Source organism: Furipterus horrens, unplaced genomic scaffold (assembly GCF_987537825.1).
Source record: "Furipterus horrens unplaced genomic scaffold, mFurHor1.1.pri manual_scaffold_12, whole genome shotgun sequence".
NCBI classification, from domain to species: domain Eukaryota; kingdom Metazoa; phylum Chordata; class Mammalia; order Chiroptera; family Furipteridae; genus Furipterus; species Furipterus horrens.
Genome location: NW_028327182.1, coordinates 5,165,722 through 5,309,510, shown reverse-complemented (window position 1 = coordinate 5,309,510; position 143,789 = coordinate 5,165,722). Strand labels below are relative to the sequence as shown.

The window sequence follows — 143,789 nt, the reverse complement described above, 5'->3', positions numbered from 1 at the left end:
GTTGTGGAACCAGCATTGATATTATATTAACTATTATATGTTTTAATTGTTAAATTGAGTAATAAGGAGTAAGAAATTCTATGTGGCAAACTGATCAGGACTATAATATAGGTTTTTTATTCTTAAAAGTGATATTTTTTTTTAAAGAATTTATTTATTTATTTTTAGAGAGAGGAGAAGGGAGGGAGAAAGAGGGGGAGAGAAACATCGATTGGTTGCCCCTTGCATGTGCCCTGACTGGGGACCTGGCCCACAGCCCAGGCACGTGCCTTCAGGAGGAATTGAGCCCGTGACCTTTTGCTTTGCGGGATGACACCCACCCAACTGAGCCACACTGCTCAGGGCAAAAGTGATATCTCTTGTACTTTAATGTTCCTTAATTTGATTTGTAAAGCTAAGATTTTGTGCCGTTTTATTAACTTCACGAGAGTTCAGTGTTAACTATTAAGAATAGACAATGAGCAGAACGAGTATAGATTCATTCAGGCAACAAATGTTTGACAGCCCAGTATGAACAAAAAACATGATTTGGTTTGAGATTCCAGATGACACAGCAGCAAGTAGTTGTTTCTCTTTGCTTAAAATAACACAAGAAGTACATTGATCTGGAATGTGGAGACTAACCACTCAAATTTATACTCTTGTTTGACCGAGATGAAACCGCTGTGAGAAGCCCCCGAAAGTCCTATGGAAATCATATTACTTCCGTTCACTTCTAGCTGCAACAATGGACTAAAACCTTCTGGGCAGCTGTATCCGCCTGTATCTTCCTTCCAACAGAGACGTCACTAAAATTCTTTGCATTGGCGTGAACTCAGCCCCACGCAAGACTCGGGAACCTGATACTACTGCAATAAGAAGAGCCATTTTCAAGGCCTGGCTGCTGTGGCTCAGTGGATTAAGTGTCGGCCTGTGAACCAAGTGTTGCTGGTTTGATTCCCAGTCAGGGCACATGACTAGGCTGCAAGTCAGGTCCCAAGTTGGGGGTACGAGTGAGAGGCAACCACACAGTGATGTTTTTCTCTCTCTCTTTCTCCTTTCCCCTCTCTCTAAAAATAAATAAATAAGTAAACAAACAAATAAAAAAAAAAGAAGAGCCATTTCCTATGCGTAAACAGATACAGCTACGGTATTTTTGAACCGCATTCCTTGCAATAGGTAGCAAAGCTAATTGCTGTTCGGTCGAGTTGGTCTAGCAATCCTACTCCTGAGAGCTTACACAAAGGCACTAACTCCACAGGAGCAAAAATCGATATGCACAGAGATCCTTATTTCAAGGCTCCCTGTCAGAGCCAAAATCTGGAAGTAACCGAAGTTTCTACGACAGGAAAATGATTGAGAAGAGGGTGGCGCATCAACAATATGTCATATTATGTGATCCGGGCCAGCCCGAACCATGAAGACTGCAGAGATGTCAGACATATTCCCGATAAACCTGAAATTAAAAGGCAGTATTTTTAAAATGGCATTTACACCGTGATTATAAATATGTAAAAAGGATGAGCATGCTGAGGACTGGAAGATAAAACGGAACAATGAGAACGATCGTGTTAGGATGGAGACATTAGGAGCATGTTTTACTTCTTATAAAAATATATCCATTTTTGTTTTCCATGACCTTTTCCATTGAAAATGATGCCGTGGAGAGTCAGGTCACACCATGAAGATGTGTCCACGTAGATGACAGATAAAGCAGGGCTTTTACAGAGTTGACCCATTTGTGTTCTCTGGGAACTCCCTGCTCTTGCCGTCTCTCTAGCCTCGTTATTTTTACCAGTTTCCAACCATGCAGAGCTGTGCCCACTGCACATGTGCTGGGTCCCACCTCAAACATGTGACTCTGATCTTCGGAGCTGCAGCTTGGTTCAGAACCACTGATGTCACCACACAAGAGAACCAGTGACCTTAAAGATAGCATTTCTATGTTCAGGTGACTGTTTTTCAATGTTGATTCCCTAAGACGCAGGAAAATGGGGTGGATGTGTTCACACTGTGAACCCCAAGGCACCACCAAACTACAGAAGGAAGACACGGGGAAGGCAGAAGGGCTGTCCCAGACCATATATATATTCAGAGCAGAGCCCCGGTGGCCATAAGACTTTGCAAGGAAGCAGCTGGAGGTTCTCGAGGAATTCCCAGAAAGCAAGTATTTCTTTCTTCATTACATGTATATATGATGTTCAGAGGCTCTAGGGGCCCTGCGTTTTTACTTAGATTTCCAGCAGTTTTCCCTGGCTGCTCCCTGCAGGCGCATGAAGCTCTGTTGCCTCCAGCATCCCCGATGGCAGCCTCAGTGGAGGCGGAGAGCTTCTGGGAGAGCCCACCAGCCACGGCCGTCTCAGGTTTGACCGGATCGGGAGACCTCTCAGCCGGCTTCTTTTTCCAAAATGAGCACCCTATAATCCAGTCGCTTGTGGGCTGGTGGTCCTTCCCTTTTCTCTTTGATTATTAGGTTTTCTAAATGAGCCACTGTCCCAGCATATTAGAGTGGCAAGGAGCTTGCCCCAATCCTTATATTTTTAAATAGAAAAACCAAGGCCCAAAGATGATAAATGCTTTGCCCACAGTCACACAATTTGGTGAAGCAAAGCGGCTCTCCTGCCTTCAAGCTGACTCTCCAGCCCGGGCCCGGTGACTCGGTTGGAGTGCTGTTCCATCCACCAAAAAGGCTGCAGGTTCAGTCCCCAGGCAGGGCTCATACCTAGGTTGTGGGTTTGACCCCCAGTCAGGGCACATACAAGAGGCACCTCACTGATGTTCCTCTCTCTCTCTCTCTCTCTCCCCCTTCCTCTCTCTCTCTCAAATTAATAAAGATATCCTCAGGTGAGAGTTAAAAAAATGTCCTCTCTATACGATTCACCCGCAATCTGCAGGGCACATGCTCTAAGTTCTAACAGTGGTGATGACAGGCAATGATTCGTCCACACCCTCTTGCCCATTCACTGGTGACAGGCACGATGTCCGAGACATCTGCTGCTGTGTATTGAAAGCATTCAGACTGGGTCATGTGGGGAGGGAAGCTCAGAAGAGGCTGGACCTTTGACCCTGGCCTTGTTAATAGCATACCTACTTACAGGCAGATGGTCTTAGAGGAGAAAAGAGGAAGCAAGACTCATTCGTAACCCTGACCTACCCTAGATTGTGTGTCTAGCCATTCAACACAAAATGCCAACTGGGAGGAAAATGACTCAGATACAGGGGTTCTGTCTGTATGTTACCAATCACCTCCATTTCTACATCCTGGCAGTTGCCAAAATACAGAATGTGAGATATAATCTGCATCGCTTGGAAGCATTGAGTATTTGGAATCCCGTGCCCACTTGTGTCGGAGAAAAGACGGTGGGATGCTCCTGAACAAAAGACAACTCGGCCCCATCTTGCTGGAAGTGGCCCTGCAGCTAGCAACTGAGTTATGCTTTCCTCCACGCCCCCACGCCCAGCTTTCCAGTGTCGAAGCCCCCATGCCCCTGTGACTGGCTGGAGATGAGGCTTTGAGGAGGTTATTAAGGGTAAATGAGGTCACCGGGGTGGAGCTCCATCCACAGAACAGGCCTAGAAGAAGAGGAGGCGACCGCAGAGCTGTCTCTCTGCCACGTGAGGTCACAGCCAGAAGGCAGCCGTCTGCAAGCCGGGGCGGAGGTCGCACCAGAACCTGACCATGCTGGCGCCCTGGTCCTGAACTTTTCAGCCTCCAGAACTGTGAGGAAGTACCTGTCCACTGAGTAAGGCACCGGGTCTGGGGTACACCTTGCTTTTTAATATATCTGTATTGATGTATCTTTTACATATCATATAATTCACCCATTCAAGTGTACAATTCAATGGTGTTTTAGTAAATTAGCAAGCTGCGCACCCATAAGCATAAGTCAGTTTCGGATTGTTTCCATTGCTCTGATAAGTCCCCTCACGGCTGTTTACAGTTTGCCTTCCCCACCCCACCCCCACCCCGACAGCAGCTGTTGCTTCCTGATTGGCAGCTGTGATACAGTCATTTCTGATATTGCCATGATTGTGTGCACTTGGCCAGCTTCCGTGCCATCGGAAGAAGCCGGCATCTTCACAGAGCCTGTCTCTCGGTAGCGTGATGGTGAAACAGAAGGCGGGGGAGGCATGGAGGAAGCGGTGGCGGGGACCCCAAACCACACCACACCTCTGCCGAGAACAACGTTTTCTAGAGCCTGAAGACAAAATTCACGGGAAAAATGACTATGTGCCTGGCTTAAATTTTCTTTAAATTAAAAAAATTTAAAAATCCCGAATTATTATGACCTAAAAAGTTTTTCCTCTCTTAAAAACAACAATTGAGATAAAACAAGGCATCATCATGCTTGGGGACACAGGGAAATGCTGTCACTGGGACCATTTGAAGGTTTTTTGTTTTGGTTTTGGTTCTTGGTTTTGTTTTCAAAAAAGAGTCAAAGCAAACACAGGAACCATGAACCACAGAATTCAAGTTAAGACTCCAACAAAGCTGTTTTGAAGAGTGGTGGTGGACCAGAAAATGAAAAGAAAGGCAATGAAATCAAGTCGTCATGCAGTCTTATTTAAAAACCACACAGCTGCCGCTGCCTCCGTTTGCCTCTGTGCCCCATGAGAGGAGGAACACAGTAGGTTCTCAATATTTGCCTAAGGAATGAATAAATGAACGAGGGCTTGTTATGTTCTGAGCCCTGAGCTGGAGATTGGGGATCAAACATAACAAAGGTCCTGATGTCAAGACATCCAAGTATGACAGAGAAGCAGGCACATAAAAAATGTTTCTGTGTAGTATGACAATCAATAGATGTATTTAAAGGTATAGAGACAGCTCAGAATGGGCAGTGATTAAATGGGTTGGGGGCGGGAAATGATTAGGGAAACTCTGCATATGCTCATGTTCTCCAGGAAAACAATGGCAAAGGTGTTCTCAGCAGGAGAAACAGCGTAAGCATAAAGAATAAGTAGTTCACTCTAACTAGAGAATAAAATGTATCGAGATAGGTTTCCCCACTGGAGCCATGGAGCATAGTCTTGGGTGAGGTCAGATATGGGAAGCAAGGAGCAGTTTGATGGTCAAGTTCAAGGGGCTGGCGGGAAGCAAGAACCAGGCACGAAGCAAAGGGTCTTCAACGGGAGACAAACCAGATGTCATGTGCAGAATAAAGGAGCAAATTTCTTGTGCTGGTTTCTGTGCAGGAGCTCAGGGCAGAGGGTGTTGACTTGGTTGTGGACTTTTTGGTGGAAAGGTCGACTTACCAGGTGGGAGTAAAGGGATGTAAATACTCTTCAAATACGTACATGGTTGGTAGCCTGTGGACTTGGATGACTTTACACAGTGTTCCCCAAACCAGTAGGGAAACATAGAAAATGCAATAGTAGGTATATGGGTGGGCTGGATGAGGGTCAGTTAGCACCCTGTCAGACATGTGCCCAGGCGTCTTTGTATTATAGTTACAATGCACGCCGTCCGTCTTGAAGAAGTCAGCTCTAAGGACTATAAGAGCAAAAGGGCGAGAAAGTTCTGCCTGTTGAGACCCACTGGAAAGCGTCTCTGAATTAGCCAGATGCATTGCAACGGGCAGGAGTTAAGCACTGCCCAGGCCAGAGCACCACGAGCTATGAGAACTGAACCGTCGCTTTCCACTGTCAAAAGTCATGCAGAATGCTCATCATTAACCCGTAGCCCAAGGGAATACCTTTCTTGCAAGTGGAGAATTGTGCATGACTTGGTTATTGTGCAGAGATTCAGAACCGGATGTGGGGATATGGCCCCGTGTTGTGGGTGCCAGGAAAAAGGAAACAAAATCTCTGACTCGGGCCACAGTGACCTTGGGGAGAAAGGGACAGACCGAGGTACCAGATTCCAAGGGGTGGGCAGACAGCAAGAACCAGATGACAGTAACAGCGCAGACCAGGAACATGTCCTGAGACTGTGGTGTGAGATGCAGAGGAAGAGGCCTGTCACACAGGCCTGTGGTCTGGGCCGGGCACAGCTGGGAACTACTTAAGATGCTGTTGATTGAAGCCCCGCCACCACCACCCCCCAAAAAAAGCCAGAAAGTTTTTACCACATGCGTGAGGTTTGGAAAGCAGAAATTTATTTCAGGAGAAAACTGGACAAAGCAAGGTGTATGTTTCTATACGATATACTTCTAACCCCAAGGAGTACCTTCATGGGCAACAAATCTCCCTGTGGTCTCTACAAAGTCCCAGGTTCACAAACGCCTCTGGTATTTTCTATATGACCTCACCAAGGCGGGCGCTATGCTGGGGTCAAGATCCAGGTTTCCAGCGGAGTCAAAGCTACGTAAACAGCCCCCTTGTAAAATTCTTTCATAAACTGTTTCTTATTTATTTGTAAAGGTTCCTTGTTGCTGTTGTTTCCTTTGGGGGTGGGGGGTGGCATTGGGTACGCCCCCATCCATCAACACCGCGGCAGCTGGTAGACTAGAGAGTCACTCGGCCCCTTTGGCTGTGAGATAACAAATCCTGACCAGTTCTGTTCCTGATTAAGGGAAGCCATTAAGTGGAGACAACTCAGTGCATGCAGGAACGTCTTGTTCAAGAAAAGGGACCCAGGAACATTTGAAGTGTGGCTTCACGCTCAGGGAAAAGTGTGGCAGTTGGGAAAACGGGTGAGGGTACTTGCCTTCTTTCAGCGTCGCCAGAGCACATACTGGCGGTGGTTTCCAGTTGTGGAATCCCACTGGTTCCCCCGGGGCCGCCGGGCGCTCCCGACTCCTCGGCGCTGTATGGGAATGCATGCGGGGCAGCAGGCACCTCCTTTTCCTTGCGTCGGAACTTGTTCAGCACGTGAGTCACCGAAGCAAAAAATGATAAAATTCTGTGATAACTATCTTGAGCTCTGACAGTGTATGCAAGTCAGTTTTTGTTGTTCTTAACAATGAAAACTCAGCCCAAGCTTCAAGTGGTTGCTTCTTTGGCATTTTCAGAAGCCAGGATCCCAAGAGCCCCTTGCTTCACCCCGCTAACCCTGAGACAGCCGAGGCCGCTCCCAGTGAGGGCTTCTGCGGCTGCTCTTTCAGGCCTGGAACCGAGACGAGAGGTCCTGTCCCCTGAACAGGGGGGAACCACCACATTGTGTCACATCTGCCCTTCTGAATGTTCCCCAAACGTCACAGCTGCAGCTGGGCCTGCCAAGGAGATACTTTAGAACACAAAAGGCCATTTATTACAATTCTCCATGCTATTTATTTGTGATAGTCACATTCCTCTATTTTTATTGTTATTCTTGAGGGTTGCTTCTTGTTTGGAGCACCAGTTGGAACTTGGGGATCTCTTTCCCTTCGGTCAGAGTTACTTTGTGCGCACGGACAGAGGTCTATCAGCACACTAGGCACACTTTGACACACACATGGCCGTCCGATGGGGCGAGAACACCTGAGCTATTCAATAGCACCCACGTCTTGAGTAAGCGGCACAGCGTGTCGCCTGCTGTAGTGTTACATCCCTCCGACTTCAGGTCTTCATCCTACTTCAGTGGGAAGGTTTTCTCTCATCCTATTCCTTAATGAAAAAAGAAACCATTAGGGAGATTAAAAGTTTAGCGTTTTTTAAGTGTATGCTGTGGGGATATTGATTTATTTGCTTTGTACCAAATCAAACAGGTGACACAGATGAAAAAGGATTTCAGGCTAACTTAGAAGTTAGCAGGGATTTTCCCCCCTAGGCGCGTGTGCAGTTAATGAGGACACCAGGAAAGTCTTTCATGCAAGCAGTAACTCCAGGCTTAACATGTCGTTTCTAATTTTTCCTCCAATTATTTCTGTCCAATCATTTTCAGCCAATCAAAAAACAATGAGACTTATAATATTAAAAGTATGATATTAAATTTCAAAGTACAGCTTTAATTCAGGGAAAATGTCATATAAGTTACCTTGCTCAAACCACAAATAATATTATAATTAATTTCTTTGATTTTTGTCTATGAATGAATAGTATGGAGTTCCTGATAGGGTCTTAGCTATATGGTACATGTTATACTTCTCTGTAGCCCAATAAAAACCAGGTAGCTCCCTGGCCGGTGTGGCTCACTTGGTGGAAGTGTCGTCCTGTAGACCGAAAAGTCACAGTTTCGAGGCAACCGATCAATGTTTCTCTGTCACATCGATGTTTCTCTCCCTCTCTCTCTTCCTCCCTTCCCATCTCTCTAAAATCAATAAGCATGTCCTTGGGTGAGGACGAAAGGAAAAGAACATCAGGGATCTAGCAGCAAAAATGTTGTTAACCAGTGGGAGAAACTATGGGGAGCTGTGGGCAAGCATCGTTACCAAGCCCGTGTTGGGCAGGGTCGTGGGGGCTGTGAGGCTCCTCTTCAGCCCTGTGGCACTCAGTCCCCAGCTGCTGGGCTGGTGATGACTCAGCCTTCAGTCCCGTTCCTCTCCCCAAAGTGCCCTTGGCCAAAGACCCCACCCCCCAGCGCTGTGCTCCTTCCCTGTTATCAGCCTGCATCCAGGGACAGCTTGACTGGGGAGGCGTTGGAGTCCTCAGGCCTAGCATGGAGGCAGGACAGCTCAGAAGAGCCATCCCAGCTCCCACACCCGCTGTGGGACCACATGACCTTTGTGGCAATTACTTCACTCCTCCCTCTGCCCAACTCTCCGCTCTTCGCTGCCCTGTAGGTATTGATCCCCAGGGCACTGCCAATATATTTCCAATATATTTCTCAATGTAGTTCTTGAATGCAAACCTGTCTCAGAGTCTGACCTCTGGGGGGATCCGGCCACAGCAGCACCAAATGCTGATGTCATGAAATCGGGAGGCCCACCTGTCCCCTGAGGAGTCCCCTCTCTGTCCCCACTGCAGGGACATACTAACTTCTGGAATAGCATAGCTCTCAAGTCTGAGACAACTGTAACAGCAAGCATTCAAACTCGACTGTGCTCCTAAAAATTAGAACTAATATCTGTCGATGTAAGAAGTGTCCAAACCTGCAGAGAATTTTGCTGAGGGTTTATTTGAGCCACACCGATGGCATGCTGGGAAGCAAGACTGCAAAAGCTCTGGAGAAGGGCAATTTTGCAGCTCTTTTTATACATTTGGATTAAGGAGAGAACGTCGGGAAGATTACATGACGGACGATAATAAGGAAGAAAAACTTCCATGACTGCATTAGAGGACAGTTAAAATTCTGTGCTCCCGTGGCATGGTTATGCCTTGAGGGGTCTGGAAAAGAGCATACTTCTGGCATTTCTAAGGTGAGGTAACCCAGATGCACAGGAGTGATGGGCAGGGCTTGCGTAAGGCAGGTAAACCTTTTGAACTATGACCTGGCCAGTTAGGAATTTATGACCAGCTCACCCTGGAAGGTTACTTTTAGTCACCAGGCTTATCAGCTTTTACAGAGACCCTTTTTCCTTCACAGAGCAAATGAAAAGAATTCAGAATCCGAAATCAATGACCAGGAACCAGTTTTCCAATTCAATGATTAATTTTTAGCAATACAGAATGGATTTTCTCCACCAAGGGTCCATCTGACAGCAGAAAACACTGTTGTAAATCATCACTACACCGAGTTTCATTCCACAGCTCTCAGTTCTCTCTCCTCTGTCTCTGCCCAGGTTTCCAGGAACACAGGTCAATCCACTCACATACCTCATCTCCATCTGGAACCAGATCAGTGACTGTACAGAGGGCTGGTAGAGTCCATCTGGAAGCAAAGATTTCAGAGAGAATTCATATTATATAAGCATTCTTAAATGGTGGACTTGTGAAGGAAAAACAAGGGACTCCTTTAAAACAGTTTAATAAAGATAATATGGAAAGAATTGTAATCAATTTATTAAATGAAGTATATCCAACTAATTCTGATCGATGACTCCACTACTTAAGTTCCAAGTCCTTTGCGTCTTGTGTTATCCTCTTAGATTGTTTTTGGGATGTGGATGTTGTTAAAGCCACTGCACGCTTGCGTGGACTTGATCCTCCCTGGCAGGTGCCTGAAGAGAACCTACGCTCCCTTGAGACAGGCACAGTGTCGTGTCTGCCCCCAGCACCGGGGCGTTCATGACTTTAGGACGAAGTTTTTCACAAATTCACCTCGTCTCCCTGGCTCCTCGCTTCCTCTCCTGTGCTACACGCCCTGATCTCTGGCTTTCCCCTCTGGTGCGCACTGGGTCCTGCATGTTTTCTGCCATGGCGTGCTCCTTGCCTGCACTGGGGTGCTGCTACTGTCCCTCCTTCGACCTTCTCCCCTGCTGAGACCACAGCTCCGGGAGCCCTGCGGAACACACTCTTCCCAGGGCCTGCCCAGCCTGAGAGCCGCCTTCTCCCGGCCGGGGGAGCTGTGGGGAGGTGAGGTGAGAGGTGGGGGGAGGTGTCCTGAGATGAGGCATAGACGGTGAGTGTGTTTTTTCCCTAAACTCAGTGCACAGTTGGAGGAACCATTACCTGCTCTGGAAAACCTGTCATTGGCCAAAAAGGCCTAACTTGGGCGCAAAACTTTCTGGTTCATCAGCTGACCCCAGAGAAGCAAACACAATCTCTATAATTTGTCTCCTGAACATAGGGAAGTGTCCTGGATGACCTATGATCTTAGTAGCACTTTGTTTTTATTTATTTATTTTAAAAAATTATTTTAGACAGAGGGGAGGGGAGGGAGAAAGAGAGAGACAGAAACATCGATGCATTGATTGGTTGCCTCTCGTACACACTTCAGCTGAGTTCTGAACCTGCAACCCAGGCACGTGCCCTGACCAGGAATCGAACCGGTGGCCTTTTGCTTTGCGCGATGAGCCCCCACCCCTGAGCCACACCAGTCGGGGGGTTAACCATTTGCTTGTGATCTGCTACTACCCAGGAGGTACGTGCAGGCTTTGGTCAAACGCGTTTGAGCAGGTCCTTGGAGAAGTCTTTCCACCCCCATTATCCCTTGACTAAAAGCGCTCCATAAAGAGAAAGTAAAGAGACAACTAAGACCGCACACCCATCGCGACTTATTTTCCCTCCCCGAGTCTCCTCGGTCTGCTTCCTGCCTGTTTCCCTCACTTTCCACACCGCTCCACCCCATCCCGTACAGCCCTAAGATTTGCCTGCGAAGGGGGCCAGCTCGGTCGTTGACATGATAGGCGATACATTTACTTTTTAAGACTTTATTTTTTAGAGCAGTTTTAAGTTCACAGCAAATTCGAGAGAAAGGTGGACGCCCTGCCCCTGCTCTGCTATCTGATGTGAGGGCAGCCGGGTTTGTGACTGGGATGTGACGTGTGTGTGTGTGTGTGTGTGTTTACAGTGAACAGCAGGTGTGTGTGTGTGTGTGTGCGTGTGTTTACGGTGAACAGCAGGTGTGTGTGTGTGTGTGTGTGTTTACGGTGAACAGCAGGTGTGTGTGTGTGTGTGTGTTTATGGTGAACAGCAGCTGTGTGTGTGCGTGTGTTTACGGTGAACAGCAGGTGTGTGTGTGTGTGTGTGTGTGTGTGTTTACGGTGAACAGCAGGTGTGTGTGTGTGTGTGTTTATGGTGAACAGCAGCTGTGTGTGTGTGTGTGTGTGTGTTTACGGTGAACAGCAGGTGTGTGTGTGTGTTTATGGTGAACAGCAGCTGTGTGTGTGTGTTTATGGTGAACAGCAGCTGTGTGTGTGTGTGTGTGTGTGTGTGCGTGTGTTTACGGTGAACAGCAGGTGTGTGTGTGTGTGTGTGTGTGTGTGTTTACGGTGAACAGCAGGTGTGTGTGTGTGTGTGTGTGTTTATGGTGAACAGCAGCTGTGTGTGTGTGTGTGTGTTTACGGTGAACAACAGGTGTGTGTGTGTGTGTGTGTGTGTGTGTGTGTTTACGGTGAACAGCAGGTGTGTGTGTGTGTGTGTGTGTGTGTTTACGGTGAACAGCAGGTGTGTGTGTGTGTGTGTGTTTATGGTGAACAGCAGCTGTGTGTGTGTGTGTGTGTTTACGGTGAACAACAGGTGTGTGTGTGTGTGTGTGTGTGTGTGTGTGTTTACGGTGAACAACAGGTGTGTGTGTGTGTGTGTGTGTGTGTGTGTGTGTGTGTGTTTCCGGTGCCCTGTGTCTAAGTGGGAGTTCTTTCTCACTGTTGCGCTCCATTCTTGAGTCTGGGAGGAGGAGGAAAGTAGCAGCAGAAGGACCAAAACCTGTCCTGACGCTCTCTCTCTCTCTATTTTTAATTCTTTGTTTTTTTTATTGAGATATCATCGACACACGGCATGCTTTCTTAGAACATAAGCACCACCATAAAACTTCTGTTTTGGCCACCACCCTATCGCCAGCATCTAGGACACAATAAATTATTTGCAGTTTAGTTTATTTTAGTTCGACAACTACGTATGAGCACAGCGACCTACCTGGCAGATACCGGACGTCCGGTGATGAGTAAGAACTGGGCCCCGTCCTAGAAGGGTGAGAACCAACGGGAAACTCTTCTCTCCACTCTCTTCGCACATGCTGTTCCCTCTGCCTGGAACACCAGCCACCGCTCCTTCATCTGGTTGGTTCTCACCATTGTTCACACCCTTAAAGCTCTCAGCTCAGACACTCCGCCCACAGAAGAGGTTTCCCAGTGCCCTTGGGTGGGGGTGGGACCTTCCACAGCCCCCGTGCAGATTCATGTCCTGTTCTTAGATGGTGGTAATGTGTCTGTCTCTGAGCACTGACCAGACTGAGCAACCTGAGGCCAGGATGGTGGGTCCCAGCTCGGTGGCCTTAGGGGCCCAGCCCTATGCCTGCTTCGTAATATGCGTACAATACATGGTAAAGAAGTTAATGATGGTGAGAAAACCCAGTGACCTGAACAACAGGCCTCTGGATAGCCATGCCACAGCCTGAAGGAGCAAAGACACCTGTCGTACTGCAAACCATCACTGAAGAAACGACAAAATAAACCAAACTTTATAAAGTCTCCTTTTTTACCCTTCTTAGGTACTAAATTGTTTTGGAAGTTTCAAAGAAGGAAATAACTAACTTAAATGGGGAGAACTGAAAATAAAATGTCCCTGTCATCTCCGCGGGGTAACCATAAGACCGATGACAGGCAACTGCAGGACTGGTGACATTTTAACACAGAAGCATACACTTTACACCTTCATCAAACTGTGCAGTAGAAGGGTTAATCGCCCCCCGCCCCCCATCAGAAGTATTTTATAGAACGCCTTCACAGGATAAAGACATTAGGATGGCGGCGGCTGTGGCAGAGAAATAACAGATATTAATCAAAGTAAGCAAGCGGTTTGGCTCATGTTGAGGGATTAATTGCTATGATAATCCTGACTGTGGTTTAGGGTTACCTGAGACCCGAGTGCACGAGCTTTCTTTGGACAATGTTACCATATCAACCTTATGTCCCTCCAGTACACGGGAATGGAATACATTAATGAGAAGGAGTAGAAGTGGTTCCTACAGCAGAAAAGGTTCTACATTCTCTTCCCTACACTTTCCACCCTCTGATGATCTTTCATGTGCCCCCTCACCCTCAAGGGTGCCTGCCACCCCTGCCCCCAGTCACTTGCTTTCTCTCCACCCATTTGGGAAAGCCTATTAAACCTGGGAATAGCCACTCCACACTTTAAGGAGCAAAGCCCATAACCACTTGGGTCAAAATGTCCCAGAGAATTTAACATGTGATCCTGAGTAAGGCCGTTAGTATTTCAGTAGATACAGTCTTAATCCAAGATCACGAATTCCTGGTTTCAAAGTTTCAGGCTTCACAAGCAAGAGGTGGGAGGGCTTGGAGGCCTTGCCCCTGGCAGCTGTCTACTCCACCTACTTAGAGGGCCGTCGTGTCTTCAATCTTAGTTTCTATTTATTTAGTTAGTTTCTATTTTCTTTTAAAGTCTTTTCCTTCTTCCATAAAAATTTGCCTAGGGTTCTGGCCCCTAAAAAAATTACAATCACATACAAAATTTTGTCCAGAGAAAGCCCAGCCACTGTTAATATAATGAGAATGGTTTGTGTGACATCGCTATAACCCGGCAGCCAAGGAGAGCGGACTGGAATGCACATGCGTGAACAGTGACGACTCCTCTGTACTAGTCAGTGGGGGCGGTAGATGCAGTTGAGAGTGTGTACTGTGTGGTCACTGCATTCAAACTGACTGAGTAGAGCAATGACTCTGTATCAAATTTTGCGTTAAGCTTGAATATCCCTCTGTGGGAATTATCTGGATGATTCAGAAGCCCACAGCTATGGGCAGCTGGTGATTGGCAGCTTCATCACGACAACACACCTGCTCATACATCACATCTCATGCAGCTTTTTGGTGAAACATAAAATCACCCAGGTGACTCAGCCCCCCTACAGCCCAGATTAGGCACGCTGTGACTTCTAGCTTTTCCCCAAACTAAAATCACCTTTGAAAGGGAAGGGATTTCAGACCATTGATGATATTCAGGAAAGTATGATGGGGCAGCTGATGGCGACTGGGAGAACTGTGTGAGGTCCCACGGTGCCTCCTTTGAAGGGGACTGAGGTGTCATTGTCTTGTGTATAATGTTTCTTATATCTTGTATCTTCTTCAATAAATGCCTCTTTTTTCATATTACATGGCTGGATGCCTGCTAGACAGGCCTCAAATAATGCTTTAAGAAAAACCACAGTTATGAAAACATTGGGATAATCTTTCATCCAAATACTTTATATTATCTGAAATTATAAAAAATGAATATGGTTACTAATCCCACTCCCCAGATCAGAGCAGAGGGAAGGGGGTTTTGAATCTAACAGTCTTTCTTTAGCCAAAATCATTCTGGAAAGCAGCCAACATTGAATCAAGTTTAGCAAGTCCCTCTCGGCTGTTTAAAGATTGCTGCAGTGGTTTCGCGTTAGGGTTTCTTGCCCCGTTCCAAACTGCTCATCTTCACCCCTCCCTCCCCAGGGGTTTTGGAATGAATCACCAACTTTTCTTTCTCAAGTACACCATTACATTAAGCGACAACCTGGAACCCAGCATTTGTCCCCACAGGCCTTCCTCCCCTGTCTTCAGCTGTAACGCAGACCAGAAGCTCGGTAGGCCGTCCCTGTCTGCACCCAAGCCGACTCTGCTGCTGCCCTGAGCCACGTGGACAAATTTAAAAATTAATTTGGAAAATTAATGTTAAAATTATAAAAGGCCCGCTTAACTCTTCCTATTGAGGAAGCAGTTAAAAACAACTCCCTCTGAACCTCAGCCTTAAGAAAGGAATCTTTAAGGAACCTTCACACATTATAATACACGGTGTTTTTAAAGTTCCAGTTTTAAGAGCCTAAAGGTGTTTCCAGTGTATTTTTAATTTCAGGAAACTGCAATTTTGTAAAAATTTTGTAAAAATACGTGATTATAACCACAGCTGCCACTTAGTGACGGAGTATGAAAATCAGACTTCTACCAAAAGACGTCAGGGAGTAACACGTGGAAACGCACCCGTCGCCCTTCAGGGACGCATACACCCACTCAGCGGACGGGGCCGCCGCTGGGGCAGGGAGTGAGGCCTCTCGCTCCACGCCGCCCCTGCACCTGGGCTGGAACATCGGGGTGTAGCTTTTACTGACCACCTGCCCCCCTCCGCCTCCCCAATTTCCTGTAGTTAAGACAAAAACTAGTCTCAACCAGATTCAGCAGCCACATTGACCTAAAGACGACCAACAGGGCCATTATAACATCTTTATAATAAATGTGTATTGCAGTTTCTGGGTCACTATCTCCCCCCCCACCCCAATCACCATGACAGTTCCTGGAGGACCAGAAAAGACGTCGCTATGTGGAGAGGGGTGACAAAGACAGCCACACGGCAGCCACCCCGCCAGCCTCGGAAGCCGATGACCACCACAGCCCCGCCTCTGCCCACGTTTAATGGAAACGGTCAGTCCTGATCATGTCCGTCCTGAGCCCTGCGGGTCCTCTCATTGTCCGAGGCCACCCGCTCTCACTTCGTGACTGCATACTTCCGCTTTAACAGAACTACTGCGTGCTTTGCTAAATCTGTGTCATTCTCAAGTTCTTTCTTGTGCAGTGGCATCAGTCAACGGAACACACAGAAGCCCGCCTTTGTGGAGCTTCCATTGCAGGGACGGTGGGGTCAGATGTGAGCAAAAATAAATCAATAAATGCAGAGAGAAATGCCATAGAGATAACAGAGCAGGAAGAGACACCATAACGTGTGGGATGGGGAAGAAGTTACATTTGAAATAGGTCGACTGGGTAAGGTGGCATTCGAGCAGTGTCACAAGGTCACAAAGGAGATGTGACTTTGAAGAAGAGGACTGCAGGCCCAGGAGACTGCACGTGCAAAGGCCCTGAGGCTGGAGTACCTGGCAGGTTAAGGGACAGTAGAGTTCAGGGAGCCCTGTGCAGAGTGGGCAGGGGACGGTAATACGGATTAAATCATAGATTTAATTGGCGGGGGTGGGGTTGGGGGTTAAGGAGGTGAGCAGATCAAACAAGGCCCTGTAGGGCATTGTGAAGACATTGGCTTTTCCTTTGAATGAGGTGGGAGCCATTGGAAGATTTTATGCTGAGAAGTGACATCGGCTGACTTAAGTCTTTACAAGATGATTTTGGCTGCTCTGCTGCAAAGAGATTTAAGAAAAGCAAGAACAGAAGTAGGAAGACCAGCTGGGTACACACATGGCATTCCAGAAACAACGTCTTTATGACAAACTGCATCTTTATATTACATTTCCTCTTTTTTATTTATTGCATCCTTTCAAATGTATTTATTTCCCATTCTCCATGTTACCTGGTTGTAAGATATTCATATGTGAAAGCAGGACAATTGCATTTCTTTGCAACGTTGAATGCATTTCAGACTTTTCACCACCAAGTCAAACTGGTTCCTCATTTGAGTTCTTTTCTCTTCCTTACTTTGGACAAAGAATGAAATCTAGCTTATTCTCTGTGAGGGGACGCCACCACAAAACAACAGAAGTGGCCTGAAGGGTAACAGCTAACATCTCTGTGCATTCTTACCTGTGCTCGGCACGGTACGAAGTGTTCGACAGGGGTGAGCTCCCTCGGTCTTCGCGCCTCGCTGAAGTAGCTATCGTTCTCATTCCCGTTTTCTCCTGAAGAAGGAAGGTAAATAGCCCCTGGAGATTACACAGCGGGCAGGCGACCAGGCCTGGAGTGGACTGAAGGCCGTGGGGCCAGGGCCTGTGCAGGTGGCCACTGCCGTCCATCGCTGTGGCCCACCTCCCAGCCACCCACTGAGACGCCAGCTCTGAAGGGCAGAGAGGGAAGGCCGTGGGGACACTTGGTGACGTGAAGTAACTCTGGTCCACTTGACGTTACTGTAGTCTGTGTGGTTAATGAACAAATGGCAACTCTGTTTATATATTTTTATGATGTTTTTGGCCTTTTGAGACTTCGGTTTGCCTGGATCAGCACCTCCCTGTCCCCCTCTCCTCACCTCCTACCCCCACTGTGCTTCCCTGCCTCCTTCCACGGCCCAGGGCCTCGTGGAGCCTGGGCCCGGACTACAGCAGCTCCGCTCACGGTGCCTGCCTGGGCCCGATGGCCCGCTCACCCTTCACACACCCCGGCACCCAGTGACTAGTCAGAGCTATTTACAACAGAATACAAATTTACCTGGGGAAAGGCTTTTGAGTTATTTTTGTGCCATGGTTTCGGTTCATTTAGACTTCTCCCATCTAAATAGTAAGAAGCTTAGTACCTTTTGGTACCGAAAGTTGATTTGTCATTTTCCCCCGATCCATTGCCTCTCAGGAATGCCTTGTTCCTCTTATTTGCCCCCCGAAGCAGGGAAGCTGAGGTGGTATTTATATTTAATGCAGATCATGTGGCATGGGTTCTAGACTTATCGCTTGCTGTATCTTAGCGAGAAAACGAATTTGGAGTTTAAACGAACTGGTACCTGACAACATTGGAAAAAAATACCAGTTTTCTCAGCTGCTTCTCTCTTTTTTTGTGAACAGACTCTTTATTAGGCCTTTGCCTTCCATCTGATGCCGTAAGACTGCTTAGCACACTGCTCTTCTCCTGTAAGCATTTGTTATATTTTGTATATACCGCATATTTTTATATAGCTGTGCGTGTGCTATACAGGTATATATTTATATTTTTTTAAATACTGCTTTCTAATAGAATACAGTAGTTGCTTGCAAGTTGCTTGCAGGGAGAAGAATGTGGCTGGAAAATGGGGGTGAAAAGAGATTTTATTCCACTGTATATACTATTTTCCACCTTTTGAAATCTATATAGTATTTGTGAGTCATCTATTCAAGCTCATTAATTAATTTACTTTTGAATTAAAACAATTTAAGATTAAAATAAATTATCTCTTTATGTTAGGTTAAAGGCACCATATTATTAATAGAGAAAAACTTATTTTTTAAAAATCAGAATAATAAACTGTTCTGGATATTGTTTCAGAAGAATGGTACTCAAAAATGATTGTTAGAAGAATATCATATGATCTCATTTATATGTAAAATCTAAAAAATGTTTTTGAACTCATAGATACAGAGATCGCCAGAGGTGGGGGTGGGGGTGTGAAACGGATGAAAGTGGTCAGAAGAGACAGACTTCCAGTTCTAAAATCACGAAGTCCTGGGGGTGCAGTGTACATCATGGGGGCTATAATTAATAATACTGTACTGCACATCAAAAGTTGCTAAGGGAGTAGATCTAGAAAGTTCTCATCACAAGGCAAAAACTGTAGCTCTGCCTGGTGATAGATGTTAGCTGGTCTCATTGTGCTGATCAGTTTGCAGTTATACATATGTTGAATCATTATGCTGTACATTAGAAACTAATATAATGTTATGCAGCAATTGTGTCTTGATTAAAAAAACAAAAAGCTTCCTGGTCAGACAGCAGGCAGCCAGGTAGGACTCGTAGTTCTGCTGCGTATCAGCGAGCGTGTTCTTGGGCACAATACCTCAGCTCCTTGGGCCTCGTTTCTTCCCGGCTGCAGTGGGAAGATGTGATACTCTCTACTTCACAGGGTGCCTATGGAGATTAAGTGAGAGTGTGTGTGCAAACCCATAGCACAGTGCTGGTACACAGCAGGTTCCTTAATAACTGTTAACTACAAAACAAAAACACACAAAATTGTTTTAAGTAAATGTTAGGTGGGTAGTTACAAAATGGTTCAAAGTCAGTAAGCCAGGTACTGGGACTAACAGGGTTCTCTTTGTGACAAAATGTCTGAAGGTAAGTTAGGTTACATCAGTGATAGATAAAGACGCTCTAGTCTTTGCCAAATGTTGGGCTCTACCTAACAGGTGGCCACAGGGGATGAGGAGAAGCTGGACATTCTCTGTGAAAGCCTGCCTGCACAGTGCTGCTTTTAAAGTCTTACTAATGGTTATAAAAGATCTCGAAACGTGAAGGCTAAATAAATTCCAATGATGGAAGTAAATTAGCAGGAAGAATCTATGAGCTGGGAGTTGTTATACGTATGATCCATCAACTCAGCAGCAAAGTCTTGTTCTTCAGATGCAGCCACAGAACCCTTGCTGGGAAACCCTACAGGAGCGCTGCTGCACCGGCTATTTTGTTTCATTATTGACTCTTCATTTCTTTCAAGAATATCCGGACTAAAATTGGACACCCTGTTGTTACACTTCTTTAAGGAACAAAAATAAATTCTAGCATAATGGGCTCAAAATGTTGTTCTTTCTCATTGTAATGCAATGGAGATTAATTATAATGAGCAAAGAAACGATTCCCCGTGATAGATAAAAACATGGTTCCCAAGGAGCCTAAGGGCAGCTCTTCTCGTCCACAATGTGTGTGTGTGTGTGCAAAGTGCATAACGCAAGCCTCCGAGGGCCCGCCCGTGGTCTAGGCTATCCTCGGGCCGTTATCCACTGTGTCTGCCCCTTCCACTGGGCCTCCACCTATGCAAAATGTAGAGAAATCTGCACGAGTTGGTTATTTGTTATTTGAATATGCTATAATGAGCTCTACTAGTGTCTTCGCCGGGTTCCCTAGGAAGGAGATGCTAAGGCTGACGTTTGTGTGCACGACTCCTGTCTACTGTGCGCAGAGTCTGTTGGGGACTGAGCGGAGCAGAGCAAAGAAGTCTGGGCTCCGCAGCCCTCACGGGAGCTCAGGTGGGATGATTTTCCCAAGTTGTCTCATATTGAGGCAGGGGAGCTGGATCTTTGTACTCACCCCCTGCCTCCTGCCCCCCCCCCCCATGGAAACTTGAAGGACACTGCTTCCTTCTGGCAGGTCCTTGGCAGGACTCAGTTGTACACTCGGCAGCCAACACTCCAGGCACCTGGCGGGGGACCTGGCCTGGTGCTGTAGACTGAGTGTTTGTGTGGCCCCCAAACCTACCCGTTGAAACCCTAATTCCCAACATGATAGCACTTGGATAGGACACATTTGAGGGGCATCCCGGCACTTCCTACCAGTCTTGCTGTGGCTTCTTCTGTAAATCCTTGGTTATAAGACTTCTCTTCTGCTAATCTTCACTTAGTTATTTAGGTCAATGGTTCTAATGGTTCTGTTTTTTTTTTTTTTTTTTTAATTTTTTATTTTACAGAGAGGAGAATAGGGAGAAAAAAAGAGGGGGAGAAACATCGATGTGAGAGAAAAACATTGATTGGTTGACTTCTGTAAGCGCCCCAGCCAAGGACCTAGGAGTGTGCCATGACTGGGAATCAAAGTTCTATTTTAGTTGTACTTCTAGTTTGGTCCTGGCAGGGTGTGAGTGTAGTTTCCACCTACTCCACTGCCATCTTGGATCCCCACGGTATTTTCTATAATTTTAATCCATTGCTTAAAATTTGTGAATACTTCCGGCCAAGATGGAGGCATAGACAGACATGTTGCGTCTCCCTCCACAACTAAAAGGAAGACAACTACCTAAAAACTAGAGACAACCAGAAGGTCCAGAAAACTGAGCTGCATGGAAGTCCAACAAAGATATAAAGAAGAAATACTCATCCAGACAGGTGGGAGGGACACAGCAGGGGTGGAGAGGACGCAGTGTGGTGGCAGCAGTGGCAGCAGCAGATCAGCTGAAAGTGCAGTCACACATTTTAAAAAGTGGGGAGGGACACCTGGGGAGCGTTTCCAGTTCCTGACCAGACCTCACAGCTCACGGTCCCAGTGCCAGGGAAAGTCAAGTCTCATTGCTTCTGACTGTGCAGACCAGGGGGGATTGGGGCAGAGGCAGAAACTGCTGGTCTCTCAGCAGAGTCCGCTTGTTTAAAGGGCCCCCACGGTCCTAGAACGTCCGCAGACCCACCCACTCTGGGAACGACAGCCAGGGCAACAGCTAGAGAGGTGCTGGTCCCATACAGAAGTGGGAGAAGCTCCTGAAAAAGGGGTAAGTGCTGGACAAGCGGCATTGTTCCCTCTCTGACCCCACCACAGTGCCACAATGTGGTGAAATGGGTCGCCCTGTACTGATGAGTCCCTAAGGTTCTGCCCCTTACAATGTAACAGGAATGACAGCTCTACCCAAGACACAGAGGCAAACAAACACAAGAGCCTGTCAAGATGAGGAGACAGAGAAGTATGGCCCAAAGGGGGGAATGGATCAAGGTTCCAGTGGGAGAACTAAGCGCCGAGGAGATAACCAACCTCATAGATGAGGAGATAGCCAACCTAACAGACATAGAGTTCCAAACACTGGTGATAAAGATGCTCACAGGCTTGACAGATATGCTTAAGTATGGCAAACGCATAAGGGAAGAAGTGAAGGCTATGCTAAGTGAAATGACGGAAAATCCACACAAAACCAATGGTCAAGGGAAGAAAACTCAGGTTCAAATCAATGATTTGGAACATAAGGAAGAAAAAAATAGTCAACCAGTACAGAATGAGGAAACAAGAATTGAAAAAAATGAGGAGAGGCTTAGGAACCTCTGGGACAACTTTAAATGTGCCAACATCTGAATCATGGGGGTACCAGAAGGAGAAGAGAAAGAGCAAGAAATTGAAAACTTATGTGAAAAAATAATGGAGGAAAAGTTCCTAAATTTTGCGAAGGAAATATACATACAAGCCCAGGAAGCACAGAGAGTCGGGTGAGCTGTACCCAGAGGGGACCACACCAAGACACATCATGATTAAAATGCCAAAGGTGAAAGATAAGAAGAGAATCCTAAAAGCAGCAAGGGAGAAGTGGGGAGTTGCCTACAAAGGGATGCCTATAAGACTATCAACAGATTTCTCAAAAGACACTTTGCAGGCAGGAAGGGACTGGCAAGCAGTATTCAAAGTGATGAAAAGCAAGGACCTACAGCCAAGATTACTCTATCCAGCAGAGCTATCATTTAGAGTGGAAGGGCAGATGAAGTGCTTCCCAGACAAGGTAAAGCTAAAGGAGTTCATCATCACCAAGCCATTATTATACAAAATGTCAAAGGGACTTAAGAAAAAGGAGATCAAAACTATGAACACTAAAATGACAACAAACTCACAACTATCAACAACTGAATCTAAAAAATAAAAACAAAATCCAGCTAAGCAAACCAGAATAGGAACAGAATCATAGGTATGGGGATCATCTGGAGGGTTATTAGCTGGGAGGGGGGAGAGGGAGAAATGGGGAAATGGTGCAGGGACTACGAAGCATAATCGGTTGGTACAAAATAGACAGGGAGATGTTAAGAATAATACAGGAAAGGGTGAAGCCATAGAACTTATATGCATGACCCATGGACATGAACTAAGGGGGGGTGGGATTGCTGGAGGGAAAGGGGGTACTGGGCAGAGGGGAGCAAAGGGTAAAAAAAAAAAAAGGAACTGCTGTAACAACATAATCAATAAAATATACTAAAAAAAAAAGAAAGAAAAAAATTGTGAAGATTTTTCTCTAAAAAAATTTATAACAACACAATTACATTACCTTTATATTTTATTTGTGCAGCATGAAAATAGAGTTTATTTGAGGGTTTTATTAATTTTACCAGGGTCTCTCAATCCTTTAATTTGAATTCATGGGGAACTGAACTCATCTTTGGAAAAATCGCTCTAGACATGTTCTCAATGTGTTCAAAACAGAACACTTGATTCCTGATTTTCCCTGCCTGCCCTCATTCTCCCCCATCACCTCTCCTCTCATTGCTCAAGACAAATCTTAGGAATTATCCTTGATTTCCCTTTTTCCTCCCTCTCTCACGTACTGCACCCAAACCATCACCAAGTCCAGTTGGCTCTACACCCCGAGCCAACGCCTTCTTCCCGGCTCCACTGCGACCTACCATACAGTGCCAGCCTGAACTACTCCAGCAGCTTCCCCCACTGTCTCACTGCTCCTGCTTTTGTGTCCCTACACTCTTCACAGAGCAGCCAGAGTGACGTTCAAATGTGTTTATTTTTATTAGGCACGACGTTCGCATGATCTAAAAGGTCACACACTGGAAAGATAATAAGCCCAGAGAAGTCTTGCACAGACTTTTGTGTTCTCCCTCCCCCACCCCATGATAAGCCTCCCTTCCTAGGACGTTTAAGGCAAATGCAAGCACACACAAATGTATTGTATCTCCCTCTTACTACACACAAGGTAGCCTGCCACATGCGCTGTTCCCTACGTCTCTGCATCGTCCTGTCTGCACTTACCAGCATGTCCTACATACGTTTTCCCCACGTCGGTATGTAGAGTCTTTCCTGTTCGTTTTCACACTTGCACATCATGCCATCGTGTATTGAATCAGGTCCCCTTTGCTGAACCTCACAATTGGGCCCATTTTTGCTCTTACAAGTAATGCAGCAACAAATGAACAGATGTGCAGATACATCTGTGAGATGGAGTCACAGGAATACAATGACAAGTTCATATATTTTAGTGCATTTGCCAGTTAAAAGTGAAGATTGTAGAGATAAATCCGATTGTCACTTTCCCTGCTTAAAGGCCTTCCAAAATTCCCTGTCCCAACCGGAAAGAAAGCCACTGCGGCCCACAAGGCCCTCCCTGATCTGGCCTTTGTCTGCCTCTTCAACAGCACCCACGCGTGTCCCTCTCTTTCACTGTGGACTGAGCACATTGGCCTTCTTTCATAAATCTCATAAGTTTATCTTATGCAGGACGTGTGATTTCACTTTGTACAATAGTTTATTTGCATTGTAATGTACTGTATTGTCAAATATGCATAAAAACCTGGCCATCAGCTAGAGACTTGACAAAGAAAGTCATTTTGGAAGGGGGGAATCTACGTTAATGTTTAATGGAGATAGCTATTTGAATGGGTTTTACCATCAGTCATTTGATAAATAAACATTTCTATGTTGTGGTCACTCTTATTCTCTTATACTACTTCGAATAGCAGGGATTCAGATAATGAATATTGCAGTAATGAGGACGTTCTATCCTTCTGTAGCCGTGTGACCGTGGACCCCACACATAAAGGTAAATGCCTAACTTTGTGTAGAAATGCTGCATGGTTGGGAAAGGGCACTAGGCTGGAAATTAAGGAGCTGTGCTTAGTAGACTCGGCCACTAAGTAAGCTGTGAGGGAATGAGCAGGCTACTTAATCTTTCCTTGCTGCATTTTATTTGTATGAAAAGGAAAAAAATGGAATTCATCATCATTCTCAACCTTTTCACTACCCAAAGATTTCTTTTATTAACACCCCCCATTTTCATAATATGTTGAGAGGTTTTGTCTGAGTGGCTTTACTCTGCTTAATTAAGAGGCTGTAGGTTGGGAATCTCTGGTCCCAGTCAGCAATGTTTCCTTGCAAGTCTGGGAGTCAAGGTTATGCATATGACCATCTGGTCCACTGGTTTTTAGATGGCACCTCACAGAGTCCTGGGACTCAGCAGAATGGCTCCAGCAGAAATGAGGGTGGGGAAGAGGAGGTGGAGCCAGGTGTCTTAGGACTCCCAAACCAATTTGCTAGAGTAGCCCCACCTTTTTCTTTTTGATATATTGGGTTCTGCCTAAGACTTTGTTTGAAAAAATGGTTTAAACTACTAAAAATAATTTGAAAAATATGACAAGCAAACTTGATTGCACAGATGAGGGTAATGAGGCCTAGAAAAGTTCAGTGAAATTTGCCCGAGGATACAGACTTAATTAACGGTAAAATATCCATAGAGCCAATCAACAGATATCTATTGAACACTGTGGAAATAAATGTTATAAATATAAAACTTTGATTCAGTCTTAGTCTAAAACAACCCATGGGTCACCATGATATTTGATCAGAATCATTGGGGTGAGAGAATCTTACTTTCCTACATTGATGGAGAATTGACATGTGTGTGCATGTCTGCTACTGTTCAGGAAAACAAGGAAGAGAGGGCAGGAGAATATTTGCATTCTGACTGTCCAGGCAGAGCAATGAACAAAGAGCCCTGTCATGAGACGGGCCAGGTGGGGGTAAAGGTCTTATTTCAGTTCAAATTCATGGGGGTTCTGTCTCTGATCATCACACTATTGCTCTGTTCAGTTTTCACAGAGGAGGGGCCAGGAGCCCTGCCTCCCCAAGACTATTTATAAGGTTTCGGTTTCATTTCTCAGATTGAGCATGTGATTACCACGACACTTGGAAAAACCTGCTTCTGTGGAAAATGTGTTAATCTATAAAATAAAATTGTAAAAGTCAATTGGTTGGATTTGTTCAATCCGAGCTGTTAATAAATTCACTGGTTTTATGATAATTTACCCATGACTGGGTACTGGGAATGTTCTCGTTAGTCCAAAAGCTACAGACGCTCTGGTTCTAGCTTTCTCCTTGCAGACTATTTGCAATAAAGGTTGTCATTAGCAGATTCAAATACGAACACAATGCAAAGCAAGCCTCATTCTTTCAGCGCCGGTCAAGTGCGGGACCTTCTAGGCACTGAGGGCTCAACAAAGAGCCTGGGGGAGAAGTCTCCTGCCTCTGCGGACCAACTGGTTCTGTCAATTTCTGAACCAGTGTTGTTTCCACTACACTTGGCAAAGCTGACGACTCATTCTAATGTTTGGGAAGTACATGTCATTACAGAGGACGAGTGTGCTTACCTGTCCTCCACATTATTTATTCAACAAGTATTTATTGAGTAGCTTCTATCACCAAGCGCTCCGCTAAGTTCCCGGCACCCTGAGGTGCTGGTCCCCAGGTGCTCGCAGACTAATGGCACACAGACCTGCAAACAGACTCCAAAGCAGCATAGTAAGGACAACGGTGGGGAAGGGATCAGGTGCAGACGTCCTACAGCACAGCATGTACTGTGGCTGACGCGCTCCCGCATGATATCCAGACTTAGATTTGAAAGGTTAACAGGGACTTTCCTGGAAAGGGTGGTGACAGCAGAAATGGCAGAGAGACAAGCAAGACCATGCGTGTCCTGGGAACTATGCACCGGAATTGAAGGAGCCCGCAGGGCAGGCGGATGGGAGGCAGAAAACTGATGCAATCTGTATCTCACGGTCTCTAGTTGCTCTGTGAGGTCAGACAGATGGAATTTTTTTTTTTTTTTTAGAATGAAGAAGGCAAGGCCGAGTAAAAAGTTTGTAGGGAGGTTTAAAAGAGCTGCTAAATTTTTTATAAGATAGGAAGGATTGGAAAAAACCTAAAGGTCTATTAATGGAGAACTGGTTTAGTACAGTCTATGCAATGGAATGCCACACAGCCAGGAAAAAAGACATGTACTCATATACACTGATATGATAAGATCTAGAAGATATATTATTTAGTGAAAAAAAAGCAAGCTGCAGAACTGGGTGTACTAATTTCAGTTTTGAGTAAAAGGCAGTAGGAGATAAAAAATACCTCCTTTTAAAAATATTTTTACAATTGATTTGAGAGCAAGAGCGAGAGCGAGAGAGAGAGAGAGAGAGAGAGAGAGAGAGAGAGGAAGAGAGGAAGAGGGGGACAGAGGAAGAGGGGGAGAGAGGTTTTAGTTTGTTGCCCCACTTACTTATGCATGCATTGGTTGATTCTTGTATGTGTCCTGACAGGGGAATCAAACCCACAACCTTGGCATGTCGGGATGATGCTCTAACCAAGCTGCCCAGCCAGGGCCAAAAATACTTTCTTATGTGCATAAAATATCCCTGGAAGAAAGCACAGGGAAGCAGCCATAGCTTTGGCTGCCGATGGGAAGAGAAGCTGACGGCGGGAGCACAGCAGGCTGGGGGACGGTGGGCTCTTCATACTGCGTACGTTTGACTTCTGGGTCACAGAAACGTCTTGTGTATTCAAAAGTAAATCCAAGATAAAATGGAAGTGGAATAACAAAATGGAAAATAATCGTTTCTGAGGGCAACGGAAGATTAACTAGCTGTTGCTTCATGGCTGTGTTCCTCTGGAGTCTTGTACTTGTGCCTAACTTCGGGAAACACGAAGGGAGAGATTTCTTTTCATTAGCAGTGCCCACTGGGAAAGGTGAGTGGTTGACTCATGGAGATCGGAGCGAAAGGATGTCTCTAGACGAACCTAAGCAAGGCTGCTGGCTTGGAGCCTTGAAGCCAGGGTCTCCAACCATGGCCTTTTCACAAACTAATAACATTTTTTGTTTGTTTGGTTATATCAGAACAGCATCTCAAAAAGGATTCTGGCCCTGGATGGTGTAGCTCAGTGGGTGGAGTGCCGGCCTGTGAACCAAAAAGTCACCGGTTCAATTCCTAGTCAGGGCGCGTGCCTGGGTTGTGGGCCAGATCCCCGGCTGTTTCTCCCTCTCTCTTTCTCCCTTACTTCCCATCTCTCTAAAAATAAATAAATAAAATGTTTAAAAATAAATGAAATCTTAAAAAAAGAATTCTGATTCTTTTATTGTACAAGTTGGTGCAAAACCCTGTTGGTACAAAGTTGAGTTGAAAGGACCCTAATTAGTGTTTAACAGACAAACAAATAATGATCGTGACTGACTTTTGTGTGGGGGTTGTCAAGTCACGTTTATTATCTCACAGTCAGAGCCTTTTACCTCTAACCAAATACACAAAGACGTGTTCTGGGTATTCCACAGTGAGCCTGTGAAGGACCGTCTTCCTGCCAGGTACCGTCAGGCAGTGGTGATACCGTGAAGACCAAACAATCGTCCCTGGTGCCTGCGGCCACACAGGACAGTGAAGGAGAGGCACAGAAAGAGAACATGAGCATAAACTGTGCTTCTAGCCGGGAAGCATGAACAGAACTCCGTGGGAGCCTAGAGCAAGGGGTGAGCAAGTCTGCCCTGGGGGACTGAGGAAGAGCTTCCTGGGAGAGGGAATATGTGGCCCAGGTCTTAAATGAGAGTTGACACTGACGGAAGCTAAGGAGGACTTTCCAGGCAAAAGAGAATACAATCTGCGACAGCAGCAAAGCTTAGAAGAACGTGATGTGTTCGTGGGACTCCAGGGTCAGGTGCTTTTCAGGGAGCGGCAAGCATCGGGCCAGAGAGGCAGGTCCAGACGGCGGTCTGAGAGGCCTCATGCGCTACGCTAACAAGGTTAGACTGTGTCACGTCAATAAAATACCACGGTCTCGGTCGCCATGCTGAGAGGTTGAGACTTTGCCACGACCGTCTAACCCGCCTTGAAGCAGGCCATCCTTCCGCTGGTTTCCGTAATCCTGTTAGAGGTACAACAGGGAGGTGGAAGGCAAATTTCTAAACTTAACGTTACCTCCCCTCCTCTTACTCTTCTTCCACATCTAACTAGCAGTTGAAGTCTGTGACTACACTGTCACAAACACTTTCTCTGTTTTCTCTTAGCGCGACAACTTAGTAAGTAGGATTTACCTGTAGGCAGATCCTGGGTTTAGGGCTTTATATATACCGTCTATATGCCATCTTATTCAGTCCTCAAAGTAGCCTTGTTTTAGTCAGGGTTCTTGGTAGCGAACAGCAGGTAAGTTAAGCAGAAAAGGAATTTACTAGAAAGGTATCGGGCAACTCATAGAATCCATAGGACGGTGGAGGACTGGGTTCAGGGGGGAGCCAAGAGAAGAACCAGAGCACAATTTCCTAGGACATGCCCCTCTCTGCCTCCCGATTCTAATCTCCCAAGAGCCCTTGAAGACTCTCGAACGGACCCCAGTGCCTTTGCATCACTATCCCCCTGTACAGAGATGCGGTGAGCATCAATGGCCCTGCTCAGACCAGATGCCCATGGCCTAGTGGCAAGCCAGAGGTATGCAGAGGGACCACTTTCCCTCCGAGGTTTTCACTTCCATTGGGATTCACTCAAATTAGGAAAGATGCTCCGGTACTGGACAACAAACACGACAGACACGCACAGTGCATTTTGTACACCAGGGAACAGCGTTAGAGCAGGTAGATTAGTTACCTGAGTCACATAGTTACTCAGTGGTGGAGCTGAGATGGGAGCCCACGTCAGTTTGTCTGCAAAGCCCACGCTGTTACGCAACCCTCTGCATTGCTTCCTCTAAACTATTTCAGCTCCGCTTCACGGCCCACTCACCAGTCCTGGCTCCCATCCCCTCTGGGGCATCATTGCCTCCTACCTGGTCACCCTGCTTTGTGCTCCTCCATCTCACTTCATTCTCTACACAGTTGCTAAGATAATATTTCTCGAGGACATCTACATTGAGCCAGCTTCTTGTTCAAAAGCCTGTGACTCACGCTTTCAAGAGCATCTCCTGACTAATCTCCTTCCACGCTGGTCACTCCCTCAGTATCAGTCAAATAATGTGGCTGCAGTGCCATAAGCATGTTTAATTTATATTATACCACCTTATACATATTAACAATCTCTAGCTATCACCTTTCTGTGACTTCACTAAGGTCTGAGAGCCTGTTTTCTTTTTTTAAAGAGGATTTTATTTATTTATTTTTAGAAGGAGGGGAAAGAAGGGAGAAAGAGGGAGAGAAACATCAATGTGTGGCTTGTGCGCCCCCAACTGGGGACCTGGCCCCCATCCCAAGCAAGTGTCTTGACTGAGAATTGAACTGGTGACCCTTTGGTTCGCAGGCTGGCACTCAGTCGACTGAGCCACACGAGCCAGGGCTGAAGGCGTGTTTTCTGATGCTTTTACAACTCTAGTGACAGGTATTAGCATCTTACAAAGTGAATGGCTTCTCATCTTTGAACCCCTGCATTACTATCACCAATGTTACTACCTGCAGAGCATTATTACTTGCTAATTCATTATTAGCTTCCCCGAAATTTCCCAGTTGCTTCCTGTTTCTCCGCCACATGTACCATGCCCTGCCAAGAATGTAAAAATTGAGGATAATGATAATAATCTTATTTCATTTACTGAAAATGTTTCTTTACTCCACCCTCAGCTACCGTAAATTGAGCAAAGGTAAAAGTGATACTTTTCTCAGCTGTGAGGTGAGAGGAAATAACATTTAGAGCATGCCCGTCTCCTCTCTAATAAAGAATAATAAAAGTAGTTCTGGTCAGTGTGGCTCAGTTGGTTGGAGCGCTGTCCTATAAATGAAAGTCTGCAGGTTCGATTCCCAGTCAGGGAACATAGCTAAATAGTGGGTTTGTGGGCGTGTACAATCCCCTATGCCGTGCGTACGGAAGGCAACTAATCAAAAATGTTTCTCTTTCACACCGATGTTTCTTTCTCTCCCTTTCTCTCTCTCTAGAAGGATAAGAAAAAAATAAAAGAAAAAGTAACATGAGCATGGAGCATAGCCTGCACTAGGGTAACTTGGCTGGCCAGGTTACCACATTGAGGCCCCAGCAGAGCGCCTCTTGACTGGCTCCTAAATTGCCTTCATTTGGCAAAGGGCATCATTAGCAACTAATAATGCCCTGTTACCAAAGTAACACAGGTGCTTCACCTCCAATCTACTTATGCTCACTTTTTTGAAGGATCTGTACCTTTTTTGAGTTTATGACATCAAAGGCCGTCACACATACACACAAGGAACACAGCTTGAGATCCATTCTTTCAGTAGAATTAACAAAACTCAGTATTTATTTTAAGGTTGCTCCTAAATGCTCTGGTCATTTCATAGGTGTCAAGAGTAAGAAGTAAAAAAAAAAAAATAGGGTTTCTGTCCTCAAGGAATTAACCTTTTCTCCGGGGAGACAAATCTATTAAATAAATAACTGATGAACACTCAGATAAACCAATAAATTAAGTATGTACTGGGTATATGAATGGCACATGGAAGGGAGTAATCTGTTTCAGATGAGGGATCGCCAAAAACAATCCTCTGTTGAGGGAAAAGTCAGTCTGCCAGGCAGATGACGTGGGGAAGGACATTCCAGGAAGAGATAAGAGAGGTATGCTAGGGAACGAAAGGACCTATTGCACACAAAGGCACTTACAATATGTCATCTGTAAGCCTGACAATAACCACTCAGGGTAGGTGTTATCATCCTTGGCTTGACAGATGGGGAACCTGAGGTTTGCAGAAGTGGAACGCTTCGTTCTACATACCAAAGCTGGAAAATAGCTCAGCCACCCATTCAAGGGCCTTAGAGAACTTCTGCAAAGACTGGAGGTGGTGGTCCAGCTGGCTTCTATCTCCCGATACGCCAATGTTGTGGGTTCGATCCCCGGGCAGGGCACATACAAGAATCAACCAATGAATGCATCAATAAGTGGAACAACAAATTGATGTTATTCTCTTTCTCCTTTCCTCTCTCTCGCAAATTAATAATAATAATAATGAGACTGGAAGCGGCAAAGAGTTGCACTGTGCTTTGAGAGAGGTCCTTTGTAGCACACTGCCTGGCTGCCAAAAACCTGTCTTCGAAATGCATTCCCACGAGGCACGTCCCATTCTTTGCCCAGCTCTAAAAGACTCATACTTTCCTGACCTCCAGAGGCCTTGTCAGCCCAATCACACCACACAGACCGTGACTGCTCCTCGGCCAGCTTGTTAAATCTTGGATGGCTCACTGGGGTTATCACATAATGGAGGTCACATGCCAGGCCTGCACCGGGAACGTAACGCTCATTCAGTAATCACAGTAACTCTCTCCATTGTCTCTAGAGGAAGCTAAAAAGGCTCGATTGCTGGGGAATGGAAAGGAGTCAGGACCAGAGCAGGGGGGCCTGGATTCAAGTGGGGGGGGGGCTACAGCCCTCACTTGGAGCTAAAGTAACCTTGGGCTTGTAACGTAACCATTTAAAAAAACGAGGTTTACGTATGTTCTCTAAACTCCCTCCGAGACCCTCGTATGAAAGATTCTCTCCTTGTTCCACCCCTGAGTTCCACCGTTCTCAGCACTGGCCCCAACCAAGGGCACAGGACAGGCTGTTGAGTCACGGCTGCCCCTAAGTCCCCTGCATTTAGAGGTCAGTCCTGGCTGCCACTTGGCCAATGGCGAGGGAGCCTACCGAGCTAAGGGCTCCCAGAAACTACAACGCCCAGGAACCCACGGGTGTCGTTCCGAGGCCGGGGCCTGGTGCGCGTAGTCAGAGCATAAACCACTTCCCGCCGCACTTCACTGTCACGGCCGCCTGGACAGGTAACCTGTGCGCATGCCCCGTCACGTCCCAAATAGTGCAGCGGCTTTCCTTCCTGCTGGTTTCTTCTCTTCCGGCCTCGCCCAGGCGCGCTTTTCCCCGCCCTCTTTTCAAGGATTTGGGAGGGGGACGAACCCCTGGCAAGCGCGTTCCCGGGAGATTAGAGAAGGAGGGGACTAAACCCTGGCTTTGGATGGTGGCGAGGCTTGGAGGAAACCGCAGAGAACGGAAGGCGCATGCGCCCTAAGGAAGGCGCGGCAAGGGTCTGGGAATTGCGGAGGGGCGGGGCGGGCGGAAGTGGGCGTCGGGCAGACGCACGCGCACTGAGCCGCCAGCGCCCCGCCCCCTGTGAAGTTTCCCTGCTCCTCCTCCACCGCCCTTCCGGAAGTGCAGTCTTCCACCCTGGCGCCGACCGGCGGCCACCCGCTGCGGCAGGCCCCGCCCCCTGCCTGCCCCGCCCCCTGGCTCTCCGCCCCCTCCGCTGGTTGTGGCGCTGGCTTGCAGCGCCGGTCGTGGCGGTTTCGGTACCCGAAGCCGGGAGCGCGGAGTCGTTCCCTGGGGCGGCGGCCAGGCTATGATCGCGGGTCCCCGTCGTCCATCTCGGGCCAGCCAGAGTCCTTGTCCCAGCGTGTGCCTGCGGCCGAGCGATCTCCTTCACCCGGTCCCACCGCGCGGTCGGCAGCGGCGCTCCCGGCGCGCCCCCTCCTCCGATGGCGGCGGAGATCCAGCCCAAGCCGCTGACCCGCAAGCCGATCCTGCTGCAGCGGGTCGAGGGGTCCCAGGAGGTGGTGAATATGGCCGTGATCGTTCCCAAGGAGGAGGGAGTCATCAGCGTCTCGGAGGACAGGTACGGACCGCTGCCCCTCGGCCGCACCCGCGTCCGGGGCTGTGCCTCAACGTGCGCACAGGTGTAGACGTGCTCCCGCAAGTTTTTGTTAGAATACTCATCTGGTGGGGCGGGTGTCCGGCTGCGCGCGCCTCCCGTGCGTGGCTCGGAGAAGCGGAGGTCGGACAGCGGTCTGCGAGCTCTGGGCTCCCCTGGGGCCCGGTGACGCCTGCCCGCGCCAGGGTGGCTCTTGGGCTAACGGTACGCCGGCCACTGGACCTTGGTCCAGCCCTGAGGACGGGAGGGGGAGAGGAAGGAGCCGCGGGACCCTGCAGGTGTGTGCCTGGGGAGGGTGCCCCCAGCCGCCTCTGCGGAAAGAACCGAGTACCCTGGTGCAGTTCTTAGGGCTCCGAGCAGAGAACGCAAACGCCACTCTCCTCTCCCAGACGTTCTCACCGAATCCAGACCTTCGAGACGTCTTACACGCATTCAGTGACCATTGCAAGTTGTGGAGAGGAACTTCGGGCTCCTGCCCAAAGCAGAGGTGCCATCTCTCCTTTGCCTTTTTTGTTCTTTTTCTTTTCGTATCTATCCGAGCTCAAAGGGAAGCGCCTAGAACAACTTGCAAGAGACCACGCGCTGAGTTCCTTCCCTTTCCTTGCTTCCTTCCTTTTTGCTTTAATTTTGCTTAATTTGCAGAAGTGAAGCCGGTTGCCCTGCCTTTAATGTTCTCCCTTATTTGTCAGACGAAAGCGTTTTTTATTTCATTTCGTGTCCGTTAATATGTAGCGATTAGGCTGACGAAGCTGATGGTCATAGGAATGCTGCTTGGATATAGCAGTGATGGCATTTTCTGGAATTGTTACTTAATATCAACTAGGCTTCTAAAAATTTTAACACTGCCGAGGTATGTGAAGGGGTTTTAACCCGAAAACAGTAGTTAGGTTCTCTCAATGTAAGTTCAAGTTATTTCGAGGTACAGAATATTTTTTCTGCGTGCCTCCAAAAATTGTAGTCAGAGGTAAAGCAACAAAGTGTTCATTACTGTCTTTATAGTCATTTCAGCACTTTCCATACAATGTAGCCTTAGGAAATTTGCCTGATAGGTCTATTCACACCAAGTATAACCAAGATGACTACAGACTTCATAGAAATGGACAAACGGATTTATTATCTGTTCAGGTCCAATTGAAAAGATTGTCAGCATACACCAATGGCAAGCGGTGTGCAATAAACAGAAATTCATGGCCGAAATGGAATGCATGGATGTAGAAGCCTTTTGAAATTCACAAAGAAAGTCTTAGGAGTGTTTAACTTTTCAGCAGAGGCAAACATTCTGTGAAAGAGGTTGCTTCTGGATCTAAAAAGTCTTTTGTCACAGAATTGTTTTTAAAGGAATATATTGGCAGACGTCCTCTTTTCCCAGTCGGTAACTGCCAGCGGTGACACTGCTCAATCTAACTGCTGTTAGGAAATTCATGAGTAAGTTAGTTGAATCAAGGGAAAGGAAAAGGGTAGTTAAACCTCAGTTCCTTTAAGAGTTGCTTTGAAACTTTTTGTGGTATCTTTTTTAAGTTCAGAAAGATCTTAGAAGTTATTTGCTCTAACAGCTTATTTTACAGATGAGAACATTTAGGCCAAATGCTCAAATTCGTGTAGCTGGTGGGGGAGCCAAGCCTAGCTCCCAAGTCATCTGATTCCCATATCAGTGTGTTACCTTGAAGGGAATGGCTTTCGTGGGGTGCATTTCAAAGTCTTTGGAGAAGCTAAAGTAGAAAAGAAAGAAACTGAAAGATAAATTTCAGTTGATTATAGAACAAAAGAAATGTGATTTTTAGCTATATATTACCTTAAATTTTCACTTTTTTAGTTTACGATGTTAATAATAGCATTTATTTGACAGAGTTACTGTTAATAAGGCTCACCTGTCTGTCCGGGATCATTCTTTACATATATTTTATTATTACATCCACAAGTCTGAGTTTCTGCACTCACACATGAAAATAACTTTGCTATTTAGAGCACAGTGTCGATTATGCTCTTCATTAAATGAGAATTGAGCTGTATTCTTGCTTTTCAAAATCCAATGTCTCTGTCACGGAAGATATGAAGATAGAATATTGATTTCCATCTAAATTTACCAAGCCATTTCCATTAATTGCTTCAGCTAGATACTAGTGGTCTTCATTCCTGAACTGCAAGGTCAAACCACAGATAATGCCCCATTTCTGAATGGCAGTGTCCCATAAATTCTTTTGAAGTCCTGGCTTCCCTTTGTGACCTCTGACTCTCAATAGCCTTTATCTATACCTTTGAAAACATTTAACGTTTCCTATTTTAAAACAGTAGTATAAGAACTTGTCCATTTTTCATTTATCTTTTCCATAAGTTCCCTAGGGTGCTATGGGTGTGTGTATATGTATATATATATATATATATATATATATATATATATTTTTTTTTTTTTTTTAAAGAAAAATTGATTCTTTAATAATCAATGCTGGGAAAACCAGTTAGTCATTTAGATTTAAAAAACATATATAGAGCTAGATATTGTCCTTAATTCTTAATCTGTGTTCCAGATGGTGCATTACTTAAAGGTAAAAATTGCAATCATAAAAGTGCTAGAAGAAAACAAGGGTGACTTATACAATGAGTCACGGAGGTCTTTCTAAGTTTGGGAAAAAAACCCAGAAACCATAAAAAAGTTAGATAAATTTGACCTCTTAAAATTTTTGCTTTAAACCTATTTTTAAAATTTAAAATTTTTGTGGGAAAAATAAAAAAACCCAGTTAAAGTCAAAAGGCAAATGACAAAATGAGGGAAAACACTGACAACACAGATGATAAAGACTAGTTTCCTCTGTTTCACACATTAATAAGTTGTAGGATAATTCATAGAAAAGAAATTAAAATGCCCGGTAAACTTAATTAAAGAAGAGCAAATTAAGTCAACAAGGAAATATCATGTTTCACCTATCAGATTGGCAAACATTTTTTTCTGATCGCATTTACTGGGCGTCCTATTCATTGTGTCACCTTTGGGGCCTCACACAGTGTTTGGCTCAATAGGCCCCCAGTAAACTTTTGTGCCAGTGAGCAGTCTGTTTCCATTGTTCCTGAAAGCACAGCATCTTAACTGTCGTAGGCATTTGATTGGCGTTTGTTGCGTGAATTTCATGACTACCCATAAAGCACTGTGTGGACAAACGTATACACCTGTGGGAATAGGATTGGACTGGGTGGCCTTAGAACTTTGGGACCTGTGCATTCTTCATTCATTCCGTGAGCAAACATTTGGGTTCCTACTGGGTTTCTAGCACGTGTGCACATGGCATTGGTGAAAATGACAACGTTTGGGAAATTTTAGAAGATAATAAAGCCACGGAGAATTTTCAGATGTGGAAGAAAGGCTGGAGTCCACAGTTCTTGCTGTTCCCTACATTTTACCTTTGTTGAGAGGGTTCTTTTCACTTGGACTACCATTCTTACCCAGTGGTTCCGTAGTAGACGGATAATATTCTAATCTGCAGGCTCAAGAGTGGATAAAACCACGCCCTGAGTTAATCTTCGGAGACTGAAGACAGCCTGGAACTTTCCTGGGTACCCGGGGAGAAAGTAGAAGAAACAGAAAACAATCTGGCTTCATTAAGGCACAGATTTTTGTTGCTGTCAGGAAACAGAGCTTGTTCCCAGAACTCACTGGCCTTATCCGAGCATCTCTGCTTTGGTGGTAGCTGGGCTCTATCTGCAAAGGACAGACAAATCCACCGGCGGTACTTTGGCTTCCTCCTTTCCCAATTTCTTTCTGGACTGTTCTGAATGAATGCCATTTTAACATTTCTTGCCTAGGAGCTTCCTCCCTGACATCTTGACTCAATTTTGGTTAAGACCAATGCCTTGTTGGCAGCTTACCAGGGGCTCCCCTGTTCAGTGGCAGCGTCTTCTCAAGTGTTGAAGGCCCAGCCCCACCCAGACCTGTATCTTTGTACATTCTTCACGGGCACATCTTAACACAATCTTAGCATTTGTACAGAGTTTCAGTAACTCTAGGTAGTTAGTATTAGACAATTGCAGGGAATTGTTCCTTTACTAGGAGTCTACAGCTGTGCTGTAGGTAAAAGCTTTTTTTTTTTTTTTTTTTAAATCTCAATATAAGGAGAAGTGCTGAACGAAAACAGGTACAGTGTCTGTCCTCGGGTTGCCAAGGAATCTCCTCTCTTCATGGTGGTTAGAGAAAAGGATCTCAGCTCTGTTGGGTTTTGCAAGATGAGTAGGAGTTCATGCGAAAAAAACTAGAGTAGAGGAAAGGGCATTCTAGGTAGAGGAGGAAGAGAAAACTCCCTTTCGTTGGAGGCGCTGGAATGGACTGGTTAAGGGTATACTCAGGAGCCAGTTGGCTTGAATTCAGAATCCAGCTGTGTATCGCACTTTGAAGGACCTAGAAAATTAGTGTCTCCCGCGGAATAACTATAATAGCAAAAATTCTCAGATCCTCTGGGTGCAATAATTTGAACTTCTTTTTAGGATAAAAGGCCCGAAGATGTGGTGGGTGTTAGGGGAGGAGGCTGTGTATTTGGGTGGGGGTGGGGTGCTCCAGGGAACTGCTGCTGTATATTCTGACTTTATTTGGGACCAGTTTATGCAAGGGAGCTGTACTCTGTGAGCCTTGAAGCCAGGCAGAGCCTGCAGGTCAAAGGGAATGAGGTTTTTTTCTTTCTTTAACCTCAGGGAAAGTGATGTGGTCCCTGGTCCTTAGCACAAAGGAGAAAGGCAATATGTCTCCATTGAGGGAAATTTAATGCTGCTGATCAATCATCTGTTTGGAATGGAATGGTCCAGAGGAGGTTGTGGGTTTTCAAGAGCAAAGATATTTAAGTTGAGCCCGAGGGGCGTTTAGCATTTTGCTTTAGACCAGGGCAACATTACAAAAGGGGATGGGGGCAGGAAAGGGCGGGGGCAAGAAAGGGCAGGGGCAAGAGAGGGGTTCAATTTTATAATCTTTAAGGCCCTTTTTTCCCAAATTTGAACCACCGGGATTCTAAGTGGCCATGACTACTTGGCAGTTTCTTGGAAAGGTATCTTAAAACTGTCATTTCACTGTGTAAATCCACATATGATTGGTTCATTTACCATTGATTCTTTTCATTGTTAAATTGCACTCTCTCAGGGCTCTGGTCGAAACCAGTAGCTTCACTCATACTTAAACCTTGGCTCAGTTTAGTTGAGCTCCTGGTAGAGTTTTCTGTATCATGCATTTTATAAAAAAACTTGCATCAAAAAAAAAATTAAATGCAGGTTTTCCTCACAGTGCAAGCATAGTTCTGAAATTGAGGCCTTAGAATCATGGTGTGAAGTCTGTATAGGTGACAGAATTAGAACCCATCTAAACTAATTTTTGAGTGTGTCGTCTCTACTTAAATGTCATGAAATTAATAAACTTGCAGCTACGCGCTTGAGCCTGCGTAGCTGCAGTCAGGGCCTGGGTTGTTTGAGCAAGGCTGTTGAAACTTTTCTAATCTAAAATCATAGTAAGAAATGTATTTAGCATTGCGACCCAAGAGTCCCATACTTTGACCCATGCACACATATATAACTGAAACAAAAGTTTTATAAAACAGTATCTTCTTAATGGGACCTGCATTGCTGGTATTTTCTGTTCTCTTAGCCTTTTTTAAAATCCTGGTTGTGATTCATTCAGTTGATTTCATGATCCATACAGGTTGAGAACAAGAGTCTTTGAAATATAGTACCTTAGAACAGTGCTTTTCAACCAGTGCGCCCCAAGAATTTATAAAATATGCCACACGTGACTGTTTAGTCCAGCCACTGACCTCTTTTCCCTTGGATTGTCAAATAACAGAATGACCGCAGCCAATGCAAAAATAACCATCTGGTGTAACGAATCAAAATTACACCTTTTTTTTTTTTTTTTTGCCACAGATTTTTGGAATTAATTTCTGTGTGCCATGAGACGAAAAAGGTTGCCAGTCGCTGCCCTGGAGAAATTGTTGAAGTTTTGTACCCTCTTCCCCTCTGTGAATAGTTTTCGTGTTCTACAAGGTGGAAATACAGTTCAACTTAGGGACCCTCACCCTGCCCCAGGCTGACCCACCTCTGGCCAACCCTGCCTTTCTGAATTCCCACTGGGATCATCATAAAACTGACCTGGTCTCACCAGAAGCCTCCAGGTCAGAGGATATCAGTTTTAAGGCCTTCAGCCCAGAGCCAGAGCTCAGAAAGAAACCAGGAGCAATTGGGCATGTGTTTTGGCTTCCTGTGTTCATTTATTACTGAGTTGGGACTCAGAAATGAGGTCTCTGCTAAGTTCTGGATGTCAGTTGTTAACCTCTTTGTATGACTATACTTTCCTTTTTAGCTGCGCAGATTTGCCTATCATATGAAACTGTTTAGGGATTTTACTCATTTTCCATTAGTTGCTAAATTTTTTACCTTCAATTTCTAAGGGTCAACTAATTTTAAGTAATCATAATAGTAATCATCTGGGGTATGTTTACATTTTAAATAGAGCTAATGTAACCATAATAAAGGATAATTGCTATGAGGATTATGTGCGCTAATTCTTGTAAAGTGCTCAGCTTAGTGCTTTGAAGTATAAGAGACACTCAATAAATATTATTGGTTTCCTCTGGAAAAATAAATAAATAAATGAGTAGTATTAAAAAAAGAACATTAACTTCTCATCACAGTGACTGTGAGTGTTTTATGTCTTACCTTAGAGCCGTTTTTCTAGTGCAGCTTTCAAAAATGCGACTCATCCTACTTTTATATTCTTGCCCCCACTTAAAAGTGAGCCACCAACGTCTAGCCTTTAACCATCATTTTAACCATCATTTCCTCAATATTTACTCATCTTTATTTAATGCTCGTGCTATATGAACTTGACCCTGGGTCTCCCATCATGAACAAGACAGCCTGCTCTCAGGGTGCCAATAATCTGGTGGGAGCATCATAATTTATTCATGGCTTATTGTTGGCTATTTACAGTATTTTCAGTTTCATAAATGTTATGAGCATTGTTGTGCATGTAGGTATTTTTTCCCCAAATTTTTGGATTATGTCTTTAGAAAAATTGTAAGAAGATTGCTGTATTGCTTTTCAAAAGGTTTGTGCCGCCTATAATATTTACAGTGATATATGAAATTAGTTTTGCCACATCTGACCGGCCATATTATTATTTAAAAATTCTTCTTCATGATTTTCTTGATAGCGGCACTTCATTGATGTTTTAATTTGTATGCTTTGGTTGACTAGTGGATATTTCTCTATTTGCTTGTTTACTTGTTCTTTTTCCATTTGTAAATCGTCTGTTTCTGTCTTTTGTTTCTCTCTTGAATTCTCTTGGTTCTTTTGAGCAATTTCTTGTACATGCATTGTATAGATATAGTAAGGTTATGAGTGCTACATCTGTTAAAATCCAGATGGAAGACTTACGTTCCATTGTTAGCCTTTTTTCCCACATAGAAAACATTTACTTTTTAATGTAAGCATCTACCATTTTTAAATTGCAATTTCTAGCATCATTCTTCATTTTTGAAAGTAATTCTTTACCCAGAGATTCATTGAATATTTATTTTTCTTTCATCCTACTTAAATAATTTGGTGAAAAAACAACTTGTTGATTTATTTGGAATGCATTTTTATTGGCTGATGTAAACTGAGGAGTCTTAACTACTTCATTTATTGACTGGTCCTTTTGCTGTCTTTTTTGTATTTGTGAAATTGGCTTTATCACATAATTAAATTCTCATAATCAACAGGGCCTATTATGGCTTCTGTTGTGTTTTGAGGATTTCTGCTTCTTTTAATACCATTTCTACACTTTTAATTATTGTAGCTAATGAGTCGTTCTTAACTGCCTGCCATTATGTGTCTACAGTAATAGCCTGAGTCTCTCTGGCCAGGTCAGCAAGTTAGTGGGACAGAAATCATTTGGCTCCAGATGACTGGCTCTTTCCCAAACTTTAGAATTCCAGAGCCTCAGTTTTTGCACCTGTAAATTGAGAATAGTGTTTCCTCCCAGGGTGGTTGGGAGGTTTACATGGGATGGTATTCCTGCAGCACCTGGCATTGTACCTGGGGTGTGCGTGTTCAGTATCAGTTTTATTTTTGTTTATGATACCACACCTCTTAATAGGTAGGTTTCTCCTGTGGCTTTGGTTCCTTCAAGGCTGGACGGTTCTGAGAATCTCCCTCGGATGCACAGAAGTGGGGCTGTGTGTGGCTTTCCTGGGCTTCTGAACCCCTTTGGTTCTTCTTCAGATCTAGAAAGATGGGTTATTCTGTCGTGTTCTTACTGCCACTTCAGAAACTCGTCCTGAGAGGGCCGTGGTGGGTGGGTGCTTGATTCTGCTCTGCAGGCGTTCACCTCTTCCTCCATGTGCCACCCATCCTGCAGTGGCGGCCGTGGTCCCCACTCGGCTGCTGGAGGGCAGGGCTGGGTCTCCCGTGGGGCGTACCGCCAGGTAGGGGTGAAATTCTCACTAAGCTGCGCTCTGCTGGAAGCCCGGGCATCATAAGCCAGAAACTAGTGTGTCCCTGCACAATTTTTAAAGAAGTTTGAATTAGTAGCCAAGGTTTAAAACTCTGGCTTTCACATGAAAGTCCTTTTATATACATGGAAAAGTGAGGTTAAAGCTGGTGACAAATACTGGGTAGATTTGTTGAGAAAATAGATCAAGAGGGTGAAACATTTATTTGAAGCACAATTTAGCCAGGAGAGTGCCACAATTTGAGCATTAAATAACCACAGTACGAAAGAAACAAGGTTTTATGGTTAAGAAAAAGAACAGTCATGTGGTCATTTCCCATGGGGACTAATTCATCCATACCACAGCTGAATAATTGAATGCAAATGGCAGGTAAAATAGATACTTAGAGTTACATTTAAAAAATAATTACGTTTGTTTTTACGGTGATAGTACCTGCCAGTGTAGAAATGCGAAGGCCGTCCTGCGGAGAGCGGGGCTCCCTCCGCGTGTGGTTGTCAGGTTTTATGGGAGGAAAATGGATAGGTTTGCACTTGCTCTGGCTGCGCCCAGGTAAGGGGCGCTGGGGGCACTTCTGCTTCAGTGGCTGTAACCCCGCTGCTTGTGCACCTGCCCTGGGGATTAGCAGAGCGCGCAGGTGGCCGCCGCCGCCCCCTGATCTCCTGGTAGCCGCGCTCCCTCCGCGCCTCTTCGTGGGGTCGTTGTAACGCGTCCCCACGTGCCCCGATAACTCGTTATTTATCTTACGCTGTGGCCTCCTCATCACTGTGTTTCTCGAGGCCTCCAGCTCAGGACAAGGAGACAGAGTCGGATCAGCGGAGTCCCGTGTTGTGTTAGTTCACAGGGCGGGAGCGGGTCCCTGTGGACCCGGGTCGTCCCCAGCCCCATAGGCTGCTGTGGGACTGCCTCCTGGCGGGGGGCTCAGTTATCCTGCAGAATCCAAGCACAGAGGTGCACCTGGGCCTTAGGCACAGAACCAAAGGCTGGAGCCTGTGGCACCAGGACGTCCCCGCTCCTCGTGGGCTCCTCTGTCCGCCTCACTCTTCCTCCTGCTCATTCTGGCGGCCTGTGTTTCCTAGTCCACGTGGCGGGACAGGGCTGCCAGCTGCTTCTGAGTTTCACCTGTTACTGTCTAGACGGGCAGGGAGAGGTGGGTGGCAGGCGCCCAGTCCCAGGTCCAGAGGTCCCTTGGAAGGGAACGGCTGACCTGGCCCGGCCGTGGTCAGCTGTCCGCTCTGGGGTTGTGGCCGCAAGTGTGGTCCGGCTGCGGGATGTGGCGGTTACTTCCACGCCTGGGGCTGGGGGAGGGAGGGTAAGTCTCCGGGCACCGATGAAGGGCAGCAGCCCAGCGCGTGGCTCTGCCAGGGTGGCCGGCCTGAGCTGCACCCGTGCGCACCCTCGCCGCCTGGTGGGTGTTGGTCGTTGCTCCGGTGGCAGTGGGGCGATGAGCGCTGGCTCTTGCTTGCTTTTCTCGTGACTTCCCTTGCCCTGTCCTCAAAATCTGCTCGTACAGCACTCGGCGTGCCTCGGAGAGCCGTCTTCTCCTCGGTGCTGATTGGACCTGTGGACGGCTATTGTCCCGAAGTAAATCTGAAGTGAGGACCGGGTGGGTATCTGACTCTGAGTGTTTGCTGAGTAAAAGCCATTGTTCCGTGACAAACTTTTGAACTGGTGAGTAGAGTCCATATGGTTACCATATTTTCTAAACTCCAAATCAAAACACATGGTGAAATAAGAGAGTTTTTTTTCCTGGTGGAAAAAAATGCATGTAATATTTCATTAGACATTTAACAAAGAAAATTTTAAAAATGACGTAAAACTAGACTCTTAAGCACACATGGACATAGTATGTATCCTGTTCCAGGGAGGAGGCCGAAAAACACGCAGGATACAAAAGGTAATTAATACGTAACCTGAGTGCACCCCGTGGGCCAGGCGCCGTGTTCGGCCCTCTGCGTCCTTGTCCTGTTGAGTGCTGCGGGTGACTCAGGAAGCTCGTGTATTACTCTCCTTGGGCACGGGAGGGGTCAGGGGTGTGGGAGGGCCCCTGGCGTGCTGGTCTCCACACCCCTTCCGTTCCGCGGCACGTGCTCCCCCGGCTCTGCCGAGGAAGGTGGAGAAGGACCACTTCACAGACTCCATGGAAATCACAACAGGCTAAACTTAGTTTCAAGCAAAAGCGAGCGGCTCAGCTAAGCAATCAACAAATGGGAATCCTAATTAAGTAGGAAGAGAGCAGACACCCCGTTTTACACCCTCATGACGTCCTTCTTAGACACCCCGTTTTACACCCTCATGACGTCCTTCTTAGACACCCCATTTTACACCCTCATGACGTCCTTCTTAGACACCCCATTTTACACCCTCATGACGTCCTTCTTTCCCTGCTCTGAGTATTGGTATTGTCAATGGTAGATAGGACTTAGATATCAGGAAGGCAGGGCCACTTACTGGTGGACCACAGGGTCTCTGAATGAGGGCGGCCTTGTGGGCTGAGCGGGGGCATTACTCAGTGAGGCCAGGCCAACCACGGGCTTCTTCCTGTCCCCTGACAGAACATCTGGAGATGGGTGGCCTCCTCTCATTCCCTTGTGCCACCTCCAGTGTGTGGCTCTCGTGCCTGTGGTGGAAAATGGCTCTTTGGCTTTCAGCGTCCATCGTAACTGTCACAGGACCACCTGGCTACGAGGGAGGACAGGGCATTTGTTCATTCATTCATTCTTTTTTACGCTTTTAAGATTTTATTTATTTATTTTTAGAGAGAGGGAAAGGGAGGGAGAAAGAGGGAGAGAAACGTTGATCAGTTGCCTCCTGCACACGCCCCCAGCTGGGGACCTGGCCCACAACCCAGGCATCTGCCCCGACTGGGAATCAACTGGTGACGTTTTGGTTTGTGGGACGGCGCCCAACCCACTGAGCCACCCCCGCCAGGGCTGTTTACGGGGAAAGCAGCTATTTCTACTGCTTATTTACCTTCAGTGATACACCCAAATCAGGTATCGTTATAACTAGTTATTTGGGAAATAAGCACTCTGTAAATGGTAGCTATTATGATAATCCAGAAACTAGATTTTAAAGTAATAGATTAGGGGCGCTGGCTGGGTAGCTCAGTTGGTTAAAGCATCATCCCCATACACCCAGGTTGTGGGTCCAAGCAATGGGTGCCCAAATACGTGGCACAGCAAATCGATGTTTCTCTTGCTCTCTTTCTCCCCCCCTCCCCTTCCAAAAATCAATAAATTGAATAAAATAAAGTAACAGGGTAGGAAATTCATCTTTCACAATGGGGCTGTCATTTGACCTTTTGTTAACAAAATGTATATTGTTTATGTCAGAGGGATATGAACAAGGTCACAGCATGCTTATAAGTGCAGTATTGTCGTGAGAGGAAACAAGAACCTCTTTTGTATTTAGAATCGTTTTGTTTAAAAAACTGCAGAAGTAATAATACCACAACTCACACCGTGCCACTGTATTTTCAGCTTTTAAGTAGAACAAGGACCTTTCTATAATGAAATTAAACGATATTTGCCAGCAGTCGCTCTTAATTTATGAGTCACAGTGACTAGCTGAATGACAAAGGCATCCTTTTTCACCATTTAATTCTAGAGGTTGTTAGCTTCGTTCCCACTGGGGGGACGGGATAATTGAGCTCGCTCTAATATTCTGTGGCAGAAAGCAGAATCCCTGCAGTGCCAGTGATCACTTGTAGAAGTAACCCATAGCAGCCAAATGTGGCATCAAGACGCTGCTCCTCCGAGGCATACCCTTTGTAGACACCTTGAAAACTGCTAACACACTGAAGTGCCACAGTCCATTGATGTGAAGGTCCACAGTTCTTCTCCTTTACGTCTCTGAAGTGACTTAAGGCTTTTATTTATTTGTTGTTTTTGCGCAAGATTCAGTGAGTTGGCCGGGGCGGCGGCCAGACCCGCCTGGACTTGTTCACAGGGCGGAAAGGCCATAGCCAGAGAGGGCTGGCCCCAGTGTGGCTCTGATGAGTCACTGTGCTGGTGTCCCACGAGCTGAAACAAGTTGCAGGCGTGGAGAGAAAGACTCCACCTCTTGATTCCTTTGAGGAGCCGTCAGAGCATGGTGCAAAGGGGCGGCATTTCTGATGGCATTTTTGCAAATCAATGAATGTCATGGTGTAGTCTGCGTTTTTTGCTTTCTCAGTCATATGTAAAATAACTACGATCCATAGCATCTTGGAGTTGATAAAAGACAGTATATGGATGGGGTTTTCAGTTAAAACAATGTGTACATATTCAATGTAAGAATTTAAAATAATAGTAAGAGTTAACATGCTTTCTCACACCTCACCCCTTCTCCCTCATCTTAGATTCTAGAGACATCCTCCAAGAAGATTTTTGAAGAATAGTGCCCTTCCCCCCAAAGATGCCCTGGTCCTAGTCCCCGTACCCTGTGAATGTGTTCCCTTGTAAAAGGGATTTCAGGAATGTCATTAAGTTAAGGATCTTGAGATGGGGACAGTGTCCTGGAATATTGGAGTGGGCCCAGAATAATCAGAAGGGGTTTTAACAGAGGGAAGCAGGGAGGTCAGAGTCCAGATAACACAGCGGGCAGATGGAATCCAGGTCTCTGGAAGCTGGAAGAGGAACAGACTCTTATTGGGGGGGACCCCAGGAGGAGCCAGACGCCAACACCTTGGTGTTAGCCTTTCAGTGAAGACTTATTTTAGACCTCTGACCTCCAGAACACAAAGAGATTACATTCGCAGGATATATATATATATTTTTTTGTAGTAACTTCTTACAGCAGCAAATAGAAATTAATAAGTTTATTTATATTTTGACTTTTAAAGGGATGCATGGTGATTGGCTAGGAATTGAAATAGAATCAAAGGCCAGAAAGTAGAATCCCTGTTCTTCTCATCAACTACCCCCCTTACTGTAGGGTACCACTGTCCAGTTTCTCGTGCATTTTTTTCAAAATTGTCATATGTTTTCATGTTTGTACAAGTAAGGTATCTATGCGTATTATATTCTGCAATTTGCCTGTGAAGTATATTCTTGGACATATTTTCATATGAGACTAGTCATCTACCTTGTTCAGTATCATGAGTTATTTTACCATTCCTTTTTAGGAAACTTTTAGGTGGCGTCCATTTTTTCTTTTGTTTTGTTTTTCTCCCCTCTGTTACAAACAACGCGGAAAGGACATACATTCTGCAAATATCATTGACTAGGGTCTACAGATAGAGTTGCCAGCAGTTGAATCAGTGCCTGAGAGGGGTGAGGGTGTATCTTCTATTCAACTCTTTGCCTATAGTATGTTATTTAAAACTTTTTAAAGTAGTGAAGAGCACATAAAACACATGCATATTTACAGATGTATAATTAGGTGAACTATTGAAAAGAAAAAAACATGTTATGACATTGAATGTTGTTTACCCTCAGCATGACACCGCCACCCCCTGTCCCTTGCCCTTCCCTGATTACCCGCCCAGGGGGGCACACAGTGTTCCGACTGTTGTTTACTTCTCTTGGTGTTGAATAGAACCGAACAACCTTGGTCGTCTGGCCCTCAGAATGTTAGGATTGTGAAAAGAGCCCATGAGGCTATTCTTAATCATACAACCAAGAGCTGACAGTTCACCTTGGAAACATTTCAGAACGCGGCTGTCAGAATAAGAACGAAGTGGGAGCCTGGGACAGTGGCTGTCAGAGTGGCAGCCCTCTCTGTGAGACCGTGGTGCCTGGGACAGCTGGGTGCTCGGCACCAAAAAGTGTTCGTTTATGTCCAGGAACACAGGGAAGTATTTAGAAAGATACCATGAAGGTGATTAAAAGAAAAAAACAGAATTTGAGAAGACAGCCATCTGTTACCCTGAAACTTCTCTCCGAGAGATTGCTTCAGTGTGCTGAGCTGTCGGATAGATGCCTGCGTTACATGGTGCGTTCGGCAACCCCGTCTTGATTTTTAAAAGCTAAATTGATTCCAAGGGAAGCTCCTAGGAGACTTGATTTAAAGCAAGCTCCGAAAGTCTGGTTCTTCGTCTGCTCTCTTCCGTAAGTTCCCCAAAGGAGTCCTTTCTGATCAGGGCTGATTGAAGTTGGAACTGGGTCTTCGGCACATATAACTCTTGTCCTTTCTTCTGACTTATCCCCGAGCCCAGAGGGTGGCACTGGGAGGGACAGATGTGCGTCCCCGCTGTAAGAAAGGCTTGGTGGGGCAGTGAAGGCGTGGGGGTGGGTGCGCCTGGAGGTGCCAAGGCACCTCCCTTGTCTCCAGCAGCGCTACCCGGGAACGCCCTCTGGGTGGATTCAGCTGTATCAGCCTTTGCTGTTTTGCTCCCAAACTTACTTGGCTTTTTGTGGCCTAATAACCAACTATCTTAATTCCTTCCATTGGTATTTTTCAGGAATCTAAGGTTTCAGGGATTTAGGAAGTAAGAAAAAAGTTGAAACTAAAAGCTTAAGGAAGAGCAGTGATTATCACTTCGTGTGTTGCAGGCGCTGATAGGAACGGCGGGCGTGGCTTGTTAGCACAAAGTAACGCTTTCCTGCGCCTCTAGCTTCTTAAAAACAGAGTAAGTCATGTTGTATCTTTCTGAACGAAAAGAGAGAAGTTGATGTGGCCTGGAGTATTTCTGCAGAAGCTAAGTAAAGGGAATCTTTTCTTAAAAAGCACAACTGAACACTTTTTTTAGGAAACAGTTTTTTTTCTCCTTCAAATGTGCTTAAATATTATGCATTTATTGTATGAAGTTATTAGAGAAAATTTTTCTTAACTAGAACTCAGGTGATGAATATTTGCTTAAATACCTCTATTTCATCCTCATTTCTAATTTACGTGACACTTTGGTATTATATAACTTTATCTTTGCAGATATACCAAGTAAGGCAGCCACGCCTTCTTTGCATCCGGTAATGCTGTTTGTTTGGTAAGGACTGGTGTGAATATAACATTCACTTGTGAGACCCCCCCAGAAAGTATAATGTCAAATCTGCTAATGGACAACAATCATGGGAAGCATACATTGTCGGTCTGTCCTTAGGGTTCTGTGCTCTCTGTATTTCGTATTTTGTGTGTGTTTGATGGTTTTTAGACTGGTCACGCACCACTTAATGATGTCTCGGTCAAGAGCAGACTGTACATATGACGGGGGTCCCCTGAGATTATCGTGGAGGAGCTGAATGGGAGACATGGAAGGATATGCGGTTTAAGAGGAACCTCTTTTCCCTCTGACGGGGGCAGGATCTGTGGGGGTGGCGGTGGGTTTCTTCTCACTCATAGCACCTCCGTTTTGAGGGCACGGATTACATCCCAGCGGTCAGCCGTGGACCGGTTTTCAGCACAGAGGAGCCTGTCCCCGCAGAGCTACATAGTCAGAGGGCACTAGAGGCCTCCCAGATGTGGCTTGAGGTCCTCAGAACGCACTGCTGGAAATTCCTCGTCAAGGACCCAAGAATCCCGTGTGAGGACACAGGTCCATGGCGGCTACCTGAGCGAGTGTCAAGTGTCACTGCCGCTTTAGGAAATGCCTCCTGTGCTCGTGTGGAACCCCTTTGTTTCTGTACTTTGGAAATATTTTCAGGTTGTAATGATGTAAAGCATAATAAGTTTTATTTCTTCGATCAGTTAAATGCCAGAGAAGGCTTTTGTGCCAAATAGGGTCAGTGGAACTGTTAGAGATAAAGAAGCCAATGACTCTCAAACCAGTAGGAGATAATTAACAGATGAATCATGGGAAAGGGGCGAGGAAATGACGTTCTGCAGCTCCTCACACATATCTCTGGGATCAAAAGGAGGAAGAGTGTTATCACCAAACACAGAGAAATGGGAAGATGTAGCTAGATAACTTTGCAAATAAGTTGGGGATAGACCTATAACTAGATTACCCTTAGTTAGCCACACCCTGAGTTAAAGTAGTTAATCGCGTTAGATTGTGAACCCAGAGTAACTAGTAATGGAGAAACGGGGGAGAAGGAGAGGGGAGGGGGAGCTAATCGCATTCGTATAAAACCAGTTTTCTTTGTCTACTTTGCATGCACATGCCCCTGGCTGGCGGTGCGCCCGGCTCTGCAGACTCGTGAATAAACGCCTCACTTTGCTGCTCAAGTCCTGTGTCCTGTGAATTATTGTGAGGGTTTCTCACAGAACCAAAAACAAATTTCCTAAGTCAAAATATTGAGACCTCAGTTTATATCCTCTCCGTGCTAAACCACCTTTTTTATTTTTAAGTGGATACCACGAAGTTCCTTAATCTGACCTCTGCGCCAACATGCAGCAGCCAAAGCCACGGTGGCCATGACAGTCCCTTTGGTTCCTTTCTTGCTCCGTCGTGATTTCTCATTCCTGCGGGGCCTTGGGCCACCCTTCACCGCCTCCTGACCATCCCCGTGATGAATTCCACAGAATTTTGTCCTTTCAGCCTCGGGCCACCTGGGTTTAGAGCCGTATCAATAAAGCGGAGCCGGAAAGTCTCTGACATTTTCTGAGCACTGACTGTGCGCCAGCCCTTTGCCTCATGAGGCCTTTGCTGCAGGCCAACAGCACACGTGGCTCTGGTGCCAGACCCAGTGATACTGATAATAAACAGAGGGCTGGTGCTGTGGCGCGGTCCCGCCCACCTCTGCTCCTCGCTTCAGGGCTTCCTGAGGGCAGGGACCGTCTCCCCATGGTGTCCCACGTTGGGTATCAGTAGTTAGTGAAACGGATGCCTGTGTAAGTGAACGGACTAAGGATGAAGGAGTGGACTCCGTCACATGTACCGTCTGGTCCCTGATGTGCAGAACTTGCTGATTAACAGATAATGAGTGGACCCGGACGTGATGGGTGGGTGCGCAGCCTGTCTACCTCGCCTAAAGTGACCCTACCTGTCCCCGGCGCCCTCACTGCTAGTACACTTCCCTCTCACAGAACGTTGTTGGAATGCCCCCGAACGCAGAGCATCACCGGTCTAGGTGAGCGAGGCTGCCAGGCAGCACCATAAAGGCCAGGCGTGAGTGCTCTCCAGCCTGTCGCGCGGGGAATACTGGACGAGGGTGTGTTGGAGTGGAGTGAGCTGCGCCACGGGCCTTTCATCAGCAGCAGTCACAAGACTGGGCGCGTACCTGCCTTTGGGAAGGCTAGAACAGTGACTGAAATACGGGCCACCTTTTGCTGCTCTAAAAATGCTGTCCCCATCACGGCGCGCGGCAGCGCTCCGAGCGGGGAAAGAGCAGGCAGTGCCTTTCTTTCCTTGACTCTCCTTTCTCTGTGTCTGCTGTCCCTCCCCCCACAAGATCTACTCCCTCCACCTCCAGACGCAGGTCAGTAGAGAAGAGGCTTTCCCCCCGACCCTGCCCAAATTAAATCATGGAACTGAGGTTCTGCAGATAGGATTGGGGATTATGTTCCTCGATCTGCCCAATATTGTGGGCCATAAAAATGAAGGCAAGAAGAAACAGTGCTTCCTTACAGAACACATAGGCAGAGAGAAGGACTCCTGCTTCTTTTTCTTTTTAAAGATTTTATTTATTCATTTTTAGAGACAGGGGAAGGGAGGGAGAGAAACATCAATGTGTGGTTGCCTCTCGCACGCCCCCCACTGGGGACCTGGCCTGCAACCCAGGCCTGTGCCCTGACCGGGAATCGAACTGGTGATCCTCTGGTTCGCAGGCCGGCACTCAATCCACTGAGCCACACCAGCCAGGGCAGGTCTCCTGCTTTTCTAATCTGGGCTGATCTGTCTTGCAAGCCCCTTCCCAGTATGGAAATGGAGCGGAGGTGGGGGGGAGCGGCTACAGTAAGTAAAACCAGGCTGATGCAACAGTGTAAATACCTTTTAGGTAAAGCTCATTAAATTTTGAACATGCCAAGTGTTGTGATTCTCGTATTTCCTTGCCCTCTGCATTCCTTGGTAAGATGGTATTTGGGTGAAATGGGGTGGGGTTAGAGAAGGGGGGGGGGCCTGTGTGGTGACCTCCAGATCAGATCCTTCCTTCGTGGCTTGCCCTGAGCAGCTGCTCTGGCCTGGGTCCTGGACTGGAGATCGCGGAGGAGTGACCTCCCTGCCTGGAGCTGCTGCTGACAACCTGCTGGTTCTGGTCAGTCGTGTCCGGCAGCGCCGGCGGGCCCCACTTTACTTTGGCTCTTTCAGGCATGCCTACCCTCTGGGTCTCTGCCACGTCCTTGGTGCAGCTCAGGGCCTAGCAGCCTGGTCCCCTGGGGTCCTTGCAGTGGCGTCCTTCGCCTTCTAGCAGGCACTCCTGCAGTCCTCAGCCCGCCCCACCCCACCTGCATCTGCTCGCTTTCTTCCCACGCCAACCCCCACCCCGGCAGGATTTTCTGGGTTTCGTGGAAACCAAACAAAAGTCAGGGTCACAGGGGTAAAGGACAGGCTCCAGCCGTTTCCAGCCCGGGTTCCCTGTAGCAGAGCTGTCTTTGCTAGGGCTGACCCGGGGTTCCCCCAGAACGCTAGGGGAAAGCATGGCAGAAGCTCCCCCGTCCTGGGCGTTCCTGCCCTCCTGTGAGCATACCTGGGAAGAGGGGAGGTGGGGACCCGCTGACCTCACCCTCTACCTCTGCGTACTCTGGCCCCCCTCTCCCACGCTCTGCTGGGTGGGCCTCCCCCTCTTCCTGCCTAGGCTGCCGAATACCTTTTTGAGATCGCTGGCAGGTCATGTTCAGTGCAAATACATTAATAGCGGACAACACTTCTTTTATTAAACCTGTAGGAATTAAATGGACTTTGGGAAATATCAGACCGTAAAGCAGTTCTGACTGTTGTGAATTGAAGATGCTGTGGACCTCTTAACCTGAAAAGAGTTGCCCATCACCAGGTGGCTGCTGCCTCCACTCCGAGTCAAGTATTAAAGCACACACGTGCTGGTCGCCCAGATCGGTCCTTTGGGTCCGTCCCCTCAGACACAGGGGGCAGCTACCAGTAGGAAAAGTACAGAGAAGACGGGTTGGTTCTGGAGCGGCCACGTGGGACTGGGGGCTCAAAAACTCCAGTAGAGGGTTAAAAAAAAAGGGAACTTAACTCTTGGCATGATGGTGATGAAACTGTTCCTTCCAGTTAGTAACGCAGTGGGATTTCTGGGAACTGATCTCTTTTTCCTTAGCTTGTCAGACAAAAAATTGACAATAGCCATCTACGAATGAATCAAAATTACATCTGTTTTTTTTTTTTTTTTTTTTGGTCAGATCAGCAAAAAAATATTGTTCGGTGTTCCGCAGAAGTTTAGTGATTAGTGTATGTGTGCCACGAGGCGAAAAAGGTTGGAAATGGCTGGATTACAGGATCGTTAACGAGGTCTTATACTCTCTCGAGGGTTCATACCCCTTTGAGGGGTATGACTTCTGGTTTTTCAAAGGTGTGTTCCTTAGATGCACGAGAACAATAGACAGGTCTGGCTTCAAGCCTTTCGCTGAAGCAGTGACGGGCCTGGGGCGTGCCTCTCCTGACCTGCGCAGGCAGGAATTTATGGTCAGAGCACCCTGAAAGGTTACTTCCCAGAGAGCCCCTCTTCTCGCCCACAGTGCGGAAAGTCGGGGGTGTATATGTATGAAAGAGGTGGAGGAGGGGGATGGGGGGGGAAGACGGGTGTTTAGCTTCATATTAAACGCTGCCTTTTAGGTTTATAAATTGCACTGACATTGGGTGTCATTATTGTTTCCCTTTTCCCAGAGGTGCAAGACTGACCCCAAGTGCATCTCTGCTGTGATTCACTTCAGGAGAGCACAGCTTGACATGTGGGGCTTTGTCACCTTTCCCTCCCTGAGGTCATATCTGAGTCTAAAGAAATGTGTGAGTGGAGCGCTTCCCATTCCTCTCTGGGCCTGAGTCCTTCCTGCAGGCAGTGTCCTTGTTCTATTGCTGCCTTTATCTCAGCCTTGTGAATCCGTGCAAATGGTTAGGAGCCCACATGCATGGCTGTGCAGCCACTGTCCCTGTGGCGGCGCTCTGGTGGGGAGGGGACTGTCCTTCTCTGGACCACTGGCTCTCTCTCGTTGGTCTCAGATAAGCATCAACTTCTGAACCTGAGGGAGGGCAGACTCCCTCTGCAAGAGGACAGTTACCCAGCAGGAACTGGGGCATAGCATTCATTCATCTGTTCATTTGTTAAACATTTGCTGACAGTATAGCCGTTACCGTGCTGGGGCTGTGAGCCTAGAAACACGGGCCACACACTTCCGACCTCCAGGAGCTCACAGTGGGGTCGAGGAAGCTGGTAAGTAGACAGTTATAGCAGAGAAGTTATGGCAGAGAAGTCTGATTGTGTATGCAGTGGAGCCTTGGTTCTTGAACTTAATTTGTTCTGGAAAACTGTTCGAGAAGCGATTTATTAAAAAACCAGATCTCTTTTGTTTGTCCCCTGAGAGACGCGTGACTGGTCACACAGATATCAGCAGGAAGGGGCTGTCGGGTAGAGAATCGAGACCCGAAGTTTTGTTACGCAGCCGAGACATTTTTTTCGTGAACAGCTTGGTTGAGAACCAAGATGTTCGAGAACCAAGGTTTGACTATAATCCAAACTGGGACAATTTTAAAGGTAAAGGAACAATTTCAAATGGCAGGACAAGGCCATAAGTTTTATGTTACGTGTTTCTCCTACAATAAAAACAAAACGCTGAAGGTAATTGCTGTTCATGCTTAGTCCGTCCAGGACAACAGACGTCCATCAGCGCACTCCTGGGCACGCCGCATGGATGGGCAGGCTGTACTGGAAAGAAGAAAGGGAGCCTGGAGACAGAGACGGAGCGGGGGGGGGGGGCGGGGGGGGGACAGGACACTTGGCCTCCCTTTCCATGTCTCTCCGATAGGGGCGATTAGAGCGCCCGTTTCATAGGGGTCGTTAGGAGGTCTCGGTGAGTTACTCCGAGCGCCTGAAATCCTACCTGGAGCTCAGGATTTTTCAAAGCTCTCCCCTGTCTCTCAGGAGTCACCTGTGGGTTTCCTTCATTGTGGCTCTCCAGATTTCTGGGGTCCTTTATAAACAGTAGCCTCCCAACAGATGTTTGTGGGTTAGTCTTTCAGACCTCGTCGTACCCTCCTCAGTGGAACGACTGGTCTCCCCAGCTCACCACATGGCAGAACTCACAGCTCGCGAACATTTGGGAGCGGCCTCATTGCCAGCCACTCCCTCCCTCTGAAAGTCTGGGTGTTCTCTGATTCCTGGCCTCCTGGTGCTGCGGTGGTTTCCATCCTTTCACAACAGGCAGTTCCTGCAGGCAGCTCTTCTCAGAGGGATGGGGCCTTCTTTAATTTATGGAAGTAATTTCTTTGCGCCCCCTCCCCCAGCTTTTAAAATAAAGGGGCCAAGGCAGGAGACACAATTAAATGACTGTATATTCCCACTGTCACCCAGGGTTCCTCTCCAGCACTGACTTGGAAGTGGCTGAACTGTTTTGAGATAATGTGATAAAGGATGATAGATGAGAGACAAGACCAGGTGGGGAGAAACCAACATGCAGTGAAATGGATTTATTTCCTTAGCGCGCCACACCGGGCATGCTTTACCTGGGATGGCTGTGGGCACGCGACTGCCTGATTCGGGTGGAATGAATTTGCCAAAAGCAGGAGGTCAGATTTCCTCCAAGACACCCTCTCAGGCCTGGCCCGAGTATTTACGGTTCTGGTCCTCAGAGCGGCCGTGCGGGCCCCCACCTGCACGGTCCCGCCTCCCGATGTGCGTTTCTGCTTCTGTTCCTCACTGGCAGTGCCAGAGCCCGTGTGGCGCGGGATCTCTACGTGCCTGCGTTAGGCTGCGTGCCCTCTACTCCTTTGGCTTTAATTTAGCATGTGTCCAACAAATGTTTGTTGAGTTCTTGACTCTGTATCAGACACTATTCTGGGCAGGGATAACATTGGTAAACAAAGCAAGGATCCTTGCCCCTGTGGGGAGAGATGAACAATAATAAAAGGTAAATAAGTCTCATGCTGGAAGGTGATAAGCACTGTGGAAAAAGAACAGCAAGGGAAAGGACTTGGGATGGGGGCAGGGGAGGTTTCCACTCTTTAAAAAGGAACGGCCAGCGTGGTTAGTCCTCACCGAGAAGGTGGTGTTTTAATCCAGATGGGACGGGTGAGGGGGTTAGCCAGACGCTCTGGGAACAGGTTTTCATGGCAGAGGGAACAGCTGGTGCGACGGTCCTATGGCAGGAGCATCCCTGGTGTTCAGCGGGGGGGCAGTGTGGCCCGGAGAACAGGCCGGGAGGGTGTTGCAGGATGGTGCCTTTTCTTCTGGTAAAACGGGAGCCGCCGCAGGGTGCCGAGCAGAGGAGTGATGAGATTTAACTCGTGTTCCTCGTATCTCCTGACTGCTGTGTGATGTCAGGTGGGTGCAGGGTGAGGTGAGAGAGGACAGGGGCTGGAGGACCCAGTGGCAGGCTGTGGCAGTAGGAGAGGGAATGGCGGCTTTGGCCCGGATGATGGTGGCAGAGGTAGTGAGAGGCGGAAGGGTACCTCTCATGGGAACCTGTAACTTCATGATTCAAACTGAGCGGTGACTGGTCGAGTGCATTCTGATTAAGCAGCACTTCCGCCACATCCATTTCTAGTAGGGATATGATGGTTTCCTCCATTAAGCACACGTGTATAGCATTTATTTGTGTAAAAGTTTGGGGTGCAAAGGTCTTGTTTCTTGAGTTTAACCTCACTTTAATGCTGGGAAGAATGTAACCGTCCTTTAGCCCCAATTATGTAATAAAAGAGAAAATGTGTGTCCTTACACATTAAAAATAATAATTCTTTTAAAAACAAACAGGCGTTTATAATACACAGAGCAAAACTGCCCCGCCCTGCCCCACGGCAACTGCTGCTAAAATCTGGTGCCTACCCTTGATGGACCAATGAACATATCCCCCAATTTGGAGGGACTCGGCAGTTCAGTACAACATGGCCGTCATTGATAGAATAAGGGCCTCTGGACTTGAGAACTAAGCAAAAATATTACTGAGGCCAACTAGAGCCACGTGGGATTCAGCCAAGACAAGCCAGCTCAGGGCGCAGCCAGCCCTGGCCGAGGGCCACGTGCTGACAGGGCAGGATGAGGCTCAGCCAGGACTCCCCAAAGGAAGCTGCTCAGAGGGAGGGGATTTTCACCTGACGAGCGTGTGGCGCTTAGCACTGTTGGGTGGTTCTGCTGTTCTCCTACATTGTTCACATGTCTGTGAACTTGGGCTAAGAACTTTCAGTGAGCTCTTCAGTGATAGAGGGGTGGCTCACGGCCCCGGCCGCCACCCCAGGGCCTCACGGTGAGGACCTGAGGGAGGACAGATGGTGAAGGGGAATGAGTATGTCAGAATTGCACGTGACGTCTCGAACTTCTGCATAAGTGAGGGCACGAGGCCCGGGTGTGTCTTCAGAACATGGGTTTGCCAATAGCGAGCCCTAGAGCTGTTTTTGTTCCCATACCTACTGGCGGCAGCATCTGCCCCGTAGAGGGAAGACAGCGTTTGGAGTGAGGCTGGTCTGGCTCAGGTTCCAGCTTCCCTGCCTATCTTTGGTGAGCTTTGAACCAGTTGACTGCCTTCAAGCCTCAGTTTCCTTCTCATACAACAGGGTTGGTTCCTGTCCGCTCGCTAGAGGTGCTGTAAGGGTCCTACTAGGCCACGCGGAGTCGTGGGGACGTCGCCTGCCATGCCAGGCTCATTAAATCACTCCTTCCTCTTTCTCCACCACTGGCTCAAACCATTTGTTTTGACTGATGATTAACACCATAGGTGTTTATAGTTTGTTTAGTTGTGTATACTGGAGCATACCGCATTTCACAACTTCCGTGCTTACTGTGGCAGGACCTAAAACAAAATGAAACAAGCCTGACACAGATTTTTATTTCAGTGAATTTTTTGTCTGCAGTTTGGTGTTTATAAATTCTTCTCTTCGATACCTCATGTCACATCACTGAAGACAACAGCAAAGTACCCAAAAAGGCAGAGATTAACCTTCATTTCTTGTGGGCAGAGAAGGGGAGGCAGGATGGCCTAGCACCAGATCTGCTGCTTTCCTCCGCATGTCCCGCCGAGCGGGGTGGGACCTTCGTGCCCGAGTGTTTGTGATGTCTGGAAGAGTCTTAGAAACTGACTGGCCAGCGTTGTAAGCAGAGGGGATACGTAAAGATCAAGCAGCAGGGTGAATTCTTGCATGGTTGGAACCTCTTCCGAAGACATCTTTCTGTGCTCAGTGGAACGTGTGTGTTTGTAACTGACCCATTTTGACGGTTTTAAACTATGCTTTGACAGTTTCCTTGCACATGAAATGAGGAGTTTGATTAGATTGCTATATATTTTGCTCCATAAGACGCGCTTTTCTTCCCAGAAGTGGGGGTGGGGGGCGGGATGTCTGTGCGTCTTATGGAGTAAATGTTGCGTCACAGACCGTGATGTGTGTTACCTGAGCTGTCAGCAGTGGCAACAGCTGTTAGAAGAGGAAGTGATGGGCCCACGCGAAACCCCTGAATCTCAGGGCGTCTGGTCAGTGTGAAGATAGTGAAAAAGTGATATCAGTGATTGTGAGCCACTGAGCTTCATGAATTCTGACACTAGCGATGATGAGTTCTTGGGGTTCCCAGAAAACTAGAAGAGCACTTGAACCTTAAAGTCTCTCCTCATTTGTTAATGACAGTCATGATGGTTCTTAATACCGCTGTTGACTGCTGTTCACTTTACATGGCTGAAATATTATTCTGTTATATTTTATTAAATACTTTAGCACACCATTTGGTTCAGAATATTTTTTTTCTTGTTTTCCTCCTCTAAACTTAGCTGCGTCTTATGGTCAGGTGCGTCTTATAGTGCAAAAAATACAGTATTTCTCAGGTGGCCCATCAGTTTAACATTGAAATTCTGAATTCCAAATTGTTAGTTTTAAGCTCTTGAGAAGACAGTCTTGGAAGATGCCTCTGAAATCGGTAGGTAAGTGACACCTACACATGGGGAGCCCCTCAGCTGCTGAGGGAGCCATGGACGCACACCAGCCACATGGGTGGTGTAGGTCTCTCCTGGCCAACTGTAGTCTCTACACGCTCAGTTTTGTCTGTCGTAGACTTCGAATCACAGGCAGTTACTGGTATTAATTAAATACCTAAAATAACTTGAGCCCCTTGGAAACCGATATAATGTATAACCATGTGTTTATTTTAATATTATCGTAATGAAATATATGAAAAGAGAAGGTTATTGGGTTAAATTGTACCTAAGTTTCCCAGTTAACGTGATTTTTGGGAAAGGCTCTTGAATGATGAAAGCTTCAAGTTCCTCGCTGCAAATTGCTCTATTTTTCCTTTCCTACAGTTACCTTTAAGGACTGTAGTCAATACTAATGAAAAGGAACTGTTAAGTACTATAAAGGGTTCTACCCTACACAGGCGATAATCATTGACATCCGGAGCTTTGTGTACTAAACTTACTGTGCTGCATGTGGTGGAGAATTGAAAACTCAGACGTGCGACCTGCAGCTGATCAATTCGAAAGAATTCTAACTGGAAAACAAGGAAAAAGGACCCGTGTCATCATGGCCAACGGATAATTGGGCTTCTTTCTTCTCCAGCACTTCCCTTTTAGTTAATTGAGAGAGAGACATATTTCTTACATTTTTATAAAAAACAGGGAAAGTACAAAAAACATGTGAAACAGAAGGTAAGAAACCACCCGTGATCACACCAGCTTGGAGCAACCACTATTAACAGATTTCCTTGAACTCTCTTCTCTTTCTCTGGTTTCAGTAAAGACCATTTTGTAGGTACAGGCTTGTACACCCTGTGTTCACCTAACCTGGCGTCCCCTGACACGTGGAGAGTGATGGGGAGGGGGGAACACAGAGCCTCAGCCACACGTGTGTTTGAGCTGCTGAGTCAGCTGGAAGTTCTAGTCCATTTATTTAAATCAGACCCTTTTTTTTTAAATCACTTGAGTTGGGTTTCTTTATTTCTTTGAGTCAATGTGACATTTTTTATTTTTCTCATTAATTCATCGTTGTTCTAGTACAGTTGTCCCATTTCCCCCACTGCTGCCCCCTGCCCCGCCCACCCCTTCTCCCCCAGTCAGTCCCCACCCTGTTGTCTGTGTCCATGGGTCATTCATACATGTTCCTTGACCAACAGCTGGGTTTCTGTTATTGCAACCCAAGTCACCCGAAACTGAGAAAACGGTCTTGAATTTATTAATTCCTCCCATGTATGATTTCTTTTATAACACGCAAATGTAGAATACACTTCTACGAGTGGAATTTCTGGGTCAAAGATTATGTACCTTATTAAGTTTTTGACCTCTCAGATTTTCTCTATTTTCTTGCCAGTTTATCATGAGACTTCAAAAGATTTTTTTAAATTATTTTAATGAATTTTTTTGGTGTTTTAATCTGGTAAAGTTCCCTTTTCTTCTTCTTAAAGGTATTTGGTTCACTACAGTGCCTGCAAGGTGATTTCTTTCCTTACAAACACTTTGTTTTTGCATCTGCTCTATGCCCAGCACTTACCCACATGTTACCTCGTTTAATAACCCAGCAGGGAAGTGGTATTTAGCTCTTTTCACCCAATTTGTGATTTCTCCTTTTTTAAGAGGGGTGTTTTATCCATAGTATTCCCTCAATTTTTGGTCTCACCCTTATCTTGTGTTAGGTTTTCAAATTATTGTGCTTTCTTATTGTTTAACTTGGTTTATTTATCAAGTTTTCCTTTAAGCAATTCTTTGTGCCTTGGGAGTTAAATAGGTCTAATTTTTGTTCTGATTGTGGCTACATTTAACATTTGAACTTGCCGTCGGAGCAGCAGCTGTGGGCTTCCCCTAAACTACGTGAGCTTCAGCACATTCTTTCCTTCCTTCCTTCCTTCGGCCACCTAAATTTTGTTGAAATAATTAGAAATATTTGTTCATACAATTTTTAAAAACATTTTGCTCCTTCAAACATCTTTGCTGATTATTTTTGTATCATGATTTCAACACCATTAGTACACATAATTTAGATCACTCTAGTTTTGTTAGCTTTTATAGTTCACTGCTATTTGTTTTATATTTATCTGTATCTATACTTTCTTACATCTACTTTCTTGAGTTGTTTATTCTAATTTTTTTCAATTGACTGTATGTCCCTAAGTATTTTTTCCATAAAGGACATGTGGAGAGTACATTTTTGTCCTTCTGTGACTATTGATATTTTTTATTTGCTTTATAATCATGGTAATTACAGTATTGGTCATTGAACTTAGGATTCTTAGGTCATAGTCTTTTCCCTTCAGGGTCCTATAAACCTTCCTCCATGACCTTCTAGCAGTTAGTAGGGCCGGTGAGAAGGCTGATGTCCATCTCATTCATATTACATTAAAAAAAGAAAATCTTGGCGGAAGTTCACAGCAAATTCATATTGAATTTTTTTCTCCCTGATATTCAGAAATTCTGGGTCGTGTGGATCGTTTATGATGCACTCTGCCAAGCTCTGAGTGAACAATTTCAATTTGAAAAACTCATTCTTAAGTTCTTTCCCCCCATTATTTACTTTATTAGTATCTGTCCTTTCCTTATTTTCTCTCCCTTCTGCTTCATCTTCTCTTTCTGAAGTTCCTGGTATATACATACTCGGCCTTCTGGATCTGTGGTTCCGGTTTGATCTTTTTCACTGGTGAGCTCCAGTTTTTTATTAGTTTCCTGTGAGTTCCGGGAGACTTCTCTGAACGCCAGTTCTCTGCAGTGGCCAGGCTGGATTTCACCGCCTCTGTGTTGTGGGCTATGGGTTTCACTTTTTACCTTCAAATGCTATTTCCTGTTGCTCCCTTTTCACCTTTCCTTGGATTAATGTTTGTATCAGTGAGTCACTGTCGTTTTTGAAGCTCACTGAGAATGTAAGTTTTAAAATGTGTAAGCTTGTCTTGTTTCTTGCAGTTCCCCTAATTATTCCGATTATTTCACTTTTCTCAAAATATCCGAGTCTATTCTGTCTAGTTTGCTCACTAGTCTGCTTGCTCATCTGCCGAGCGAGGTCTAGTTTGTTCCGTATAGGGAACTGAAATATGCTTTGTCAGATTGTGTGGGTCATTGTTCAGTTCTTTTCTTCACAGGCAAAAACAGGGAAGAAGCTAGACTTACGGTCATTTCTCATCAACAGCTTAGATTCTTACAGTTCGTGTGGGGTAGAGCTGGAGCCTTGGGCCGGGGGAGACAGCTGCAGGGTGGAGCCCCCCTCTGCTGTGGGACAGGCTCCCTTTTGTGTGGCCTTGGCAGCTCTGAGCCGGCTGCAGTTGGGTCCATCCCCTTGAATAGCTGGCTGGCCTGGCACCCTGGCAGAAGCCCCAGCATGGCTCTTTGTCCAGCACTGCCTTGCCTCCAGCCTCTGCTCCTGTCCAGAAGCTGTCTGCGGGCTCTGAAGAAGGGATCCTGGCAGACTGGGCCCTCCGTGTGTCGTGGAGAAGTGAAGAGTTGGAAGTTTGAGGCTGACAGCCATTGTGTTCCCGTCCTGGCATGGCCGCTATTAGCTGTGTATACTGGGCACCTTGTTTAAGCCTCTGAGCAGCGGTCTATGCGTGCGTATGATAATACTGAAGTTTATTAACAGCTTAAGGCACTTAGTAGGGTGTCTGGCTCTCAATACCTAATGAATGGCAGCCGATTCATTGTTGAGGTTTGGAGGACAGGCCGCTGATTGGGCCTCCGTTCACTACGCTCTTTTCTGAAGCATCTCCTGCTCCCTTTCCTCAAGTGTTCAGGTTGGTGGATGGAGCTGTTGTGGTCAGCTGGTGGTGAAGGATTTTCCCTCTGAGTAGGTTGGGTCATTTTAGCAAAAAATGACGAGGAAAAGGAGTGCTCATATGTGTTATGTTGGCTCCAGGTACTCACATGTAATTCTTTAAACCACCGAAACTTATTTTAATAAATTGTGTGAGGTAAGGGTGCCCTTTTTGTGAACTAACTAAGGCAGCACCCTTTATTGTATAATTCACCTCTCCGTCACTATTCGTAATAACTTTTTAGTATGCTAATTAGTGGATATGCTTGACTTTCTGGGCTTTTTGTTCTCTTCCCTTGGCCAGTCTGTTTAGTCTGGTACAGTGCCATGACGTCTGAGTCTTTCTTCAGTGGCAGGAATAATTGGTAAGAGCATTGGGTTTGGAGATAGACCTCCTGGGCTTGAGTTCTTTCTCAATGCAGATGCCTGAGGGGTTAAGTAAATGACGCACTTACTCTCTCTGTGCCTCTGCCTTATCGTCTGAAAATGGGCGCAGGGACAGTGCCGATCTAGAGGACCCACGTAAAGATTAAATCAAATAATTCTCATCAAGTAATTGAGCTTGGTTTGGTTTCACTGCTCAATAAATCTTAGTTATTATTACATCTTATAATCTCTTGCCCTGTGTAACACAGACTTTTATTTTTGAGTTTAGCTTCTAAAACTGGAGATTCTCCTCCTCCATTTATGAACTCCTTTTTCCCTTGTTTTCCAGCAGAATCACAGCTTTAATTCTACTAACAATGCCAAGAACTAACAGTGGAGCCGCGCCAGCCTTGGAGGTGCGCTTTGCAGGGGGCGTGGCCGGAGACAGGGCTCTGTGCGCTTAGTGTGGGCCAGGGTCCCATTTTGGTTCTCTTTGTGCTTCTGGTACTCGTCCTGGTTTGTGTTAAGTACTTGATACATGCTTTTCAAAATGAATAAAAAGTAACATCTTCAGCCTTTTAATAATCAAAAAATTTCACGATATCATGAACCTAGGTTGGGCTCAATTAAGCTTTTGTAAATTTACAGTACCTGTTAGCATCTTAAGACTGGGGAAGGCTGATTTTTCTCATCTATTCCGTACCAAGAAATAACTGTAGTAGAGCAAGGAGATCTTTGTGTGTGTGTGTGCTAAAATGCTTATGTACTGACTAAAGCAATCAAATGTGGTTGAATAAAAAGGATTTCATCCACACTGACAGAGCTCCGAGTTGGAGAAGGTGGAGAGAGACACATGGCTAACCCATAAGGAAGTCCTAATCCTTTTAAATGGCATAAGAAAACTTGAGAGAGGAATTATGAAGTAATCATCATTTGCCTTGCGGGCCCGTGAAGAGCAGCAGTTTCAGGTAATGAGAGTTCTAGACGCCCCCGGGACAGGTGAAAGTCCGCGAAGTAGGAACCTTGTATTTATGAATATTTTAAGGCTTTATAAACCCTTCCCACACACTTATAAACCGTTCCCAGTCCCTTATTAACCTTTCCCACTCCCTTATTAACCATTTCCACACTTTTATAAACACTACTTATGCTCTTAAACATTCTACACTATTAAACCTATGTCACTTTAACAGCATATGTATACAGTACCGCAAAATCCCGCGATACAGCAAAAAATCCATGATAAATAATTAAGTATAATATTTTTAAAAATCCCACGATACACTGAGGCTGCGATAAGTGAACCGCGATGTAGAGAGGGACTCCTGTACTCAATTTTGGCCTCACTTGGTGGAAGGGATACCCACTAGAAGTTTCACCCTCTTTTTTTACCATGTGCTGGATGCCAACTCTGTCTTCCTGTATGTTTCAGGGGTTGGATGATTGTATGTTGGGCAGTGGGAGCTATTTGCTGGGTTTTGTTCATTTTCAGGTCAGTGTGCCAATTAGCTTCAGCTCTCTCCTGTAGCTTACACTCACGCGTGCACACTTGCATTGCACTCACACATTGGCAAATGCACTGATTTGTAAACGTGCTTTAGACGAAAAAATTCCCCATTTTACAGTTATCTTAGTTATCTTGGCCATGGTGAGCCACTTATTATCAACGTAGACTTGTAGGCCGTGATCAGTAGAACTTGGGAAGTGCCAATTCTAGCAGAGAGGAGCGCAAAGAGGGACTTGACCTTGACCCATCTAGACAGGTTGGAGAACAGCCAGTTCTTTGGCTTTGTGTTATTTTTCAACACAGAAAGTAACGTTATCACAGCAATTGAAAGGACTCACAGGACTTCACCAAGTTACTTACCTAAGGCTTAGGAAAGGCACGCATGCAACACAGCAAGAGAAAGAGAACACTGGCAAACATTGGGGAATCCAGAACATTCCACATTCTTTCCCATTTGCACAGAGTGCTTTTTGTCTTTTGACAGTGAGCTTCAGGATATGAGAGAGTGAGATTGCGATCGGCAAACAGATCAAGGAAAAAGATTAGAGAGTCCAGAGAGAGACCAATGCATGTGTAGTCAGTGGACTTTGACAAAAGAGCAAAGGCAGTTTGGTGGAGAAAGAACTATCTTTCAACAAATGGTGCCGGAACAAATTCTCGTGTTAAGTGAGCTTTGATACATGCCTCATACACATACCAAAGTGAACACAAAGTAGATCACAGACTGAAATGTGAAACTTAAAACCATAAAGCTTCTAGAATAAATGTAGGACACAGTCTTTGTGACAAGGGTCTGCATTTTAACCAAATCCCCAGGTTATTCCTGTACACATGAAAACGAGGAAAGCACTGCCCTATCGGGCGTGTGGAAGGAGGAGTACTAGTTGTGCGGGTCATGAAGGGCAGTTGGGGAGGAAGGGTCTTCAGCTGAGGTCGGCACGTGCATGGCACGAAGGTGTGATTGTAACTGAACAAAAAAGGCATTTTGGCTGCCCGCCACTATAAAATCCAAACTCGTGGCGCAGACGCAGGTGAAATAGGGGAGGGGCTTTATTCAGGGGCTGCACAAGTTGGGAGAAGGGTGGACCCCTGTCCCAAAGCTCTTTTCCTCAGCAGGACCAAAACAAAAGCCGGTGTCCAGCGTTCCTGGTCCAATGTCAAATATAGTCCTTTGAAGCCTGCAGGGGGATGCTGTCTGTTTCGGGTGCCCTCCTGTGGGGTCCATGTGGCTGCTAGGGCTGCAGTGTCATGGTCACACACCACCGGCACGTCCCCAGGTGGGCAAGAAGGAGTTTCTTTGGTTCCCTGGGACTATATCAGCTTGGGTGTGAGACAGCCCAAGTGCTTTCTTTCACTTTGGGTGGGTCCGCCTCCCAACCAAGCCCTCCTTCCCAGGCTAGACTGATAGGCCTCTTTGGTCCAGCACGCTCTTCTGCCACCATTTTGACTTCTATGGTGCATGTGCCTGCCTTCCCCTGGCCCCACCCCCAACCTGGTACTGGAAGTGGGGAGGGGCCTTTTGCTCTAACCTATTATCTTGTTAGCCTCCCAAGCGCTCAGGGTGAGAACCCCCCCCCCCCCCCACCGGCAGCCACCATCTCGGACGATGGGGAAGACTATCCTGGTGCTCGTAAATCCACGGTCCCCACGCCACAGTCCCCATGTGTCACGGGTGCCTGCACTCAGGCCCACTGATGGAGTGACCGAACCAAAGGCCTAAGTAAAGGAACCCTGGAAACCCCGCGTGGCCTCTTGGGCGTGTGATTTTGATTTATGGGATTTATTAACATTCATGAGTTCGCATTATGTGTCTCAAGAACCCACAGGGAGAACGGTTGATGATAGGAGGGGAGGATATCTGTATACAGTGCTTTCTTTATTTTTTTTAAGATCAGATTTTCCAACCATTTATCGTAAACCATTGCTTTATATCAAGCAAAATTGTAAAGGGCAGTAGCTACTCTCATGCTTATTTGACCTGGCAGAGTAAGGTGTTCGTCTCACTGTCCTTTTGTCTCTTTATCCTCCTCACCCGAGGACACACTTACTGATTTTAGAGAGAGGGGGAGGGAGGGAGGGCGGGCGGGAGAGAAACACCCACGGGAAAGAGAAACATCGATCCGTTGGATGTGCCCACAGCCCAGGAATATACTCTTGACTGGGCATTGAACCTGTGACTCTTCTGTTTACGGGATGACGCGCCAACCAACCGAACCACGCCGGCCAGGGCAGGCTCAATGTGTTTTTGGTTTTCCTGTTTTATACCTCCTTGGTACTGTACGGCAAAGCAGGTCAGGTGCATTTAAAATCTGTGAGAAATATGGTTAGTCCCAGATATGCGTCCCCCCAGCTTCAGTGATCCACCTTTTGCCAGTCTTGTTTCAAAGTTCTGTCCACCCCATTCTTCGTTGGAAGGGGTGCTGGGATTTACTTTACATGAATTTTAGGTTACACATTCTTTCACCTCTTAATACTGCAATAAATTTCTGTATATGATAACTGGTTCTGCATTCCATAATGCCATTGTCACGCAGAAGTAAATTAACAATAATTTTCTTAGTATTATCACCACCATAGTCTGATCAGTTCCTCCAGGAGAGGAAAGGGTAACTCGGACCCGATCTGCCACTGATTTGCCTTCATCTCTAAGATCTCCTTGAAACTGAGCTCCTCCAGAAGACTGGGTTTGCTTTTGCTTCTAACTGGTTGTCTGAGGATGTTGTAAATCCGGGCCCACTTATAATTGAATTCTCCACTGGAGGCTTTTCAGATGACACAAGTCGATTCAATTTGTACTTGATTTTCATGAGGGTCAACTTCTGGGGAACAGCTTGATTTTACAATGGTTTCCCTTTTATCCAGGCAAGTTTGCTTGCTGTCCCATTTCTGCGTGGGAGGATTTATTGCTTATAAACTCTTGCACAAAGGGTGTAGCCTTGGGAATCCCAGTAAAACAGTCTTTTACTCGATTCCTCCTGTTGGTGGGTAGGGTGGATGCTCAGGGTCTCCAGGATCCAGCAGAAGCCCTGCAGATTAAAACTTCAGAGTTAAGAACTGTGAACGCCCTTGTTCCTTAGAGTTTTGGTGATCTGCAGATGCCTCACTTTCAAATAAGCTGGCAACGTTTTAACAGGACAAAAAGCAAGCCAGATTCTACTAAGTTTTACCTAACATCTTGATTGTTTTTCTCCAGACGGTCTTGCGCTCTTTTCTGTCACTCGGCTGGAAATCAATGATATTTCCTAATTTCTCTTGAAAGAAAATGATTAGACTTTGTGAGGCCTTTACTTGTTTTTAGCATGTGGGCTGGCTGCATTGGTGTGGTCTCTCTTGATTGTCAGCATGGCTCTGCAGACTGGGAAGGTCGTAGCTGCCTCAGCTGCTTCCCCCGCCTGTGAGTCCTTCTTGGAGACCCCGCTGGGATTTGGTTCTCCCTCCTCATCCTCGGCCACTGCTGTACTCCAGCGTGGCGATCGCCGGAGTAGGCGCTCCGCTGGCCTTGCAGCCTCTCATTTTCCTCCCGGCCGGCCGCTGCAAGGTGCTCCCGACTGCCAGAGCACTGTTTTGAAAACACCCCCTTTTATTATGTAACGTCCCCACTTACACACGATTCCCAACTCTCCCTCGCTCCCTTTCTCACAGGTTGTCAAGCCCGAGTCCTCCAGACTCTAAGTCGGATTTGAAAGCTGGAGGGCCCCCTTCGCCCTGCCCTGTGGCTGCGGGCAGGTGAGTTCCTGGTCCACGTTCTCAGGGCGCCTGGCCCCCGCTCTCCTAATCGCTGCATCCTTGGCCGCTCTGAGAAGATTAGTTTTAGCAAGACAGTTGTTCTGCTGTTCCTTTCCCTTTAAAAAATTTTTAAATTTTTTCTTTTTCCATTTTTGTGATAAAGTGAACATCAGATCTACCGGTTTATCCATTTTTAAGTGCACTGTGCAGTGGCACTAAGCTCCTTCACAATGCCAGGCCGCCTTCACCGCCACCCGGCTCCCAAACACAGACTCCACACCCACTGAACGTTAACTCCCTGTTCTCCCTCGGTTTAAGGTGGGAAATTCTGGGTCCCGTTGCTCCGTGTGACTGCCCTAGGAAGGGCTGGGTCCTCAGCCTGCAGATCCAACAGTGGCTGCCAGGGGCGTTCTCTGACTCGCTGCTCATTCCGGCCACTGTTCCCTGACGTCCCTGCTGAGCGTGTCTCTCGTGCCCACCACCCCAGCGGGCTGCGGGGATGCAGTGATTAGTAGGATGACCCAGACCGTGCCTGGCCACTGCGTCCGGAGCCAAGGACTAGACCCAGGCCGTAGTGTCCCTCTAATGAGTCCCCCCACGTTCCTCCCGGTGAGTGATACTGATGAGCACTCTCATGTGGTGGAATTGCCCAGGCCGACAGTTGAGTCTGGGAGGGACTCTGGCTGGCGATCAGATGGCATTGCTGATGGCAATAATTGGTAACTCCTCCAGCCTCTGACCTTTTGGTGCCTTCCTGCTGCTTGCTTCCCTGTGGGTTGTTCTTTACCACCATACCAGGAATATGTTCATTTTTCTCTTTTATTTTCTGTTCTTTTGTTATTTTATGTATTTACATGACCTGTTCAAGCACCTCCTCTATGCTAAGTATCATATGTATTCAAAATAAAAATATTGTACGTATTAAATCAAAAATAGAAATATTCAAGAGGAAAAGGTTACAAGTCCTCAAGGAATTCATCGTCTCATGGGGAGATGGACTTGCTAGCTGGTAGCATGGACAGCTAACATGACCGTCCTGACATGTGCAAGAAACAGTGTGATCCTAGAGCTTATCTTGCCTGAGGAGTCCCAGGGCTTGTAGGGGCGTTATGCTAATATGAGAGGGTAGAGAGGCACACAACGCTGGTAAGAAATTGGGAAACTGGGAACTCTAAAACCCACAACTATGCAAGGGCAGGAAGCTGTGTTTAAACAGCCTCTAGTAATTAAATCACCGAGAAAACAAAATACACAAAAACAAGTCTCGAGTGTGAGGAAACTGTTTGCCAACACAGAATAGCGTTTGTTGGTAATGAAACTTCTCAGGTTTATTATTAATAAACTTGTGGGGGCTTCTTTTTCTCAAGACTCTTAACTCCTCACTGACAGAGACAGCAATTCCATGTATTTTGTGCGTGTTTATAATTTCTCACCTGACATATGGGTCCATTTCACTTCATTTTGAGACTTCATTTTGCGGGTTTTGTAAAAACAACGAAGATATTGCCTCTTGGTTGAGATTTTCTAAATTCTGAGCGAGGAAGGCTTTCACAGCCTTGGAGTTGAGAGAAAGGGCTGTGCTGACTGCGGGCCAAGGGGAGAGGGCTATAATTAGCACACCTGGCCGCGTGGCCCGTGACCAGAATGGTGGCTATTATTTTTCAAGCAGGAATGCCATTAAAAGCTCAAGGTGTTGAAATATGAAACAGCCACACCTCTTCCCCAGCCTCCTACGGCTGGGTTGCTGCCGCTGTGAGGAAGGAGTCCAGGGGGCGGTGATTCTGCCAAGTTGCTCAGGTCCGGTGAAGTGGGGTATCCCATGCTGGGAGCCGAGGTGCTTGGCAGTGCGGGACAGGAGCCGGACAGCGCCCCGCTTGAGCCCCAGGGTCTTAATCCCTGCTGCCCAGCAGCTTCCCGCTCTCTGTGGAGAAACTCTCAATGCAGAGATGCAGTGTTTTGTAGATTAGGTTTAGTTTATTTACTACATGTGATGGGAATGCCTATAATGAGAATTCGGCAGTTTGCTCTTATTACAAATTATCATAGAGAAATCGGTTTTTTAAAAACATCTTTAGTCTTTCAAGTATGTCTTCCAAGAATTTCTGCAACGTTCTCTGCATCAGAGGCATCTTTTCCCCTTTAAACAAGTCACTGTAAAAACCACCAAAAGACATCGACTGACATCCCATTGCTCGAAGTTTTCCTACCAGTTTGCAGATCTCTGGAGACCGTCTTTTGCTTGCAGTGAGTTTGAAATATGTCATCTATTAGGAAAGTATTCCCTGAAAATTCGGGGTCTTCAAAACACAATAGGATTTATAATGCAGCAGCACACTCCCCCCAAACCCCCCACCTCCCCGTTACTTCAGTGGTGGCAAAAATAACAATGGTCCCCTGGGAAATGAAGCTCATTGCTATGGTAACTAATGAAGGTTGCATCATTCTAAGGCACATTTTTGAAAGCCTGGATTTCAACATGGGTAGATGCCCCATCTGATTTATTCAGTAGCTTAGCAACCTGTGGTATACCAGTTGTCCCCACCTCAATTTCTTCTCTCAGAAGAGTGACCTATATAGATAAGTCTTTTTTTTTTTTTAACTGTGGGTATGTTCTTACTGTGTGAATGTAGTTCAGTTCTTAGGTATGTTTATAATAACCTTATTTTCTGGACAAAAAATTAGGACATATGCTATGCTTGAGACATCAGGATGTTTCTTCTGCCTCCTTGGTGGCCCACACTGAGGTCTTCAGGAGCTTTCTGTTCTACTTCCCTTCACTGGTGTTGTCATTCACTGGGGGTTGTCTTTGGTGTCCCTCCCCTTTTTCTTGTATTATTGTTTATTAAATATTGGATTATTTTCTTTAATTTTTGTTGCACTTATTGGGGTGACATTGGCTAATAAAATTATATAGGTTTCAGGTGTACAATCTATAATTAATACATCATCAGTATATTGTATTGTGTGTTCACCACCCCAAGTCAAGTCTTCTTGCATCATCATTTCTTCCGCCCTCTTACCTTCTCCTACCTACCACACCCCTCCCCCACCCCGCCCCCGGTAATCACCATATTGTCGGTAATCACCATATTGTCATCTGTGTCTGTGAGGTTATTTCCTTCGCTTAACCCCTTCATCTTTTTCACCCAGTCCCCCAGCCTCCCTCCCCTCTGATAGCTGTCAGTCTGTGCTCTGTATCTGTGAGTCTGTTTGTTTCTATTTAGTTTGTTAGTTTTTTGTTGTTGTTGTTCATGAGATTCCACATACACGTGAAATCATGTGGTTGCTGTATTTCTCCGACTGGCTTATTTCACTTAGCAGGCTTATTTCTATGCTGTTGCAAAAGGTAAGATTTCCTTCTGTTTTACAGCTGAGTGGTATTCATTGTGTAAATGAACCACAGCTTGTTTTATCCACTCATCCACTGATGGGCACCGAGGCTGCTTCCAAACCTTGACTGTAGTAAAAAATATGAACTTAGGGTTGCTGTGAACATAGACGTGCATATATTCTTTCCAATTAGTGTTTGGGGTTTCTTTGGATAAATTACCAGAAGTGGGATCGCTGGGTCAAAGGCAGTTCCTTTTTTAATTTTTTGAGGTATCTCCACACTGCTGTCCACAGTGGCTGCACCAGTCTGCATTCCCACCAACAGTGCACGAGGGTCCCCTTTTCTCTGCATACACACCTGTCACATCTTTTTGTTCCTCGGTTTCCCCACTATATCCTTCTTTTATGTTTGATTGAAGTTTTTTGTTGTATGCCCTTTTGATTCCTTCCTTTTCTCTTGTATATTTTTTTAGTGGTTACCAAGGGGTTTTTTAACATCCTAAATTTATAGTAATCTACTTTGAATTCATACCAACTCCATTTAAATAACATACATAAACTCGGCTCCTCGTCAGCTCTTTCCCCCTTCCCTTTGGTTTTTATCGTCACAGATTACACAGTGAGTGCCCATTAACGTGGCATTCTTCTTTTATGCATGTCTTTTAATTCATGTAGGGAACAAAAAGAGAAATGACCAATAACGCACAATATTAGCTTTTCTATTTACCTGTGTATTTGCCTTTACCAATGATCTTCATTTCCTTGTATGGCTTTAAGTAATGTCTGTTGTCCTTGTTCCAGCCTGAACAGTTCTTCTTGTCATTTCTTATAGGGGAGATCTACTAGCAGCAAACTTCATTAGCTTTTTTTATTTGGAAATGTCTTAATTTCTTCTTGACTCCAGAGGAATCGTTTTCGGCCAGATATAGAATTCTTGGTTGACTGTTTTTTCTCTTAGCACATTATCACCTCACAGCCTCTGGCCCCGAGCCTTCTGATGAAAAATCTTGCTGCTTTCCTGACCGCCTCTTGGCTTCCAGCATTCGGATCGTTATGTGTGTCTGGTGGATCCCTTTGAGTTCCTCCTTCCTGGAGTTCATTGAGCTCCTTGTCTGTGTAGATTCATATCTTCAAATTTGGAAAGTTTTTAGCCATTTTTCTTCAAATATTTTCCTGTCCCTTTCTCTTCTGCTTCTCATATTATATATGTTGGTATACTTAATGGTGTCCCACAGGTTCCTGGGGTTCTTTTCATTTTTCCGTATTCTTTTTTCTCCTGAAACTAGTTCTTTCAGTTGCCCTCTCTTGAAGTTTGTGATTTTTATGTCTTCTCAGATCTGCTGTTGAATCTCTCTAGTGAATTTTTCATTTCATCCACTGTACTTTGCAGCTTCAGAATTTCTATTTGATTCCCTTCGATTATTTTTATCTCTCTATTCATATTCCTTATTTGTATGCACAGTGTCACTATATGGTCACTGTATCTTGTGGTTATGCAGAGAAGATGGCATTTATTTTGTCTGTAATTAGTCTTCTAACGGATACTTCTTAAGCATTACATACGGGTCAGGTGGGAAGACAACCCGATACTATCTAAAACGTGGTCTGGGGTGATGACCTAAGTGGTCTATTCAAGGAGACGAGAAGCTCTGTCTTTGTCTGCTTTTTATCTTGGGGTGAGGTGAGGGTGTGACCTGCATGACCTCCCAGCAGTGGGGCGCTGTGCGTTTCCCTGGGTTGGCTCTCTGCGGCTTCCCCTGGTCTGTGGAGCGGGTCCCGTGACCGCCTTGTGGTGTTCACCTGACTGGCTTGTGCCGATGACATCATGGCTGGTGTAACTTGGGGCGGGGTCTTGAGGACTGGTCAGAGCCCAATGGCCCGCTCCCTGAGGACCTCGCCTTTCCTCTGCTCCCCCTCTGAGCTCTGTTCTGGCCTGCTGGCCTGGGCGTCCCTCACAGCCTTTGCTACAGGATTGCGCTGTCGCATGGCGGGCACCAAGGTTGACCCCGTAGCTGGGGAAATGTGATCCTCAGAGCTTAGGGTGGCCGGCCTGACCACGCTAGGAAAACTTCTCTCTAGACAGCGGCCTGGCTTGGCCTGTAAGACTGTGGGTTTGCTATGTAATGCGTCTCTGTGTGTGAAGCGTGGCATGTTGCTTCATTTTTCCTCTGCTTTTTTTCAGTAGCGAGACATAACAGCTCCCTAGGCAGATGAGTGCTTCCAGCAGACCAGGGGACGAAAATCACATACACAGGCAAAACAAAAACAAAAAGATGAATAATTTTCAAACACTATCACTATTACGTGTGTGCGTATAGATATATCTGAGGATCATGTTTAAAGAGTCTCATGTAGTTCTTAATGTATACAAGCCTTAAATTTAGGCTCTTTAGAAGGCACATGTATACATGCATGTATGTGTATTTTTTACATATATAGTTAAGATACATATTATATATAGCTAAGATATGTTACATATAAGCATGTATATGTGTGTATAATTAAGAAGTTTGGTTTCTATCTATCAAAATTTTCCTGTGACTAAAAACACTTGATTTAAAACACATTTCCTTCTGTTGCAGGACAATTCGCGTGTGGTTAAAGAGAGACAGCGGGCAGTACTGGCCAAGCATATACCATATGATGCCTTGTAAGTATCTGAATTTCTGGGTTAGAAAGCCAGGCCTTGGCCTCTGCTCCCCTTCCTTCTGAGGCTGCATTCTCTGTGTTTTGAGTAGGGGTGCCTGAGGACTGGGATTATCATTAGAATGGAAAGTACCATCGTAAATCATTTTAGATGGTCGAAGCTCTCAGTGTGTAAAGTAGGAAGTTGGTTCTGAAGTTGACCAGTGTCTGACTGAGGTGAATGGATGGAGGGCTACAGCAATCGCTCCGTGATTAGAGCACCTCCCTCTGTTTTCTAACTTTTTAATTTTTTGTAAAGTACTTCCTTAGACAATTTAAAAATTTGCCCGATGATTACATTGGTGAAGTAAATTGTTCTTCCATTGTTATTATATTATTTATTCAAATTCAGGACACCCAACATTGAACATTTAGTCTCAAAAGGATTTGCTTTGGATTAAAACACTCTAAATATAAGTCAGCCTCACTTCCCCAAGATCTTATGGGAAAAATATGTCCTTGCACTGATAAATAGCGACTCTTTCAAATATACTTTAAGGAAAAGATATGACTTATTCTTAGATTCTTACACTGGCAGAAGTTCCCCTGAAGGAAGAGAGGAGCCAGCTCCCCAAAGTAGGAACTTTCTTTTCAGCCTAGTGTTTTATTGTTAAAATTAATGAAGTTTGGGCGTCCTATTTCATGTTTGTTTTAGGGTAAAATAATTATTTAAATTCACTATCAGTTTCATTAGTAAACACGTTCCTTATCCCCCGTCCTTCAAATCTTAATTAAAACTGACACCCTCAGGCCTGCTGTTTGGGCCCGCACGCCCGCTGGCTTGCTGCAGCGAGCATCTCCCCCCTCGGTTATACGTGCCCCAGAGCCTAACCAAAATGAGTGGGTGCTGAATTGTAGATGGGGTTACGTTTATGCCTCTGGCAAAAGAATGCTTTAATAACATAAACAACAACTTGCCTGTTTATGAACATATGAATTATTAAGGATGTAATGGCTTTCTGTGATTTTCAAACAGTCTTTGAGGTTTTATGTGTCTTTAGAATATTGTATGATAAACGCGGAGCTAAACCAAGTACCCAGCCGTGCGTTGTTAGCGAAGAAGACCCTTCCTGTGACTCTGAGTACGTCGTTCACCCCTCCCCCGCCCTGCCTCCCACGGGCACCGTTGTGTGGCAGGCAGGGCCGGAGGTGAACTTCCTTTTTAAGCTGTGGTGGTGATGCAGGCCTGGAAAAGGAAAGGAAATCGCGGATGGATTTTTTTTTTCGCTCAGTTTTAAATGGCATGAACCAGATTGATCTATGGTCTTGTTTTTCCATCAAATTTGTCACAACATCTCACACTGAGGAGATGGGGAAGGTCTACCATCCACAAGCTGAAGTTGACCCCAGAGGCTGGGTCACGCCCAGGACTGTGAGGACAGAGGTGGGGCAGACCCGGGCAGAATGATGCAGGCATAGACCTGGCAAGCAGGGCATCTCCTTGACGTGGACGTGGGTAGCTTACCCGCCCCCTTCCCCATGCAGATGTCCGTACACACTTCAGTGTCGGTCTCTCGTGTGCTCTTGATTTGAATACCACTGAGAACACGGGGAAGCTGGGAGCTGCTGCACGGAAGAATGGCTGCGAGGCTGCTGCCGCTCCTGCCCCTGGAATAGATGCTCAGTAAATAAATACTTAGTGAAGACTTGAATCTGTTAATGAGTGTCCCTGAGAACCTTATCATAATTTTCCTCATGACTGAACACAATCTTTGAGAAGAATGACCCTCTGATTGCTTGTATACTTTTGCCTATGGCATTCTACAGGGAGTAGAAAGGGATTACCTTGCTACTAAAACGTGACCTGTGGACCACCTGAGAACTTACCTAGAAAGGCAAATGTGGGGTTTCAGCCCTGAGCTTCTGAATCAGAATTTGCATTTTAAAAAGATCTTTAGGTAATTCGAATGCAGCTTATAGTTTGAGAAGATTGTCTTGTGGCAATTTATACATGTTTATATGAACCCATGTAAAGCCTCATGTGTATATAATGTTGATTTGTAAATATACAGACAGAAGTACAAATTCTAATTCATCAAACATTTACTGAGTACCTACTGTATACTGGCCATCAAAGTAGGTGCCAGGATTTGCAGATGAACAGGGTACATATGGGCAAGATGATTTCTGTAATCTTTTATTGTTGGGTGGTTCCGTTACCATGGAAAGGTAAACAAAAAAAAGGCTATGTTCTTCACATTGGCCAGAAATTCACTTTTATGTTCCTGCAAACCGTATGCATTCAGCAACATAGTCACTGATCTCTGAGAAAAAACTTAAGTTTTGTTTAACTTGAGAGAGGCAGTATCTTATTGCGAAAGGAAATACGCAACATTTTTGGTCAATTAGAAAACCTGAAATAGCTTGAATTTCCAAAGGGTTCTTTTGCATTCCTTTCTTTTGAAAGGTGTTTTGTTAAGAGGTTAGTCAATGTTATCCTTAAATAACAGTTATGTGGTATTAGTTACAAAATAAATGAAAAGGTACAATATATCTGAAGGCTATGGTATGGGCGCCACATGGCAGATATGACCATATTGTGTGTTTATAGTCGTGTGTAATAAGTAGTACGTATTTCAAATTCTGAGAAAAAATACCTTGTACATATATTAATGGCTATTTATTTTGTCCATTAAAATACCTTCTAAATACAGGATTTGTCATGTTCTGGGTAGGATACTAAGATTGCATGGCACCAGGAAGGATCTGAAGTTGAATGGAGAGAAGGAACGGAAGGCATTAGATGAGGAAGAGTGAGGAGTGAAGGCTACGTTTGATGGCAGGGAGTGAGCCTAAAAGGCTGAGTGAACCCGAAAGAGTGGGAGACAAAAGAAAGACGAGGAGCAAACACATCATGATCAAAAACACAACTGCTGTTGCCCTGCCGGGCGACTTAGTTGATTGGAGCATCATTCTGTACACCATAAGGTTGTGAGTTCGCTCCCTGGTCAGGGCACATGCCTAGGTTTTGGTTCAGGCCCTGGTTGGGTCACTTTTGGGAGGCAACCAGTTTATGTCTCTCTCACATCAATGTTTCTCTCTCATCTCATTCTCTACGCCCACCCCCACCACTTCCTCTCTTTCTCTCTCCCTCCCTCCTCTCTAAAATCAATAAACATGTCCTCAAGTGAGGATTTTTAAAAAAGATACCTATATATTTTAAAAACCACAACCACTCTTTTCGGGGTGTCCCCATACCTTGTCTCTTCTGAGGAACTCCCGTGTCCCCTGTAGGAGGGACCCAGGAGAAACCAGACTGGCCTGGTTAGGGCTGTTTGCCCCTGAGCCAATCTGATGTACCTGGGAACTGGGAATTTGAAGTAGGAAATGCTAGTCTCAGCCTAGGTCGGTCCTTTGGGCTGGGAACGCATAACCCTGGAGCTGTGAGGCATTTGTGTGCTTAAGAAACTGAAAGCTGATCTGCTTAACAGAAAGTGGGGATGAGGGAGTAAGGACCCCTGGTCTCCAGAGGGAGAGCATCCTGAGCAAGTGATGCCAAAGGTCTCCCTCCTCATCCTCCTTACGCTTGGAAACCTCGGTTTGCTTCTTCCCTTGCATTCAGGAGGCGCTCCCTCTCCTCCTGGATAAGCGCACTTGTGCTTAAGTTTCTGTTTCTAGTAACTGCAAGAATGTGACTCAGCCTAGCCCTGGGTGCAGTTAGCATACCTCCTGATTCCTCTGGGTTCCGTTTCCCCTGGGACTCTGTGACCTCTAGAGGGACAGGGCTGAGCCATGTTCCTGTTGAAAATAGGAAAGGAAAAATGTCTGGAAATAGCTGAAAATAGTCTGGGAAAAATGAGGGCAAGTAAAGAACAGCAGAAAGGAATATTTATCCTACTTTTCTCAATTTCTTTGGATAGTTCATTCAGCAGATTTTAAATGTTTCATCTGGACTCAGCACCATGCGGTGTCCTAAGGAGAGGTGGTGAAATATGGCAGGTGATTCCTGTCTGCATGATGTGTCCGGTCTGCAGGGAGGGCAGCCCTAAGATAAGGACCACCCAGCACGCGTGGTGAGCGCTAGAACATGAGAAGTCGGTATGATGGAAACGCGGTCACAAAGGTCCCCTTAGGAAAGGCCACTTGAAAGCCCTGCTGTCTATAGAGAATTTGGGGCGACTGGCGGCTTGTTTTGAAGTTTTCTATTAGCTGATTTTTATGGATGATTGAGAAATAAGAGCGTTTCCTTATCAAATAGTCTTTCAAAAACTAATATCCTCTTGACGTATCTCACGTAGTTGTTCCTGCTTATTGCCCACGACAAGATCAAGTTGCAGTCAGCCCAGCGGGCACCTGCCTGGGCTTGGACAGCAGATGGTACAGAGCTGAGGTTTCAGTTGTGCCCAGAAGTGTGGTTATTGTTTCAGGCTTCTCATAGATGCCATTTCAACCACCGCATTTGCATCACACTCCAAAGGAAAACACACACACACACGCAAACACACACTCACACACGAAAAGCAAAGGCTTTTCTATTTTCACAGTTGAGAAATTCTGTATTTACTTTACTAAACAGGTCCGACAAAGGCATAGAGGAGAGAGATCTCAAGCTAGAGCCAGGGTGGCAGTTGCTGGAGATTTTTCTTATTCCATTAAAGTATTGGGTATCACGTCCGGGCCCTCATTGCCAGCTCTTCCCCTTGGGCGCAGAGAACAGGTAAAGCGCCGTGGCTGCGGGGCTGCGGTGAACAGGGGGTGGCGGAGCCAAAGCCTCGGGACGGAGGGCGTGCTGGGTGGTTGGGAAACCTCTGCGGGTTCCTCTGCCAGGGCAGGCCGGTGGAATTTACTTTGGCTCCTACGTGTTTATGAGTTTGTCCCCGAAGCAAAACAGAAGATAGTTTTTCAAAGATCATTACAGATAACAGGCACACCGAGCTGAGCCATAAAAGGACCTCTTCTGTTCTACCTCCAGCTCTGCCGTGGCCTGGTGGGCGCTATTGCCCAGCCTGACGGCGTGGGCGGGCCTCGCAGTGCTCACACGCGTCTGGTCACCTTACCGTTTGCTCAGTTAACGTTTAGAGTTAGGAACTCTGGTCCCACTGAAAAACAGAGGTTTGAAGTAGTTGCTTCCCAGGTTTTCTCAAAAGCCTGGTTGAAAGGGTATTTGTGGCGGCCTCGTGAAGCCTTTGCGGTTTGATACCCATCTGTATTCTGCGCGTCCCCGCTTTGCGTCAGCCCTCTGCAGGAGTGCCCCGAGTCACTGTGCCCTCATCGCACACCGACGGCACATTATGGCTATTTCTTACGTAATTGTCCCCCATAATGCTCAGTGCCCTTGTGCTGAGAAGCGCTAAGCAGTCATATTTTTTCAGATAAGAAAGCGAGAAACCCTTTGCTGTCTCTAAGGGGGAACTTCCCAGCTGGCCAGCTGGTTGCTACAGCAAACTGCGGGGTCCCAGTGGCTCAGGGCCTCTAGGGACCCACCCCTTTAGCAGGGCAGGGGGGAGCCAGGCACCCGAGCCCTGGTATTCTCTACCTCTTCCCCCAGTAGCACACAAATCCAATTTCCTGTGTGTATCATGGGGTGAAAAAGGGTTGGGGGAACAGCTTTAACCTGGCACGTGTTTCTGAAGGATCAACCACCAGGTCTTTGTTCTAATTACCTTTCTGTTCTTACATACATGTATTTTCTTTAGCAATGACTTTTGTTTATTTCTGTTGTTTGCTTTTATTGTATCTGCTTTATTAAGCCACTTCAGATCCGTTGTGAAATGAGGTAGGGCATGCCGTAAATAAATGGTCTTAGTTAAGACGAGTAAGGAGATGAAGCTTGAACAGTCTTGCTGTTCACATTAAATTCCCCCCCAAATACGAAGTGTTTAAGATTGGGGTAAAGTGGTCCTCCGTTCCCTGTGGTTTCGCGTTCCGCAGTTTCGATCAGCACAGTCACACGTGGTCTGAAAATGTCAAATGGAAAACTCCAGAAATAAACAATTCCTGAGATTGAGATTGTGCACCGTCCCGAGTAGCGGGGTGAGCTCTCGTGCGTCCTGCCCGGGTCGTGAATCCCCATGCTGTGTCCCTGTGCCTCGGGCCCTCCTCAGCAGTCAGGTGGGCTGGGACAGCGTCGCGGTGCCTGGGTGGCAGTCACCCTTACTTTACTTAATCTGGAACCCAGAGGGCAAGGGTGCTGGTGCCGGCAGTTCACAGAAGCCAGCGAGAGGTGGTCAGGGCTTCCTTTAAGTGGAAAGGCGGGTGTGGATGGGAAGAACACAGGAAGTACAGGGTGCACTGCTCTGCAGTCTCAGGCATCTGTGGGGGCCTTGGAACGTGTCTCCTGCAGATAAAGGGAGGGGGCTGCTGTATTCAAAATATCTTGTAGGTTAGAATCTGTGTCTGGGTGGGAAACTGGTGTTTGATTTTCATTTTTGCTACTGATTTGCTGAGTCAGCTTTGGAGAAGCCCTTCACATTTTCTCTGTTCTGAAGCCTAACAGATAAACCGTCCGTTTTCTTTGCTCTCAAATTTTCAGCAGTACTTTGGTTATGAGATCTATCAGATAAATATTTGTAAAGTCTTTTCAGGTCATTGGTGTTGAACGGGTATACACTATCATTGCTCGTCTTAACCCAGAGGGGTCAGGAAAGATTTGCCACTTTGTGAGGTTGCGGCTGGATTGGTGTGTTGGGGCCGTGGTCCCAAAGCAGTGACTCTGAACCAGCGTGCCGCAAGAACGTTCACAGCACACGGTGCCTGACTGCTCAGTCAGGGGCGCTGACTTCTCTCCCTTAGACTGTCAGATTAAAGATGACCATGGCCATACAATAGCCTGTTTTGGGGGGGTCAGATCTGCAAAAAATACAGTTTTTGGTGTGCCGCAGACTTTTAGTGATTAGTTTATGTGCACCATGAGAAGGGAAAGGTGGAAAATCGCTGTCCTGGAGCTACAGGTCAGAGCAATGTTTTGAAAATATTTTAAAGACCAACTATCAGATACAAGTATTACAAGGGCCCAGTTTCTCTCTAATCCACGTAATTATGGGTCCTATCGAGGCTGACGTTGGTCTCTGGAGTTCCCTTTGCCTAGGGCGCATGTCTCCTGAGCTTTCCCCCTTCAAGTTATATGGTCATTAATATAACTTCCCAGGCTGGAGTTCCCTCTTGTTTTACTTTTTCCCAGCCTTGAAGCTGACTACCTGCCTGAAACTGCAAAGATTTTCATTTTTAAAAAACCACTCGGTATCATGAAAGTGTTTAATTTTAAAGATAAGATTTTTAGCAGGCAGTCAAGGTCTGAAGTAAGAAAATATTATTTCCCAGTGCACGTAGACCTGCACAAGTTTCTTTTCCTTCTGATTATTACCTTTCACTTTCTTCCTAAAATTTTGCCAGATGTACTTCTGTGACTGACATCAGTCTGAGACAGAGAAAGGAGCTGAGAAATCTTAGTCAAATAGCTTGGAAAGTGAGTTCTTTACTCTTTTATCAAGACATTATGGTCAGTTTTGTCATATTTATTATTCTTAAAAAAATTTTAGCGCTTTTTATTTTCAATTGCAGTTGACATACATTATTGTATTAGTTTCGGGTGTACAACCAGTGATGAGACATTATGTGACTTTCTAAGTGGTCATCCGCGTGAATCTCACACCCATCTGACACCGTCTGTAGTTTTCAGAATGTGATGACTGTCGTCCCTGGGCTGTATGGCTGTCCTGTAGCAGCCGACCTGTGCTCTTTCCCTTTCGCTTTCTCACACATCCCCTCGGCACCCCTCCCACCTGTAAAAGTGTTCTCTGTGTCTATGAGTCTGTTCCCATTCTGCGTGTTTATTTTGTTTTTTAGGTTTACCTGTTGATAGGTATGTACTTATTACCACTGTATTGTTTACATTTTTAATCTTTTTCCCTTCTTCTCAAAGAAGGCCCTTTAACATTTCATATAATATTGGTTTGGTGGTAATTAACTCCTTTAGCTTTTTTTTTTTTTGTCTGGGAAGCTCTTTATATGTTCTTGGATTCTCAGTGATAGCTTTGCTGTGTAGATTAATCTTGGTTGTAGGTCCTTGCTTCTCAACACTTTGACTACTTCTTGCCAGTCCCTTCTGGCCTTCAAAGTTTCTATTGAGAAATCAGCTGACTGTCTTATGGGAACTCCCTTGTAGGTAACTAACTGCGTTTCGCTTGCTGCTTTTAAGATCCTCTTTTTGTTTTTAACCTTTGGTATTTTAATTATGAAGTGTCTTGGTGTGGGCCTCTTTGGATTCATCTGGTTTGGGATTCTCTGTGCTTTCTGGTCTTGTATGTCTATTTCCTTCAGCAAATTAGGGAAGTTTTCTGCCATTTTATCAAATAGGTTTTCAATTTCTTGCTGTCTCTTCTCCTTGTGACACCCACACCCTATGATGTGACTGTTAGTAAGCTTGAAGTTGTCCCAGAGGCTCCTTCTATTATACTCATTGTTTTGGATTTTTTTCTTTTTTGCTGTTCTGATTGGGTGTTTTTTGCTCTTTTTTTTTTTTTTTTTTCCAAATCACTGATTTGACTCTCAGCTTTATTTACTCTACTGTTGAGCGTAGCTTTCATTTCTGTTGGGTCCTTTTTTATGCTGTTGAAGTTCTCACTAAGTTCATCTACTCATCTCTTAAGTTAATGGAGCATCCTTATAAGCAGTGTTTTGAACTCTTCATCTGGTAGATTGCTTGTCTCTATTTTGTTCAGTTCTTTTTCTGGAGTTTTGTTTAGTTCTTTCATTTGGGGAATGTTTCTTTGTCTCCTCATTTTGACAGACTCCCTGTGTTTGTTTCTAAGTATTAGGTAGCGCCGCTGCATCTCCCTGGCTTCGTAGAGTGGCCTAATGTAGTAGGTGTCCTGTAGAGTCCAGCGGCACAGCCTCTCCTATCACCCAAGCTGAGCAGTTGAGGTGCATCCCCCCATGTGGGCCATCTTCACCCTCCTCTTGTAGTTGAGGCTTCATTGCTGTTGGCACATGAGTGGGTAGAATTTACCCTCAGGCTGATCAGCTGCAAGGACTGGCCGCGACCACAGACCACTGCCTTTCGACCACTGTGGAGGATCAGCTGTGCAGGGGGCGGGGGAAATACGTGTATCTTCAGGTTTTGTATCATGCTGTATTTATTTCAACTCGAGCTCAGGGGCACAGTTTGGGTGGCCATAGAAGGGAGCGTATCGTAATTTTACGGTTCTGATCAGCCACTTTGCTCAGCCTCTGGAGAATGGAATTTTAAGGTAGGAGAAGAATAGTCCTGTGGCCTGTTTGTCTCTGATACACTTTCAACCATCAGCTAGACCATTATTATTTTTATTGACTTATGGTGATTAATTTTATAGTTTATTTAGATTATTGTTTGTACTTTCTCATAGATTATTAGTTTATAGTTTCACTGAAAGCTGACTTCTTGTTTGTGAAACATCACATTTTGCATCCTAGCTACAAATATTATGCTTAAGTCATATTTTGTTTTGTTTCCTCCCCTCTTCATCCTTCACGTAGATCCCCTTTACCATTTGGCTGTCATTGACCCTCCTCAGACAGTTCGGCCCCTTTGACACTTTCTTGCGTGGATAGGAGCCCACTTGTAAGGGCCGTAGCACTAGTGTGTAAGCAGTTTCTTTTTGGGTAAGTTCTGGTGAGTTGCAGTTGGAAGGGTCAGTCTCTCTACACCCCCCAACCCCCCAAAGGAGACATTTACTATAACAGCAAGTAGACCCATAAATATTTTTTCAATCACTCCCTGCCTCTTTGGCCCTACAGAGGCTGTGGGCAGCCAACCCAGGACCTGTTCCTTTGGGAGTGTCACGGTTGGGAAATGGTTTGAGGAACATTGTAAGGCTCACACACCAAAAGTCTTCCTCTCTCTAAATACACACACATAGACACACACACACATATGCACACACACACACACACACACACACACAGGTTTGCTTGGTGCTGTGCCATGATGCCTCTTTGAAGGGGTGTCAATGCCATTGGGGCAATACCTAGGAGGTATTGCTGTCTCTCTCTGGCGTTCCCTGTCTATAACCATCTTGTGTCCAAGCCATATGGGTTCTAGAACAAGAGAATTTCTGTTAAAATTTTTTTTGGTTATGGTCCTCTATAGGAAATGTCATTTCCTTTTAAATTCGGGTGGTATTTCTTATTAGACATGTACAATCATTTGAACTAAGGAGGTGACAGTGGGTCCAAGTCTTAGAGTTCTTACATGTAGTTGGTGTCACAATCTGTAAATTCCTTGATGACAGCAAATCCCTTGGATGTCATCATACCACATGCCTGGAACTTAGTAAGCATTTTAAATTTGACAGAATGACAAGAAATTCAGTAAATGGAGGGGAAAAATGAATAAAGAAACATTAGCCATGCAGATTTAAGGGTAGCCAGTGCAATGTTATAAAAATGTCTTTTAAATTACATTCAAAGGTCGTTGGGTTTTCTGATGAATTACATTACTGGGTATGAACTTCGGAGATTACATAGGACTTTTAGTGGTCAGTCAGCTGAGCGATAAGATTATTCTTGACTAGTCCATAGTGTTCTGGGCTGCAATCAAGTTTTGCTTTATATGTGCATGCTTATTTTTAATAAGTAATTAGATATTTAAAGTTACACAAGAACAGCAAAATACTAAATAAAGACAATGTTATAAATATAATCTTGTCACTCAAACACAACTATATTTAGTTGTTTTTATGTGTGTATGTACTTTTTAGTTGTAATCACAATGTATTTTTTGGTTTTTTTTTTTTTTTGGCTAAAGTGATAATTTTCCATGAAATCATTTGATTTTAATTTTACCCATAATTTATGGAATTATGAGGCCTGGTGTCTTAGCATCTTTGTAGAAATTTTGCCAGCATAGTTTTATAGGTCAAGGGCAAGTAAGACTTTCTGAGGGCGGTGCATTAAATATCATTTGACTGTTTTTCCAACAGCATTCCTTTGGGAATCTAGTTTAATTTTGTGGCTAAACTGAAAGATGATATTCTGCTGTACTAGTAGAAGTTATGGGGTGGGGGATTAGTTTTTGTATGTTTCTCTTTTCTAAATATCATAATTGAAAATTAGAAAAAGGTGATTATGTAGTTTAGGAGCTCTTTTTGTTGTTGTTCAGGGCCCTTTTATGGAGAACGAAAAAAATGTTACTAAGCGATGTGTTTAGGAAATGGCTCTGTTAGTAGAACTTGAAGTTCTTTTATAGTTTGAAGATAATCTAATTAGGTGTTTGAAAATAGGACCGAGTTTGAGTTATGCCTTTGAACCTTCTCCAGCTTTTTCTTCCTGTGTGAACTTGGGTAAGTCATCTGATCATAACTGAAAAGTAGGAATAGACGTATCTGCTGCCAGTTATGATTATGATGATGAATAATTCACGATCCACAGGGCTATGGTGAAGATGGGCTAAGAAATGTTTAAGAATTGTGGAGGACTCTTTAGAACAACTATTGCCGTATAGGCCAAACTGTCAAAGACCTCCATTCTTACAAGCAAGCGTAGGTAGCGAAGTCAGGCGCCCGGAAGCTGGCTGCTGAGCGAGCCCTTCTTGGCCACAGGGGCCTTCCCAGCACGCTTCGTTTGCTGAGGTTCAGGTCCGCCTGGTAGAACCGGGAGGCCCCATTTGGGACAAGGGGGACTGGCTCACCTGATTTCCTTCCTGCAGAGCCTCGCCCTGTGTCAAGTTGGTCCTCTTTTAGATTAAGGCAAATCCTCAGTCCTTTTCAGTTAGCAGCTTCCAGCACATCCCTTGAATGCTGAGAATAAGACTTCTGTTAGTCTTCTTACTCCAAATCAAGTGTGAATCAAAAAGCAGATTTCTGTAATAGTGTGTGTTTGGGGGCGGGGGATGGCTAATAAGATCTTTCGTTTGTTTTCCTAGTTCAGAAAAGAGAGGCGATTTCTATTATAGTTGGGGTTTGAGTGGAAGAAATAGACAGGTTGGGGGCAGAAGGATTACGCAGCACAAATTATTATCAATCTAGTCAAGCAAATTTAGACATGATACTGACAGAACAGCTGAGACCAGGCCCCTTGGAACTTGTCCCGTTTGAGAATGTCTTATCTGTTATGTTGATTAAAGGCCAACTGAGAAACTAGGGTTGGTTGTAAGTCAGTAAATTTTATTTTTGGTGAGTGGGAGTTAAATGAACTGTTATTCAGGAAATAGTGGCAAAAAATAAAAAGCCACACTTTTAGCTAATCACTCCTGAATGGATGAGAATCATCGTTTTGTTAATTTCATCAACATGTTCATTTCTTTCAGCTCCATGTTCATGCATGTCTTTTAACCCGGAAACAAGAAGACTGTCCATAGGTCTAGACAATGGTACAATCTCAGTAAGTACACATAAATAAGATTTCCAGTTGAAATAATCCCCTTCCCGTGGAGTATGCATCAATATGTATGTATTGTGATGAGAGTTATTTATTAGTTTTTTTCACGTTAACAAATGGATTTTCTTGCTACGGGAACTAGAAAGGGCAGTGCAGCCAATTATGGTGCAGTGTAGGGAGAGCAGTTATCAGTCTCAACTTAAATAAGGTTCAGCTTTACTTCCCGTGTACACAGTGCACATCTGAGCATCTTTGATACTTGATGTTCTTCTCCTTCCCTTCTTCCATCTGCTCCTTGCTGTCCCCTTATCTCCCCTGTAGCATGTGAATAGAATTCTGTGATAACTTGGTATAAACTTGTAAAGAAAGCACTACATTCAATCTGAAGAGTAGATCTGGATAAATATTAGATCCTTCAATTATAGATCTTGAGGGAACTGAAGTTATTAGTTGGATCTCAGATTCTACTGCTTAGTCTTCTTTCTACGTATTTATTTTCAACTAGTATATTAAACTAGCAACAAACTGATCTGGTAAATTCTCCATTTTGGTAAGTTACCCAGTATGTTTTGCCTTTAGTTCCAGGCAAGAGAGGCCCTGCTTTGGGACCTGTGAATGAGAGGACTCCACTTGGCCACACTTCCCCACAGCATGACGGAGCTGAAGGGCCAAGAGCATGTGCCCATCTGAAGGCCTTGCTCTGGGCATTGGATAAAACCTGTAGCCTTCGCCTGAAGGGCGGGTCCGGTTTGAGGTGGGAGGGATGTCCACACGTGTGCACAGGGCCCCTCGAGGTGTTGATTGATGTGGAGAATGTGAAGAGAAGGGAGTGGGCTGGCCCTCCCATGTCACCAGACCATGGTATGGAACTTTAAGGAATCTAAAAATTCCAAATTCGTGTCTGTACCTCCGGGTGGGTGAAAATATATTTGTCAAAATTGGAGGTAGAGACCACGTTTCACTTAATAGGTTAACTTGACTTATAACTTGAGAAAATTCAGCCATATGGAATGTAGGTCTCCATCTGTAGTCTTGACCTGACCCCTACAAGGAATCTGAAGCTATGGACCTGAAATTTTCCATTTGATCTTCAGTCAGAACATTTGTTTGGTGACCTTAATATTGTTAACTATAAAATCAGCCTATTGAAATATATTTATGGAATTTCTATAATCTCTAATGCATTTGGTAGCTCTGTAAACTATTCCTTGGGAGAACAGGAGTTCATGGTACAGATCTTGTATACTTTAAGGAGAGCTATTTAAAAAAAGGGGTGTGGGGGGGTAAATCTGTTTTTAAAGGATAAAGGTAGATAATTGGGTTGCTTAATGAACTACAGAATTTATTACAAAGGGAATCTGAAAAGGTGAAGTGAGATACATATATTGCCCAACATTTCATGGAATAATATGTATAATACTGACCGTCCATGAAGACTTTTATGTGTATAAAACATATGGGTTATTCTTGGCATTTTTGAAATGAATGTGAGCGGTTAATGGGTGCTGATAAATTTGGCTTTGAAGGCAGGAAAGGTGAGCAAAGTAATTATGGGGAGTTCTGGCTACGTATCGGAAGCCACTGTTTCTTTGGCAAACGAAACAGCTCGAGAACCGAGCAGGAGTCAGAGACTGGACCGAGAGGCCTCGCCCGGTGTTAGTACAGTGTCGGGGGAGCAAACCTCTAAAAAAGATGAAGGGCCCAGCTTGTACGAGATAATTTCCTTACAAGTACTTCTCTGACGTTGCTGGAAAAGATGAATTGTGTACACTACCTATTCTCATCTGGAGAATTGTAAAGAGCTCTGAGTTAGGGAAAGATACATGGAGAAAACAGCATGTTTGAGGGACAAAATTCTCATTGATCACTAAAATAGCAGTTTCTTTACTGAAAATACTTCTACAGAGTCTCAACTGTTTAATAGTTTACTTTCGGAACGTGAGAAATCTATTCAGAGACTGTACATTCTCTGTTCCATGACTATAGCAAATACATTTTTAAAAGAAATACCGGTTAACTTATTTTAAAACAAAGAAAGGAGGAAATCAGAAAGTAAATCCTTATTATTTTACTGAATAAAAAAGACTTAAGAGGCAGTTAACCTTATGTAACTGAAGTGGAGCTAAAAATAGACCGTTCTTTCAAAAATTTGGCCACAAAAGGAAGGCGAGAGATGGTCAGTATTGGAACAAGCTATGGTAGTAGACAAGCCACAGGAGTGTCCAGAACAATTTGGAGAATTTAGCTTTGGGAAAGAATGAGGAGATTTTTGATGCAGGAGGGAAAGAAAGAGGCAGTTTTGAGATGTAGGAGAGGAATAGCCTTTTGTTTTCCCCATGAAGTAGCGAGTTAGATCGCTGACTGACAGAAGCTCCAGTGGGCCGAGGGCATATTTTCATGTCTGTAACTTGTTTTTTCTGATTTTATAACCCCAAGCTCCTTCTGCCATCATGGTCTACAAAGTCTCAATGATCCCTCAAGTCATCGTTCCAACCCTCCCCCCTTTTTTGTCTTTTTTCTTTTTGACAGGTGCTTTCTGAGCCCTACCAACTGAAATTAATTACACACAATACTCAGTAGGTTAGCTGTATTGTATTGCGTATTTAACTTGTTTTGAAAAAAGTTTTAAAGTCTCTCTCCTTCATTACATACAGTTTTGAAAGTTGAGGACTTGGTCCGTCTTTTACTCATCTCCTCTCCCAGCATCTCTTAGTGTGGTTCCCTGTATACGCTGGGGGCACAATGAATAATTTGTTCAATAAATCATTGACTAAAGTACAAACACTCTTAATTACTTAATATAGCTGGTTGTAATAAGTGCCTGCTTAAACTCTGAGATAGTTTATTTGTATCGTTCTATTGCTGTTCAAAATAGTTTCCACAATGAAATTACCCTCCGTGGGGGAAGAAGGTAAGCCAGTGGTTTAATTCACCTTGAGTTCCCATAAATGCCTTCTGTTTTAAGGTCGAAAGAAGTCAGTCTGATTGTGCTGACTGCCATTTACGCTGAAGTAGGGCTTCACAATTTCCTGCCCTAATGTCTCACGTGTTAGAGCCAGCCAACAAATCGGGGGAGGACAGTATTCAACTTAGTACATCTGGCAAGGTATCTGTGGTATTTCCCTAACAGTGTACTATTGATTAGGAATCAGTTTGGTGAATGTGTAATATGATGCCTTCAGGAAGATGTAGCCAAAAATACTAGAACAGGATGATTGAAAATCCCCTTCGGGGAAACAAGAAAAGATTAGGATTGAAAGGGGCCTTAACTTAATCTAACGCCACCTCCCTGAGATTAAGTGATATGTTGGGTAGGTCACATGCCGAGACAGCGGTGGCAGCTAGGATTTCCCTGACCCTTGGACAGATTTCCTTACTGTACCAGCCTGATTACGTCCAACAACTAGGACAGTCCCGTTGCAAGGAATTGCCCTAGGTTGGTCCCTAGTGATTGGAAGCTTGTGTTATCCCATGCATCAAGCCATTGCAAAAGGGATTTTTTTTTTAAATTTGAGCATTTAATGTAATGAGGCATTTTGGATGAGTTACTATTGTGAGTTATAATGAGCCTACACGGGGTGAACCCAAATGGTGAGATCACATTCTACAGTGATGACAAGCCTGACCCCTGAGAAAGAAGATGTCTACTTAAGAAGGGCTCCTGGTGGCTAACTGGGCTAAAATCAAAACAAACAAACAAACAAAAAACAGAGCCTAGCAGTCATGTCTACACAGGGCCTCTCAGCAAACTGCACTTCAGGGAGGAGCCTGCACTGTGCTCCTGCCCTCTGAGCAGCCCTTATAAAGGAGCTCCTGGAATCCTATTTCAACCAATAGGACTGGGGCTTTCCCCATCCAATCAGATCTGCACAGCTCCAACCAATGAGAGGCTCTAGCCATTTCGACCAATCAAACTGCAAGGATTTGCAGTCCTCATTTGCATGAGGACTGAGCAGTCAGGGACCAGGGGCGGGGCTTCTGTCCATACAAGCCAGCTCCCCTCTGCTCTGGGAAGCCCCTTTCCGTTTCCAGGGGAGACTGGAGACGGGTTTTCCCAGTAGGGAGGGAGGTCTGCGCAGAGCAGAGCAGAGCTGCCTGGCTGCAGAGGGGCCTGGCCCCCGGGCCGCATCACAGCCATGCAGGATCACCGTTGAGCTGTTTCCACTGAGTAACATTTCCTCCTTCACCGCACCCCAAACTGGGGCTTCCTGGTGCATTAAATTGGCACCTGTGGCCATCGGGTGACACAAGTAACCTGTGAATAAGGCACCTGGGTACAATCAGGCCACTGCTGCTGGAGAGAAAGTATTTTGAAAACCTTCTCCTTGTTTAGCTCGGAGACAGCAATGCCGTGCCTGGCTTGTCAGTCGTCATGATGCATTCTAAGTTCTGTTCTCAGGGGAGAACTGATGTGGCTCATGGCATTTCCCTGCTCCCTAGGAGTTCTGGGGACACCATCCGTGAATGTAGCCTAATCGTGAGGTCAACGGAGGTGGGTTTGAAGAAAGTTTCAGGAGGTCCTGTGTTCTGAGAAACATGGACCTGGAATCCATAGGGCCTCCATCCTTTAAACGCTTACCTAATTTCGCTGTTATTTATACTAATTTATGATCCATCGTACCATGGTTTCTGCCACAAAAGACCGCCCTTTCTGTGTCGTTTCATTATTTTTTGACACTTGGACTTTCTCATGAGATGAGTCCTTTTTATAGACTGCTACATATTTATTCCCTTCTGAGCTTGTGCTAATAAATTACAGTGAACTTAAATATAAATATATAAATGTACATATGTACATATACATAGTCCTTTCTGCCTAGTAGCAAGAGCCTAGGTTGCCAACATGCCAGATGCTTACTATTTATTCATAAGTATAAATCATTGAAGGTGATTTGGTCATAGAAGACACTGTTGTGAGTTAGTGTGCCATCAATATTTGTGTGGACCGTAGACCTTCTTAGGCCCTCTCAAGGACAAGCCTGACACTGCATGTAGCCCTGTGCAATACCTGCATGACATCTAAAAACTTGGTCAGGTGGTAGTGCAGATGCCAAGAGCATTCTGTGGCCCGGGGTTATTTTGTGGCATCTCCATGTGATTATACATTTTTGAAGTGCTTTTTGATCCTTCTTTTAGACCAGTTCTGTAGCATGAATACCCATAGGGGCACCCAGATTGCCCTAGACTTTAAATTGGGTGCTGAGGAGATCCAGTAGAGTGCACGATGGATTGAAATCCTCATCCCCTACCTGCAGGAGTTACCGGCCACAAAGAATGGCCTTGTAGGGACACTGTAGTACTGTTTCAGAAGGTGGTCATCTTCCTCTCTTGGCCATATCAAACAGCATATCCATGCTTCAGAAAGGCCATGCTAGGAGTGGATGAGCGTGTTATTTTTCGAGTTAACTTTCCTGTTGTCACAGACCTTAATAATCTCTCTCCCTCCACTGGGTCCTTCCCATTGCTTTTAAACACTCAGGTTTCTTTGTATTGAAAGCAAAGACTAAAACGTCCCAACTCCCTTTCCTCCTCACCAGTGTTCTGTCTCACTTCTCTCCTTCCAATCAAACTTCTCGGGAGAGTGGTCTGCAGTCGCTCGTTACCCTTCCTCACTCCCCCACGCAGACCCCCGCAGTCAGGCGGCCAGCCCCATCGGGGAGCCCGCACGGCTCTGGCTGTGCTCACAGAGGCCTCCGTGTGGGTCTGTCTGCCTGACATTTTTCAGCCCTTGCCGTGTTTGACCTCCCTGCAGCATTTAGCTCTTAAGCTCTTCCTGCTCTATTCTCTTTGTGTACACCCAACAGCACATTAGTCTCCCGGTTTTCCTCCTCCTCCTCTCTGGCTGTTTTGTCTCTGTGTGCGTCACAGAAGGTCATCGAAGCGGCTTTGATTCAGAGTTGGGAGTTTCTCCGCTCCTAGGCCCTCGCTATTTCCTGCCAGACAGCCTCTCCCACATCATGGCTTCATTCGCTACCCACAGGACCATAGCTCAGCTTTTTATCTCTGTTTAGTTCTTTTCTCTGAGGTTCCAACTTCCTTCTTAATATTTCCTGTTGAGTATCTCAAAGAAACCTCATATTAACCGGGTCCAAAACCAGACTCAGTATTCCTCCCGACACACCCCCCTTCCTCAGCGCTCCCTGTTTTAGTGACTAACCACTGCTCACCCCGTGGCAGGAGCCAGGGCTCATTGGAGTGGTTCCTCCTCTTTGCTCCGCTGTACAGTCTGTCACATAATAGATTTTGACCTCCTAAATACCTCCACTCCATTTGTTTCCATTTAGTCTCTACGGAAAGATAAAATAATCTGGTTATAGCAGCTCTAGTTCAATGCAGATTGTGATCTAGAACATAAAAGAGGAGTCTCTTGGATTTCAGCAAGAGTGAGATTCTGCCCAGGGGCCTCATGTGAACTGACAGACCGTGCAGCCTTGCCTGGAAGGATAGGTGTGAGGCGTGATGGAGACGGGGAAAGGGACAGTGTCCCGGCCGAGGAGGGACCAGTGCAAAGGCTGGGGAGTGGGGTGTGCGTGCCACTGTCAGACACAAGTGTGGTCCAGTTGGAAGTGCATCGGAAGGGGCGTGGGTCCCAGAAGGATGGGAAGGACCCGATGGCTGACTGTGTGGGAGAGAGGGACCGGAGAGAAGGGACAGTTGGCAGAGGCGGCTCCCTTTCAGTCAGCGTGCTCTGTGGCAGCCGCCTCTGTCCCCGCCTGCGTCTGCTCTGATGGGCTGGTGGCCACAGCACACCGGTTAGTCCTGCTCCCGGCCCTAGACTCGGGTAACAAGGAGGCAGGCCTGGTTGTACTTGGTGCTTATCCTTCTTTTGTGCCTGGGATGCTGCATTGTCATCTGAAGAGCACAGGGATTTCAGAATTTGCACTGTAATATTTTCCTTTGCTCATAGAAATTCAGTGAGACGTTCACCCAGGTTTCAATATCCTTTTCAAGAATAAAAAAAAAATTTAATATATCCTTTTGAAGCAGTTTATTGAGGTTTGTATGAGTCAACAGATCAGTAGATAAAAAAGAATGAGTCACTGTGCTGGGCAACCTCTGAGACCCCTGACAAGCTTTAAAGTTCCAGGAAATCCAAAACTAAGCAACCAGAGGCACAAACTCCCCAGCTGCCTCGTAAGCAGGAGCAGGAGCTGCCAGCCTCCCCCGACAGGCTGAATGTCCCCATGTCGGATGTCAGCTCGAAGTGACTTTCGGCTCCAGCCAGCAGCTCTTCTGTTCAGCACAATTTTGTCAAAAGGATTGAGCCTTCTATAAAAAATAAGTATTAGGAATTAAAGATTATGTAACCTGAGCTCTCATGTAATTTGCTGTTTAATATTACAGCAGGAATTTTATTGTGTTTACAAGTTATTTAAAATATGCAGTCTCTTTCACTGTCCCCGAAGGGGAACGAGGGCACATGGATATAGTATAGTGGTTTCTTGTGTGGCACATCTTTGTCTGGCTTCAGATCGTGGCCTCGGGCAGGACAGTCCCCATTCTTCGAATAATTTCCAAGAGCGTTTGTCCTTAAGATTCTGAAATTGGCCAGAGGCAGTCTTGGAAGTGGTTGATTTCAAACCTTTGTATCTTCTCTCCGTTCAGTCCTCCTGGGAGAAGTACATGGAAAAATTAATTGCGTCTGGTTACTTGCACTTGGTGCTGGGGGCTGGGGGTGGGAAAGCACAGGAGCCGTTACCCTTAGAGAAAGGGGATGTCAGGGAGACCTTAAGTCAAGCATCCAGCCGACAGAGAGGGACGAGCGGGACCTGCCGTGCATGTGCAGAAAGACCTTGAAATTGCTTTTGTGTGTCTTGTGTGTAAACCTGAGTTTGAACAAGAACTTTTCAAAAGGATTTGTAAACCTGAGGTTGTTTCTGTGTGTGTGATGGTTTGAATCTGGAGAGACGGACAGCTGTCTTGCTCCACAAGCCTGCGTGACCGAGCACCGCCCTTGCTTTGGATGCTTCCGTGCATTGCGGCAGGTCAGTCTCCTTAGGCCTAGGACCGAGGGTTTCTTACAGCGGCTGGGCTGAGGCTGGGGATCTGCAGCTAATGCGTTTCTTTCCTCCGCTACCTACAGTACATGTGGCCAGAAGAGACTGGGGTCCTTAAGCATTTGACAGGAGGGGGAGAAGGCACCTAACCCACCGAATTCCTGGGTGCAGAGGACGTTTCATTGTTCGGTGGTCCTTGAAGCCTTTAGTTATAATTTATAAACAATTCTTTGACTCTTGGAAGGCTGCAGGCAAATTGACAGAATCTGAAATGAAGATTAATCAAAACCAAAAGTCTGGTCAGTCACTGAACCAGTATTCTCAAACTGGTCTGTGAGTTCAAAGCTATTTTCATGATACTAAGATGTTATTTGTCTTTTATACTCTCATGTTTTAACAAATGTACAGATTGAATGCAGAAGCAGATACGAAGCTCCAGCTGTCTTTTATTAATATAATAAACTTATTATTAATATATTTTAACCTCCTTAATTTCAATTTCTAATACGATAAATAAAAACAACTACAACCTATGGGGTTCTAAGTAACTTAAGAGTAAAGGGACCCAGAGATCCAGAAGTGTGAGGACGGCTGCTTTAAATTCAAAGGCAGGAGGCTCAGATGCCAGGTCCTCACCTTTCACATCCACAAGAGGATTAGGAAATAAAGGGGTTCCCCCACTTAAATATTTTAGCAGAAGTCATTACTTTGGGGGAATTATTGTCTTTCTAAATTTCTCAATAATTTTGAAATTACAATTTTATGGTGTAAAATAGCCTTCAAAATAGACTCAACTTCTGGAAATATAGAAGTAAGTTTATTCTGTTTATTTATCTGCTTATGATGTCCCATCTGATTTCAGAGAGTCATCACAGAAGCTTGTAAGACTATACAGAATAAAATAAAACTAAAACTCAAGGCCGGGGCAAATACTCGTGCATGTGTGTGTGTGCACGTGTGTGCATGTGTGCACGCACTGTAATGTAGAGCTTGCCCTGTCAGAGGCATAAGGATGTCGGTGGGTTTTACATGCCATGGCGAGGTAAAGGTGGCCCAGATATGTTACACGCGGCGTTTGCGTGTGCTTAGCCCCTTGGTGGGGCAAGCCCTGCCCTCTGGAGGCCCCAGTGCAGAGGCGGAGTTAGACAGGTTTTATAGCTCCTGACCGTTTTCTTTCAGTATCTGTTAGTTGGACTGAGAGTGGGTTCTTGGCTGAAAGCCTGGCCAGGGGCCATGTGCGGCCTGGCTAGGGTCCTAGTGAGGAAAGATGTGTAGGCTGGTCGGATCCCTGCCTGCACTTGAGCCTGGAAGTACTAAGAGAGCGAACCAGTGGTCAGCAAGGGAAGCTGACAGGGGACCTCGGAGAGGGGGCTGTGGGGGCCCCATGCAGGCCCCACGTGGGAGGGAGCGGAGGCTGAGTTGTCGGAGAGACCAGCTGGTTGAGAAAGGGCAACAGCACCTGGAGAGACCTGCTGAGATGCAAGGACAGGGGCCCCGGGCTTTGGGGGCCCGCAGCTCTCCCATATGGCCTCTGTCTCTTTACAGGAAATCCCCTTCTTCATGGGCTTCAGTTCCTGACGGCCGACAGAGCCCGAGTGGAATCTGGAATAACACAAGCATGCAAGTTATGAGTCTAGCACTGGCTGCATGATTAAGACGTGACTTTGATTCTGAATCACCTGGTAGCCAAGGCAAAAAGGAGACAGAGTTAATTATGAAACTGTATAGTAAAAAGAAATTAGGGTTCCCCCCCCCCAAAAAAAAAACAACAAAAAAAAAAACCAATTTTTTCTTTCACAGTCCTGGAGGCCAGAAGTCTGAAGTCAACTTGTTGGCAGGTCCATACTTCCTGTGAGGACTCTGGGGAAGAATCTTCTCTTGCGTCTTCCTGGCTTTTGCAGTTGTTGGCAGCTTTCAGGCTTCCTTGGCTTGTAGCTACATCACTCTGCTCTCTGCCTTCACTGTCACATGCTTTTCTTCCTCATGAGTGTGTCCAAAAAACAGCAGCTATGAAGGGAGTCATAGCCCTGGCTGGGTAGCTCAGTTGATTCGGGCATGTTCATTGCAGAATGATACAAATGGCCAAGGGATAAAAGCAACCCAAAAGCCCGTTGTCAGAAAAATGGGGAGAGAAAATGTGTCACACACGTAACAGAGCATTGTGCAGCCGTAAAAAAGGAGGAAACCCTATCCCATGCTACAGCAGCGATGAACCTCAAGGACATGTTGCCAAGTGAAATGAGCCAGTCACAAAGAGACAAATACTGTATGACTCCACCCATAAAAAGTGGCTAAAGTAGTGAAAATCTTAGAAACAAAAACTAGAAAGGTGATTGCCAAGGGCTAGGGGCAGGGAGGAGTTAGTGTTCAGTGGGAATAGACTTTGTTTTGCAAGATAAAAGAAGTTTCTAGAAATCTGTTGCACAGCAACTTGAATAAACTTAACACTACTGACCTGTATACTTAAACATGATTAAGGTGGAGATTTTAATGTTATTTATTTTTATCACAATGAATTAAAACAATCAGTTGCCCTTATGTAAATGAACAATTGAGACACTAAGCAATATATTTAGAAATACCCTGAACATTTCTAAAGCAGGTGCAGAGCTGGATTTATGTGGAAACGTAAAATGAGAAGTTTACCAATGCCGCCCCTCTTAAAACGATTCTGGCTTTAGGTCAGTTTATTTTATGGAGGCAGATGCAGAAAGAAGACACTTGCTCCAAATCAGAACCGTAGGACCTGTGTGTTCACGAAACTCCGTGTGTGTGTGTGTGTGTGTGTGTGTGTGTGTGTGTGTGTGTGTCCTCTTAGCTGTGGCGTTGCCTGAGCACGTGTGTAAGAGGACCTCACAGCTGTATACTTTGTGACATTTCGGCTGGCCAGTTCAGCCGATGACAACATTCCTTCCTGCATTCTTGATCATGTTTGGGCTGAGTTAAGAGTTCCTGTTTAGTTTTGGGATGACTTGGCTGGTTGACTTGGGATGTATTTTTTCTGAGAGAAGAGAAAAACCTATACGGAGACTCTTAATTTAGTTTTCTTCATAAATACTAGGTTTAGCAAGCATTAAGTCAATGTATATGTTCTGATATGCCACAAACATGACTAATCAGTAGTGAAGAATCAAATTTTAAATTATATTTTAATTTCTTAAAGTAGTGCTATACTATAGTTTAAGAAATAGGAGGTGATTGGCAAATTTTCAGCTAAAGTAAACACCTGTCTTATTGGACCAAGGTGAGCGGCTGGACCTGGCTTAGAACGAGGTAGCAGCGTTCCTTCACTATAAACTCAGAATGGAGCCAGGCTCATTTCTTTTTTAATGTAATTATTATTGATTATTTAAAAGCTCTTATATGCTATCTTGCAGTGGTTGAATATTACTTTGAAAAGAGAAAGGGTAGGGAACAGATGGATGAACACAGAAGAGGGAAGGGAAGGAAGGAAGACGGGAAGGAGAGAAGGAAGGGAAGGAGAGAGGGCGGGAGGGAGGGAATGACAGCTACAGGCTTGGCTCAGGGTTGGGGCTCCTGTCACGCCTGGTTCCCGGGATGGAACCAGAGCTACACCACAGCTCTGGGGACCCTCGTCTTCTGCTCCCTTACTTCCTGCACTTCACAGAAGAATCTAGGACACCCCTGGGGGCTTGTGACGAGTGAGAGTCTGAGGGTGCCTCCAAAACAAAACCATACCTACCATTCAGTGGAAACACAAAGTACTGCCCGTGGGCTTCTTACTTAGACTGAGAAAAAGCTGACCTACGACCTGACTCCGTTAGGATGACCTCTGTTAGCAGGCAAGGGCCAAGGCATCTGCTTGACAGACAGCTTTACAGACCAATAGCAGATACCTGTTGTTCTTGTGAAACACCCCACAGGAAGGCCAAGAGTGGCACATGTATGCACACGCATGGCCTTGTACGTTCTTCAATGACAGGGCATGGCAGTGACTTTCCAGGATGATGTTGCCCAAATAAAAGAAGATTACCATCTGATTGACTCATCCTGCGGGACCTGGTTTTCATAAAAATTCAGAGACAGGAGCAGAAAAAGCACTGACAGACGTACAAAGAAGCTTCATCGCATGCTTCATCTTTAATTTCTCCACCCCAGCGCAGAGCACTGGCTGTTAGTAACAGCTCTTAACGTTGGAGCTTATTAGCCAGTCTTGCCGTTTTCCCCCTCTTTTCTCCTTTTTTTCCAAATTTGATCTGGAACGTGCCTTCTCTGTTTCCTTCCAAATCTTAGGAACAGAATAGTACCTTGTTCTGGCTTTGGATTATGTTAAGCGTTCCATGTAACCGGGTACCTTACCTGTAACTGTTCCAAACAAGTTCTCTAATGGGGCCCCAGTGTGTCTCCCAGGAACTGTGATACCACAGTTTTAGTCCAAAAGTAGCACCTGTAAATCTGTCTTTACTCAAAGTTCACTGAGTAATAGAAAAACGATCCCATTTACAGAAGTTAACGACAAGGATCTAAAAATGATCTTAAAAAGAAATCTGAATCTTAGCTGAAGAACATTGTAAGAATTTGCTAATTACACATAAAAGAAGACTTTTAAATGTCAATTCTTTAAAGGTTTAGTGCAATTTCCGTCAAAATTCTTAATGTGGTTTTTCTTTTTTGTTACAAAAAAAGATTATTATAGTGATTCTCTGGCTACACATTTTTAAGAAGGGAAACGATGCACATAGCTTCTGTATTAATACATATTTGATATCTACAGCGATTGGATCATTTTTGCTCTGATCAATATTTTTTCACTTTTCTGTTTTTTTTAATGTGTTGGGGTGACACTGGTTGATAAAAGCACACAGGTTTCAAGTGCACACCTCCATGACATGTCATCTGCACACGGCCTCGCGCGCTCACCACCCAAAGTCAAGTCTCTTCATCCCCATTTGTCCCCCCTTCACCCTCCTCTGCCTCCCCCCAGCCCCCTTTCCTCTGGCTGTCACCACCCTGTTGTTCGTGTCTGTGTGCCATGTGTGCGTATATATTATTTTTTTCCTTAATCCCTTCCCCTTTATTCACCCAGCCCCCAACACACACACACACACACACCCCCGTGACAGCTCTCAGTCTGTTCTAGGTACCCATGACTCTGTTTCTCTTTTGTGTGTTAATTTTTTTTTTTCATTATATTCTACATGTAAGTGAGATTGAATAGTATTTGTCTTTCTCAGGCTGGCTTCATAATTTATTAAGTAGCATAATAATTTCCAGGTCCATCTATGCTGTCAAAAAAGGTAAGATTTTCTTCTTTTTCATGGCCAAGTAGAATTCCACTGTGTAAATGTCCCACAGCTTGTATTTATCCACTCAGCTACGGATGGGCCCTTGGGCTGCGTTTAAATCCTGGCTACTGTAAGTAATGCGGCAGTGAACGCAGGGGTGCATGTATTCTTTTGAATACGTGTTTTGGGTTCCTTCAGATTTATTCCCAGAAGTGGGATCGCTGGGTCATAAGGCAGATCCACTTTTATTTTTTTGAGGTTTCTCCACACTGCTGCCCACAGCAGCCGCACCATCTGCATTCCCACCAGCAGCGCACGAGGGTTCCCTTCTCTCCGCATCCTCGCCAGCACTTGTTGCTTGTTGTTGTGTTGATGATGGCCGTTCTGACAGGAGTGAGGTGATCTCTTGTTGTTTTAATTTGCATTTCTGGGCTAATAATCATTTCAGAGTGTTAAAAATTTTTAATTCTATTTTTATCTAAGTAGTATCAATTTCAGAATATGAATGTTGTCTAGAATCGAATAAAATAGGCGCTCTTTGTACAATGATAGAGAGGACACAAAGTGTTTAGAAAATTATTGGTTCTGTGCAACTACAGCTTTGGAAGTATTTGTACCTTTTATATCAATAATTCCACTCCTAGAAAACCTCTCAAAGCAAATAATCATAAAACAGAAAACAATTATAGGAGTAACCTCATTATAATAAGAACTGGTGTGTTAGAAATGTGTAACCATCAGGGACTAATTAGATAATTCTGACATAACCATTTGGTGGAATATTATGTAGCCCTTAAACTTAGGTTTTCAAAGAATGTGTAATGACTGAGAATGTTCATGTGATGATGTTAAGTAGGTGTTTTAGTGTATACAGCGAACAGGGTGAAAGGCCAGATAGTGCAAATAGTAACAGGAATTTTCATGATTTGGAAGAGTTATAGACAATTTAAACTCCTGTCTTGATATTGTTTCATAGCTTTTGTTGTTGGACAGTAAGATGTTACTTCTATAATCAGAATAATAAACACTAAATGCCCATTTCTTTAGCACATCTTTCTGAATTTGAAATTCAAGTAGACAAATAAGTAAAAATACAGGCTATTTGAAAACTATAGTCAGGTTTCTTTAAATAGATATACAGTTAGATCTAGAACTTTGGATAGAAAGCATTTCTCTCCTTTCTACAGAACATTTACAAAATCATTAATATTTTGACCGTGAAAAAAATCTTACTAAATATTTAGAAATTAAACTGTTTGCTAAATATAAGCCAGTAAAACTAGAAGTTGGCAACCAGAAACTAGCCATAAATATAACTGTCTAAAAATAAGATTTTTTCCTAAATAACTGCTGATTTACAGAGGAAACCACTATATGAATAATACTTTTCTGTGATACTGCAGTCCTTCCCTGTGTGCGGAGAGTACATTTCAGAGCCTGAGGCTGCAGATGGGGCTGGACCTCGTGCGTGCTGGTTTCTCCTCTGCACACACGCCTCGGGTAAATTCTGATTGATACATGAGGCCCAGTAAGAGATTAACAATAATAGGTACGAATAAAATAGAACAATTACAACTATACTGTCATAAAAATCGTGCGAATGTGTTCTCGTGTCTGACTGTTCTGTGATGATACGAGATATCAGAACGTCTACATGCTGAGGTCAGTGACGTCGGGCGGACACACACTCCCTCCCTCACCGTCTCTGTCTCTCCACCAAGAGTTACGTGTGTGTCCTATAAAAATTCATCCTGAGTGCATTTGATTCGAACTGATCTCATCGGATTGAGAGATGCCTTTCATATATTCATTGAATCAGTATTTATTGGTCATCTTCTGGGCAAAGCACACTGTGCCAGCTGCCCTGGGGACACACGGGTGGGTAAGGTGCAGCCTTGAGAAGCTTGTGATAAGGGGAAATAGTTACCAATATTAGAAATAAAATCTTTAAAGTATTTATTTTTTTCTCTAGTAGAGAGCCTTGCACATTTTTAGCTATGGCAACCATTGAAAGAAAAATAATTTGCCCCGGCCAGTGTGGCTCAGTTGGTTGGACCAAAGGGTCATGGGTTCAATTCCCAGTCAGGGCACATACCCACGTTACTGGTTTGATCCCCAGTTGGGATATGTATGAGAAGGCAAACAATCAATGTTTCTCTCCCCACTCCCCTCTCTTTCTGAAAACAGTGAAAAAAATGTTCTCAGGTGAGGATCAAAAGAAAAAAGAAGCTAATCTGAATCAAGTTTATCTTCAAAACTGATCAGTATCAAGACTGAACTTGATCCAGTTTTCTTCACATGCATACTCAAAAAAAAAGATTAACATCAGAGCTATAAGATAAAAATTATGATAATTGCATTGAATCACAGTAATGATTACTACTTTTAAACAGGGACAAAAATGCTGAGTTGATTGGCAAAACACTAATGTTAAATGTATCAGTAATTCTATGATGTTTGCTTTATGCCATCTGGTTTTGCCAAAATATATTTATTCACTTAAAGAATTTCCTTTGGCATAATATATTTCTTCTTTTTTTTTGGCAGGAATTTATTTTATCAGAAGATTATAACAAGATGACTCCTGTGAAAACCTATCAAGGTAGGAACGAGAGCAGCTGTCTCACTGACCTGGACTTGGGAACGATTCTCGATGGCTCCCGCAGCCGCAGGAGGACCTCACCTCAGAACAGTCAGGGGTGGGGGGGTGGCCAAGACAGAGCGAGAATCTGAGGTTACTGTGACCCCAGCAGTGGAAGGAGGGTGCCGAGGCCTGAAGAGGTGAGGTAACTCGCCTGTGGCCCTGCAGCTGGTCACGTGCAGGGCCTGAGCTGGTCGGAGCGGCTCCCGAGCCCACAGCCATTGTCCTTCGGCTTCCCACTCACGTCACCACACCGCTCAGCCGTGGAGACGGGGCCAGTGCTGGGAGGGAGCTGCCTCACGCGGGGCTCAGCTCACTTTCGGTTCCATGCTTTAAAAGACTCGGCGTGTTTAAACAAACATCGAAAGGGAGGGAGTTAGGGTTGGGCTGTGTCTTCAGCACTGACAGTGTGCCATAGGCCGTTTCCTTCCCGTGGCCCAGGAGGGACTTCTGTCAAGGATTTCTTTGTCCAGAGCAGCAGTGTGACGGGATCAGAACATCAGAGGTGGACCGTTCGTCACTTCGAGGTCATCTCACCCCAATCACTTGGCCTTATTTACCCCACATGGCCACCCAGCCTCTCCTTGGACACCCCCAGAGATGTAGCACCCACGCTGGTGTGGGAGAATGCTAAGAACTGGGTGCTTTAGTTGTGGATTGTGAACCAAAATTTATTTCCCTATAGATTTATTAGCTATGCTTATCAGGTATTTTTGTGTAACTGTGTCTATTGAGTACCAGTCAATAACTGAGGATTATAATCGTGAACAAGACATGTAGTATCTGCCTATACGTGGTTTATAATCATGTGGCCGAAACAGAAAGGCAGGCAGGTCATTGAAATGGTCAGGATAAGGGAGCATTTGAGATTTTGCTCCCTGGCATTTGTCGTCAGTTTGGCACAATAAACTCCTATAAAATTTTTAAAAATAATGCTATGTGCTAAGTGTTAGAATGCTCCCCTGTTGGTTTGCTCAGCCAACCAGAGCTACAAAAACGAAGTATTCTCTCTCTTACGCATGACAGCTTTGTAGTGATGTTAAAAGAGCCACAAAAATTCCAACCCTTTCCATTTTTTCCCTTCTCTTTTCTAGCCTCAGCATTTTATATTTTCCTTCCCATGACCCGAGTTTTTGTTCTTTAAAATTCTTTTTAATTGTCTTGGTCACAAATGTTGGGATATCGTGTTGTACTGTTGGGGCCATTTTACAAATGTGATGCACCGGGGTATGCAGCCTCTAAGGCGGCTCCTAATGACCTTGGCCCCATGGCATTCCTGCCTGTCTCCCTGAGTCAGGGCTGGGTCGGAAGTACGGCAGGTGTTGAATATCACTCCTGAGATGGGATCACAGAGACCGGGCTTCCCGCTTGCCCTCTCCTGCCCCTGCTCCCTGTTCCCTTGGAAGCCAGCTGCCATGCTGTGCGCCGAGGCTGTCGGGGACCAGGTCGTGTCAACGCTGGGGGACAGGGCTCGCAGTCAGCTCCCGCCTCTGTCAGCCTTCCGGACGAGGCCACAGCCCACACCGCAGTCCCGTCCCCTGAGAGACCCGCATCACAGAAAAACTGGGACGTGCCCCTTTGGAGTGGCATACCCCCGCCGCCGATGGTGGCCCCTTTCCTAGCCCGCGCCTGCTGTTTGGGGAGGGACAGATGGAGAGAGCGCTGCGTCCCCATGGCCCACGCCTTCCCAGCCTCCTGCAGGGGACCTCACGGCTGTTCTCCTGCCCCTTGGTTTTCAGCGCATCAGAGCAGAGTGACAATGGTCCTCTTCGTGCTGGAGCTGGAGTGGGTGCTGAGCACGGGCCAGGACAAGCAGTTTGCCTGGCACTGCTCGGAGAGCGGCCGCCGCCTGGGAGGCTACCGCACCGGGGCCGGGGCCTCGGGCCTGCAGTATCCTTTGCTGGAGGGAGTTCCTCGGTGGGGACTCAGCTGGTGACTTCTTTCTTTCCTGAAAATTTGGGGTATGTGCAACTTGAAGGTTGTTTTATTTTTAATTTGCCGGCTTGCCCTGCTGATTAAGATACTCATAGGCTTTTCTGATGAACAAATCCTCGAGTAGGAGGAGTAAAGTGAAGTTATTTCACCTAAAGTAACGGAGCCTCCTGAATGAGGTTGTGGCCCACTGCGGCCCCAAGCCTGATGGACCAATTCTCTCCCATGTGATTCATCCAAGCCAGCAAGCGACAGAATGAATCCCATTGATCAGAATTGTTTCTCTTCTTTCTGGCCTTTGAGTGGAGAGTACATACGCAGTGAAAATAACCAAAAATAAAGCAGAGGAATAAAGGAAGAAAAAGAGACTGACCAGGTTACAGATTGAATTATCAATTTCTGAATAACCTCGAAAGCTTTGGTTGCTTTAGCTAAAGATCTGAAGCTTTGAATATTAAATGGCCTATAATACCAACGATGACAACCGCCACAATAATAATGATGGAGAGAAAAAGAATAGCTTACCTTTGCGGTCGCTGAGTTTATATAGTGCTTCCATCTAACGTTCCTTTGTTCACCGTGAATACCGTAAGGTGAAGCAAAAACAAAAAGACCTAACTCAATTTTCAGGGTGTAGAAATCAAGGCTCAGAGAGGCTCAGGTAGCTTAGGTGGCTTGTTCAAGGTCACATGACCGCTGCCTGGCAGCACCAAGAAATACAGCCATTTCCTTCCCCCACTGTACTTCCTAGTCTGTAAATCTGCCGGTGCTTTCTCCGGCCTCACCTTTTGGTCTAGCCATTGGGCCATGTTTGATCCCGCTTCTCAGGCTTCCACAGAATAATTCTGGCAGGCTCCCTTTGAAGGTTCTGTCCATGTTGGAGACATTTTCAAGATGTCACCCTGTGGAGTGAAACATCTTTCCAGCAAGCAGCCCCTTGGATCTAGTCCTGTTCAGGGAAAAGCGTGCTGGAAGGCTACTAAGATTATCTTGATTTTCATATTTCCTCATATCATACTTAGCGCCAGTCACTCTGGTTTGAGGTTTTACTATATAATTTTATTTCAACCCTCTTCCAGATACTTCTCGCTGGGTTCATTTTTTTGTAGAGAACTCTGTTATTTACCTGCAGTTCTAAAACCTGCGGGGTGTATGTTTCTTTCATCTGTGTTCTTATAATTAATCAAGATGAATTGAAGGTGATCTTATTTCATGTAAATCTTAATATAGTTTTACATATAGTTACTCGTTTGTAGAGTGTAACTTTCCTCCTTTGTTCTGGAGACTGGGAGAATTTGTTATGCTTTATTCTCCTTCAGTTTTTAAAATAATTCTTATTATGAGAATTTTCAAAACATGTAGCAAATTGGAAAACACAGTATAATAGACAGCCGCACACCGGATCACTGAGGTCCACTGTAGACTCTCCTCTCCCTTTTTGCTCCCTCTCTCCTTTGCTGGAGTGTTTGAAAACAAGTCCAGACCGTACCTACTTCATTGTGCACCTCTGAAAAAACGGGGAGTTTTTTCCATAATCATAATGCTGTTACTACTCCTAAAAATTTATCATCACTCCTTGAGGTTGTTGAATAATCAATCCATTTCTGAAGGTTTCCTTGCTGTTTCTAAAACAGCTTCTGCAGTGATTTTGTTTGCTTTTGGGTCCAGACAAGGTCCGCACGCCGGACCAGGTGGGTCATACCTACTCCTGCCTCCGCCGAGAGCGGGGACCCCGCCTCTTCTATGCCACTGTGGAGGCGCTGAGTCAGTCCTCTTCTAGACAGCCCCCCACTCTGCGTTGAGCTCTGCTTCCCAGGGTTGTCATTTAACTGTTCCTCGTTTGACACTGGAAGTTGCCTCTGAAATCTTGATTGCGTTCAGATTCAGCTTTGGCAAGCACACCCAGTAAGAGCGCTGTGTGCTCCATATGGCTTCCCGGCAGGAAGCGCGTGTTCTTCCAGCGAGGCCGGGACGGGCCGCGGGCCGCCGCGCTGGCCGCCCAGAGCCGCTGGTGGGGCGATCTCTCTCGTCCACTGCCGACAGTGTTCCAGCGTGGCGACTTCCTAACCCTGTCATTTTCACACGTGTATTAGTTCTAATTCTTCTGTAAGGGAGAGCTTCACCTCCTTGAACTGGGGCTGTTTGAGTTTCCGGAAATGCAGTGATACAAGAAAAGCAACATAAATTCTTCATTATTTCTCTAATTACTCGTTTTCAGATAGAGATTTAGTGCCCTGGTTACCTCCCATAGGGATCTTTTATAACTCAGAGTTTGTTTGTTGTTTAAATAATATATTCCGTATATTTCAACAGATTGCCTGTTTTTATGCTCATATTGTTCCATCTTTGGCCAGTAAGAGCCCCATAATATTGGCTCGTCTGTCCTTTTTTTTTTTTTTTCCTTGCTAAATAAAACCAAACTTCTATTTACACCAAAGAATTCCCACGCTGAGTCTTCCTTGTATGAAGGATAAAGTATTATATATATATATACACACATCCACATGCACATCCACACACACAGCAGGGCCACAGCAAGGGCTGGCGGGGCCGTCACGGGAGCGCATAGTTCCCCACAATTACAGCTCTACCGGCTCGCTGTCCCTGGGGGCCATGGCTCTGCTCCAGCCTCTCAGATACACTCACAAGGCTGAGGGGCAGGTCTTCTCTCTGCACGACACGTGAGGAAAGGAGAAGCAGGAGGGAATGAAGGTGGAAAGCTGGAAATGAAACAGTTTAGCCACGTCTCCCAGTAGCTCTTAAAGCGCCGTCACTATAAAACCCGTGTAGACAGACAGTGTGTTCTCTTTCATAAAAAGCAACCAAGTTCTACCCAGTAACTAACAATTCAACAGGGAGAAGTCAAAGAAAATTGAACCAGATTCTGCCTCCCCCTCCTACCAGCTATAGAGCGTGCAGAGATGACCCTGGAGGGGCCCGAGATAGGGAGCCTGGGAGGGAGGGTTGTCATGCTCTAAACTGAACTGGAACTCAACTTTAAGTGAGTTGGAATCAGGGTTAGGTCAGGAAGACCTGATGATCCCTGTGTTTTTTTGATAAAACCACATAGCTCTGACAGCTTTCTTGCTTTCTGACAAGTTCATCTGGTTCCTTCCTGTCCCTGTCCTGCATTCAGCTGCTGCTTTTAGTGTTTAGAGAGAGCTAAGAAAACATATGTGTGTGCATTTTTAAAAAGAAAATACAGTAATCCCTCTCTACATTGCGGTTCACTTATCGCGGCCTCACTGTGTCTCGGGATTTTTAAAAATATTATATTTAATTATTTACCGCGGACTTTTCACTGCATCGCAGGATTTTCGGTACTGTACAGTAAATACTAAAATAAATGTAAGGTTCCTACTTTGTGGATTTTCACATATCGTGGGGGTGGGGTGGTCTAGAACATAATACCCGCAATAAGTGAGGGATCACTGAAATTATACATAACATTTCTAGTTCGGATTCAACATTATGAGATTTTTACTTTATTTTTGTACTTAATTCCTATCTTGGGCTGAAAATCTTGGTTCCTAACACATTAACATAATTCCTTATTTGCTTTGTCATATGGTTTATCTACGTTGTTTTAAAACACTAGTAATATAACAACAAAAGTACTGAATGAGATTTTAGATCTCTTTACCGTCCTCTTTTCCTTCGATTATATTCTACAAAGGACACACAGTCAAGATGCTGTGTTTTCAAGTCACTTGAAATAATTCTGTTAACTGTGTGCTTTTATCACCAATTTGATATTTTGGTTCATTCATTTCACATTATTGTCACCTGAAGGGATTTTTTTTGTTTAATTTTATAAATATTTTTAATGTGTAAAGTGATTACAAGATTCCAAAATGGGAACTACATAATGAGAGAGAAGTCTCACTCTGCTTCTGTCCCCCGGCTCGTCTGACCCATCCCCACAGGCAGCCCTTTTTGTTAGACCCTGACCTACCCTTCCAGGGCTTCCTTTTCTAACTACGCGCGGACACACACATATTAATGTTTTCTCCCCTTTCCACACAAAGGTGGTACAGCATGTAAACTCTCATATACCTTGGTTTTTTCCCCACTTACTAATATATCCTGAAAGTTGCTCTGTGTCCATTTGCCTGTGGCATGGAGGTCTTTTTCTCCCTTCTGCGTGGTATTCTATTGCATGGATGTGTCCTAAGTCCCTGCTTGAAGGACTTTCGGGTGTTCTCAAACTTGAGCGGTCATAGTGTCAGATGGAGAGAAGAGCCGCACACGTGTGTCCTTTTGTACTTTGGCCGGTGCATCTCCAGGACAGATATCCAGAGGTGGGCTTGCTAGGCATCATCAACTCGAAAATCTCTCTAGAGACTCAGCACCTTGGGTTTTTACTGGGGACTGGTCACGGAGGCAGCCTCTGCGTGGCATGTACCAGACTTTCAGACTCCAGAAGGAGAGCGTCTCTCTGCCGTAAGCCATATTGTCTGTGCAGGCAGGGCACAGGGAGCCCCTTGTCTGTGAATGGTGGAGTCCCTCCTGGATCCCAGGTTCCCAGACGCCATGCCAGGCTTTCAGGCAGCCTTTCGAAGGAGAAAAGCCGGACCTGCTAGGTGAATGCTCTTCTGCATAACACCATCTCCACTTCTTGAACTATTCATGTATTTTGCCTATCTTTCTATAGCCTTTTTCTTGATTGCTCTTTTTATGTGTTAGGGATTTGGTCTTTTTTGTTTTTACTTAAGTTGCAAATATTTTTTCCCAATTGGCTTTTAGCTTTGCTTCTGTATTTGTTGGTTGGTTGTGGTTTTGAATAGTAATAGTTTTTTCCACTCCAAGATCATAAAGGTACTCTTCCATCTAGAACTTACATTTTTATTTTTTTACATTTAGATCTCCAGTTCATTTGGAATTTGTCCTGGTATATACTGGGAAATACAAATCCTAGTTAATTTTTCCAAATGACTATCCACTTTGTGCCAGTATCTTTTTTTTTTAACTCCATCTTTTTCTTATCATTTGAAGAGCCACCTTTATTAGACGTGAAGCAAGTTTCTATATGCTTTTGGGTCTATTTCTGTACTTTCTGTTCTGTTTTGTTGGTCCATATGTCCATTTATGCTCCAGTACCACATTTTTAGTTAAAGAGACTTTATAACATGTTTTAATATCTGATAGGGCTAAGCCTTCACCATCACATACCATATTACTATTATTTTCAGAATATTTCTGGCTCTTCTTGCTTATTTACTTTTCCATATAAACTTAAGAATGAACATATCTAGCTCTGGGAAAAGACATGTTGATGTTTTTATAGGGATTATATTAAATGTATAAATTCATGTTGTGGGAATTGACATCGTTATCACATTGAGTCTCACTGTCTAATAGCACTGCGTCTTTCTTTTCATTTTATGTCCATTTTTGTATCTTTCAGCACGATGCCCACGTTGTCCTCATCTATCACTTTTGTAAATTCCTCCACGCAATTTTGAGAAACAATCCTTAACGCTTATATGACAGATTTGATGTGGAAACCCGGCACGTGTTTATTGGCGATCACTCGGGCCAAGTAACGATCCTCAAACTGGAGCATGAGACCTGCGCCCTGGTCACGGCGTTCAGAGGACACACAGGTGGGAGCAAAGCGGGCCTCCCGCGCTGCGTGCTTTCTTGGTGACCTGTGCGGTCTGGTGTGCAGAGAACAGGCTGTGGAAGTGACAGGGTGCACTCCAGGCTTGTGCCCGGAGGTGCGTGTGGCACACGCAACTGATTTCAGAACGGGTCAGGAAGGGACAATGTCTAAAGTTTTCAACAGCAGTCCAGGCAAAAGAGGAATCCATCCATTCTGAAAAGAGGGGGATTTGGCTCCTTGTCGTGTTGCCCTGGAGAAAGCTGGGGTTGGCACATGTTACAGAGACATTGCACGAGGCTCCGTGGCCACCACGCAAACCCCCTGAAAGCCAAAGGGACAGCTGCCCCAGGCTGTCCTTGCTGTCCTTGGATCGAGGAGATGTGGGCGAGACAGACTCCCGTCTCTGGGACTCATGGAATGAAAAGTATGTTCCCCATGGGTGGCCGGGCTGCACAAAAGGTAGAAGTTCCTCGTTAGCGGCCCTGCCTTTGGGGCTCTGCTCAGAGTTACCTGAACAAGGTGCCCCGATATAAAACACCCATATTTAGGCTTTGAAGGTCTTGAACAGGTGATGAGGATTAATTTTTTACTAGTATTTTTAATATGTGATGTTAACCTTGGAAAATAAGTCACTGTGTGTTTTCGTGGGTTTTTTTAATGGGCGTCTGCAGATTCCACCCGTCGTTGAGTACAGAACAAGGTTAATATTGAGTTTAGACATCATGTAAGAACAAAAGTAGGTGAATGAGGATATAAAGTGGGAAAGTACTTAGATCATAAGGGGTTTCCTAAAGGGAAAGAAAGGGAAGTGAGAATATTAAATCCAGGGGAAAGACTCTGAAAAGATCGTCTGAGTCATCTCTGCCTCTGGCCACTTGCTCTTGTCCTTGTGGAGAAGTCCGGCCTGTGGTCCCTCGCTGCCCTGTGCTTCCCAGCACGGGGCCCCTCTGCTCTTCCTTCCTGGCGAGTGTGGTCCGTGCTTCTGTCCCTGTCCCTGCCCTCTCCTCGGGCTGTCAGCCACTGGGCCGGGACCCAGCCGCAGGCTCCACTGAGTCTTAGCCCGCCCTCCCCAGTGCAGACTCATCCTCCTAAGTCCGTGTCAGACCTGCCCTGTGACCCCTCCACGTAGTTCCTCTGCAGACACTCAGCGCTCTCCTCCCATTTCCCCGAAATGGAGGAAATGCTTTCTGTCACCTAGAACGTCCGATGCCCTGGAGCCCACAGGGGTGGCAGCCCCGGCTCTCATTCTCCTGTCACGGAGGGCGAGGAGGGCACCCTGGGTGTGCAGCTGAGCGGGAGGAGCGCGGCAGCATTGCTGCGGAGCGTAGGCTACCTGGACCGAGATGGGGGCCTTCCCCTGCCCCCAGGGGTGTTCGGCAGAAAGGCCCATTCGTCAGGCAGCTCTGTGTGCAGACAGATGCAGGGCCCTCCTGGGAAGGCAGGGGCTGTGCAGTCCCCGCGTTTCCTCCCGCTCCGGTCCCCTCCGTGGCTCCTGGGGGGCCCCACCTGCCCGCTGGGCCCCAGCTCCCAGGCTCTGCCAAACGCCCCGCCTCTGTGGTGGTGCTTTATGGCCCTGGTTTATTGTCCTCCGGTTCCTCTCTGCCATCCAAGCACCAGGCTAGGTGAGTGACCCTCTGCGGGGCCCCTGCTGTGTACCGGGCAGTGTGCACTGTGCTCGAATGCAAAGACAGGTGTCAGCAGCGACATTTATAATCCTGCCAGGTTTGCTACGGTGGGTGAGGGTGCCAGTGAGTCACGCACAGAGGCCGCATCCTCACTGAGACGGGGTGGGGGAGGCTTCCTGCAGGAGGGGACTCCGGAGCTGCGCTGGGAAGGGGGAGAAAAGTTACTTGGACGATGCAAGGCAGGCCCAGCCCTGCAGGCAGAGGGGGCAGTGGTGCATCACTGCCGGCCCCTTGAGAAGATGGCTCCGCCAGGTACAGCGGGCGTGTGCTGGTCCTCAGAGCCCGCCCCGTCCCCTTAACGTCCGCGTGTGCTGGCGTTGGGGCTGGGTTTTTCCTGACTGAGCACCGTGCCTGCTGTGCAGAGGATGCCCAGTCACTGCCCAGTGAACTGCCCTGAAATGAATGCTGTGGTTCCCAGTCTCTAAGCCAAACCTCCAGCGGGCCCCGTGGTTAGGCCATTTCCAGGGAGCTGGGATGGGAACCTCAGGTTGTTTGTTCACATTCCAAGCCCCATCCTGTTGCCTGGCTTCCGACTTTTCCTTTCAGCTTTTCCACTCTCACGGGAGAGTGGTGTGATGCTCTGAGCCGTGGGGCAGTGGGGGGCACTGGTGAGTGTACCCTGCCTTGCTTTAACCTGATCCTCTTATTGTTTTCGTCCTGACTCTGCTCTGAAGAGCTCCTCTTCTCAGCTCTGGCCCCTTACAGCCTGGCTCGGTGTGGGAAAACTGGAGATCGGACTTGTTTCTGAAACTTCAGCGGATCCCCTAAGGGCTGGGGGAGCCCCCTGGCTGCCGGCTGGCGCTGACTCACGCGGACACTGTCAGATGCAGCCTCGGTGAGGGCCCCTGTGCCCCAGCAGCAGCGCCCGGCGCCAGTCTGTGTGCCCGTGAGATACTAACTCGCCTCATCCCAGCAAAGCTGCGACCAGCACCAGCCCTCGCTCACAGACAGGCTTCTAAAGCACCAAGACATGAAACAGCTCGCCCAGAGGCCACAGACCTGAGGATAGAGCTGGCATTCGAGCCCAGAGTCTGGTTCCAGAGCTTCCGTGCTTACAGGACCACGTGCAGACGTCCCGTTCCTTCACCGCCGATCACCCGCATCCTCTAGCCGCCAACAGAACAGGCCGGCGGCCTCGGGGTGCAGTGCGTGGCTGTGGGCGGGTGCGGGGAGAAGCCCTGGGGCAGTTCCGTTTCAGTATTTCCCCGGGTTTTCTGATAGGAAGAAAAGCCTAACCGTTCTTTCTGTCAGCACCCACCACTATTTAAATCCGACCTGAAGCCCCAAAGAACCCGACTCACCCATTTTATGTGCCGGCGTCGTCTGTTCGGGTGCCTTTACAGACACCGTAGGCCGGTGGCCGATGACCGGCAGGTGTTCGCTTATCACAGTTCTGGAAACTGGGAGGCCCAGGATGGAGGCTCTGTTAGCCTGGGCGTTGGTGGGGCCCACTTCCTGCTTCAGGGGCCTCGCCCCAGCCTCCCTTAGCAGAGGTGGGCGAGGGAGCTCTCTGGGGTCTCCTGTGTAAGGGCACTAATCCCACTCATGGGGAGGAGGGGCACAAGCGCAGGTCATATATGGGAGACCATGCCTTTGTCATCTTTCTCTTTTCTGTCCCCTGAACCCTAGTGGCCCAACCAGTCCCGCAAGACCACCTGCAGCGCTCCTCCTTCAGATGAGCGTTCCCCAACCAAAGGTGCGAGTAATAGGCTAGGTGGAGGCGGGCCCAGGGGCCGCACTGCGTAGCCAGAGAAAAGGGTCGTGGGACTGTGTTATGTGCTAAGAACAAAGCAAAGTCATCCGTTTGTGCTCGCTCCCGCGTTCAGCTGTTGGCTCGTTTGTCTGTGCTCATCGGGTGCTTCCTGTAAGAGGTAGAAGTCTCGTCCAGGGGACGCTTTGGTGAGTCAGCCAAAACCCGGCCCTCCCAGAGCTCGTATTCTGTCAGGGCAGGAAATGATAAATCAATGCGTGATCTATTGTTGTGCTCTCCGGAGAAGGGAAAGAATGAGGAGGAGGTGAGGCAGTGGTCCAGGGAGCACTGGCGGAGGGAGGCGGTGTTTGATCCGGGACTTGCGTCAAATGAGGGGACGAGCCAGTGGTAATCCAGGGTCCTCGCACATAGAAATTAATAAGAACTTGGGGGCCTATTCCAGTATAAACAATTGAATAAGTAGGGATGAGGTGTAAGTTCTTCCTTATAGTGTGACTCCAATTAAAAAGTGTAGAGAGCAATGATAATAGAAAAAACACAGCTTGGCAATCACCACAGTCATACTTGTTTCCGATAAGACTCATCAATGAATACTAAAATTATTGGGTGGAAATATAAAAGGAAATGGAATATTTACATAGTTTCAAAGCGTCTCCGCCATTTGTTGAGCATGCCTTGGTGTCCGGTACCACGTGCGCGCCACAGGCCAGAGCCAGCCGACCGAACGGGCCTCGTTCCTTCTGTTAGTGAATGGTGTTTAGAAGCCAAAATCTGGGAGCTGTAGGAGTCCATGAGGGGTCATTGCTTCTAGGCCCTCTCAGCGGACAGCTAAAAAAATACACGTGTACTCACACGTCTCTCACTACTTCTGCACGTTCTGTGATTTCATACTGATAAGTCCAATTCTAGCCTAACACCAGAGAGATCATTCTAACCTTCCCCCTCCTGTTAACAGTAGTGAGAAACTCAGCTCTCATTACCCTCAATACATTGATTTAGTTAACCCTAGAATTCACACAGAGTAGTTTAACAACTGTTAACCTATATAACACATAGATTACCAGACGGGGCCCAGCCCAGAGCGGGCCTGCCCCAGGTCGGCTGGTGGTGTGTTGGTTCTTGACTTTGTGCAGGAAAAATCTTACATCACAAGTCTAATTGGTTTTGAGGGTGCATTTACTGAAGCTGGGGACAGTGAAACAAGGAGGGCTTAGCATAGAAGAAGCAGCAGGGGGCCCTGGGCAGGGCTCTGCTTCGGCTCCCTCGAAACACTGCAGGAAAGGAGTGAGCCCAGGCGGGGCTGCTGTCGGCCCCTGGGAAGTCAGGGAAAAGGGGGCCTTGGGGACAGGATCTGGGGTTCAGCCTGGAGTGGGCTGCCGCTGCCCACGCTCCCCTAGTTGCAAGTCTCGTGGGGACCCTCAGAGTCTAGGAGGAAGTAGAAAGTTCATGCCTAAGAAGGGGCGTGAGCGTGCTTTAGAGCAGGGGGTACCGGTCTTCGTTTGGAGAGGTTTTTTTTGTTCCTGCAGATGAGAATCTTAGGGGAGGGTTTCAGCAGAATGTGCATCCGCTCTCCAGGTGTGTGTCTAACATGCTGATGCGTCAGAACGAGCACACGGGGGCTTGGGATCGGTCTTCGGTCTGCTTTACTGTTTTACTTCTGTCTCGGGTCTGTCTGGCTCTACTGCGGTGTCTGTTACTCGCTCCCCTGACTTCACCTGCCCTTGGCCTTAGCTGGCACAAACGGCACTAGTCGGGTCTCTGTTCCCTATTTTCCCAGACCAGCGAGATTTAAGCTATGTGTTCTCTGGTTAGGGAGGAAGGGAAGAAACCGTTTGCTGTCAAGTGTCCTTCGGCTGGGAAGATCAGGTCTTGGGATTCACCAGCTGGCTGTTCAGTTGTTGAAATTGTTTGGCCTTGTTTAACTTTCTTGTCTTGGTTTCCCCATCCCGCTTGCCCAGGAATTTTCCAAGCTCCTTACTCTCCTGCCATCCTGTGAAATGCAACCCTACTACCTGGAGTGCTAGTTTGTGTACAGACGTTTTTATATTTAGCCTACTGACGTTTTCCAAAGTTACCTTTCTCACTTCTCCCCCGGCCCCGCTTTGGTGTGGTTGTACCATTCATTTGTAATACGGCCAGGTTCACTTGTTTCTATTTACATTGCATCATGGGTCCATCACACAGACACACAGACACACACACACACACGCCTTCTTGACTTTAATTATTTACTTGTTTATGAAAACGTGAAACACACACATCGCTCTAAAACTCAGAACCAAAGAAAAAACTATGGAAGGTGTCGCTCTCCTGCCTCCCTTCTCCCCAGCCTTGCCCGCACGCCTGCTTCAGTGAATCTCTTTAATTTCTCATTTGCCTTTTGTGTCCTTAGATGAAAGGTAGCATAACAGAGATACTTCTTTTGCACATTGTCTTTTTCGCTTTACAGCATTTCCTGGAAATCACTTTCCGTCCATCCGAGAGACCCTCGTTCTTCACAGCTACGCGGTGCCCGGTGTGAGTGTGACCCGGTTCCCTCACCCACGTTCGCGGGAGCACTGAGGTTGTCCCCAACGTTTAGCTACTTCAGACAGTGCCGAAATGAAGAGCCTTGTGCATGGGTGGCTTTTCTATTACTCGGTGGCTGTGGAGACAGCAGATCCTTCAAGATGCATTCCTAGACGTGAGATTGCAGGTGCCGAGCGGAGGGCGTGTGTCGTTTTGTTGGACGTGACCTGCCGCGCTTGGCTGGTTTGCGTTCTCGTCAGCAGTGGTGACTTCCGCAGCCTGACGACGAGATGTGTATCGTCGCCCTTACTTCTCCCGTCTGCGAGGGGCTCACACACAGGCAGCAGCAGAGGCAGTGAGATGTATTTTGGAGGAAAGCCCAGTTCAGAGTTTATGATGGGTTGCTTTGGAGGCTAAGTTCTGTTTAAACACCAGGCATCAATATTAACGGTCTAAACCAGTAACTTCTTTTCATTCTTATGACATTTATGAAACTTGTGGTGACTCTCACCTTCTTCTTTCGCCAGCCTTATTGTAACATAGTGATTCCTCACTTTTCGCGGGTATTATGTTCTAGACGCCTCACCCCCACCCCCAGCGATAGGTGAAAATTCACGAAGTAGGAACCTTACATTTATTTTAGTGTTTATATATATTTTAAGGCTTTATAAACCCTTCCCACACACTTATCAACCATTCCCGTTTTCTTATTAACCTTCCCCACTCCCTTATTAACCTTTTCTACACTTTTATAAACACTACTTGTGTTCTTAAACATTCTACACTCTTAAACCTACGTCACTTTAACAGCATACATATACAGTACCGCAAAGTCCCGCGATACAGCGAAAAATCCACGATAAATAATCAAATATAATATTTTTCAAAGCCCTGCAGTACAGTGAGGCCTTGGTAAGTGGACCGCGACACAGAGGGGCCACTGCAGTCCAGAAACCACACGGCATTGGGAGAAGTCAGGCTCACGGCCCTGGCCAGTCGCTGTCAGCCTTTCAGGGCCGTGACGCAGCAGCAGTTGATGTTCCGCTCGTGCATCTACCCCGCACGGGGTTGTGAATCTGTAGCTCCTTCCACGTGGTGACCCGAGGACATGGTGGTTTCTCCAGGCCCCACAGTCTTGGCATCCACTGAGGGGAAGTGGACAAGAGCCATCTTCACTGCCTGGGCCCAGGCGGGATGCAGATTACTACTACTTCTCCATCCTTCCGAGGCTCCTTTCTGGGTTCTGGGGCTGAGAACGGGTCGCACGCCCCTCAGGGAGTGGGGACCTGGCGGGCCGGCAGCTTTCCAGGTGGTGCCCTCTGTGGAGGGGCTGCGAAGTCGGGGGGACAGTTAGGTCCCTCTGCCTTGGGCGGCTCCCAGAACAAGCCATTCACGTCTGCGTGGGAAGTCACAGCGTGTTTTGCAGAATGGAATGCTATCTTCAGCTATTACATGGCCAAGTACTGAAGGGTGGCTTGTGTGTGTGTGTGTGTGTAAGTATAACCATGGAATTTAATAGCAGGGAAAGGAGTTCTACAGAAGGAGGAAATATTTAGCATTGAAAGGCTAACTAAGTAAGCATCACAGAGAAGCTCCAAATAAGATTTATGGATAAAAAAAAGAAATGTTTGTGTTGTCATTCATCTGCTTGTTCATCCATTCGGCAGACAACCCTAGGGCCTGTCTGCTGCTGGCTCTGTGCTTGGTGTGTGTGTGTGTGTGTGTGAGCGGGGTGGCAGGGCAGGACGTGGTGAGGGAAGAGGAGGTGATTGCATGGACAGAAACACATGTGGTGGACAAGCAGAATGTTGTGCAGGTGTAGGAAGACGCTGTTGACCCTTTGAGTGCCCACGTCACTGTGAGCAACGCTGACAAATTTTCCCAGAAGTGCCCGCGTCTCTTCCAGCGACTCTTTTTCTGGTGGCTATCGATATAAATAACAATGGAATGATTCGTCTATTATGTTTTGTTCTTTTCTTGTACCTCAGGTTATATACTGATATACTTTTTTCTCATGCTTATCAAAATTTCGAATTACTCATGGAACTCAAAGGGTGAAGCATAATTCAGAAGAATGGAGTTTTTTTTCCCTTTCAATCTTGAAAAAAAAAAATCTTCGTATGCAATTATATAAGAGAAACTTTCCTAAAAGCTTTTAAAGTGAAGCACTTTATTAGAACAAATGTATAATCTAAAAAAAAAAACAAAAAAATCAGATCCCAACAAATAAGTAGATATTTTATGTTCTTTTCAGAATATACTTTTCTCCTTTTTTTGTGAAAAGGACTTTAAATTTTGGTATTTTTCAATAAACATTTTTTTAAAAAATGAGTACTTGCCACATTGTTAACTGTTTGGAGGCTTCCTGGTGCTGCCAGAGAAGGCAGTCCACGTACTATTTTAGAGCCACGCCACTAGTCATGCTAACAGCCGAGGTCTGCCCTGCGCGGCGGCCGGAGCGGGCTGGCCCCGGATCCACCTGACCTCCTGCGAGCGGGTGACATGGGGACTGGCCAGGCCGGTAGCAGCAGCAGCAGCGGCGGGAGGCACCTCAGCCTCATCCCCTTTCACAGCCGAGGAAGCTGGCACTGAAGGAAGTGAATGATTTGCCCTCAATCTGTAGTTACATTTCCAAAGAGAGGAATTACAGGTTACGTTCTGATATTTTAGTCTAATTATCAGTGATGTTCAAGATCACAACATCTAACTGAGCTTTTTAAAACCCTCTCAACTTCTCACCTATTATCGTCTGGGCGGGAGGTAGGTAGCAGTTAAAAAAATAGGGCTCCTGTTTCCAAGCAGGGCAATACTTTCCGTTCTTCTGAGAATCATGTCTGTTGTTTCAAGGTCAGTTCATTGTCTTCTTCGTTTCTCTTTGGCCTTTATAGTAATTGATTGATTTTATGGTACACTTAAATTTGGGGGAAAGTGCTTTCAAGTGTGGAACTCTTCTTCTCAGCCAATTTTTTTCTCTTTTGGGACTTCCTGTTTGTTCTCACAACAGAAACGTTATTGTATGCCAGCAACTGCTGTGGGTCCTAATGCGTTTGCGTTCACAGTATACTGGTGAGTGATATCGTTACTCTGTGACTGATGTGGCGCTGTGTCTCGTCTCTCAGGTGGGGTGACTGCTCTCTGCTGGGACCCCGTCCAGCGAGTTCTGTTCTCAGGCAGCTCCGACCACTCTGTGATCATGTGGGACATCGGTGGGAGAAAAGGGACCGCCATCGAGCTCCAAGGACACAAGTAAGACCGCTGGTGCTTCGTAAGGAACTCTTGAGACAAGATTCCCAGCTGAAAGCGGGGACGAGGGAGTGGGGTCCAGCCTGTGTCACAGGGTCTTATCATGGGAAGGACCATGGCAGGAAGGGAAATCATGGCCCCTTTGATTTATAGCTGTACGTAAGCATGTTTATTTATACCCCATGGTATTTTTTCCCCAGAGGACTGGCGAGTGCTTGTAGAAACCATAAAATAAAATAATGGCAGCAAATAAATAAGAGGCAAAAATTAGAACCAGGGGGAATGTAAGAGTAAAAATTCGAGAGTGGAAGGAAAAAAGCTTAAAAGTACAAGCCGTGAAGCGTCAAAGAATTTCAATGGTTGAGTCAAATGTGGCGTCAAGACTCCCGCCAGCTTAAGGACGAGGGGAGAGACCCTGTTCTTCCCTGCACGGGACGCGTCGTCCTTCCCCAGGTGTTTGTTTAGTGCGCACCCGCCTCAGTGTCTATCAGGCTCTTCTTCCCGGGGACAGGTTTCAGGGGCTGAGAGGGAAAGCAGAGAAAGCTGCTCGTGTCCTGGAGCAGGTGTCAAACGTGGCCGCGCGCAGAGTCCCCGCGGAATCTGTTTGAAGCAGGTTCCTGGGCCTTGTCCTTGGAGACTCTGGTCGCTGGTGTGGAGCTGGGCCACCCAGACGGTCACAGGCCTCCCGGGCAGCTCCCTGCTGGGGAACCTCAGGCCACGCTCGGGTTCGTCCTGCTCTGTGCTGCCCCGTGCCTGGGGACACAGCCTGGCCGAATTGCAGAGGAGAATTCTAGATCTGCTGTGACACTCTGAATCGTTTCAGCTTGTGAGGATTTGAAAACCAGGGAGTGACTCCAGCCCGCCGGAAACAGTCGCAGCGACGCCCCCATGAACGGGCTGGCGTTAAGCACCATTAGCTCTAACTGTAAATCTGCCCGGAAACACTCGTTTCAAAAGTCTAGGCAGTTAAAGCTGCAGTTTAGGGTTATTGAACTGACTCAGTTTTGGAGGGGCCAGGCACGAATAATTCCCTTAGTGCGTGAGGGAACAGACCCGTTGTCTGGGGCTGCGGCTGGCTTGTGGAGCCGCTCGAACCTTGTCATTGGCCCGTTAGAGGAATCGCTCCCTGGTGTGTCTCTCCACGACAAGGTGACGCGCATCGAGGTCACGTGGAAGGAGTTGACACCATCCACGTTGTTAAGTGCGGAAAGAGAAGGCGAGCGCAGCCCTGTTAGGAACGCTCAGCAGTTCTCTCACCTGCCAGGCAGTCCCTGTCCCCTTGGGCTCTCGGAGAAATAAGCGCACGTTTGGATGAGAGGCAGTAATATTTGTCGGACTCACTCACTGAGCCTGTAAGTAGTTCCGTTTTGCTCGGCGGCGGACAGACTGCAGGCAGCGTTGCGTGGCCGTCCCCGGGGAGAAACAGCTCGAGGCTCCGTGCCGGCTCGGCTCTGAGCGGAGTGGCTCAGGGACAGAGTTGTCCGGGACGAGGAAAAGCTGTCACGTCGGGACAGTCCCTCGGTCCCAGAAGAATGATGTCTGAAGCAGTGGGCCTTGCAGTGCCCAAGAAGTACAGACGTGGCCTTTTAGAAAATGGAGTTTGTCCTGAGAGGATCACGCCCTTAGAACTCAGAGGGGCAGCGCCGCCAGCGAGGACTGGCTTCCAGCAGGAATAAGGGCAGAAGGCCTTTACCTGGCGCTTCGTGCAACTCAAGCCGAGTCGTGACGTGACCCTGGAGGTGGGGTCTTCGCCCGAGAGGGGAAGCCCTGGAGCCCCGGAGCTAGGAGAAGCGGACGTCTTCAGCATCGGTTGGTGCCACCCTGCTAGGGTGGGTCGGGGTACCCAAGGTGGGGGTAAGGAAGCCACTGGACTTGCCGGAAACAGGAGGGTGGGGACACAAAGAAGGCATAGGAAGGAAGGAGCACGGGTGCCAGGCAGGGAGGGAGCAGCCCCAGGCCCGCCCGCAGGGCTGCCCTTCCTCCGCCCTGGAGACGGCCGCTGGGCCAGTCTCGGTGATGGCCTCGCGTTTCATAAAGAGTTTTCCAAACCCACAGACCCCTCCGTTTAACGGCACGGCAGCCCTCTGGAAGGGAGGAGCCAGACACCGTTTAGTAGGTGACAACACTGAGCTCCCGCCCTCCGAGGCTCCCGGAGCTGGGTGCAGTCTGAGCTGAGAAAGCTGCTCAGAGCCTTCTGGCACCCAGCACTGCGCCAGGCCCCGGAGGTGGAGAAAGAAGACTGACTAGCACATGTCCCCACCATGCTTGGTGACGTTTCCTGTCTCATTTCTACTTCAGAGGCCGAAGAGTTCCTGCTGGGGGCCCGAGGCAGCCCTTTCGGCTGTCCTACGATGACTCATTTTCCCCCCTCCCCCGGGGCGACTGATGGTGGTCAGGGTTCCAAATCGGGGACCGACCTGGGGACACCAGACAGGACCGGAGCTCCCCGCCCCTCGGGGTAGGGAGACTGCCTTCCCCTGTCCTGGCGATGTCCCACCATGGGGCGGAGGGACCGCTCCCTGTGGCTTCTGTCCCAGGTCCTGCCGCTGCAGGTCCTCTCTCGGCGGCAGCCGTACGACATGCTGGTGACCAGTCTGGTTCTGTGGGTAAAATCCCGTCAGCACAGAGAGAGCTGTCGCACTGGACTGGTGACAGCAAAACTGTCTGAGTCCAAGGAAAAATACCCGAAGAAAGCGGCTTCAACACAGTGTTTTTCTGCACTGGAAGCATTTTGGTATTTTTGTCCCCTGCAGCAAAGGGAACGTGCTTATCTGCTAGTTCTGTGAAGGGAAAGGCAAAGGAAAGGTTCCGGTTTCTGGGACCAGTTATGTTTCTCAGTGTCAGTTACCAGTCGGATGGATATCATCGAAGCACAAACCTGTAGTTATTGCCCCGTGTCCACCTTGCCAAATCCAGTAACGGTGCTTGGGCTTCTAGACCCTTTTTATTCATAGATAGTATCTATTATTGCCCTGGCTGGTTTAGCTCAGTGGATTGAGCGTCGGCCTGCGAGCTAAGTGTCGCTGGTTCGATCTTCCAGTCAGGGCACATCAGAGAAGGAAAACTCTGACTCCAAAAAACCTCCGCTGCCTTGCGGCATACGTCTTCAGGGGAAAGGCTAAGGGAGTAAACCCCGACAGAAAATCCGGAGCCGGAGTCCCTAAGGCGGTTTGACGTTGTAGTCAACACCGGCAACTCCTGCGGCGCACCTGAAGCCAAGCTGTATTGACTCCGTCTTTCCCTTGGACCCTTCAGCTGCGAAGAGAGGGGGGGTCTGCTGCATGGGCAACAGCAGACCCTCCATATCACCCTGCCCAGGCTCTGTAGCTTCAGCGTCATCACAAGATGTCGATTCAACACGGGAGGAGACAGATACCATGTCACTCCCGAGTCGGACTGCACAGCCATTCTCGGCGGTGCAGATAGACTCTTGAGAAGCTACACCATCGTCTCTCGAGACGGACGGCTGCCGACGAGTATCTATTATTGCATGACCAACTTTACGACTGTAATTTTCCTTATAACACTCTTCTCCTAGGCTTCTGAGACTTTCTGGCAATTTAATTTAATGGTAACTTGATTTAAAGCACAGAACAAGGTCGGTGTGGTCCCTTGTGGTGGGTCCCTCCTCGGGGGCTGCGGGTGGCCTCAGGCTTGGCCTGTGTGTTTGCGCTCTGTTCTCACGATCCCAGCTCTAGGTTTCTCTCTTCCTGTCCTCACCACGTGTATGACCTTTGTCACAAGCCTCCTCAAAGCCTCTGGTTATATAAATAGGCTGTTCATAAATAAACCTATAATACATAGAATTTGTGCTTTTCCCTCTCACATCAGGTAAATTGTATGTAAAATTATAAAAGGAAGTAAAATCCTTTTTTTTTACCTTATTTATTTTTTCATTTTTATTACTGACACCATTACAGATGTCCCCATTTCCCCCCCCATCAAGCCCCTGCCTCCTTCCCTCTGGCCATCACCGAGCACAGCTTCTGGGTTGCAAGGGTGGGTAAGGATCTGTAGGTAGAAAAGCTCTCCTGTCAGATCTGAGATCTAGGAGTGTTTCTCACTGTAGCACTGGAGAATCGTTAGGATAGAGGGGAAGAGCTGTCTTTCCTGTTCTTTACTATCTGGTTAAAGACATGAATAAAAGCATTAGAAACCAGAGTTCTCATAGAGGGTAGAATCTTATCAAAAAGAGGGGACAGAGAGGGGGCACCGATCCAGTCTTCTGCAGTGGCTGTGAAGGCTTGGGCACGGCAGTTCCTTCTGATCCTCGGTTTTCTCGGCTCTAAAGAAAGGGTAATGTCGGAAAGAAGACCCTCAAAGGTTGTCAGAAAGCATTCGTGACATAGTGCATAAATAATCCCGGCCCTGGCTGGTGTGGCCCAGTGGATGGAGCACCGGCCTGCAAACCAAAGGGTTTGGTTCCCAGTCAGGGCACAGGCCTGGGTTGTGGCCAGGTCCCCAGTTGTGGGCATGAGAGAGGCAACCACACACTGACGTTTCTCCCTCCCTCCCTTCCTCCCTTCCCCTCTCTCTAAATAAGTAAAATGTTTAAAAATAAAAATAAAATAATTCCAAGAGTAAAGGCTAATAAGTGGCAGTTAAAATTATTCTTGTTCCTAAAAATTATACTTCAAAAATTAAGCTTTTGGTGTTTTTTTCATCTTTTTTAAATTAAATTCATGGGGTGACGTTGGTTAATCAGATCGCATAGGCTTCAGGCGTCCACTTCTGTGGTACAGGATCTGTGCATTGCACTGGGTGCCAACCAGCCACAGTCAAACCGTCTTCTGTCCCCATATTAGGCCCCCTCACCCCACACACACCCCACCAGGAACCACCACACTGCTGTCTGTGTCCCCAAGGTTCGGTTCTACGTCCCACGTATGAGTGAAATCCCGTGGTGCTTAGCTTCGTCCGTGTGACTTACTTCACTTAGCGTGACAGTCTCAAGGGCCATCCACGCTGTCACAAATGGCAGGGTTTCGTCTCTGCTGATGGCCGAGTAGTGTTCCGTGGTATAGTTTTGGATATGATTACAGTTTCTCTTTGATGGTAGCCTTTCCGTGGAAACCCTGTGACGTACACCAACTCCCTCTCTCCATAATACAGTCACCAAGTGTTCCCTGAGCTCCGTCTACACCCAAGGCTGCCCCGGGCACCTGGGACACGGAGGTGACTCAGGAAACAGGCCCCGCCTCTGCGGCGCTGAGCTGGAGGTATGGAAGAAGGCAGAGGTGGGACAGTCTGACTGGGAGAGTCGCTCCTGCCACGGGCCTCAGGAGCTGAAACGCGCCTCCTGGTCCTCAGGGTCCGGAGGTCGCCCCACGCGGAGCTGCATGAACTAAATTCAGAGTTTCGCGCGGGTGACGGAGGGGCAGTGGCTAGTCTGAACTTCCACCCTCGCCAGTAAACAGCACAACTCTGCTGGTGCTTAAACTGGTTCCCAGACAGGCGTCCCTGGGTTCAGCTTCAGACCAGCTGTGGTCCAAGGGTTCCCGGCAAGGCAAGTCCTCCGAGGGTCTCAGGTGTAGGGTGACCCCCGGTATCAGTCATCTGGGGGCCCTCTCGTGTGCGGATGGCCCACGAGGCCCTCTGGTCCTCTGAGGTCTGGAAAGCATGAGCATGGGGTTCTGAACATCAAAGAGAAAGATGAGATTTTTACCATGTAACCTCGGACTTGGCACCGAAGAAATGAAAGGTGCTATACGTTTAAGTCCTCCTACTAGTAGGGGATGGAAGAGGACCGATTTTGAGATTTGGGCAGACGTTAGCCTTTGCCTGAAAATCTGTTTCTGTAAAGAGGATAATGGTGTCTCCTCCCGTTTTCCTGAAGACGTGTCAGGCACAGACCCGGCTTCGCAGGCCTGTGCCCAGCGCAGTCACACGAGGCCCGGTGCTCGGAAGGTCCTCACTCGGTTTAATGCCCAGCGCGCACCGTCTTGTCATTCTTAACTAATTTTTAACAAGGGGCCCTGCATTTTCATTTTGCATTGGGCCCCCCAAATTAGGTAGCTGGACCTGATCATCAGATGTACGTTACCTCTGGGGCTAGTGAGAAAGGACAGGAAGCTGTCCCACGAAGAAGAGTCTTGGTGCGGGCCGACCCTGGTGGGTGTGAAGCGGGGTTTCCAGGCCGTCCTCAGTTCATGGGCATTGCAGTGCCTAGGGCCCTTGTCCAGGGAGTGACAGCTAGCTTGGAAATACTCTCTAGTCTAAGAGCTGCGGTGATGTCTTTTTGTCTTTATCTGTGACCCTGGCGTGTTCTCTCACCTTTTTAACTGCAAGGGGGTTGCGTTTTCAATCCTTAAGTCAAGAAGCCCTGGAGCGGCTTTACTGCAAAGCTTGGAAGCCAGGGCTCCTCACTGAGTCCCACTCTTCTGCGCTGGAATGCGAACATCGCTGGAGTTCTATAAATTATGTATTTGCTGCTGAGGGTTGCTGCCAGCTATGAGTGGCAGTGCGGTTCCTTCCGGAGCTTATTTTGGTTTTACAAGGCCGTTGATGTGTATCAGGACACTTAACAAATGAAATGTAGTTCAAATCACAGGGCTATGAGTCTGTCCAACTAGACAGATTTCCCTTCTTGTGCCTGAATGTCAGAATGGTGGCACACCATACTTGCAAATGGAAGAAATGACCAACCGGACCGAGAGAAAACAATTGATTTTTTTTTTAACTGACTGTATTTCAAAGATTTTATATTAGTCATTAACTAATGCGGGAAATAGCAAGAGGTTTCAACTAGTTCCCAGGAAAACCTGAAGAGTAGATAACAGGCGTAGGCAACAGAAAATAGGAGTCCCAGCCGGCTGCTCCAGGCAGGGGTGGGGCTTGGGCATTGGGTGCATCTTCACTGCACAAGACGCGTTAGCGGTTTTCCTATCTTACTGAGTCATGCAGAGTAAATCGTTTTCCTCTTTCATACCCTGGAATGAATTTATACTTTACATTAGAATTGCCTTTCTTGTCAGTCTGTCCTCAGGGTATGCCGTGGAGTCGAGGCTGCATGGTGAGGACCATCATCTCAGATGCAGAGAGAGATGTGCCTCTGGCTCTCCCCTGCTCAGCCAGGCCTTGGGAAGACTCGTTGAAATGTTGAACGATGCCTTTTTTGTCATCAGAGTGTCTTTCTGGGAAATAGAGCGATTTTTCATAAAATATGTATTATTTTTGTTAAAATGGAATGGGTTCATCATGGCTATTTTCAAATGAGTATTTTTAAGTGTCTTAGTTTTGGTTTCAGATGCAGTAAATGTTGACAGTTAGCACTCACTGATACAGCGCGCGGTGTCCTCGGGTAACTTTTAAGAGTGTAAAATGGTCCCAGGACCAGACAGTGTGACAACCGCTGCTGTAAGACGAAGTTGCTCTTCTTCTTTCAAAAAGCACATGTGCAGGTAAACACAGGACAAGACGTTCAGCGTCAGTGGTTACTACGAAAATGCAAATTAAAACTACAATCCAATGCCCCTGTGCATGTGGTACAGGGTTAAAGTTTAACAGCCCAATCATACCCAATCGTGGTGAGGTTCCGGAGGAATAAAGCCTGGCACTATCGGCAGGCACAGAAACGGGGCAGCCACTTTCGAAAGCAGCTTGGCGTTCTCTCAAAAATTAAATGCACCTTCCGTGTGGTCCACTTGTTCTGGATCCGTCCTGTGTATGTGCCCAAGAGAAATAAACACACGTGCCCATTCAGAGACTTGTACTCCAAAGGACATGCTTTTGTTTTTTTGTAATCGTTCCAACCTGAAAACAACTCAAAATATCCATCAATTGAAGAATGGGTTCATATAAATAAAATCCAACTCAAAAAAAAAAAAAAAACGAACAAAAAGCTGTTGATACACCCAACCAGAAAAATAAATTTTAAAGTAATTACAGTGAGTAAAAGAAAACATTAAAAAAACTCATATACTTTATTATCGTTCTATTTATGTAAAACTCTAGACATTGCAAACTAATCAATGGGGACAGTGTTTGCCGGGGGCAGGTTATGAAAGGACTGATGACAACATGGGCGAGAAATCATAATAATCTTGCTGTGGGGGCAGCTCTCAGTTGTGCATTTTATGTCTGGGCAGCTTATCGTGTCTTGCATTTCCTAGTATAGCTGCTAAAAAAGACATTTAAAAAATTGTAGAATAAAAATTACCCCCAGTACCCCCCCCCCAAAAAAGTGCATATACAATTTCTGTTGTTTTTATCTGAACCTGGCTTACTCTCAGCCACTCATTTTAATGATAATAATTGACCAAAGAACTAACCGGTGTTCGCAGAGAAAATTGGGAGGAAGGAGAGAATTAAGAACTAACTGTCTGTCGCATACAGGCGTTTTTGCAGACTAGCAAGCTCACGGGCATACATAAATTTCTCCTGTGATACAGACGTCACTTTTTCATCCCCTTAAAGTGGCAAAAGTGAACCTGTTCATTGACATGACTCTCTAATATTGTAGCCTGTGTACAGAATGTAAAAATAAGAAACAAACATAAGTGAACTAAGTATGCTTTGTAAACAAAATTGGGGTATTCTGACTTACTTAGCAATTATCTAGGTGGGTGTCCAATGATTACCTATACGTTACCTCAATGTATTAGTCTTTTAAGTTACTTAAAGATAATTACCGCCAAGTGCATAGTCTATAAAACATAATTATTATTTATATTAAAAGTTTATCAGTAACAATTATGCAATTTAATTGAACACAAGTTTGTATTTTATATAACCTTAAACATACGGGCATAATATTAACTTACTTGGCCTGTTATCCTTTATGAATTTAGGAGAACTCAACTGGTCAATCAGAGAAATAGCCGTGCTTTAAAACTTATCGCGCTAGTCTCATTTGCCAAAGAGTTACCTTCATTTTGTGAACTCGGATTCTTAAAATTTTATTGAATTAGTATTTTCTGTAAAATAATTTTTATTTTTAAGTCTAGTAAATTTAAGGTGTTGGGATTTAAGTTCCTTGTCTTCTGTGAAGCTTAGGAATATTCAATTTATAAAAGCACTTGTTAGCTTTCTAAGCCAAACAGAACACGTTTTATCACTTAAAACGTGCTGGCATCTAATTTGTTGACCCGCTCCAGAGATAGGAAAGGCCCGTTCACGACAGCAGGTGTGGGCCTTTCTGAGCTGTAGGCACAGACGCATGGGGCTCCACAGCTTCCGTCCTGCAGCTCCAGCCATCGGTCAAAACATCACCAGGCCAAATTTCAAAGAGCTGCTCTCCGTCCTCCCAGGGGATACAGAATTCTTAATCGATTTGAGCTCAAAATAGAAGAATACTCAAACAAAAATGACCAAGAACTCAGATTCCCTGTTCTCCCCGACCCAACAGAAAATATCTCTCTATAGAATCTTTTGTGGGTGATCATCCGCTTGTCAGACCATAAAACTGAATTCTCCCTCGGGGCTGCCGCCAGGAGGCCTAGCTGGTCAGCCATGCGTGGACTAGAACGAAAGATAAACACAGATCAGTAAAGAGGGAGCAGAAACTAGAGAACTGCTGGAGAGACTTGGCGAGGCTCAGGTGCACTGATGCTTTGGAGTCAGCCTGGGAGCCGAGGAACGGCGTGCCTAGGACAAGTCCCCGATTCGGGCTTCACGCCGTGGGCAACAGCGTTTGTCTGACTCTGTCGGGTTAATCCACTGGGCTTCTCGAAGGATAACCTCCAAAACTTTCAAAAGATGCCTTTGTAAAGGAGCATGTCATGACCTGGCCTGATAGCTCAATTGGTTGGTCAGGGGAAAATGTCGGGAATCGTGACATGAAACAAGTGTAACATGAACACATGCCGCAGGACCTTTTATGTAATCAGGGAGGGAAGCAGTAAGAGGTTATAACCAATCTGACCATCAGCTTTTCTCCTTAAGTGTGGGTAATGGACAAAGATTACCTCTGCCTGGGGCCTCAGCAGCTGAAATAGGCACTTTGACTTTTAAATCTTGAGCACCACGGTTGCAGCGAATTCCTCGGATCCGCACTCGGGGCTCAGTCGCGGGGGTGCTCATACGCTGACTGCGGGACGTCCTTCCCTAGGGCTTTCCCTTGCTCTCCTGAGCCGAGGCTGACCCCCGTTCTCTCTCACAGTGACAAAGTCCAGGCCCTGTCCTACGCGCAGCACACGCGGCAGCTCATCTCGTGTGGCAGTGACGGGGGCATTGTCGTCTGGAACATGGACGTGGAGAGGCAGGAGGTAGGTCCGGGGCTGCTGCCTGGGCTGTGCTGACAGACAGCTCAGCCGCCCCTCCTGCTGGTTTCTGCTGCTTTTATAATTAAGCCGTCAAATAAGACATGTCAGAGGAAGACATTCTGGGAGAAAAGGAGTCTCTGACTTTTTTGCCCCTCACAAATTGGCATTTAGCATTTATGTAACGGAGATTTCATAAGGATCTAGACCAAGATTAAGCAGTTGAGACTTCAGATCTGTTGCAACATTCACAACAGAACTGCAGGTGAGAAAAAGGACCCTTCTCTTTCCAGGTGATTTGCCCTTTGGTGTAAAGTTCCCCGTGAAAACAGAAACTCGTGTGCTTTATGTTATTGGTGGAAACAGTGTCTCCTGTGTGAGAAATGGTATCTGATGAAGTAAGAATCCTTAGTTCAGTATTAATAGAAATATTAGAAATAATTATTTTATGCTTCTTTATGAGTCACTTCCTAAATAGTTCTCCTGACATAAATATATACGTTGTCATTTTTAAGTATATATTACTAGTGTTATTATAACGATTTTTTTTTTAATGAGTCTTCTTTGCCTTTGAGCGTCTTAACAACTGATGTAAGTGCTGAATATCTCCTTTGACAAGTACATTGAAGGCAGCTATATCCTCAGTTATTTCTGTAGAATTATGGTGGGTAAACTTTCCTAGCAATAGTGTATATTTTTCTAATTTCAGAAAAGCAACACTTTAGAAAGACAAAAGCCATTTCCCAACTTCTTTCCCTGCCCTCACCCAATTTCATTTGAAGAGAGTATTACCCACAATGTAATGCCTTTCAAATGCCAGTAATTAACTGCTTAAGAAGATTAAAACTTGATTTGCTCAAAGCATAAATCCACGGAGTTCTATTAGTAACTAATTAAAATGATCATTTCTGTTAGGAAGTAGGGAATTGTAGAATATTGTTTTTGAAAGTACCCATCAGTATGAAGGCGGGGAAATCGGTAATTGTGTGCTAGCCAGGCTGTCCATGGGACCCGTGAATCTTCATGGAAGCCTGCTTCAGGTGAGGGACAGCCTCACCCGTCTGTCCTTGCTTCCCCCTGGCCTGACTGGGGCAGCAGAGGACCAAGGGCCCCTTCCCTCGATGCCCTGTAGGGGAGGAGCAGCTTTCCTCTGCCCTCAGCATTCTTTCAGCTGGTCTAATCTCCCCATGGATAGGAAACAGGTGAACAAGAGAAAAGAACAAAATCTAATACATACGTGTGTACGGGAACTCCAAGTACACGAGAGGTTCAAAGACGGCCAGGGAAAGTGAGGTAATGCTGCTCTGAGCGAAGGACCGCCTCGGGGCTTCAGAGGGAACGAAGGCCGCTGCTGGAGAGTAAGAACAGGCGTCCAGTAATTAGAAGTTGGCCCTTCCCTACAGATGGGTCACAGATTGTATTTTTGGTGACCACTCTCCTGGGCAAGGTTCCTCATTTACATTCTGTAAGAGCCAGGTAACAGTTTCTCCCAGGCTGCAGGGTCTCAGCTGCCTTTAGCTCAGTATAGCCCGACTGCCACCGAGGCCCATCTTGGTGTGAGGGGGCTCCTTGGGGGCAGCGTGCAGCCCCCACCCTTGATGCACAGAGGCCCAGAGGAGGAGAAGGAAGCCAGGTGGGTGGTGCGCGGTCCTTGGAGCCACCTCGCTGAAATAACGCGTCCTGGCGTGCCCCTGTCTGAGCGCCGGGTCCTTGCGGACTAGCTGACACCGTGTTGAGTGACTCAGAACTCCAAGGGAGCAGTGGGTGTGCATCCATCCGTTCTCTGCAAGGGTCACACCAACACAGTTGCTGAGAGGCACCTGCGCAGCTCCCTCCTGTATGGCGAGTGCGTGCAGCGCTCACCGCAGGCCTCCAAGGAGAAAACACAGGTGGGAGGAAGCGCAACGGGGACCGTCAGGCGCTGCCTGTGAGCCAGCCGCGGTGGCTGTCAGACCATTAGCGCTGCGTGTCCGGGGATCTGGGGACGGGCGGTACGCTGCCGTCCAACATTCTCGGAGGAGCGTCTGTGGGAGGACGTGGTGCAGAAAGGGTGGTGGGGCCCGAACGCACTCTCACCAGGGGAAGCAGCTGCGGAGTCAAGGCCAGGTGAGCGGGATGTGCCTGCGCGGAGGCGGGAGGCCGGCCGGGCCAGGGGAACGGGCTGGGGGGCCGGGCAGATGGCGCTCGACTTGGCATCCTTCGGGTCCGTGAAATGTTTTTTCAAGTTTTATTTTTTTCCAAGTATATATAGTAAATGTTCTTAGTATAAAAGTCACAGAGTGCTTGTTCACTAATAGAGTGTCAGTGACTCGTGATACCCAGAAACACGCCCTGCACAGGCTGCCAGTGTCCCTCCTTACATTTTTCTCTACATACAGCGGTCCCTCTCTATGTCACGGTTCACTTATCGCGGCCTCACTGTATCACGGGATTTTTAAATATTATAATTATTTATCGCGGATTCTTCACTATATCGCAGGATTTTGCGGGACTGTACAGTAAATACTGAAATAAATGTAAGGTTCCTACCTCGCGGATTTTCCCCTACCGCGGGGGGTCTAGAATGTAATACCCGTGATAAGTGAGGGATCACTGTACACACATATGGAAGACTTTAGTTTGACAAGAAATGGAATCACACTACATATCACATGGTGATTTATTTTTTCCCTTTCCTGATCCTTACTCCCAATTCCCTCCTCATTCATAGGCACCCACTCTGGTGTATTTGATGCATGTGCTAACCCTGGGTGCTTCCTTGTAAAAAATGCAGGGGGTGTGTGTGTTAAAGTCTTTGGTAAATCTTTCTGCATCAGAACTGTTCTGAAAGATCACAACATAGATACAACTTTTGGGGGTAAAATAGTGTCTTTAGCTAAAAACTTTGTATTTTATTAAATCTGTCTTTAAAATGCCTAGAACATGAAGGAAATGAAGGCTTACTTCTTTTCTTCCGTTTTAATAAATAGACCAAGAATTAGAGCTCTTAAAATGTCACCTTTTAATTTCTGCTTGAAGGTAGGAGAACAGGCTGACTCCCTAAACCTGCTGCATGGCAGGAATTCCTTAGGGAAGGGAGACAGCACCAGGAAAAGGCCTGCCTGCTGCTGTGCGGTGTGAGCTCCGGGAGGAAGCAGGCAGGCTGTTGTCTACCACGTGCACGAGCTCATTTGATCGCAAGCCTCTTGACAGTAGGAGTCAAACTGGAGTTCCCTAGAATTCCCTTCCGGGAGACCCCGGGGTTGGGATTATTGTTCCAGGTGCCTGGGTTTGGTGACACGTGGAAATGGGTTAGTGCCTAGGCAGGTGATGAGTTTACAGAGGTGACCGTGGAACTCGAGAAGCGAATGCAGAGTGACCATGTGCATCCTCTATAGAGATGTGCTGAAGAATAGCTTTAAGCCTAACACAACTTTTAAACCCGTCCGACATAATTTAAAGCACTCGTGATGGGGCTGGGAAGTAGTGGACTAAGTCAGAAGATGGCGTGGCCCGTGAAGCAAGGAGCAGGGCTTCAGACCCTGCTGGGCCCTGCCGCCGGGGGGGCAGTGGGCACGTGGCGGCCCTGAGCACCCACGGTGGTCAGGCTCTGTCCCTCCAACACGGGTAGCGTGTGTGTGTGTAATGTACGGTTGGCTATCATTGTACACGATCAGAGCAGCCGTAACTGCATACGATCAGAGGACATGCGGTGAAGTCCTGAACCCTCAGCGTGGCTCCCCCGGCACTCCTGCACCCCCGCCTGGGTCTTCGCACTCTGAACGCTCTGTGCGTCTTTTCAGGCCTTTGCACTCTCCTTTCTTCAATCCGTTATTATTAATGATATTTTCGTGTTTAACCTTCCATGATGATTCTCCATGAGATTCTTGTCCTTTACCACTCCATCCCCAGGGCCTGGCACATAGTACACACCAGGGAATATTTTTTAAATGATTGAGAAGCTGCGCTTCTGTTCCTTATCACTGTCTCCTGATCTCTGTAAGTTTCGTCACTGTCACTGGTTCCCTTGTCCTCACGGCTTCTCACGGTGGCTGCTGTGTGCTCTGTTTGTTTGACAAGACCCCTGAATGGTTGGACAGCGACTCCTGTCAGAAGTGCGACCAGCCCTTCTTCTGGAACTTCAAGCAGATGTGGGACAGCAGGAAAATTGGCCTAAGACAGGTGGGTGACGTGGCACTTTCTCAGCGTGCAGTAGCGTGGAAAGAACCTTACCTTGTGGTCTTAGAAGAAACAGACGTTAATTCTTACCATGGAGCTGCTTTGTGGCTACACGTCCATTTATTCTCTTTATTTACTTTGGCTCGTTCCTGCTGGATTCAATTTTGTCGCGACTTACCCCCGGGAAGCAGTTAAGGGACTGACTTTAGAATTCCAGTGGCGTCTGTTGAAATACACCTTGAAGTTAGGGGGATCATGCTTAGCTCCTTGGTACTAGAACAGGCAGTTCTAGAAGAGGTACCTACTTCTTCTTAATGATTTTTCTTGCTCTCCTGATGGCTTAGTTCTCGTCGCGTAGACCAGCATCTAATGCAGCATTTCCGTCTGACTCTGGTTGGGTGTCTCCTCCCTGAGGAAACCAGAAATCTGTTCCATTGCTCGCCTGGGCTGAGCGTGGCCGCAGTACGGACAGCAGATTGACTCAGGGTTCATTCACGGTCTCCTTCCTCGTTACCCCCCGCGTTAAGATAATCTGACTGCTGGACGGTTCCCCTGGAGTTCACAGTGACGACACCCAAGAATTGGGGGGGGGGGGGTAGCGGGGAGGGGGCAGCCAGATGTATTCCCCTGCAGCCCTCCTTCTGAATAAGTGGAGCGCAAAAGGAGACCACGCCTGGGGCGCCCCTCTCCGTTCTCCAGCGCCCTCGGGGTTAGCACGCTCACCTCAAAGCGGGTGACGCGGGGCCCCGGCCACCGTAACGCGCGTGTCCTCTGTCCCCCAGCACCACTGCCGCAAGTGCGGGAGGGCCGTCTGCGGCAAGTGCAGCTCCAAGCGCTCCTCCATCCCCCTCATGGGCTTCGAGTTTGAAGTGAGGGTCTGTGACAGCTGCCACGAGGCCATCACCGACGAAGAGTAAGTGCCAGCAGCCCGCAGAGCTGTCGAGGGCGAGGAGACTGTGCCCTGCGATCTGCGCCCAGCACCACGGTCCTGCCCTGGTTCCTGCTCGTTTAGAGTATAGATCATGGCAAGTGGGCAAGGCCCTCCTTCCCACCACGAGATTGTGTTCTCTTGGGAGAGGAGAGGAGAGAGTCGCCCGAAGGGCGCCTCTCTCTGCTCTTCTCAGCCCCCGGGGTATGTGCGTTGCAAACAGATATTCTTCAAGCGGAGCCTTCTGTATACTCCTGAGAAGTGCCCAGGAGTTCAGGAGCCCTGGTGCACTTTCTAGCCCCAGCTGGGATCTTACAGGGGCCAGATCAGCTTCCAGCTTCCAGGGGTTTCATTTTCCAGAAGAGCTAAGCCCCTTTGCCTAAGAAGCAAACACGACCAGTTGCCCAGTTGCTCCGTCTTGCTGGTCAGTCTTGCCCAGAAACCCAGGACCCTGGGTTACTGTGTCTCAGCGTGCTCAGGGGTGGGACAGAGCTATACTGTCTCTTTAGTGTCGGGTTAGCTGAAAACTGCCCCACATATAAACAGAATGCCCTGTGCGAGGTTTATTTTCTCGTGAATTACAGCAGCATTTCATGGGGAAATGGCTGCCTAATTCTTTCACCCCCACATACCTCTGGCCCCTCGTATAAGTAAAATCATTTAAGTACTAGGTGGGTGTCTTAAAAGCTGCGTGTAAATAGGAACATTTAAAATGCACCAAAGTAAAACAAAATTTAAAATTTTTTAAATGCACCAGAGTAAATCAACATTTAAAGGGAATTCTTGGCAAATTAATAAAACAGCATTCTTTTACAGATAACCCTAACTTACATGATTTTCATTATTATTCAATATGAAATATAAATTAACATGCCTTTCCATAAGGATTTCTGTTCACTGATTATTTTCCACTCACCACACTCGATGATATTAATGAGTTCTTCTCATTAAATTAGAAAGCTGCACGTGATTTTAGAGATACTCCAGTTTAATTCTTCATTTTATTCATAAAGACACAGATCCAGAGGGTCTAACTAGGGGATTGCAAATTAAACCTAACTCTTTAATTCTAAATATTTTAAAGTAACCAGTTTCAGTATGCGAAGGTCTCTTCCCCAGAGTTAGCCGTTGATAAAAGAGAAAACAGTCGCGCCTGGAGGAACCGCTGCGGGGAGCGGGCACCCTTGGCACGTGGTGAGAGAGAAGCTGCCCGCCTGACCCACCCTCCAGACACACACTGTTCCTCCAGCCTCTTCTTGTGAGAACACCCTCACTGCCTTCAGAGCACCTGGCAACTGACAGCCTTCTTACTAAAAAAATGCACAGATTAAAAAGTAGAACACTGTTTGGTAGGTTGTTTACCAGCAAGTCTTTCTGAGCTCAGACTTAGCGAAAATACTCTGGTGTTTTGTTTTTTTTTTTTTTAATTTGTCAAAAACAGGGATTTTCATAGTCTACTAGAGCAACAAACAATCTATAAAGGACTTTTGAAATTTTCATCATCTCATTTTGGAGACTATAAGAATCTGTTACTTTAAAACAAAAAATCACACCAGGTCACCCGGTAATAAAGGTAGATCTGAGCAGCATTTCTAACAGTGCAGCAGCTTTAGCCATTGGGCTGAAAATTGGGGTTTAACGTCCCCCTGGGTAGCCTTTGCTCCCGCGTCTCGGCTTTTCACTCTTGGAAACTTTGCTCCCCGCAGACGCGCGCCCACGGCCACCTTCCACGACAGCAAACATAACATCGTGCACGTGCACTTCGACGCGACCAGAGGGTGGCTGCTGACCTCGGGCACTGACAAGGTCATCAAGGTGTGTGCATCTTATTTCAGGGGCTTTCGGGCCCCGGCCCTGGGAGAATACGCGTGTGGGAGCACCGCGGCCACATGAGATCTCCTCAGGAGGCTACCCTCGGCTGTGAGCGCTTCTGACAGCCTGTGTCACACAAGGCCCGTGCCAGGCCCTGGCCATACACACCGAGATGTGACGTGGCTCTTGCCTGCAAGGAACAGCTAGTCTATTGGGACGTACTCTTTTTTTCTTTTTTTAGAGAGAGAGAGAGAGAAAGGAAGGTAGGGAGAGAAACATCAGTTGTTCCACTTACTGATATGTTCATTGGTTTCTCCTTGTATGTGCCCTGAGCAAGGATCGAACCCACACCCTTGGGTTATCAGGACGATGCTCTAGCCAACTGAGCTACCCGGCCAGGGCTTATTGGGACGTACTCTTAGAAAGGCAGTGAATAGCAGGTCACATATGCAGTGGCCAAGAGTGATCTAGACGAGAAGTGCTTTAAGAGTCCCGTAGAGGGAGACTGTGCTGTTGGGGTGGCTTCATGAAGGAGGTGATGAGATGAGACTGAGCGAATGGTGGGGCTTGAATAAGCCGGTGAGGAATAAACAGGGCCTTTCCCCAGGGAGGTCAGTCACCCACAGCGTTTCTCCGGGGCCTGCCTCTCTGAGGACCGTGGGAGAGCACGTGGCTTCAGTGCCAGGACAGAGGTCCAGCACGGACGGGGCCCCCGGGCGTCATTTTCTGAAGGGCGCAGAGCCAGCACAGGCTTGCCCAGCACACGGGGCTCTGCTTCCAGGCCCGTCCTGTCCGTGTCGGAGGCAGCAGCAGGATGAGCTGGTTCAAATAACCCCTGTGGAAGCTGCCCGGCCTCTGTGACCCCCGGGAGCCTCGGCTCCTTTATCTCTGAAAAGGAGACCCCTGGTAGAACTGCTTGGATGTTAAATGGGATGAGGTGTGGAGCGGGCACCGCACATCCCTGGCACCCACTCGGTGCCTCGTGTATCTCCGAGTGGCTCCAGCCTGCGTTTGTGCTCCACGAGCTGTATGAAAACTTCCAGCTGCCGTGGTCGTTCTGAGGGAAATACTATTTTAAGGAGTTTAGAATCATGGTGGTATAGAATTTAATTGCTTGTTAAATTAGAGAATTCAGTTGAATGTAACTATAAGGACTGGTTATCCTCACCACAAGTTAATTTTAGTGCATTGTGCATGTTCTCTTCTCTTGACAGTTGTGGGACATGACCCCGGTAGTATCTTGATGACACTCCCGGGCAGCAGATAGTGTTTACTCGAGATGTGACACCGTCCTCGTGCGGGTCACCACGAGAGCCGCAGGCAGACGCGTGAGAGGAGAGACACCAATGAAACGAGCCGGCTCTGCGTATCGCCTGCGCACGCAGCGGGGAGCTCGTGGATGAACACTCGCAGGGGACTCTTCCGACTTGTTCCTACGACTTAAAAGAAGATATTTTTGTAACAAATGGTTTATACAGTCTGGCTGTGCTGCATTGCCTTGAGTATATTGAAAACTCTCTGTGGGACGTTCCATTTTTATATTTTTCAACAACTTCATTTCACTTTCTGGTTTGCGTGTCGGGAAAATGAGGGTGTCCTTGGCCATTACAAAGCCGCATCCATGTTTTGTCTCGCGGGCCCCGATCACGTGGCCAGCAGCTGTTGACTCCCCGTGTAGCGCTCTGCCCTCGTCCCACCTGCTTTTCACCAGCGTGCCCGTGTTCACCGTCTCTCCGCAGCGTTGCCGCCGTCCTAGGAGGCCTCCTCCGTGGCGAGACTGGGAAAACCACTCGTGTGGGGTTACCCGCCGGCTCCTCAGTCCCCTGAAGAATGAGCTGTACTGTCTGCCCTGTTCATGTTCTCGTTGAGTAGAAATGGCCTGGTGTCTGTGCTTCATTTTCTCTTGTCTTTCCTACATTAAAAACTGCCGTGAGAAAGCTGTTCCCAACCACTGTCCTCTCGGAAGCAGGTAGTTATGACTTGGAGCTGCAGCCGTCAGTGCCTGGGTCATTTCTAATTCAGCTGCGGCCTTCTGAGCCTTCTCGTGTTTCGGTTTTATTGACACAGCTCTCCCTCACTCGTGGTACAACCAAAAAACCGGAAAACACAAAACCCTGTGTCCTTCAAAAAATATTTTTTTATAATCTTACTAGTTTTGAGGAGAAAGATCAATTTGTTGTTCAGCTAATTTTTGCACCATGGTTGATTCCTGAATGTGCCCTGACTGGGGATCAAACGGGTAGCCATGGTGTACTGGGGTGACGTTCTTAACAACTGAGTTACCCCGCCAGGGCAAAACACGTTTTTAGGGCGTGATTCTCTGTGTGACCTCACCTCTGAACTTGAACGTGTTCATTACTGCGTGATTGTATTCTGCTCCGTCCTCATCACCTGTATTTTCTTTCCCTTTAAAGACTAGAACTCGTCACTCGCTTTTATACTAAAACTGATCTGAGACATAAAAGGTACTGAATCCTGCAGCACAGGATGTGTTCTTGCTGGGAATGTAAAAACGGACTTTAGAAAATCAACCTGAAGAACTGTCATTTGAAGGGAAACCAATCAGATTTGATATATTCTTGTGTGTAGCGACTCCATTCAGGATATTGCCGTTCATTTTAAAAATCTTATTTCCACCTATACCGATAGAACCTGAGTGAACAGCCATGTGCCATGTGCCTGTCCCTCTCCAGGCACTTCCCATGTGCCACCCGAGCCAGCCCTCACCTGTTCAGGGCCTTGCGAGGACCACTGAGCCTCCTGGGGGTTGCTGGGCTAAATCAAACCTTGCAGGTGATCAGAGCAATTACTTGCCCGTCCTGTTCAAGCCCCTACCTCCACAGCGTCTTGTTCACTTCTGACAGCCTTTCGGTGGTAGTATTTTAAATCGTCCCTATTTTTTTCTCTTTTCCTGGAAAGCAGTTTTTTCCCTCATGACCACTGATTCCTTTTCTTTCTAACCTAGAGAAGTACTACCAGCCACACCTGGCCCACAGCCCCACCTCTTAGGTGATGTGCACACGTGTGTGCGCGCAGAAGTGATTCCCAGAGTCCCTCCCCTGGCCCTTCCACGCTACCCTTGCTTGCCATCACGCTCTTCAAGTCCACTGAGTCTTTCTGTGTGATTGCTCTGTGAGAGAGCTTTCAGAGGGAATTCAGTTTATTACCGGAACCTGCAGCCATTACTAAGGAACATAATAGGGAACTCCCTGGAAATGAGTAAGAGAAATGGGTTGCTCTGTGTTCCTTCTCTGAACTCTGGAACGTGCTTCTCTGCAGGGAGGAAGACCCAGCGCTGGAGAGGCAGGGGGCCAGGCACCCACCAGCCTGGCGTGGATCTGAGCTGGAGCCAGAGGAACTCACATCCCATTTGGGAAGCTGATTGTCCCTTTTGGACCCATGGGTGCACCGTGGTGGCTCTGTCTGTGACCCTGCCTATCACTGTAGTCACCTCCCTGGCAGCCTGGCTGTACCCCAGCCCAGAGCCACATGGAGATTAAAGCACTTGACACTTCATTGCTGACGAGAGTCATGGTCACAAACTGCAGGTCCATCAGGGTCCCCGTTGCTCTGCCCTCTTCCTTCTCCTCGTGTGACGGGTGCTTGGATTTGGTGAGAAGCTCTTAGCACACCAATCGTGTGTGTGTGTGTGTGATGCTGTGTGTTCCTGAGTTTGACGTGGACTCTGCCCCGTTTTTGTAGCTTAGGCACATGTTCTGGTGTCGGGCGTCTCCCACACATGCTGTGGGGACGAGGCTCCGTTCTCCAGGAGCGGGAGCGGGACCAGCATGGGTCATCGCAGTGGGTTTACCCTATTGGACTTCCACGGGACACCCATTTTTGCTCTAGTCTCCGTAAGCAGCTGCGGCGAGCAATGCTGAGCACGGCTGGGCTGGGGAGGCGGCAGGACTGCGCCGCAGCTGTTCCTCCTCCGGTCGGATAAGGCCAACCACGTGCTCTGGGCTCCTCCAAAGACGTGGCGTCCTGGAACCTTTAACACCTGGGTGTGTCTCCACGGCAGCAGAAGTGGTTTGCCCGTGAGTCCTTGGAGTCGTGCGTCTTTATACCAGGTCAATCAACCACGGTGTGCTTCTCTCTTGATTGTTTGAGTTGTTCAAAGAATCATAAAATGGTGAAACTGGAAGGGCTCTTCAGAGATCTGGAGTGTCCTACGCACAGACACTGGTCCTCCCAGGCAATTAGAAGAGCCGAGGGGTGAACAAGAGAATCTGAAAGACGCATATTCGAGGCCCGACTGTTTTTGAGCATGACCTGGGAAGTGACTGCCAGCCCCTCGAGGCAGGGAGCCCTGGGGAATGAGGTCGGTTCCTCCTCACAGGCAGGTGTGACGCTTCTCCGTGGTTATGACGGGCAGGTGCTGTGTAGTGAGACAGTCGTGCGGGTCTCCATCGGCGGAAACCCCCTCTGCACTCTTCCCCACAGACCCCCCGGCGGCAGGATTTAAGTGGGAGTCAGGGCTCCTGGTCTGGGGCTGAGTTGGGCTGGAGGGAGCCGCTGGGCCTGCCGCCTGTCCTTCCTATGGAACGTCACCTTTTCATGTTCTGAGATGCAGTTCTTTAAAGGCATAATTTCTTTTCCCTTCACATCCATCTATTTTTAAAGCCTGAATTTTGACTTTTAAAGCAAAGAAACACATAGCTCTGAACTATGTATCAAAGTTGCTGGACATAAACATTCATTAAATGAGATTCTTTTTGGTTTTCCCTTTTCATAGTCGTTTTACTTGCATGTAAAGACCTTGTTCACTAAGACGTCTTTATTTTAAAGGGAAAGAAAACATTTTACCAAAATATTCTCATTTTTCTCTCAAAAATAATGCTCAGTTGGGTTTTTCCTGGTGTGAAGTTCTGATGGATAACTAGCAACTCGATTGGAAAAAACAGGAATTAAGTTCCGTGTCAACACACTACCTAGATGACGCTTGAGGTTCTGGTCCAGGTCACCTGACTGTTGTGAAGGGTTCCCTCTGCACCCGGCGTTGCCCGGGCCTGGGAGGGGCCCCACGGATGTGTAGATGGGTCATTTCAGTGCATTGGGGTGAACTCAGTGATAGAGGTGCAGACGGGCGCCCGCACCCCAGTGGGTGGGGCCGAGGGAAGGACTTCTGAGCTGGGTGTTCACGGCTGAGCTGAGTAAGGAAGTGACTTCGCAGGAGCGACCGAACCAAAGCCCCGATATCAGGCCGTCGGCCTGCTGCGTGGGGGCCGCGGGCGGTCAGGAGTTGCCGGAGAACGCCAAGGACTCAGCTGCGGTCCTGGAGCCGGGTCTCCTGTCACTGTGAGCCGTGGGTGCTCATGGCTGCACAGGGAGGCAGCGCACACTCGGCCACAGTTGATTTGTTCACTTAGAGGCTCATTTGGTTTAGCTGAGGTTTTCCTGCCGCCCAGGCGAGTACCAGAGGTGGTTCTTCTTTGGAAGTGCCTAGAATTGTTACCTTAAAATGACCCATGGTGATTTAATCTTTGAACTTCCTGGGTGCACAGCCCCTCTGTGGTGGCGGTGAGGTGGGTGCAGCTGGAGGCCACGCAGGCCTGGGCTGAGCTGCTCCCCTTGGAGAAGGAGAGGCCTGGCCCTGTGGCCAGAGGGGACCGTGCCAGCCAGACAGCCGGCATTACGCCGACATGCAGAGCCAGGCCTGTGGGTGTGCAGCGGGCCGCTGCTGCCTTCTGCCCCCTCTCAGCCTCCCGTTCTGCAGGCGCTGGGCCATTTCAGCACAGTGTGGCAAAGCTGATCCGTCCTCGTCCCGGCAGCACCCTCCAAGTGCAAGGGAACCTTGTCTCAGTTCAGCAAAGAGAAAAAGGGCTCCGGCAGCCGCTGCCTTGGGGCCACCCCGCCTCTCCCTGGGGGCTTGGCACCTCCTGGTGCCTGCTGCTGCATCTGTTGGCCTTTTTCTTTTCTCTCAGTACCCATGTATCCTGTGCCCATGGCTTTGTTCTGGGACGCCCGCGTCCATAGTTAAACTTCAGTTCAACTTGACAGCCATGCGGCACACTTCCAGTTGAAGGCCGTTAGTGTGTAATTTTGTCTTTAAATGCTACCCTTCCCACAGAGAAGCCTATTTAGGCCTAACACACCAAAGGAATGAATGTCTAAAGATTATATCTGTCCAGAATTGGCATGGGATCCCTCCCTCGAGCCTCCGGTGCCAGGGAACGTTGACCGGGCCGTAGGTCCCCTGTCAGTGATGTGGAAAGAAGATCAAAGCTGGAGTGATGCGGGGTGGTTCTCAGGGTCCCTGCCCATCCCCCTGTCCTGCGACTCCGTGAATGTTGTTTATCATTGGATTGGCCTCACCCATGACCGGTGACCGGTCCACACGCCGCCGACGGAACTCAGCTCAGTGGGAGCCCAACTCTCAATGCCTCCGTCTTCTGGCACATCAGGAATACTGCTCTCTCTGGTTTTCTGTCTGTAGTATCTAGGAGGTTTCAAAAAAGGTGGTGAAGGTGGCATTTAATCACAGTATCATCTCATCGGAAGCAGATACTAAAATGTTCCCCTTTGTGAGCCAAAGGTGTATCTGACTTTCTTGGGAGAGAAAGGGCCAGGGCAGTACAGGTTGGTTTAAAAGGTTAAATTTAGAGTTTGACCTTGAAGTTCATGGTTCTTCCCTCTTCCCCCTTTGTTCCCCCTGGTTCTCTGGGAACTGGGAGAGGGCGAACTATAACGCAAAGAGGGGAAATGGTTTGAAAAAAGCATTTCACTCCTACACTTTTATTTCCATTTAAATGGATGACAGTGTTGCGCCAGCAGCAAACGCCAGAAGGACGTACGGACCGAAATACTGTGTCCCTGGTAACCACTGTGCTTTCACATATGTGTGTGTTTTATGCCATTTGCCTTGCTTTGTAAAGGACTCTTTTCCAAGGTACTGTTGTTTGCAGAGGAAAATCTTTCTCCGGAAAGTGCAGAGACTGTTACCAACTGGACAGCGGGGAGCGTGCTGGTGCCCTGGCCGCAGCGTACCTGGGCTCCTAGGATTGCATCCCTTTCTCTTTGAAGAGAGGTGCTCCAAGGGGTCAGGCTGGAAGTGTCACCAGCCTGAAGCTGGAGCAGATTTCTCAAATGCGGTTTCTGTCACTGATTCCACCAAGCAAGCCCAGCAGCCTTGACCCCGACTTCTGAGTGTGCTCGGGTGGGACTGAACAGGGGTTTCCTGCAGCGTCTAGAAGCATCTGCGTCCCGTTCTGCCTTCCAGGGCTGCTGAGTGTGGAGACCGTTTCCAAGCTCCGCCCCCCTCCCCGGCCCCCCGCTGCTGTCCCGCTGAGCCGGGCGCGGGGCCCTTACCGTGTGCAATGCCAGTGCAAGGTCACCTCCATGGTTTAAAATAAAACATCTGTGGAAACCACGCTGCAGCTGTGGTCCTGTCGTTGCTGCTGTCCGGCCATGCCATGTAGCCACATACACCCCAACCACCCTGCTTTGGTGTTAACCTTGGGGTGGAGGGTGAGTGTCCAGACCACACCGGCACCCCAAGCAGAGCAGCAGTCTAGAGACGGGGGGAGCCCCCATTCACCCCAGAGGCTAAGCATAGAACATACACTTAGCATGTAGCCCTTCTTAGTTTGTTTATCTGTAGTTAATGAACTTCCCAAACAAGGACAGAGAAGGCACATACAGCTGGGAAAGCCTCCCCGAAAACCCGTGAGGCCCGTTTCATGGGTAAGCACCCAGGAGGCAAGCAATCAGTGGTCTGCGCAGTGTCGAACGGCCAGTGAGGGGGTGGCTGGGTAGCACTTCCTGCCACGGCCGCTGCCCCTGCTGGGCCCTCTCCCTTGCTCTTGCCACTGCCATGGGACATACTCTGGCCTGGCCGGCCTGTGGCCCAGGGAGGACGTGGGAATCTGCAACATAATCCAGACCGAACGTGTTGCTTGGAGACAACCCACTGCGCTCCGCTGAGGTGCACCCACGGAGCGGACCTGCGTGAGAGTCAGCAGAAGCACATGCATGTTATTGCATGCCTCTGAGGTTT

General features: G+C 46.7%; 1 protein-coding gene across 1 annotated transcript; it reads left to right on the top strand.

Moving 5' to 3' along the window:
• The first annotated feature begins 32,670 nt into the window (after positions 1-32,670).
• WDFY2 (WD repeat and FYVE domain containing 2) lies at positions 32,671-137,061 on the top strand. Its single transcript, XM_090258960.1, has 12 exons — positions 32,671-33,060; positions 73,732-73,799; positions 86,058-86,131; positions 101,919-101,973; positions 103,752-103,902; positions 109,438-109,550; positions 118,573-118,699; positions 128,796-128,901; positions 132,955-133,056; positions 133,836-133,966; positions 135,688-135,796; positions 137,008-137,061. The coding sequence occupies exons 1-12, from the start codon at positions 32,924-32,926 to the stop codon at positions 137,035-137,037; spliced, it is 1,203 nt and encodes a 400-aa protein (XP_090115086.1). The 5' UTR covers positions 32,671-32,923; the 3' UTR covers positions 137,038-137,061.
• The last annotated feature ends 6,728 nt before the right edge of the window (positions 137,062-143,789 follow it).

Bases quoted from the DNA above. Each gene is read 5' to 3' on its own strand.
- WDFY2 (XM_090258960.1), top strand. From the start codon at position 32,924: ATGGCGGCGGAGATCCAGCCCAAGCCGCTGACCCGCAAGCCGATCCTG. The intron at 103,903-109,437 runs GTATCCTTTGCT...CTTATATGACAG, and splicing joins GCCGGGGCCTCGGGCCTGCA to ATTTGATGTGGAAACCCGGC. The intron at 135,797-137,007 runs GTGTGTGCATCT...TTCTCTTGACAG, and splicing joins GCACTGACAAGGTCATCAAG to TTGTGGGACATGACCCCGGT.